The following is a 139,702-nucleotide window of genomic DNA, read 5'->3' as shown; positions in this document are numbered from 1 at the left end:
AATATTGGGCTGTAGATCCTACCAGTCAGAGTTCAATCCTGTGTTATCCTTAGGGATCCCCCAGCATTCTCTCCTGCTGTTGTCCAGATGTGTGGCAGAGTCACCCCTCTTGCTTTCGAACTGTTCCTGTTGCATATCCTGCTGATCCCAGCTCCCTGTCAGCTACCTGCCTGCATCCTTGTTTGGGTCATTTTTTTTACCCAGCCTCTTTGTCTCAATGTACAAGTTGCCTTCCTTCCACGATCAGCTCTCAGGCTACTTGTGCACCTTCACAAGCAGCACACTGTCTCTTTCCCTGGGCCTAATCCAAGTGTCCTCTGGATCTTACTCCCTGTGACACATATGGCAATTTCCTGCAATATCCTGGACAAACCTCATTGCATTAAGTCAAACCTTTCTCAGTTAAGTAAGTATTTTAGGAGTTCACTGTATTTAAAATGCAAATGTTTATGATTTATTGTGGGATTATATGGGGAGACAGGATTAAGGAAAACCTTGCATTTCAGAGGACCCTATGACAATGGGCCAGAGAAGATTGAATTTTTTTCCCCTAGAAAATACTTGGGAAGAGGTGGATGCAATTTACCCACCTCCCGACCCACCCTTTTGAAGCTGTGCATTAAAGAGAAACCCATTGTCTGGCTGATTACCTATTTGTGGTCTCTTCAGAGCAAAGGCGTGATCTGCATAAAGGAGTTACTCACAGATTCATGGATGTGCTTGTTTTGAGCTAACAGCTGTTATGAACTTGTGACCACAGGAAAAACCCCTGGTGAGGTTTGGGCCAGTGATCTGACCATCAAACCCTTGTTGGAATCAGGGGGTGATCTTTAGCCTGTTGGCATGTATGTACACACTGTTATTGTTTTTAACATGTTTTCTCTTTAATGTTTTTACCTTAGCAATATATTTGCTTGCTTAGAAAGAACAGTGTGGTAACTTAACTGTGGATAATTAGACGTTTATAGCCTCTAAACACAGGCAAAGCAGGCCTGCTTATGCAGCCTGTCTTTCTGGGAAATTCACAGTGTGAGCAGGAAACTGTGTAGCCTGGGAAAACCTCAGCTAGGGGGGAGAAAGACACAGGTCACTGCCCAAGAGAGATGATGGCTGGGAATAGTGGATGCCCTTAGTGGACCACGAAAGGGAAATACAGGTGCTGTTGCTCTGAACTGTGACACTTCCTTTTCCTGCTTGCTCTGAGTAACACAGAGTTATCTAAGGGCTAGATGCTGGGTCTCTGTTCCTCCAAGAATAACCTGTGATGCTTCTTCTCCAGTTCATTCTGGGGGTGGGGAGGCAGGATACCTAGTAATGGACAAGTAGGTTAATTACACTGACCCTCCTCAGGAGAGGAAGCTACCCCATATCCAAACTCAATCCACCAACCCAACTTTGTGCCACAAGGCTGCCATATGATCCTCAATCCTTTCTCCATCCAAAGCCTGAATCTCAGCAACATAACTTCTCTCATTACTTAAAAACAGTGTGTATTCAGAGTATTCCTTCAGCAACTTCACATGGCTCGCTGGCAGGGCAGGACTTGCTCCAGTCCTCGAGAGATTTGTGCCAATTAGGCCATTAATAGAGACTCCCAACTGCCTTAGAAAATTCCCCCTTTTCTACTTATTCTGTACTACACCTTGACTCTAAATTTTCAGGTACACTCCTTACTGTGACTACTGACTGGGTGTGATGGACCACGCTTGCTTCCTTTGTCCTTAGCCTCTCAACCAAAAGTCCTTTGGGAAGAGTAGTAAGGACTAACATCGGGTTCTTCTTTGGCTTTTCTGGGAAGTTCATTCATCCATCCTTATTACATTGACTGAGCTGTGAGGCCACTGGATCCACTGTCTGAGACTTTATTGTGATTCCCATTTTTCAATGCCTCGCTGGACATCTTCCCTCTGACTGAGATCCTCACACTTCAGGATCACAGCTACTCAAGTCTCTGGAATGGCTCCCCTCCTATGAACTCTCTCATCTTTTATTCCTCTCCTTGTCATGCTGGTAGTTCTTTCAATCACTCTGTTGGTAATGTACTGATATGGATTGTGTCCATAATGGTCAAGACTTGCCACAGATTCACTGCCTTGCAGCATTATCCCTCATGTAGCTGTGACATTGACAGCTAATGGAGCCCACTCGCCTTCAGTTACTCCAAATTCTATGTTCTTGCTATCTCCTATTTATTTATGACAGTGCCCACAATGTATAGATGCTTCCCTCACATTCAAGGAGGGATGATCCCTGTTCTGAGGCTCTCACAACTTATGGACATTGACAAATAGACAGGTATTAAATGCAAAATTCAGCCAAAAATAAAGCGGAAACATGAGTGAACTTGCAAACGATCCCTTGATGCATCTCAGCTTATTGTGCAGGTGTCACAGTAACTCTCTTGTGCAGAGAATATGTAGTACACCTGACATGACACTAGAGGGCACCAGGCTTACAGTTTATGCACCTGAATTCTGTTTTACAGTAATTCCCTCACTTAAAGTTGTCCCCGTTAATGTTGTTTCATTGCTGTTCTATTAGAGAACATGCTCGTTTAAAGCTGTGCAATGTTCGGTTATAATGCCCTTCACCTCACCCTCCAGTGCCTCCCACCCAATGGCAGGCTCCGTGGATCAGCACCTCCCCGTCCTGCTCTGTGCTTCCTGCCCGCTGCAATCAGTTGTTTTGTGGCGTGCAGGGAGGCTGGGAGCAAGGATGTGACACGCTTGGGGGAGGGGGCAAGAAGAGGTGGGCCGGGATGGGGCCTTGGGTCTTGCTCTGCCTGGCTCCCGTGTCAAGCCCAAACCCGCAGAGTTCGCATGGGGAGGACTCTGCAGGCCTAGGAGTGGGGGTGTTGGTGGTCCACACTCTCAACAGAGCTCTGGGGCCAGAGAATATTCACTGACCTGATCACAGCTGCGAGTCAAGCTGCACCAAACTGGCATAAAGAAATTTACCAAGGAAAAAAAAAAAAAAAAGGAAAGCAAAACATCAATCTCCGGATGTGTTTTTTTGAGTTGGGAAAGTTCAGCAAGAACAGCAGGAGGAGCAGCGGGACAATCAACCCTCTTCCACCCTCTGACTCCACCACCACAACCAAGCTTCACAATTATCATTGCTGAGTATAGTATTAAATTGCTTAAAACTTATACTGTATATGTATATAATGTCTTTTGTCTGGTGAAAAAATAATCCCTGGAACCTAACCCCTGCCCCCCCCCCCCGCCCCATTTACATTAATTCTTATGGGGAAATTGGATTCGCTTATCATTGTTTCGCTTAAAGTCGCATTTTTCAGGAGCATAACTACAGCATTAAGTGAGGAGTTACTATATTTAGAAAAAGGAAAGAATTACTCAAGAGCGTTATATTGTTGTTATAGTTTAAAGTCAGTAGGCCAAATTCTGCCTTTGATTAGCCCTTAATTCTGACTGTGCCCAGCACAAATAACATTGGAGACAATGACAGAATTTGGCACAACTTATCAGCTATCAGTAACTTATATCACTTAAAATAATCCTCAGAATACGAAGACATCAGGTCTGAAAATTGTCCATTGAAGAAAGAAATTATTCCAGCTGTAGAGGAATCTTTAATTTCAGCCTAGTTTGGAGAAAAGAACCCTCCCCACCTCCCTCCTGAACTTTTGTAGCTAAGACTCCTCTAAAGCATACTGTTTGATTACATAAAAGCAGCAAAGAATCCTGTGGCACCTTATAGACTAACAGATGTTTTGCAGCATGAGCTTTCGTGGGTGAATACCCACTTCATCGGATGCATGTAGTGGAAGTCTCCAGGGGCAGGTATATATAAGCAAGCAAGAGGCAGGCTAGAGATAATGAGGTTAGTTCAATCAGGGCGGATGAGGCCCTCTTCTAGCAGCTGAGGTGTGAAAACCAAGGAAGGAGAAACTGGTTTTGTAGTTGGCAAGCCATTCACAGTCTTTGTTTAATCCTGAGCTGATGGTGTCAAATTTGCAGATGAACTGAAGCTCAGCAGTTTCTCTTTGAAGTCTGGTCCTGAAGTTTTTTTGCTGCAGGATGGCCACCTTAAGATCTGCTATTGTGTGGCCAGGGAGGTTGAAGTGTTCTCCTACAGGTTTTTGTATATTGTCGTTCCTAATATCTGATTTGTGTCCATTTATCCTTTTCCGCAGAGACTGTCCAGTTTGGCCGATGTACATAGCAGAGGGGCATTGCTGGCATATGATGGCAAAGGAAGTGCTGTAGTCATCATGAACAGGTCTGACTACCAAAAAGAGGCCGCCAGACAACTCTCCAATACCAAATTCTACAGGCCACATCCCTCAGATCCCACTGAGGAATACACTAAGAAACTGCACCATCTACTCAGGATACTCCCTACATTAACACCGGAACAAATCAACATACCCTTAGCGCCCCGACCATGGTTATTCTATCTACTACCCAAGATCCACAAACCTGGAAATCCTGGACGCCCCATCATCTCGGGCATTGGCACTCTCACTGAAGGACTGTCTGGATATGTGGACTCTCTACTCAGACCCTATGCCACCAGCACTCCCAGCTATCTCCGTGACATCACTGATTTCCTGAGGAAACTACAATGCATTGGTGACCTTCCAGAAAACACCATCCTTGGATGTAGAGGCTCTCTACACAAACATCCCACACACAGATGGAATACAAGCTGTCAGGAACAGTATCCCTGATGATGCCACAGCACAACTGGTTGCTGAGCTCTGTGCCTTTATCCTCACACACAACTATTTCAAATTTGATGACAATATATATCTCCAGATCAGTGGCACCGCTATGGGCACCCGCAAGGCCCCACAATATGCCAATATTTTAATGGCCGACCTGGAACGCTTCCTCAGCTCCCGTCCACTCACGCCCCTTCTCTACCTACGCTACATTGATATCTTCTTCTTCATCTGGACCCATGGGAAGGAGACTCTGGAAAAATTCCACAACGATTTCAACAGCTTCCACCCCACCATCAACCTCAGCCTGGACCAATCTACACGGGAGGTCCACTTCCTAGACACCATGGTGCAAATAAGTGATGGTCACATTAACACCACCCTATACCGAAAACCTACCGACCACTATGCCTACCTTCATGCCTCCAGCTTCCATCCCGGGCACACCACAAGATCCATTGTCTACAGCCAAGCACTGAGGTACAACTGCATCTGCTCTAACCCCTCAGACAGAGACCAACACCTACAAAATCTCCACCAAGCATTCTCAAAACTACAGTACCCGCACGAGGAAATAAGGAAACAGACCAACAGAGCCAGACGTGTACCCAGAAGCCTCCTACTGCAAGACAAACCCAAGAAAGAAACCAACAGGACTCCACTGGCCATCACATACAGTCCCCAGCTAAAACCCCTCCAACGCATCATCAGGGATCTACAACCCATCCTGGACAATGATCCCACACTTTCACAGGCCTTGGGTGGCAGGCCAGTCCTCGCCCACAGACAACCTGCCAACCTGAAGCATATTCTCACCAGTAACTGCACACCGCACCATAGTAACTCTAGCTCAGGAACCAATCCATGCAACAAACCTCGATGCCAACTCTGCCCACATATCTACACCAGCAACACCATCACAGGACCTAACCAGATCTGCCACACCATCACCGGTTCATTCACCTGCATGTCCACCAATGTAATATATGCCATCATATGCCAGCAATGCCCCTCTGCTATGTACATCGGACAAACTGGACAGTCTCTACGAAAAAGGATAAATGGACACAAATCAGATATTAGGAACGGCAATATACAAAAACCTGTAGGAGAACACTTCAACCTCCCTGGCCACACAATAGCAGATCTTAAGGTGGCCATCCTGCAGCAAAAAAACTTCAGGACCAGACTTCAAAGAGAAACTGCTGAGCTTCAGTTCATCTGCAAATTTGACACCATCAGCTCAGGATTAAACAAAGACTGTGAATGGCTTGCCAACTACAGAACTAGTTTCTCCTCCCTTGGTTTTCACACCTCAATTGCTAGAACAGGGCCTCATCCTCCCTGATTGAACTAACCTCGTTATCTCTAGCTTGCTTCTTGCTTGCATATATATACCTGCCCCTGGAAATTTCCACTACTTGCATCCGATGAAGTGGGTATTCACCCAAGAAAGCTCATGCTGCAAAACGTCTGTTAGTCTATAAGGTGCCACAGGATTCTTTGCTGCTTTTACAGATCCAGACTAACACGGCTAACCCCTCTGATGTTTGATTATAGTTAGAGTGACTGACCCAGAAATCTAAGATGTAAGCAAATAATGTTTGCTAATCATTATTTCCTCTTTTGAACCATGTAAAGTATGTAAAATATAAGGCCCAGCAGCCCTGTTTCAGCTAAAATTTCATTAGTCTATTCAGAGTTTACTAGCCAGCAACAACTTCTGGATAACTCACTACAGTACACACACCCATGAAGCATGAACAGGTTAACCTTTAAATTAATTTACTGTTTTTTAAAGCACCACAAGATGGCACCAGAGCAAGTCATTAAATAACACAACAACAGACTGGTCCTCTCTTCCAAAGAACTGGCATTAGATGACCTATTAGGTATTTTGTGGTAGTTTTGCCACCTCTCATGACTTTTATTTTTATTTTTTAATGCACTACACAGTTTTAAGTGTTTTTCTTAACATCCTAGCCAATGGAGTCAAGTGATTACTTGAGAATCTTAGCTTTCACTAAAAAATAAACAAAATTTCCAGCCCTCGTGGTTAGAGAAAAAACTTTGAAAATATGAAGCAGGTGTCCCCTAAAGGCTCATTACCTGAGGAAAAATAAAAAGAACCCAACATGGATTTTTTTTAATCTCATGATTTTTAAGCCAATCTCATTATTTTGGGCTGCCTGACTAATTATTTAATGCTTGGGTGTGCAGTACTCTGGACTCAGGGCAAAGTCCACTTCCCTATTTTAGAGACAATATGATGGAGGGGGAAAGATGGCCAAAGGCTCAGTCCCTCTGCAGAATCCTTCTCTTTAAGAGACCCAGGACAGCATTGCTCAGGGGTTTGGATGAGGTCAGGTTTATATCCTGCTCCCAGATTTCTCTCACCATGTACTGCAGAATGGCAACAGAACAGTCCTAAGCTTCTCTGAGGGTGATAACAGAGAAGCTGGTGTGAAGTTATGAGGCAGGTCACCCCTTGTGGCCAATGCTTCTCCTACAAAGGGTGCACAGGAGACACTACTGGTGTCTCCTCAGCTATAAGGAGCGGGCAGAGGACCCCCAGTAGCTGTTTTTGCCTGGAGCCTCCGGCATCACCGTAGAACATATCCGGTATTCCTGGCCTGAATTAAGGCAATCCTGGCCTAGGGACAGTAAAATATCAGATTCCCTTACCCCCTGCTTAGGGGTAATAGACAGAGGTCATTCACAAAGAACTGTCTACTTGGAATGATGGTTACTGAGGAGGGCAGTAGGGGCGGGAATAGCGGCAGCGAGCTGGGGAGAAGGAGGATCCCCACCCATCCACACAAAGAGGTGTAACAAAGGCAGCAGTGGTGTAGGACCCCTCTTCTCCTTGGTCTGAGGCCTTCCCAAACCCTGAGACTTGTGGCCAGCGAAGGAGGTAGCAAGCCTTGGCCTGGCTGAACACTCAGACCTACAGTAGTGGGCACCCACAGATACTTACCAGGATAGGTCTAGATGAGCCATCTCTACAATGGAGAGGAGGGCCTGGCCGGCAGCCTCTCCTGCAGCCAGCAGTCTGCTTCTACTGTAGCGCTCTGCAGGATGCTCATGATGCTATTACCTGTACTGCCAACCCTAGGAGTTCAAAAACCATGCGTTAGACCACGCCAAGAAACCATGAGACTAAATTTAAAACCCATGAGATTTTTAAATATAATCAATGCATTTTGGTGGTGGCTGTTTTTTTGGCTGTCACCTCATTTTTTTAGCTTTTAGGGGAAAGGCTCAGTCCTAATTGTGTGTAATTATTTGAGGTTGAAATTTCAATTTGAAATGCACACTCAGATATGCAGGCCTCTCCCACCTGCTGGGCTGCTCAGAGAGGTCCTCCAATTACCCTCTTCTACCCGCTAGGGGAGGGGACACTAAATTTAATCACTCTCCATACCCCTTTCCTCCCCTCCCCACTCAGCTCCTCCACTCTCACTTTCCTACCCATATCTCCCCTTCTTCGCCCCATTCACTATTTTAGTCTCCTGCTCTGTCATGGGTCTCCCTGCCCCATCCTGCTCTGACTGCCTTCTCCCAAGTCCCAACCCTGCTCCTTTCCCACAGAATCCCTATCTCTATTTACCCCCATATTCTCCTTCTCTGCTCCTCCAGTTTTCTTGCTTCCCAAAGTCCCAATGCTCTCTCTGCATTCTCTTCTCACCCTCACATTCTCTCTCCCTAACCTACTCTAAACAAACACCCCTTCTCTCCACATTCCGTTGTCTCCTCACTATCTCAGGTGGCTCCTATCTTCCTTGAGAGCTGCTTGGCTTCAGTCCTAATAGGAATAATAAGAGCCAAGGGCCATCTTCACTAAGGGCAATTCCAGCTGCAATGCTGCAGGCAAAAGGAAATCATCTTAGTTGAGGGCAGCTGCTGGCTTCAGTTCTATAGATAACTGAAAATGGTGTCCATTTTTAGCAAGGGCAAAAACACAAAATCTAGCTTTCTCTTGACACCATAAGCGGCTTTAAAAAAAAATTAAAATTGCAACACTCTGGACAGTAGTGTAAGAGTTAGCATCAATACACTGTGCCGTCATCTTGTATATCACATAATCCCAGAGTCAGGGGCCTTACACTCAGGGCCTATTGAATCTAGTGTTTAATCCAGCCATTGTAAGGATGTGATCATATGTCAGAGGGGCTCTGGAGCAGAAGCCAGGTGGGCAGAGATTCTGAGAGGCTTCTGTAAAAAATTGGGTAGAAAGATCAGGAAGTAAACAAGAGCAGCATGAGCTCTATCTTCTTAAGAACTCTGAAGAAAAGACAGTCACAGGTATAAGAACTGAGTTTTGAATGGTACAGGTCAGATTCTGCACTCATTTACACAATTACATATCAAGAGAAACTCCATTGCAATTGAATTAATCCAGATTTACACCGGTGTAACTGAGAACAGAATCTGGCACTGAAAAAGCTTTGGCACCCAGACATAACTTTATTTTGTTCTTCTTCCTACCCTCTCTTTCACACACTCTCCTCATACCAATTCTTGACTGTAGCTCGTATTTATAACCACTGGGGGCAGATGTTTACCTATAATATTAACCATCACCCAAATCATTCAAATATAACATTTACAGATTCATTCACTTATTTTCTTTCATATTGCTCTCCTCTTTCTTGTAGATATAGCCATTTGTATAAAATCAAACCTAATTTCCCCCTTTTTACTTGCTTTAGTAAATATACATAAGTGCAATGGTAAACAAAAGCCAGTGAACAAAGACCCATTTGATATGTGAATTACACAGAAATCTCATATCAGATTATAAAATGTGCACTCAGACATGTGAGAAGCAGTGGATTCCCACAAAATGCTTAACAGCTAAATTAGCATGACAACTAATCTTGTATACCTGATTCCAATCTCACACCAGCATAACCACAATGACTTCCATAGAGTTATTCCTGATTTACACTCTTATGAATGACATTCAGCCCAGAACATTTTAACTGGATGTGTGTCTAAAACAAGAGCTGGTTGAAAGCTGGAATTTCCATTCATGGGAAATTCTGAAGTTGTGGAAAAAATTAGTTCCAGTTCTTAACAAAAAAGTTGACTGGTGAGGAGTCAGGCACCTAGGAGCCCTGGCTATGCTGGAAGCCTCAAAGCTTGGGATCTGGGGCTCCCAGATTTTCTGCCACAGAGCAAAGAGTCTGGAATTCTGTGAGCCAGAGCTTAAGACAGGTCTCCCAGGGCTGTCAGCTGTCAGAAGTAAGGCCCTGCAGCTGTGCCTCCTCAGTCTCCTGCCAGCCTTAGGGGTCAGCTAGGCTGCCTGATGCACCACTCTGCCTGGTTGGCTGAGGAAGCCAGCAGGCTGGTTCTTTAAGCCCCACAACAGCAGTAGCATGCTGACTACTCAATGTGCACACCCATGGACTCTCTGCTTCCCTGTGTTTGCCATACTCCAAGCTCTGCTCCAGTCTAGGCTCCAACCTTCAACCAGCTCTGCTCTGGCCTAGACCCTGCCCGGACCTGGCCTTGTTCCAGTCCTGTCCAGCCTTGCTCCTGCTTCTGAACCAGCCCTGCTCCTGACTCTGGTTCTGACCCTTGACTTCAATTACTGGCTCTGTCTCAATCCTTGACTCTGGCATAGAATCATAGAACTTAAGATCAGAAGGGACCATTATGATCATCTAGTCTGACCTCCCGCAAAATGCAGGCCACAAAAGCTGACCCACCCACTCTTGAAATAATTCTCTCCCTTGACTCAGCAGTTGAAGTCCCCAAATCCTGGTTTAAAGACTTCAAGTAGCAGGTAATCCTCCAGCAAGCGACCCCTGCCCCATGCTGCGGAGGAAGGCGAAAAACCTCCAGGGCCACTGCCAATCTACCCTGGAGGAAAATTCCTTCCCAACCCCAAATATGGCGATCAGCTGAACCCCGAGCATGCGGGCAAGACTCTCCAGCCAGACACTCAGGAAAAAGACTTTCAATATCCCAACATTGACTCTCGGTACTAATTACCAGTGGCAGCACGTTATTGACCTATTGACTAAATAGTGTTATCCTATCAAACCATTCCCTCCATAAACTTATCAAGCTTAATCTTAAAGCCAGAGAGGTCCTTCGCCCCCACTGTTTCCCTCGGTAGGCTGTTCCAGAATTGCACTCCCCTGATGGTTAGAAACCTTCATCTAATTTCAAGCCTAAACTTCCCAACTGCCAATTTATATCCATTTGTTCTCGTGTCCACATTAGTACTGGGCTGAAATAATTCCTCTCCCTCCCTGGTATTTATCCCTCTGATATATTTAAAGAGAGCAATCATATCTCCTCTCAACCTTCTTTTGGTTAAGGAAAACAAACCGAGCTCCTCAAGTCTTTTTTCATACGACAGGCTTTCCATTCCTCAGATCATTCTAGTGGCCTTTCTTTGTACCCGTTCCAGTTTAAATTCATCCTTCTTAAACATGGGAGACCAAAACTGCACACAGTACTCCAAATAAGGTCTTACCAACGCCTTGTATAATGGGACTAGAACCTCCTTATCTCTACTAGAAATACCTCGCCTAATGCATCCCAAGACTGCATTAGCTTTTTTAACGACCACATCACATTGCCGACTCATAGTCATCCTGCAATCAACCAGGACTCCGAGGTCCTTCTCCTCTTCCGTTACTTCCAACTGGTGCGTCCCCAGCTTATAACTAAAAGTCCTGTTAGTCATCCCTAAATGCATAACCTTACACTTCTCACTATTGAATTTCATCCTATTACTAATACTCCAGTTTACAAGGTCATCCAAATCTCCCTGGAGGATATCCCGATCCTTCTCTGAATTGGCAATACCTCCCAACTTCGTGTCATCTGCAGACTTTATCAGCCCACTCCTACTTTTGGTTCCGAGGTCAGTGATAAATAGATTGAATAAGATCAGACCCAAAACCGAACCTTGAGGAACTCCACTGGTAACCTCCCTCCAACCCGACAGATCACCTTTCAATACGACCCGCTGCAGTCTCCCCTTTAACCAGTTCCTTATCCACCTCTGGATTTTCATTTCAATCCCCATCTTTTCCAATTTAACCAGTAATTCTTCATGCGGTACCGTATCAAACGCCTTACTGAAATCAAGATATATTAGATCCACCGCATTTCCCTTGTCTAAAAAATCTGTTCCTTTCTCAAAGAAGGAGATCAGGTTGGTTTGGCACGATCTACCTTTCGTAAAACCATGTTGTAATTTGTCCCAATTGCCATTGACCTCAAGGTCCGTAACTACTCTCTCCTTTAATATTTTTCCATGACTTTGCATACTACAGATGTTAAACTAACAGGCCTGTAGTTACCCGGGTCACTTTTTTTCCCCTTCTTGAAAATAGGAACTATATTAGCTAATCTTCAGTCAAACGGTACAACCCCCGAGTTCAGAGATTCATTAAAAATTATCGCTAACGGGCTTGCAATTTCATTTGCCAATTCCTTTAATATTCTAGGATGAAGATTATCCGGGCCGCCTGATTTACTACCGTTAAGCTGTTAAAGTTTGGCTTCTACCTCAGATACTGTAATTTCCAACCCCGTACCTTCATTCCCATCAGTCACTCTGTCACTATTCCTAAGCCCTTCATTACCTTATTAAAGACCAAGGCAAAATATTCGTTTAGATATTGTGCCATGCCTAGCTTATCCTTGATCTCCACTCCATTTACAGTTTTAAGCGGTCCCACTTCTTCTTTCTTAGTTTTCTTCCTATTTATATGGCAAAAAAACCTCTTACTATTGGTTTTAATTCCCTTCGCAAGGTCCATCTCTACCCGGCTTTTGGCTTTTCTCACTGCATCCCTACACCCCCTGACCTCATTAAGGTAGGTTTCTTTGCTGATCCCTCCCATCTTCCACTCCCTGTACGCTTTCTGTTTTTTCTTAATCACCCCTCTGAGATGCTTGCTCATCCAGCTCGGTCTAAAACTGCTACCTATGAACCGTTTTCCCTTTCTTGGGATACAGGCCTCTGACAGCTCCTGCAACTTCAACCTGAAATAATCCCAGGCGTCTTCCGCCTTTAGATCCCTAAATATGTTAGTCCAATCCACTTCCCTAACTAGTCGCCTTAATTTCGTAAAGTTAGCCCTTTTGAAATCGTAAACCTTAGTCTCAGATGCAATTGTGTTTATCCTTCCATTTATTTTGAACCGAATTAGCTCATGATCACTCGAGCCAAGGTTGTCCCCTACAACCATTTCTTCAACAAGGTCCTCACTACTCACCAAAACCAAATCTAAAATGGCATCCCCCCTCATCGGTTCAGTAACTACTTGATGAAGGAATTCATCAGCTATCACGTCTAGGAAAAGCTGAGCCCTATTATTATTACTAGCATTTGTTCCCCAATCTATATCCGGGAAGTTAAAGTCTCCCATGATCATACAGTTACTATTAGTATTTACCTCCCTAAAAACATTAAAGACTTCTCTATCCATATCCAGGCTAGATCCCGGCGGTCTATAGCACACCCCAATCACTATCCCAGGGGACGCTCTAGTAGTTTTCTTCCCTAATGTGACCATTGCCCAAACAGACTCCGTATTATCCATTCCATTACTAGTTATTTCATTACAGTTTACCTCATTATTGACATACAATGCTACTCCCCCACCTTTACCTTTGTTTCGGTCTTTCCTAAACAGCACATACCCTTCCATACCTGTACTGCAGTCATGACTACTGTTCCACCATGTTTCGGTTATTCCTACGATATCCGGTTTCAATTCTCGGACCAGGAGCTCTAATTCCTCCATTTTGTTACCTAGGCTTCTCGCATTGGTGAACAAACATCCTAATTTTTGCTGTTTGGCTTCTCTCACCTTTGTTACCCAATTTGGTAGGGACACAGTACCTCCAGTATGACCTCTTGGTCTAGTATCCATCCCCCCGCTCTTCATTACCTCCAAACCCCTCCCTCTGGCTATATCCATTCTTATCCTGTTGTCCTCCCTCTCAATGTTTAAATTTGGCGTGGAGAGTGACTGGACATCTCCCAACCGTCTCCCCTCAATTCCTAGTTTAAAGCTCTTTTGATCAGTTGAGCCAGCCTCCCTCCTAGAAGTCTATTTCCTTCCCTACTCAGGTGGAGCCCATCCCATGAGAACAGTTCTCTGTCCCCGAAAGCCTCCCAGTGCCCATACATCCCAAAGCCCTCCTTATAGCACCACTCCCTGAGCCAACTATTTATCATCACAATCCTGTCACCCCTTTCTCGCCCTTCCCTAGGGACAGGTAGAATCCCACTGAAGATCACCTGAGCCTCGATTTCCTTGAGCGTCTTACCCAGCCTGGCATAGTCTCCCTTGATTCTCTCCAGCGAGAATCTAGCCGTGTCATTTGTTCCTACATGAAGGATGATCAACAGGTTCTTACCTGCTCCTTTTAGGATCCTTTTCAACCTCAGGTCCACATCCCGTATTTTAGCGCCCGGTAGACAGCACACCCTTCTGTTCTCCGGATCGGCCCTGGTCACAGGCCTGTCCAACCTTCTCAGTATGGAATCCCGTAGACCTGCCTTTGCCTGGTGACAGTGCGGTCTGCTAACCTAACCCCCATTCCCCCTGGTTGCAAGCTCCTTCCATTCCTATCCTCCCTTGTAGTCCCCCTTAAGCCATCCTGCATCCTCCCGGGGCCCAAAGTTGGTACTGCCTCCATCGACTCCTCTCCTCCTTCTATCAGACTAGCCGCTCTTCTCTTCTTCCTTACCCTCCCACCGTCGACTGCCACCTGCTGTACCCCTTCCTCATTCTCCAAACCTGTTCCTTAGCTCTATTTCTCCTTCACTGGCCCTCCTTTTCCCCTTCCTGCTTCTCACGGTCACATGCTTCCACTGCCCATGTTCCCCATCCAGCATTCCCCCCTCACAGGCCTGAGCCCCTGCTTCCCCCTGTACCCCTGAGCACTCCACTTCAGCCACATCTTGCCTTTGCTCCATCAGCTGCTCAAACCCCCTTCTAAACTCTACCAGGGTTTCTACCTGCATCTCTAGACCTCGGATCTTTTCTTCCAGCAGCTCTATTAGGCGGCACTTCATGCATACATACCTCTGTTCCGGCACACCTGCTAGGACCATGTACATACCGCACCTGCTGCATGCAATCATCCTCGTTGTATCCTCTGCTGCTTGGCTCATGGCTGCTGTTGTCTCTGCCTCTATCAGCATTCTCACCTGGGGCACACAGCACCGCACCCCCTGCCCCTTCCGCCTCCCACCTCCCCCTGCATACTCCCACTCAAACTCCCCTGTTAGCAGCCCTGTTCGCCGGCTCCCGTGCCGCTGCCGGCAGCTGTGCCGCTGCCTGGCTGGGCGGCTGCTTTTCTAGGCCCCTCCTCAGCCTAGCTCCGCCCCCTACTCAGGGCTCGGCTGCCCGCTCAGCAGTCTGCCCCTACGGATAGATACAAGCACTACAAGGACAGATGCAAATACACAAAGACAGATGCAAATACAGATACCTGCTTCTCCAATGGGAACTCTCCCACTCAAACTCCCCTGTTAGCATCTGGACTCTGACTACAGTTTTCACACTCAGCCCTGGTTCAGACTGTCTTGACCCTTGGCTCTGGCATGCAGGTTCTGACTCTGGTTCTTACATCTGGCTCTGATCACTAGAGCTCACTCCTGCTCTGACCACTAGGCCAGACCACCTCTGACCTGGTCTCCTGACACCAGGTTTCTGACTCCATGGCAGGCACCCTGACAGCCCAAGCTTGCGCCATAAGAACACAGGAATTACCAGATCAGAACAGGTCCATCTAGTCCATATACATCCTCTATAATAGTGGCCAATACCAATGCTTCAGAGGAACACAAGAACAGCCATACTGGGTCAGACCAAAGGTCCATCTAGCCCAGTATCCTGTCTGCCGACAGTAGCCAATGTCAGGTGCCCCAGAGGGAATGAACAGAACAGGTAATCATCAAGTGATCCATCCCCTGTCACTCATTCTCAGCTTCTGGCAAACAGAGGCTAGGGACACCATAGAATCATAGAAGATTAGGGTTGGAAGAGACCTCAGGAGGTCATCTAGTCCAACCCCCTGCTCAAAGCAGGACCAACCCCAACTAAATCATCCCTGCACCATCCTGGCTAATAGCCATGGATGGACCTATCCACCATGAACTTATCTAGTTATGTTTTGAACCCTATTATAGTCTTGGTCTTCACAACATCCTCTGGCAAGGAGTTCCACAGGTTGACTGTCCGTTGTGTGAAAAAAAATACTTCCTTTTGTTTGTTTTAAACCTGCTGCCTATTAATTTCATTTGGTGATGATAAAAGAAACACCATAATAGACAGTTATGGCATAACCTGCCATAGGGAATTTTTTCCTAATCCCCGTCAGTTTGTAATTGCTTTATGCCCTGAAATACGAGATTATTTTTCCTTATCCATTTTAATGTTATCTAACTATAACTGCTCTCATATTTTATCAGTCATCCTAATGGAATTTTCGCCCCATTATTCAGTTACTACAGATAATAAACAGCACATAATATCTGGTTTGTGCAGAATGAAGATAAATTTAAGTCTACACTGAATGACGTACCTTGTGACAAGGTACAGTTAAGTAATATACATATCTGTATGAGACATCTCCACAATTCTGCCTGAACTGATCCTGAAGTTTAAGAAACCTTTGTCTTTAGCAAGGAAGTTATTGGATTGATAGGTCCAACAATTAAAGACAACCCCTTTTGTCAATATTCCCATGCAGAGTTTCTAAAGCACAATAGGTAACATTAGATTGCACTTTCTTTTCCAAGAAAGGTAATTTTTCAGCATAAACCATTCTCCATTTCTCAATGCACTGCTGGTATTTATAAAGGCAAAAACTTGGCAGCAGCTATGGGGTAGAATTCAAGACAAGCACAAGGATATAATGGGTCAATTTTCGAACAACTCTCCTTGCAATTTATCAAACATCTATCCCTTCCTGTCATTGTGAAATGGGGAGCAAAGCAAGACCTTTCAAAGTTTTTTGCAAAAATACACAGAATATGGACTAGGCAGGTGGCTAGGTCACTCACTTGGGTTGTGAGATTCAAGTCCCTTCTCTGAATCAGCATTTCTGAATCAGAAGGGACTTGACCCTGGGTCTCCCACCTCCACGCTTAATGCCCTCACCACTCACCTACTGGCTATTCTAGGGAGTTCATATCTTGTTTTGACCAGAAAGTTCATCCCAGACCTGAGACACCTTTCCCAATTAAAGGTTTGTCTAAATTGATACAATCCCATAAAAAGTTTCAGTTTTGAGGAATCTGTATTTTCTGACTGAAAAAAAATTTCATTTGAAAATCCCCAACCAGCACTAATCACTCAGAGTATGTTGATCCAGAGTGACTGATGATTTGACAGTTCATAAAGGCCTGTGTCTTGGCTTCAGCCCAGCGAGTTAGCAGTTCTGAACAAGAGACATCACAGAAGTAAGCTTCCTGACATCATCCCCGCATGGTAAAGGTGCTTACCAGAGACCTCACAGAAATCTGGCCCTTCACATAAGCCTGAAGGTTGAGGCCATGTTACAAGGACCTCCAATAAGCCTAGAAAAGCTGAATCAGTAACTTTGACATCAGCCCACCAAGCTACAGCTGCTAACCAGTAACTCTCAGACGCTGATGCCTTGACATCAAACCACATGCTAAAGTTGTATGAAGTATGAAGCTTTACATAAGGCCAGCAAGAGTGAAGTGCTGAATCAGTGCCCTCACAAAGCCTGTGCCTGGGCTTCTGCCCACAAAGCTACAGGCGCTAAGCCCCACAGAAATCTGTGCCTTGAAATCAACTCGGAAAATTAGAGTTGCTGAGCCAGTGACCTCATAGTGGCTTATCTCTTGGTATCGAATCTGCAAGCTAGAGGTGCTGAGCTAGTGAGCTCGTAAAGTCCTGTGCTTTGACATCAGCCCAGCATGCCAGTGTTGCTGAGCCAGTAACTTAATTGAGAACTGTAACAATGATCTGAGATTTGACATCAGCTCAGCAGGGGCGGCTCTAGGAATTTGGCTGCCCCAAGCAGGGCGGCACGCCGCAGGGGGCGCGCTGCCAGTCCCACGGCTCCGGGGGACCTCTTGCAGACGCGCCTGCGGAGGGTGCGCTAGGAGGACGGCAGGCGGCTCCGGAGGACCTTCCGCAGTCATGCCTGCGGGAGGTCCACCCGAGCCGCGGGACCAGCGAACCCTCTGCAGTCATGCCTGCGGGAGGTCTGCTGGTCCCGCGGCTCCGGTGGACCTCCCACAGACATGACTGCAGAAGGTCCGCCAGAGCCGCCTGCCGCCCTGCCGGCAAAATGCCGCCCCAAGCGTGCGCTTGGCGCGCTGGGGTCTGGAGTCGGCCCTGCAGCTCAGGAAACTAGATATGCTGAACCAGGAAGCTTGAGTTTAGCCCAACACAATAAAGTTGCTGAGCTAGAGACCTCACTGAAGGCTGTACCTTGACATCATCCCAGCAAGTTAGTGGGGCTGATTCATGACACTCTGCCCCTTCACACCAGAGATGCTAGCTGCCGGTGCTGAGTTACTGAAGTGAGCTCACAAAGCCTGTTGCCTGGACAACTGAGCAAGCTAGAGGGGCTGATCTAGGCAATCTCACAAAGGCTTGGGCCTTGACATCATCCCAGCAAGCTAGAGATGTTGAGCCAGTAACCTCAGAGAAGCCTGTTCCTTGACATCCACTAGAAAGACGGAAGTACCTGAATGCAGCTGGGCAGTTATGATAAGTCACAGCTGGCCCAGATAAGAGGGCTGGGAGTAAGGAGCTGTGAGAGTCTCATTCCAGCCCTGGAGTGAGAAGGACCTAGCTGCCTGAGAGAGACAGGGTACCTTCGACAGAGCAGTGCTGGGGAAGCGGCAGGCTGAGCTGGGGAGCTCAGGCTTGGCTACCTCCCAGGCTGAGGCCTGGCAGGAAGGCCTACGGAGGTACTGGGGCTGCAGGGAGACAGCTGGGGCTAGAAAGGCAGCAGGTCCAACTCCCTTGCTAATGATGAGAGTGGTCATTACAGATTGCAGTTTGCCCCAGAGAAAGGGGGCTAGATGACGACTGGCAGTAGCCACTGAGACAAGGTGGGGAGGGGGGTTCCCCTGGCAGGGGAGACCCAGAGAGTGGGGGTGCTACTGTGAGGCAGCACCCCAAGATAAGGGGGCCTGAAGTGCCTGAAGTACAGAGGTGGTGGAGATGAGGAAGCAGGTACTGGTAGGGAGAAACAGGCCAGCAGGAGGTTCTCCAAGGCTGGACTGAGCTAATTCCCAGACTGACCAGCAGGAGGCGCCGCGATGGTGAGTGCCTGCTGTGTTACTCTGAGTCATTGTGCTCACAGAGGCCTTTGACTTTTCAGCAGCTCAGCAAGCCATTGCTTCTGAGTAGAGGTTAGAGCAGTAGGGAATGTTTAGGCAAATAGCTCCCCCTCTTCTTCAGAAAGCTTTATATGAATTCGGAAGAAACCAGAGGTGACTCATGGTGACTCATGGGGGAAGGGGGAAAGGCACGCTGGGTCTGATGAACAGCCAATGTAACCAATTCTACCTTGCCCCACCCCTCTTAGCACTTCAATCACAGAGGGCATGGCAGGGATGGAACGTGCTGTGATTCACACCAGGGTAAATAAAAGCAGAATTTTACCCTGAGGAGTCAGATATCATCATCATGGCAACTCCTAAAGGGGTGTGACGTTTTTGCAAATTGAGTACCACCTGTGATCCCCAGGAGGCACAATAGCCTGTAAGAGGCTGTTATTAATCGTTATAAATTCTCTCATGTACACCAGTTTTCCACTGGTGTAATTCCTTGGCCTTTAGTGGAATTGCTTCTGAATTCCACCAGCAACAGTGAGAGGAGAATCAGACCGACACATGATTCAAAGTACACATGATAATTATGCTCTTTTTTATATGCACATGATAGTTGGATACTGCCAACTTTTTAAAGACGGATTTTTTCATATCATTCACTAATTTAAAAAAATTGAAATGAATATGAAAAGTGATGACCTCAGGCATTGAAGAATCCCAAAGCTGTCAGTAACAAAGCTGCCTACTAGCACATTGCTTCAATCAGAGGATTATAGGTTTTAACGTTTGCATCATGGATAAACTCACTATAATGCATTAAAATAATTTCTCTTCTCATTTTATTTAGTGAGATGTTCCATTAAATAACAGTGAATCAAGTCACATATTAAGCCCAGCGGCATTCTTTCAAGCTGACAGAATTGTTACAATAGCTCAGAATCAAAAGAATGAAATTGAATTAATTTATTTAAATACATTATAATAGGTAGGGCTTATGATACAAGCCATTATTTTGTGGCAGTGGGGAATAACCTTCTAGTTCCTTTAAAGAGCAGATTTAGTTCAAAGTTTGACAATTACAGTTACAAATGTGCTGGAAAATATGCTACAGCTCGAGATTGCAGCATTTCTCTGGGCAGCTAAATTGAATGAGGTCTTGGGATCTGATGCAAAGGCCATGGAAGTCAATGGACTACAAAACTATGGTGAGGAGGGCAATATGAAAACCTATATGGAACAGAAATAGAATTGAATGGAAAGACTCCCTTCGAGTTCATTGGGCTTTGAATTGGCTTTAGGATTATATGGTTATTATTGGTTCATAAATGTTTACAGTAAATGAATTTAAAATTAAGACAGCAAGTTAAACATTTTAAAGATCATGGAGGATAGTCCATCCATGGCTATTAGCCAAGACGGTCAGGTGTGCAACCTCATGCTTAGGGCAACCCTAAACCTCTGTCTTCCAGAAGCTGGGCAAGGACAACAGGGGTGGCTCACTCTGACTGCCCTGTTCTGTACACTCCCCCTGAAGCTCTGGTATGGGCCGTTGTTGGAGACAGGAAACTGTGGTAGATGGACCATTGGTCTGACTCAGTATGGTAGTTCTTATGTTCTAAGATGTTTTGCCCCTCTCTTTTTGTTGTTATAATATTGATCTGAGGGAGAGTGATGTGTAATTCCAGGAATATAGTTCTTCAGCACTTTGGACCTTGTGTAAGTCTTTTATTTTTGTCATGGGGGCATGCTGTAAGTGTGCTGGGGATGGAAGAAAGCATGGCTGGAGTGCACTGTGCTCCCATGGTCGCCATTGCCCCTAAGAAACCATTACAAGCTAAAATAAGATAGGACCCCTCTCTTTTAGGGTTTTATACTGCCACCAACTGTCACAATATCTAAGCGCCTTCCATGTAAAATTGACAGAAATAGCAACGTTCCTAGCAGACTTCATGGATCCTCTGGCATTCTCTCTTTTTGGGTAAAAATCTGGTTGGGTTCGTGTTTTTCCTTTTTTTTTTTTTTTTAAGACTTTATTCATTTCTTTTGTACACCCCACCCCCTTTTCTGTTTTGTTTTTTCATTGGCAGGATTTGGGTTTTCTGGGGTAAAGGGGTGCTAGTGATACTTCCAAGGGTTTTAATAAGATTTAAATTTATTCAGTAATTAAAGAGACCTCAGGATCAGTCAGCTTGATTTGATTTATTAAGTGTTTCATTAATTAGGCAGCACATAAGAGAAAGAGATATACATCACCACAATCTGCAAGAACCCATTCCCTGTAGCTGGGGAAAGTGAGCTTGCACTCCTGTCTGGTTCTGTGTTTAGCTGAGACTTCAATAATCTTCAAGAGGAGCTGATTACAGTTTCATCCTCAGTTTTTCTTCTTTTTCACATACAGACACATGATATTTTTAGCCCATTTTTGGATACATTTCTAATTACACAGTCAGACATCTGTTATTTACTTGATTCTTTTCAGAAAGTCCATCAAATTGAGCTAATGTAATCATCTGTTACATTTTAGTAAGGACATTGCTAAAAATAATATTCCTTACTTAACAATTGCTGTATCTTTCTGGTAATTCTTACCAAGCTAGCATTTTCTCTTCTTAGCATGACTCCCAAAGAATCATGGGAGCTTGGTTCATGGAAAAGCTATAGGGCCTCATGAAAGTCTGATTCATAGCTCAACACTAGTGCTAGGACATTTTTATGGTGGAAAGACCTTTTGGAAGAGAAAAGGTTTGCAGCATTTCCTACAGACAGAGACTCTGGAAGCTTAGTTCATACCTGGATCACTATTACCAAGAAGGCTTTGTCTCACACACTTTGCCCTTGGCTTTATGAGTTGCATTGACCCAAAGAAGCACAGCTGTCTTGGTAGTTCATAGATTGAAATTCAGCTTCTGATGTAGCTGAGGTTTGATCCATTAATTGCTTTGAAGATTAGTACTAAAGCTTTAAACTGGCATCAGAAGCCAAGTAGGAGCAAGTGGAAGGACTTGAGCACAGGCCTGATGTTCTTACAAAGGTCTAAATCATAGAGGAAGTAGGCAGCCACATGCTGCACTATTTGGAGCCTGGTCACTGTCTTCACTTTCAGCTTTAGATACAGTGAATCACAATAATACATCCTAGAGATGACCAGTGCATGGATCATGGTGGCACTTTTAGATATTGATGCTACCAGATTGATGCTGGTCATCCAAACTTAGTGGAGCATCAACCAAGACCCCAAAGATTTGTACCACTTTAATAAATGGGACTGAATGCCTTCAATGGAAGTTGGAAACAACGTTTCATCTAGTTCTTCAAAGTGTTTCCTTTTTGCAACCAACTTCGCTTCACAGTCTTGCCTGGGTTCAGCTTGAACCAGATGCTCTTCACCCAAGAAGAGGTTTCTTGTCAGCATCCTGACATTTTGGCAGCAGTGGTGGCGGTTCCATCAGTTGAGAATGAAAGATCTAGTTAACTGTCATTAGCATATTTTTGGTATCTGAACCCATTGTGTCTCACTCTCTCTGAGTGGTCTCATATAGATATTGAAGAGAGACGGGTATAATATGGATCCTTAAGAGATTCCACAGGTGTAATTCCCTACATTAGAGAATTTTTCACAAATACAGTAACACCAATTTTTTTCTGTGTGTGCTTCAGCCCAGGAGCACCCATGGAGTCGGCGCCTATGGCTTCAGAGCAGCCCTGAGGCTGCTCTAAGTTACTTATCAGGTTAAGGTGCATTGGTGCAAGACTGGGTCTACATTACCATCTGTATTGGTATTGATACATTGGTGCACATTTCTCTAATGTAGGCAGGATCTTAAAGCAACATTGAGCCTGGTCCAAGCTGCACAGGGGGCTGAATCAGCTGCTGGCCTGCCTTAGAATTGGGAGAGTACAAAGAAGGCTAAAGGCAATTTTTTTCCAGCATAAGCAATGCTGAACTGAACTCTGCCACAGCTAAGGATCTGGGCCATAGTGTCAGTGTAAATAAATATAAGAATTATAGTTGCAAAAAAAATTTTAAGAAAACAGACTCAAAGCCTATCACAAAAGACTGGATCACATCTTTATGTGAAAAAGATTCATATGAAAGAATAATGTATAGATTACAAGGAACATAGCAATGAGATTATATGTGGGGACAATTCCTGCCCTGTCTTATTAAAACAGCAGTTATATTTACTCTGGTACCTCTTCTCTTCTTGCAGCAATCTCTCTTTCTTTCCCTCTCTTCTTATCATTTCTTCACTTCTTCTACACTTATTGTATAGTTTAGTTTTACTAATATTTTTACTGATTATATTGCATCTTTTATGTTGCATGATATTGACCTTTTTTGTTTTCCTTGCTGCATCTATTGCAATTTCATTTGTTTTCTGTTTTAAAAAAAAAATCTCAAAGATACTTTAGAATATTGTAGATCACCATCACAATTACCACATGCACTTTTTTGAAGAAGCTGAAGACATTATTATAATCCCTGGAAGTATATGTAGTTGCTTTCAATCCAATATATGAAGCTTCTTCACCACTATGTATTAAAACTGGTTAATTTGCCACTCAGTAGTCCCAGGAAGAGCCACTGCTCTGTTTCTTGAAATTTAAATTTGTGTTCTAAGAGAAACAAATATGGTGTTATGCTTGAAGGCTACAGACTATTTTGTTCCTTTCTCCCTAGGAATCCTGTATAATCTAGAAAATGACTCAGATCAGAGATTCTGGTTATGCTGGATAATATACCCTGATGTATATAACCTTTTAAGTTAGGAATACCTTAGTAGCCTTCTAGGGTTAAGCTACAGTGAATTTCCCCAAAGGGAAGGGTTCCATAGTAACGTAAAGATTTGATACCTCTTTGATTACTGTCCATGAGATATTTTAAACATAGTAACAGACTTAATCTGAACTTTTACCTTATATCTTTTGTCACTAAAATCCACCCATCCTGTTCTACCCTGTTCCTAGATCAGAGCAAGTTATTTCTCAAACTTGGTTATTTGAGAAACTGGAAAAAAATGAGCCAAATCCTGTATTTCACTGCTACCAGGTCACCCCACTGAACTGGTCCACAGTATGCCTCTATAAAATAACTGGCTGCAGGAAAATGCTTCTTCCTTTAAAAATGTGAAGACAAGTTCAGCATATCCCTTAACAATGAGTTTAAAGACTTGCCTACTCTAGAGATATTTCCACTGCTGTAGATACAGTGATGTACTGTACTCGTACAACTCTAAAGAGTGGACATGCTGTACCAGGGTAAAAAGTGAGTTGTGTCAATGCATCTAAATGGAGTAAGCCACACTGGTGCAAGTCACTTTTCACACTAGTGCAACAAGTCCACTCTTTAGAGTTGCACTAGTACAGTACAGCAGTGGGAAAAAAAAACTAGAGTAGGCAAGCCTCTAAACTCATTGTTAAGGGGTATGCAGAACTTGTCTTCAAAGTGTTAACGGGAGAATCATTTTCCTGCAGCTGATTAAGGAGTTGTACCGATATACCTACATTAATGCAAAAATCTTCAATGTAGACAAGCCCTTAAAATGTGATCAGCACACGATCTCTAAGCATATATACCAGCAAGGCCTCTGGCTCTCACGAGGGATTCATCCCGAGAGATAACTGGCAGTGTTAGCACTGTTGCTGTGTCTCAGGGTTTCTTATGAAAGGCATCTTTAAATTCCTGCCATGGGGTTTCATAGTCACTCCCCTACAGGCAGGCCCTGAGTTAGGGTATGTCTACACTACGGGATTATTCCGATTTTACATAAACCAGTTTTGTAAAACAGATTGTATAAAGTCAAGTGCACGTGGCCACATTAAGCACATTAATTCAGCGGTATGCATCCATGTACCGAGGCTAGCGTCGATTTCCGGAGCGTTGCACTGTGGGTAGCTATCCCATAGTTCCTGCAGTCTCCCCCGCCCATTGGAATTCTGGGTTGAGATCCCAATACAAAAACAGTGTCGTGGGTGATTCTGGGTAAATGTCGTCACTCAATCCTTCGTGAAAGCAACGGCAGACAATCATTTCACGCCCTTTTTCCCTGGATTGCCCCGGCAGACGCCATAGCATGGCAACCATGGAGCCCCTTTTGCCTTGTCACTGTCACCGTATGTGTACTGGATGCTGCTGACAGACACGGTACTGCAGTGCTACACAGCAGCATTCATTTCCCTATTGCAATTTCTGCCATTGTAAATTGGCGATGATATGACGGTTATCAACCGTTTTGTACCGTCTGCTGCTGTCATGGGTGCTCCTGGCTGGCCTCGCTGAGGTCGGCCGGGGGCGCATGGACAAAAATTAGAATGACTCCCCTGGTCATTCCCTTCTTTATGTTTTGTCTAAAAATAGTCAGTCCTGCCTAGAATATGGGGCAAGTCTACTAGAGAACCAGAGAGCACAGCCGCTCTGTGTCAGAGCCCCAGAGATCCTGCAGAAATGATGAGCTGCATGCCATTCTAGGGGGTGCCCCTGCAACAACCCCACCTGTTGCTTCCCTCCTCCCCCAACCCTCCTGGGCTACCATGGCAGTGTCCCCCCATTTGTGTGATGAAGTAATAAAGAATGCAGGAATAAGAAACACTGACTTTTTAGTGAGATAAAATGATGGGGAGGAAGCCTCCAGCTGCTATGATAGTCCAGGCAGTACAGAATCTTTTCTTTAGACATGAAAGAGGGGGGCTGATGGAGCTCAGCCTCCAGTTGCTACGATGAGGATGGTTACCAGCCATTTTGTACCATCTGCCCGGAATGACTGGGAGTCATTCCCATTTTTACCCAGGCACCCCTGGCCGACCTCACCAGACCAGCCAGGAGCACTCACGGGCTGATGATGAAGACGGATATCAGTCATATTGCACCATCTGCCACCAGGAAGGGGATGCTGGTGTTCAGCACTGCAGCACCCCGTCTACCAGCAGCATGCAGTAGACAGAGTGACACTGAAAAAAAGGCGAGAAACGATTTTTCCCCTTTTCTTTTGGGGGGGGAAGGGTGTAAATTGATGACGTATACCCTGAAGCACCCGGGAAAATGTTTGACCCTTCAGGCATTGGGAGCTCAGCCAAGAATGCAAATGCTTTTCGGAGACTGCGGGGACTGTGGGATAGCTGGAGTCCTCAGTACCCCCTCCCTCCCTCCATGAGCGTCCATTTGATTCTTTGGCTTTCCGTTACGCTTGTCACACAGCACTGTGCTGCGGACTCTGTATCATAGCCTGGAGATCTTTTCAAATGCTTTGGCATTTCATCTTCTGTAATGGAGCTCTGATAGAACATATTTGTCTCCCCATACAGCGATCAGATCCCGTACGGTCCATGCTGGAGCTCTTTTTGGATTTTGGACTGCATCGCCACGTGTGCTGATCAGAGCTCCATGCTGGGCAAACAGGAAATGAAATTCAAAAGTTCGCGGAGCTTTTCCTGTCTACCTGGCCACTGCATCTGAGTTCAGATTGCTTTCCAGAGAGGTCACAATGGTGCACTGTGGGATACCGCCCAGAGGCCAATACCGTCGAATTGCAGCCACATGGCAATACTGATTTCAGCGCTACTCCCCTCGTTGGGGAGGAGTACAGAAATCGGTTTAAAGAGCCCTTTATATTGATATAAAGGGCTTCATTGTGTGGACGGGTGCAGGGTTAAATCGGTTTAACGCTGCTAAATTCGGTTTAAACACGTAGTGTAGACCAGGCCTTAGTATGCTCCTTCCAGAGTCATGCTCCCTTCCCAGCCAATTCAAGCTCCTTTTTGGGACTGTGCTGATAACCTCTGGCATTAGCACTGGGAATGTTGCAGCTACTTTGTCCTGCTGCAATCTGGTTCTTCTGTTGCAGGAGCCTCTGCCAGGGATTATGATGACAAAAAACTGATGTAAGCCCTGAGTGAATTTAGACCAGGGGTAGGCAACCTATAGCATGCGTGCCGAACGTGGCACACGAGCTGATTTTCATTGGCACTCACACTGCCGGAGTCCTGGCCACTGGTCCAGAGGGCTCTGCATTTTAATTTACTTTTAAATGAAGCTTCTTAAACATTTTAAAAACCTTATTTATTTTACATACAACAATAGTTTAGTTACATATTATAGACATAGGCCTTGTCTACACTACCAGACTATTTCGAATCCAATTAAGTCGAATTTGTGGATTCGACCTTACGAAGTCGAATTTGTGTATCCACAGTAAATACACTAATTCGAATTTCTGAGTCCACAGTAACGGGGCCAGCGTCGACTTTGGAAGCGGGGCACTGTGGGAACCTATCCCACAGTTCCCACAGTCCCCACTGCCCATTGGAATGCTGGGTAGAGCTCGCAATGCCTGCTGGGGGAAAAATGTGTCGAGGGTGGTTTTGGGTAACTGACATCATTCAACCGTCACTCACAACCGCCCTCCCTCCCTGAAAGCGCCGGTGGGAAATCTGTTCGCGCCCTTGTCTTGTCAGTTTCAGCGCGTACGCAACAGCACTCCGAGCATGGAGCCCGCTGCGATCATCGCTGCACTTATGGCCGTTGTCAACTCCTCGCACCTTATCGTCCACCTCTTCCACAGTCAGCTGCTGAGAAATCGGGCGAGGAGGCTCCAGCAGCGCGGTGAGAAGAGTGGCGCAGACCTCTCAGAAAGCAGGGTACGCCGCGCAGTGGAGATCATGGTGGCAATGGGTCAAGTTCATGGTGTGGAACGGCGATTCTGGGCCCGGGAAACAAGCACGGACTGGTGGGACCGCATAGTGCTGCAGGTCTGGGACGAATCACAGTGGCTGCGAAACTTCAGGATGCGTAAGGGCACTTTCCTTGAACTCTGTGACTTGCTGGCCCCTGCCCTGAAGCGCCAGGACACCCGGATGCGAGCAGCCCTGAGTGTGCAGAAGCGAGTGGCCATAGCCCTCTGGAAACTTGCCACGCCAGACAGCTACCAGTCAGTAGCGAACCACTTTGGCGTGGGCAAATCTACCATGGGGGTTGCTGTGATTCAAGTAGCCCACGCAATCGTTGAGCAACTGCTCTCAAAGGTAGTGAACCTGGGAAACGTTCAGGTCATCATAGACGGCTTCGCCGCGATGGGATTCCCAAACTGCGGTGGGGCTATAGATGGGACTCACATCCCTATCCTGGCACCAGCCCACCAGGCCAGCGAGTACATTAACCGAAAGGGCTACTTTTCCATGGTGCTGCAAGGACTGGTGGACCATAGGGGACGTTTTACCAACATCAACGTTGGGTGGGCGGGCAAGGTTCATGACGCGCGTGTGTTCAGGAGCTCTGGTCTCTTTAGACTCCTCCAGGCAGGTACTTTCTTCCCGGACCACAAAATAACGGTTGGGGATGTGCAGATGCCTACAGTGATCCTTGGGGACCCAGCCTACCCGCTAATGCCCTGGCTCATGAAGCCCTATACAGGCGCCCTGGACAGAGAGAAGGAACTCTTCAACTACCGGCTGAGCAAGTGCAGAATGGTGGTGGAGTGTGCTTTCGGACGTCTCAAGGGGAGATGGCGGAGCTTACTGACTCGCTCGGACATCAGCGAAAAGAATATCCCCGTAGTTATTGCTGCTTGCTGTGTGCTGCACAATCTGTGTGAGAGCAAGGGCGAGGCCTTTTTGTCCGGATGGGAGGTTGAGGCAAATCTCCTGGCTGCAGTTTACGCTCAGCCAGACACCCGTGCCGAGAGAATATCCCAGCGGGAAGCGCTGTGTATCCGGGAGGCTTTGAAAGCAAGTTTCCTCGGAGATCAGGGTAACCTATGACTCTCCACTTGCTTTCAAGAGAAACTGACCCTGGGCCTGTGTCTGTTTGTGTCGATTTCGATCTGCGGCTACATGCCGCGTTCTCCAAGTTTCCCCCACTTCCAAAGCACGTTTTAAAGCAAAGTAATTGTTACACTCATTATTAATAAATCTTTGTTTTACTTTGCATTTCTGTTCTGGTGTTGAAACATGGACGCATACTGTGCTGGGCACAGTGTGCACTGACGTACAGACCGCTTCCTCCATAGAGGACTGACATCCTCCTGCTCCTACATAGGTCTCTGGGGTGGGGGATGGCTGAAAGTGGTTCTGCATGAAGGGGAGGGTTTGCAGGAAGGGGCGAGTGGTGCCTTCTTTGCATAGGGGTTTGGATGACGGCAGTGGGCTGCGGGTTTGTGCGTAGGAAGGGGTGATGGGTGTGGGAGAAGGGTGAGTATCTGTCCGTGGATGAGGGCTCTTGTTGGGGCTCAGGGCAGCGGATAGGCTCGTTGATCCGTTGCAAGTGCATCGTAAGGGCAGCCTGCCTTTACATTAATGGCGTGGCAGGCGCTAGGACCCTGGACAAGCATACACATTACGAAATGACCAGGGGCAGCATACACAACACAGAATGACCCTGGTGCCTACTGACTGCAGTGTGTGTGTGCCCTGCAGTTGATCCTTTCCCCAAGTCTGTACCCTGGTACTGTAGGCTATACCGTGCAAGTATGAAACCCCTGTCCACCCCATACACCGAAAAATCCTCTGACAGAAAAGACATGACCGAAACAGTGATTAACAGCAAACATCTTTTATTAATCTAATAAACAGTGGGGGGATGAAACTTGGATTTGGGACTGGCTGAGCCTATAAGGGAAGCACTTCTACAAATTTCTAACGTGAGAAGTGCGGGGTACATGGTCGCTCTGTTCTGGTTCAGTGACAGTTCTCACGGCCCCTACCGCCCCTCCGTCTTGTACTTTTGGGTGAGGGGGGGGAGGACTTCTTGGCGGGGGAGGGCGATTGCAGAGACACTGCAGGGGGGGCCTGTCCTCCAGCCTGCGGTCCTGCAGGACATCAACAAGGCGACGAAGCATGTCCGTTTGTTCCTTCATGAGACCAAGCAGCGTTTGGGTGGTCTGCTGGTCTTCCTGCCGCCACCTATCCTCACGTTCCATGAGTGTGCGATGCTGCTCACATAGGGTCTCCCTCCAGTGTTTCTGCTCTGCAGCCTCTGCTCGGGAGCAGGCCATCAGTTCAGCGAACATCTCGTCCCTAGTCTTCTTCTTTCGCCGTCTAATCATTGCCAGTCTCTGCGAGGGGGATGCCGGGGCAGTCCGGGAAAGAGCCGAAGCTGTGTGATGGGGAAAGTTAGTGATTTCCTTGAACAGATACATTTTTGCGAACAGTGAACACCGTCTAGTCAATTTCTATGAACAAGACCGTACCGGGCAACAAGTCTCACGTGGTCTCAAGACAAGCACGACATTTTGGGCTACGCTCTGATTGGCTGCGGCATTGCACAGGAGAGCGGACAAGTCGGGAGAGATAGCTGAATCCGTCTAGCAGACAGTCCTGGTAAGCCTTACAGTAGATTATGCTTATCAGTTAACGGATAGCTGTGCCCTCCTGCTAAAGGCAATCTGGAAATCAGATACTATGACCCTTTTCCAGCCACTCCCGACACTGCAGGGGAAAGATCAATGTATGCTTTTCCTCTGTGGCCTACAGCACGTGGCTGCTAAGCGAGGGGCTTTGTTATGCAAAGTATAAGTAAACCATTAAGAACAGTAACTATTCGCTAATTGCCCTAATTAGATGCAGCACTTCATGAACGAGATTACCCTGAGGCGGGTCTCTCAAGTACAGAAAGACAGGATGTTAAGGGAAGCACTTCACCGACCGGGACCCTACGCGGCCATGCTGGTTGAGGCGATGGTTCCCCTGTATCTACGGATGTCGTGGCGTGGAAGACTGTGCTTCACCGGAGGACCAAATAACGCACCTCTTCCTAGAAACCTCCTGTGGAGGGTATTTGAGGAACTTTTTGACACATTTGTGGAATTGTCCCTGGAGGACTATTGTTCCATCCCAATCTGTGTGGACCTACTGTTCGTATAGTTTCCCATTAAAAACTTTTAGATATAGTATTTAGATATAGAATTTCTATTTTTTGTATACATGTTTTCGTACAAATAAATGTTTTCTTGTTTATAGGACTTACCGCCTGATCCTTCCCCTGACTCTGAGTCCGGGTTAACGGCCGGGGAGGGTTGGTAGGGGATCTCTGTGAGGGTGAGGAAGAGACCCTGGCTGTCAGGGAAAGCGGCATTGTGTTCGCTGTCACCTGCGCCTTCCTCCACGGACCCTTCGTCGTCTTCCCCATCGGCGAACATCGAGTAGGAACTGTCCTGGTTCACTATGCCATCCACTGAGTCCACGGTCACTGGTGGGACAGTGGTGGCAGACCCACCGAGAATGGCATGCAGTGCCTCGTAGAAGCGGCATGTCTGGGGCTGTGCTCCGGAGCGTCCGTTTGCCGCTCTGACTTTTTGATAGCCTTGCCTCAAGTCCTTGACTTTCACGTGGCACTGCATTGCATCCCGGCTGTATCCTTTCTGTGTCATGGCTTGGGAGACCTTCTCGAAGGTCTTTGCATTACGCTTGTTGAAGCGCAGCTCCGACAGCACAGACTCCTCGCCCCACACAGCGATCAGATCCTGGACTTCCCGGTCTGTCCATGCTGGGGATCTCTTTCTATTCTTCCATTGGGCTGACTCCTCTGCTGGAGAGCTCTGCATCGTTGCAGGTGCCGTGGAGCTCGCCCCGATGTCAAAGCAAGAAATGAGATTCTAACTGTCCAGACAGGAAAAGGAATTCAAATTTTCCCGGGTCATTTCCTGTGTGGCTGCTCAGGCCTGGTCTACACTAGGACTTTAATTCGAATTTATCAGCGTTAATTCGAACTAACCGCTCAACCGTCCACACCAGGAAGCCATTTAATTCGAACTAGAGGGCTCTTTAGTTCGAATTTGGTACTCCACCCCGGCAGGTGGAGTAACGCTAAATTCGCACTTGCTAGCTCGAATTAGGCTTGGTGTGGATGCTAATCGAACTTAGCAGCTCCGGGAGCTATCCCACAGTGCACCACTCTGTTGACGCTCTGGACAGCAGTCCGAGCTTGGATTCTCTGGCCAGCCACACAGGAAATGACCCGCGAAAATTTGAATTCATTTTCCTGTCTGGGCGGTTTGAATCTGACGTTCTGGTTGCACATCGGGGCGAGCTCCGCAGCACCTGCAACGATGCAGAGCTCTCCAGCAGAGGAGTCCGGGCAATCCCAGAATAGAAAGAGGTCCCCAGCATGGACTGACCGGGAAGTCCAGGATCTGATCGCTGTGTGGGGCGAGGAGTCTGTGCTCTCGGAGCTGCGCTCCAACAAGCGGAACGCAGACCTTCGAGAAGGTCTCTAAAGCCATGAAAGACAAAGGATACAGCCGGGATGCGATGCAGTGCCGCGTGAAAGTGAAGGACCTAAGACAAGGGTATCAAAAAGTCAGAGCGGCAAACGGACGCTCCGGAGCCCAGCCCCAGACATGCCGCTTCTACGAGGCACTGCATGCCATTCTAGGTGGGTCTGCCACCAGTGCCCCACCAGTGACGGTGGACTGCGTGGACGGTATAGTGTACCGGGACAGTTCCTCCTCCCTGTTCGCCAATGGGGAAGATGAGGAAGGGTCTTTTGAGGACGGCGCAGGCGACATCGAACCCACTCCCGCTTTCCCTGACAGCCAGGATCTCTTCATCACCCTCACAGAGATCCCCTACCAACCGTCCCCGCCCGTTAACCCGGACTCGGAATCAGTGGAAGGATCAGGCGGTAAGTGCTACAAACAAGGTAACATTTATTTTTTTAAGAAACAGGGATATATATAAAAAATAGAAATACTATATAAAAATTTTTAAATATGAAACTATACAAACAGCAGGTCTACACATATAGGAATGGAGCAATAGTCCTCTGGGGATAGTTCAAAAAAGCTCTCAGAGAGCAGCTGGAAAAGCCTCAGCAAGAGGTTTCTTGGGAGAGGTGCTTTATTGGGTGCTCCGTTGAAGCACACTCTTCCGCCATGCCATCCTCAGGTACAGGGGACCATCGCCTCTGAGCATGGCAGCGTAGGGTCCTGGTCTGTGCAGGGCTTCTGTTAACATCCGCTCTCTGTGTGCGCCTGACACGCCTCAGGGTGATGTCGTTGTGGAAGTGCTGCATCTAATTAGTGGAATTAGTGTACTGTTACTATTGTGCATGGTAGACTTTTACTTTGCATAAGAATGACCCTCGCTTAACAGAGTTTTACTTTGCATAAGAATGACCCTCGCTTAACAGAGTTTTACTTTGCATAAGAATGACCCTCGCTTAACAGAGTTTTACTTTGCATAAGAATGACCCTCGCTTAACAGCCACTTGTGGCAGGCCTCAGAGGAAAAGCATACAGGGGTCTTTCCCGTTCACTGGCGGGAGATGCCGCATAACGCTCATCTTTTCTGCTTTGCACATTGCCTCCAGCAGGAGAGCACAGCTAAGCACTAACTGATAAGCACTCTGTACTGTAAGGCTTACCAGGACTTTGTGCAAGAGGGATGCAGCTATCTTTCCTCGCTTGTGCGCTCTCCAGTGCAATGGCGCCGCCAATGAGAGCGTATTCCGAAATCTCGGACTAGTTCTGAGATCTCCTGAGACTTGGTTCCCTCTTTGGTCTTGTTCACTGAAACTGACTAGACTGTGTTTACTGTTGGCAAACATGTATGTGTTCAAGGAAATCACCTACTTTTTCACATCACACAGCTTTGGCTCCTTCCCGGACTGCCCCGCCATCCCCCTCGCAGAGGCTGGCTCGGATTAGACGCCGAAAGAAAAAGACAAGGGACGACATGTTCCAGGAACTGATGGCCAGCTCCAGAGCGGAGGCGGCAGAGCAGAGACAGTCGAGGGAGAGCCTGTGTCAGCAGCATCGCACACACCTGGAACGGGAGGATAGGTGGCGGCAGGAAGACCAGCAGGCGACTCAAACGCTGCTTGGTCTAATGAGGGAGCAAACGGAGACGCTCCGGCGCCTTGTAGATGTTCTTCAAGACCGCAGTCAGGAGGAGAGAGCCCCCCTGCAGTGCATCTGCAACCGCCCTCCAACGCCAAGAAGTCCTGTCCCCCCCTCACCCAAAGTGACAAGACGGAGGGGCGGTAGGGGCCGTGAGAACTGTCTCTGCACCGCAGCACACCGATAATGTTAGAGACAACTGTCGCGCTGTAAATTTGTACAAGCTCTTTCTTTACAGCATCAACCACTCCCAACTCCAAGTTCAAACCCCCCACTGTGTATTACATTATTAAAAGCGGTTTGGTGTTACTGACTGTTTCCGTCACGTTTCTGGTGTCAGAAGACTTTCTGTTGTTCTGTGGGGGGGGGGGGGTAATTGTAATGTCACTGCATAGCCCACAGTGCCATGCTACAGACTTGGCTGCAGGGTCAACTGCAGGGCACACACAGACTGCAGTCACTAGGCACCAGGGACAGTCTGTGTGGTGTATGCTGCCCGGTCTTTCCTTGAGGTGTATGCTTGTGCAGGGTCCTGGTGCCTGACATCCCGAATGTAAAGGCAGGCTTCCTTCACATGCATTTGGACCGTAGTCACGATCCTCCCGGTGCCCCGAGCCCCAAAAATAGACCTCATCCAGGGGCAGATACTCACCCTTCCCCACACCCCTCACCTTCCAACGCCCAAACCCACAGCCGTCATGGTAACCCCTATCCAAGGACGGCACACCTCGCCCCTTCCTGCAAACCCACCCATCAGTGCACACCTTAACCAGCACAGAATGCTTCCATGTTTCAACGAATAAACAGAAATGCAAAGTCAACGAAAGATTTATTATTAATTACTAAAACATGTCCTTAGTTTTAAAACGTCCTTGGGAAGTGGGGAAAACTTGGTTTATGATCAGGCTCTCTTAAAATCAAGTGGACAGTCACAGGTTACCCTGCTCTGCGAGGAAACTCGCTTTCAAAGCCTCCTGATGCATATCGCTTCCCGCTGGGATATTCTCTCAGCACGGGTGTCTGGCTGATCGTAAACAGCAGCCAGGCGATTTGCCTCAACCTCCCAAGCGGCCAAAAGGTCTCGCCCTTGCTCTCACAGAGATTGTGGAGCACACAGCAAGCAGCAATAACTACGGGGATATTCTTTCGCTGATGTCCGAGCGAGTCAGTAAGGTCCGCCATCTCCCTTGAGACGTCCGAAAGCACACTCCACCACCATTCTGCACTTGCTCAGCCGGTAGTTGAAGAGTTCCTTTTCAGTGTCCAAGGCGCCTGTATAGGGCTTCATGAGCCAGGGCATTAGCGGGTAGGCCGGGTCCCCGAGGATCACTGTAGGCATCTGCACATCCCCAACCGTTATTTTGTGGTCCGGGAAGAAAGTGCCTGCCTGGAGGCGTCTAAACAGACCAGAGTTCCTGAACACACGCGCGTCATGAACCTTGCCCGCCCACCCGACGTTGATGTTGGTAAAACGTCCCCTATGGTCCACCAAAGCTTGCAGCACCATTGAAAAGTAGCCCTTTCGGTTAATGTACTCGCTGGCCTGGTGGGCTGGTGCCAGGATAGGGATGTGAGTCCCATCTATAGCCCCACCGCAGTTTGGGAATCCCATCGCGGCGAAGCCATCTATGATGGCCTGGACATTTCCGACAGTCACTACCTTTGAGAGCAGTTGCTCAACGATTGCGTGGGCTACTTGAATGACAGCAATCCCCACGGTAGATTTGCCCACGCCAAAGTGGTTCGCTACTGACCGGTAGCTGTCTGGCGTGGCAAGTTTCCAGAGGGCTATGGCCACTCGCTTCTGCACAGTCAGGGCTGCTCGCATCCTTGTGTCCTGGCGCTTCAGGGCAGGGGACAGCAAGTCACACAGTTCAAGGAAAGTGCCCTTACGCATCCTGAAGTTTCGCAGCCACTCTGTGTCATCCCAGACCTGCAGCACTATGCGGTCCCACCAGTCTGTGCTTGTTTCCCGGGCCCAGAATCGCCGTTCCACACCATGAACTTGACCCATTGCCACCATGATCTCCACTGCCCGGCGTACCCTGCTGTGTGAGAGGTCTGCGCCACTCTCCTCACCGTGCTGCCGGAGCCTCCTCGCCCGGTTTCTCAGCATCTGACTGTGGAAGAGGTGGACGATAATGTGCGAGGAGTTGACAATGGCCATAAGTGCAGCGATGATCGCAGCGGGCTCCATGCTCGCAGTGCTGTGGCGTCCACGCTGTAACCGACCAGAGAAGGGCGCGAACAGATTTCCCGCCGGCGCTTTCAAGGAAGACAGGGAGGGCGGGATTGACGGTTCAATGACGACACATTTTTCCCCCCAGCATGCATTGGGGAAATCCCTAATTCAAATGGGCAGCGGGGAGTGCGGGAACTGTGGGATAGGTTCCCACAGTGCACCGCTTCCAAAGTCGAAGCTGGCCCTGTGAATGTGGACTAAGAAGTTCGAATTTGTGTATTTAGTATGGATACACAAATTCGACTTATTAAGGTCGAATCCACAAATTCGACTTAAGTAGATTCGAAATAGTCCTGTAGTGTAGACAAGCCCTCAGAGAATCCAAGCTCGGACTGCTGTCCAGAGCGTCAACAGAGTGGTGCAGTGTGGGATAGCTCCCGGAGCTACTAAGTTCGATTTGCATCCACACCTAGCCTAATTCGAGCTAGCAAGTGCGAATTTAGCGTTACTCCACCTGTCGGGGTGGAGTACCAAATTCGAACTAAGGAGCCCCCTAGTTCGAATTAAATGGCTTCCTGGTGTGGACGGTTGAGCGATTAGTTCGAATTAACGCTGCTAAATTCGATTTAAGGTCCTAGTGTAGACCAGGCCATAGAAAGAGACCTTCTAAAACATTAAAATGTATTATCAGCACACGAAACCTTAAATTAGAGTGAATAAATGAAGACTCGGCACACCACTTCTGAAAGGTTGCCAACCCCTGATTTAGACCATACTGATGGCTGAAGTCCTAACAGGAAAAACAGCTTTACTCTCAAGTGCTCCAAAAGCAGGGAGAGTGATGGGAAACAGTCAATGTATTCCTATTAAGAAATCTCCTTTTCAGCATCAGAATGGCTTAAATATTTAACAAGCTTCACACACACAGAATACACGCAAAGCAAACAATCAGACAAACCCTGCTATTGTGGACTGCCTTGTATCAGCTTTCAACCTCAAGTCTAACACCACACTTAAGGTGTGGCATTGGCTGTCTTCCAGCATGATATATATGCTGTCAAGTCTGAGAGCTTTAACGTAATCACTGGGAGCTAACGCAAATCCCTATCAAAATATAACCCTCAGATGAAAAGATCACAGTATGAGTAATAGAGACAAACTGTATTCTAACCACTAGAGAGGAGCCTGGTTATCAGATCTGGAGCAGACCTGATGGGTGTGGATCCATGGTTTTCATTTGGACACATCTCTTGTAAAGACAGAAAGCTTAATTAAAATTCCTTTAGGGGAGACAATGAGCAATAAGATGAATCTGTTTCCCCCACACCCCAGTCCCCTCTCAAAATGCTATTTTCCAGATTTATGTGCCTGATTCATTAAGAATTGTTCTCATTTCACTGTGTTGGTGGTGGTGTTTTGTTTGGTTTTCTTTTCTTTTAGAACTTGAAACCCTCCTCCTGTTTGAGGCCCTGATACAGCATAGCACTTAAGCATGTGTTTAACTTCAAGCACATGAACTTCAAGCATCGAAATAATTGGGAATACTCACATTTCAAGTTAAGATTGTGCTTAAGGCCCCAATTCAGCAATCCACCCATGTTCAGCAAAGCCTTTTATCCCATACAGTAGTTAACTTCAAGCATGTGTTTAAGTCTCATTGAAGTAACCATGGATATGTTTAAGCATGCACTTAAATGTTTTGCTGAACTGGGAACTAGTAGATCAGGGCTTGATTTTGCTTCCATTTCTGTCTGTTGCCCTATCATTACTATTTTTAGTTATGTATTTATTGTTTTACACCAGCCCCTGTCAAAATCAGGGACCTCGTGCTAGGTGCTGTACAAACAAACTATGAGACAGTTCCTAGGGACAAGAGATACAAGCGGTGTAGAGTGGAGTGGAGTAGAAGGAAGACAGACTACAAGGGTGACATTAATAGGAATATAAGGCTGCGTATGCTATTAGCTAATGTACAGTGTGGTGATAACTTTTTTTGTCACTGAATGGTTCTCCAATGGCTGGTTGTGGAAGAGATGGTCTTCCTCAAATTTGAGATCAAAGGAGAAGGATTCTGATTATAAACAGAATGGCTTCTTAACCCTAGCAAGTATAATGGAAGTATCATTTGATGAAAGGAGTCTCCAAGATACAAGGATGTCAACATACCACCTCCAAGATAAATAAAACTCACTAGCATAATGTTCTTTCCATGACTTGCCCAGAACAACACCACGGACTAGAAATCTTTACAGAAAGGGGTTTAACTCTTTGTGTGTATTTGACAGACAGTTTCAACTGAGGGCCAGGGTGTGCCTGGATGTGGTTATCTAGCAAGAGGCATATGCTTTACACCACCCCACATTCACTCTCTCACTTTGGTTGATAGATATCGACCACGTCTTTTACATTCTCTCATACATTCTCTCCATTTACACGTTTCTCCCAGACACCCCTCCTCACTGTCTTTTCCTCGCCCGTTCTCCTTGTGTCTTCCCACTCCCCTGTCTCCAAACCCCATGTTCCACTTTTCTTTCCATCCTCCCTTCTATCACTCCATTTCCTCTCTCACCTCAGAATCAGTAGTAGGAAGAGGCTACTCAGGGCCCAGTGAGAGCAGCAGCAATGAAGGGGGAAAGGGATGTCGAAGAGGAGGCCCATCATGTCAACACTAGTTAAACTGGCAGCAGCAAAGAGGAAAGAGGGAGAAGTTGGTGAGACTTCAAGGCCCCAGACCCTTTACCTCAAGTTTTCGCCTTGCTAGTGCTCCTCCATTCAGCAGTGACTAGGCAACCAGATCCACTTTTAGTTTAGAAAGAAATGAATGAGCTGGATGTACACATCGCTCACACCGGGTCAAACTGGCAACCATTTATCCAGCGGCAGCTCCAGGCACCAGCGCTCCAAGCGCGTGCCTGGGGCGGCAAGCCACAGGGGGTGCCCTGCCATTCCCTGCAAGGGCGGCAGTCAGGCTGCCTTCGGTGGCTTGAATGCAAGAGGTCCGCTGGTCCCGCGGATTTGGCGGCAATTCGGCGACGGGTATGCCGCAGCCACAGGACCAGCGGACCTCCCACAGGCAAGCCGCCAAATCCACAGGACTGGGGACCTCCCACAGGCAAGCTGCCGAAGGCAGCCTGCCTGCCATGCTTGGGGCAGCCAAAAAATTAGAGCCACCCCTGCATTTATCTGATGCGTTTGTTTTACATTAACATAAACCCACACTAGCCAAGTCAATAGACTTCTCTACTGAACACTAATAAAGTGCCTTTTCTATTTCTAAGCTCTTAAACCCTAAGTGGTTGGCAAAGGGAATCATCTACACTACTACACCAGCGGCACATCTGGTGAAGATGCACTATGCCAACAGGAGAGCGCTCTCCCATCAGCATAATTACTCCACCTCAATGAGAGGCAGAAGCTACGTCACCAGGAGAATCTCTCCCACCAACATAGCACGGTGTAGACAACACTTTAAGTCAATGTAATATACGTCACTCAGCAGGGTGGCTTTTTCACACCCTTAAGCAACATAAATTACATCTATTTAAGCCAGGGGCGGGCAAACTTTTTGGCCTGAGGGCCGCATGAGGTTTCTGAAATTGTATGGAGGGCTGAATAGGGGAGGCTGTGCCTCCCCAAACAGCCAGGCATGGCCTGGCCCCCGCCCCCTATCTGACACACACCCCCTGCTTCTCTCCCCTGACAGCCCCCCCGGGACCCCTGCCCCATCCCCATTCCCTGTCCCCTGACAGCCCCTGGAACCTCCACCCCATCCAACCCCTCCTCTTATTCCCCAAATGTTTATGCACTTATTGGAACTCTCTTGGTTTCTTTGAGCTGAAAAACTGGACTGGAAATGTTGTGGCAGCATTAGTTGCACGGGCCACCTTAATTGTAGCATTTCATAACTTTTCAGTGCTTCACTTTGCAATAGTGGGGTTTTTTTTAACATAGGTTGTTTTGTGTGTAATTTCCTAGATTTTAAACAATGCTAACTGCAAAACCAGAAATTCCATCATATAGCATGTTGACACCCACATGGATCATGAGCATGGCTGGAACTTTTAGAGTCCCCCCACAGACTATTTCCACTTGAGCTAACAGAGTAACCGATAGCAACAATAGGTTGTCATCTTCTAAGGGGACCAGCATTAGAGTGGGATGGTATATTTGCCAGTGGGTTTCACACATATTTGCTGACAGCAGAGGAAGGGTGAGACTCAGGAAGCTTGAGTTCCATTCCAGGCTCTGGAGGGCAATATCCTCTAATGGGCACACACTCTTCAAACTTTTCCATACAAGTTTGACCTCCTTTTGTCCCATCCCCTCCAAGCTGTCCTTGTCAGTCTTGTCTCTTCCCCTCCCATGGTTCCTTGTCCAAGTCCCATTCTCCTCACCTACCCAGTCCCAGGATCCAGTCCCCAGGCTTCACACCCCAGCCACAGTCTTTTTGCCCAGCAAGCCTTAGTCTACCCCCTCCAGGCTCTCCATCCCAGGCTCAGTCTTCCCCCATTCCAAGTCCTTTGCCCAGCCATTCCCAGTTCCCTCCCCATCCCACCGCAATCTCTAGTTTCTTGTCCCTAGGCTCCTTGCTCAGCCACTCCCATTTCCCCCCTTCCGGCTCCTTGTCCCATATGTGTCTCCCCATCCCACCTGACCTAGTCATCCCCCTCCCCACATCCATATTCTCTGTCCCATTCTCCCTCCTTGGTCTCCTCGACCATGTCTCTGTGCATAACCAGTCTCAGTTCTCCCCTCATGCTCTGGATCCTTGTCAAATCTAGTTCCCTTCACCCTCACCCTGCCTTCTCACCACCCCATTGGTTCCCAGTCTCTTTGCCCATCCAGACTGAGTCTCACCCCAGGTACTCACTGAATTCTAGTCCATTTCCCTCCTGGCTCCCACTCCCAGTCACCTTACCCAGCCAATCTAGGTCTCATTTGACACCCCAGCTGCCAGTATCAGTTTCCCTCTTCCCTCCTTCCACCAGCCTCCAGCCCCAGTCCCCCCAACCAGTGCTCTCAGTTCCTCCACCCATTTCACTCCCAAGCACCCAATATCCTTGCCCAGCCAGTCCCAGTCTCCTGCTCAGTCCAACCTCCTTGTCCAACTTATTCCAGTCTCCCTACCAGCTCTTAGTCTGTCTCCTGCCAGCTTCTAGTCTCCTTGTCCAGTCAGTCCCAGTCTGACTCCAATTCCCAGTTCCAGATAATGACAGTCTCCAGCTGCAGTCTCCCCTGCCCAGGCTCCTAGTCCCAATCTACTCATTCCTGCCCACACAGGTCCAGCTCTTCTGACTTCTGCAATCAAATCAGGCAGCTTCTTCTTCTACACTACCTTGGTCCAGCAGGGGTTCATTGAGATTAGATGAGAGAGACACTCTTTACCCTCAGTTTGGGTACCTGGTCCTAGCCTGGCCTGCAACAGCCCAGAGATGCAATTTCAGGGAAAGTCTTGTTCAGCCCTAGGCCAGAGCATCCCAGAATCTTTTGGGAATTTAGCTGCAATGTTCTAGCAAATCTCTACTGAATGTGTGTGTGAACTGTGTTTTTTCAAAGGCTTATCATATGGCCAAATTTGGGCAGATTTTCATGGGGAGGCTTAAGACATATTCTTGTCACAAAGGCCAAGCCACTTTGCCAAATTTCAGGTCCCTGCTCCAAAGCATGGGAGCCCCAAGACTTTTCAAAGAAAAGGTCATCAGAATTTTTTAATATGGGCAAAATAATATATTTTCCCTAGTCTTGTTCTCAAAAACAGCTGGACTGTTTTGGCTGAAATTTAAAAAAAAATAAAAAAAAAAAAACCCACCCACAGAAGACACCCAGCATAGAAAATTTTATCCAAATTGTTTACTTTTGGCAAAGTTATAAGAACTGGAAACAGGTTATAAAGAGATGTGCTATCAACTCTGCCTATGATAAAAAAAGATCTAGGAACAAATTGAGGCCAATCAGCAATGATCTATCCAAAATATTACATAATAGTTAGGGACAATAACTCATATCCAATATGCAGGTATGCAATTATTCAACACACATGGTCCTTCACTGTACCTAAAGTGTACATAGGAACTATGTAATGCATTTGAGCTGGTAAAATACTTCGCAAAAGGAATACATTCACTATCAAAGTGTAGCTCATTAAGGGGATGATCAAACTTGCATTGATTTCCACAGAAGTCTTTCCAATGATTTCAGTGGAATTTGAATCAAGTCCTATGTAGGGTGAACAGAATTCTTATCCAGTTGTGAAGACCAAATACCCAATGGCAGGCACTATCTGGACAGTGGCAGTGCAGATTAAATACCTTATGAATTCCTACAGTTTACCAAACTAGTATAACCCTTGAAGGGAAAAGGAAAGTTTCCATGCATCTGTTCACTTGTGTCATCACTTTTCACTATGTGGACCTCTTTGTAAGAGAAAGATCCTCTTGTAGACAACTTCCTCTCCCAACCCCACAAATCTCCAGAAACTGGTTAAGAAAAAGTTTCTGTCTATGAACCACTAGGAAGGGCTCCACATATTAGCATCTGAGAGCTAATGAGCTAAACAATTCCCTACCAGGCTTATTTGCTTTAATGAATTTTGGTGTACTCATATATATTAAAACTAACAGAATATTATGCATAAATGCACACACATTCCATTAACCTTTAATGAGCAAATATTAGCTAAAATAATGGCTGCTTCATGGTTACACCCAAAAGAACAATCTCCTGGTGGTGAGAGCTTCCTGACATTTTACATTTATTTTCCCAGGTTTTGAAATGTTCCATACAATAACTTAGGCCCTAATCACAATGGGCCTAGAACTAAGTATTGAGTAATGTTTAAACTCAGTTTAAACACAGTTCCAGCAAGTTAGATAGATAGGGTCACACTGTGTTAGAATTAAAGCTTGATAATTCATTTTAAAAAAATCATTCCAAATTTTAAATAAATTTACTTCTGTTCAGACCCTTCCTTTCTTTGCTCTCCACTGTGGCAAGGCACCTCCTTTGTCTCGCCAGATTTTGCGCTTCCGCCTCTGGCAATGGAAGGCCTGGGGTAAATCAGCCTCACTCTGGGCAGTGTGCCTTCCCCCTTCTGTGCTCCCTTGGCAGGGTAGGTCCCAGGGTCAGTCTAAGGAGTAATCCTGCACCGAACAAAAAAAAGGAAACAGTCTCGTAAACCGAAAAACAAAAGGGGGATATCTTTCTCTGCCTCCTCGCTGGGGAAGGGTGTCATCCTCTTGCTTGCCCTGGGGTGTCAGTCCTTCCCCTAGCAGGCACACAGGCTTGGCTGTTCCCCTCTGGGAAGGAGCACAGCCTTTCAGTCTGGAAGAGCTTTTTTTCCTGCTGCCACTAGCCTGGCAGTAACTTTTCTCTCTCTCTCTCCCCCCAGAGGAGGGGGTTTTAAAGGCCTCAGGCAGCCCTTAATTGGAGTCAGGTGTCCCTAATTGACCTGAGGTAACACCTTCTCAGCTTGTTGGGAAAAGGGCCTTTAACATTCTAGGGCTATTATATCAGCTTTCCAGGACCCTCTTGCAGCCATCTGGCCTGACTTTGTCACACCACAAATATCCTAGAAAGTAAGTTTAGTGACAGCAATGTTCACAGAAACAGCACATTTTCTCGGAGCATTGGAGAGTAAACTTGTATCAGTAGTCACACTGGAAACTCAATTCTGAGGTCTTATTTCTATTTGGGATTAGGGTGACCAGATGACAAGAACAAAATATCGGGACACATGGGGGAGCGCCACCAAAGCGAAGAAAAAAAAAACTGAGCCAGAATATCGGGACAAATGGCGTTGGGACGCAGGACAAACAACTGAATATAGGGACAGGACTTTATCGGAACGTCTGGTCACCCTATTTGGGATTAGCCCGGCTCAGCAATTAGCGGACAGCAAATGCTGTACATAACATAAAAACATAAGAATGGCAACAGCGGTTCAGACCAATGATCGATCTAGCCCAGTATTGGGTCTCTCACAGTGGCCAGTGCCAGATGCTTCAGAGGGAATGAACAGAACAGGGCAATTTTGAATGATCCATCCTGTATCATCCCCTCTAGCGCCAGGTTCTGGCAGTTGGAGATATAGGATCACCCAAAGCATGGGGTTGCATCCCTGACCATCTTAGCTAATAGCTTTTGATGATCCTGTCCTGCATTTATTTATCTAGTTCTTCTTTTAACCCAGTTATACTTTTGGCCTTCACAACATTCCAAGGCAATGAATGAGTTCCACAAGATGACTGTGTGTTGTATAAAGAAGTACTTCCTTTTGTTGTCTTAAACCTGCTCCCTGTTAATTTAACAGGTGACCCCTAGTTCTTGTGTTATGTAAATAACACTTCCCTAGTCACTTTCCCCATACCATTCATGAGTTTATATGCCTCTGTCATATCCCCCCACCTTACTTATTTCTTATTTAAGCTGCACAGTCCCAGTCTTTTTAATATCTCCTCATCTGGAAGTTGTTCCATAACCCTAATAATTTTTGTTGTCTTTCTCTGCTCCTTTTCAAATTCCAATACATCTTTTTTGAGTTGAGGTGATCTGAACTGCATGTATTATTGAAGATGTGGTTGTATCATGGATTTATATAGTTGCATTATGATATTTTCTGTATAATTATCTATCCCTTTCCTAACGGTTCCTAACATTCTGTTAAATTTTTCCAACTCCCACTGAACATTGAGAAGATCTTTTCAGGGAACTATCCACAATGACTCCAAAAGCTAATAATAATAATAATAGGAGATATACCAATCTCCTAGAACTGGAAGGGACCTTGAAAGGTCATTGAGTCCAGCCCCCTGCCTTCACTAGCAGGACCAATTTTTGCCCCAGATGGCCCACTGAAGGACTAAACTCACAACCATGGGTTTAGCAGGCCAATGCTCAAACCACTGAGCTATCCCTCTGCTTTTTCTTGTGTGATTATAGCTAATTTAGACTCCATCATTTTGTATGTATAGTTGTAATTATGTTTTCCAATGTGAATTAACATTGAATTTCATCTGCCATTTTATTGCCCAGTCACCCAGTATTGTGAGATCCTGTTGTAACTCTTCAGAGACTGCTTTGGACTTAACTATCTTGAGCAATTTTGTACCCTCTGCAAATTATGCCACCTCACTCTTCACCCCTTTTTCCAGATCATTTATGAATATGTTGAACAGCACAGCTCACAGTACAGATCCTTGGAGGATCCCACTATTTACCTAGCTCGACTGAAAATTAACTATTTATTCCTGTCCTTTGTTTCCTATCTTTTGACCAGTTACTGATCCATGAGCAGACCTTCCCTCTTATCCCTTTGCTTAAGAGCCTTTGGTGAGGAACCTTGTCTAAGGCTTTATGAAAATCCATGTATGCCATATCAACTGGATTACCCTTCCCTACATGGTTGCTGACTACCTCAAAGAATTCTAATAGATTGTAGAGGAATATTTTCCCTTTACAAAAGCCATGTTGACTCTTCCCCAATGTATCGTGTTTATCTGTGTGTCTGATGATTTTGTTCATTACTGTCGTTTCAATCAATTTGCTTGGTACAGAAATCAGGCTTACCGGCCTACAATTGCCAAGATTGCCTCTGTGGCCTTTTTTTAAAAAAATCAGCATTATATTAGTTACCCTCCAGTTATCTGGTACAGAAGCTGATTTAAACAATAGGTTACATACCATGGTTAGTAGTTCTGCGGTTTCACATTTGAATTCCTTCAGAACTCTTGGGCAAATACCACCTGGACCTGGTGACTTATTACTGTTTAATTCATCAATTTGTTCCAAACCCTTCTCTAGTGCATTGGTGTAGCTATACCAGTGCAAACCTCAAGTGTAGCCAAGGAAAGTTATGATTTCGCTAGTTGAGTTTACCCCAGTTTCAAGCAGGGGATAAGTTCAGCCAGTGCAAATGACTGCTTTCCTTGCCTACGCTTGGGGCTTGCCTCAGTGCAGCTGCACTTGTTGCTGACCACTGATTGCTGAATCCCAAGTATAGAAAAGATCTAAGGATAATCTTGTCTGGGGGGGAAAAACAGGCCATCAAACATACCATTGATTTTGACATATCTAATGAAAACTACACAACACTTCTCAAATTTTGCATACAATCTACAGACCAATCATTATTCATAGAAATCATTTCCACATTGTTCAGGATAATTTGCTAAATAGAAAAAGTGCAAAACTTGAAGAAGTTCTTCTTTAGAGTTATTCCCCTTTTCCCATAATTGCTCTGTATTTGTTTTCCATTGCCTCATTTCCATTTTATTTAACTGTTTTTTCCTTTTGCATTTTTTTTTACAGTGAACCAAATAATGGAGTTCAAGTCAAACTTTCAAAATGAAGGTTTTCTAATAGTTCCTACATGAGACAAAAGTAGTTTGCCTTGTCTCAGTTCTTCTAACACAGACACACAACAGTCAGCTACACTATGCCAGAAACCAGTTTGGCTAGAACTGTGTTTAAACACATTTCCCAACCTTGGCTCCATGCCTTGTGAAGATGGAGCCTGTAAAACTAAGCTACTTCTTTGATGACACCCACTCACTCTCAAAATATAAAAAGAAGTTAAATGAGACATAGACTGCTCTTTACTTTGACACTTCGATTAAAGACCCCGCTTTTGCTAAATGACCATGCCAAGGTAATCCCCCAAGCATTTAAAAATGTTAAATTACTCGTATTAAGTAAAGATATTTCCAGAATTACTAGAAACCACCCAGAACTGGTGCCAGGCACTTTATTTCTTAAAGATTAGTTACTATTGAATGTACTTCTTGAGTGGTTGAAAGCACTCAGGATACAATTCAGGAAAGCATCTCTATGGGACTAAAGCATGTTGTTAAGCATTGTCCTGACCTGGGGCCTAAGTTTTCAGTCTTATCCCTCAAAATGCAGCCCAGGCATTCACTCATTGCCTAATGCCCACTGTGTTATTATGGTTTATTGCTATAGTCAAAACCCAAGCATTCCATCAGACATGCTACAGATAGGTATTGCTTGGTGAAAATCACCTAGATAGTTTTTCTTATCCTTTATATTTACAGTAAGATATAATAGGGGGAATGGTTGTTTAGATTTCTTTGAGCTCCCTTATTAAGGAATGGGTTTCTCTTCCACAGAATTCTAAGACAATAGTTAATTGTGCCAGGGGGTTCCTTTGTTGGATATCTCTGGACATTTGTCTGAGGTATTAATGGGATTACTTTAGCTGTGTTTGATTGGTCAGTGTTTGTAATGGGTATTTGATTTCATTGGTGATGTTGGGTATTTGTCCAGGTGTCAGTGCCCAACCCACATACAAAAATCCTATGTTACGTGTAAAGTTGTGTGCTTCATAACCTGGATTCTCAGCATGGGTGCCATGACCACCCTGCCCTTACAAAGCTGTTTAAGAACCTGATATGCAAAAGGCCACTGATTCAGATTATATCTGTGGTTATGATTAACATACTGATTAACAGTACAATTAACATACTGTGTGGAGTTTTTCTTGTCTATTTAGTTCTTGTCTCTTCTGTTAGTATTGTTAATGAAACATATATTCATAGTATACCGAATGGAATAACAATAGCATCCCATTGATAAAAGATTTAAGAAAAATACTCGGGTCACTTAAAAGCAGCTTATCCATAAATATGCACTAATAAAACTGTAAATGTATGGCTGTCTGTAATTGGCTGAAGCATAGAGCAATTCTGCAAGACAATCAGAATACAAAAGGTCAGTGTAATGGTACAGTGAACAACTGTCACTCTTTTTCTCCTACAAATGGTTACATGTACATTAGGCATATAGTGCAAAACCAATAAAGAAAATGTAATTGAGTATTATCTGAAGATGAATCCCTTCCTGTCTGAAAATAAATCTGGAATATTGGGTTTACTTAGATATATATTAATATTATTAATTTTAATATTATTGTTATTCATGTTATGTTTAGGCAATTATTTTTACCTTCCTTCGTAAAGCACTTTAAAATATACATATAAAAAGTACTTTGTAAGAGCTAAGTATTACAATTATTATTTTAAAAATTACTTCTTTGGCCTTGACAAATATACAACATTATCCTGTATTGATCTACAATCAACATGGCTACAACAGCACTGCAAATTACTATTTAGGATGTTAGCAGTTAGAAATGGAAAAGCTCACAAGGCTGAGTCCACGCTGATGCAGAAGAAGAACGTGGTCTTCAGAATGAGGATGTGTCCAATATTAAATTGATACTACACTTTATGACAAACAAAAGACCAAGTAGGATTCTGGTGTGAACAAGTAGTGCAGGGTTGGACCCATTCTTCAATATTGTTAAATACAAATGTATAGTTAAATATGTAATTAAAAAAACATAATTTAGAATGAAGATGTTATACTTTATAGCACTTGTCTTAAGGAAAGGAAAGTTTCTTTGTCTTATTAAAGAGAGATCGGGATTTATATTAGATGCACTGGACTTGTATAATATGGGCTTTTTTATCTGTGTTGATTTGCAAAGGGTTAGATCCTCAGCCCCTTTCTGGCTGTTTTGCACCAGTGAATCTAACCTCCTGGGTACTCTTCCAGTGTAGTAGTTTTATGCTACCCTTTTGAGTAACCCCTGTTGCACGAGAGATGTCCAGAACAGTGCTGTACTCCACCAATTTTAGCTGCCAGAATGGCGCTTTGGGGCCTGGGGAGTTGAGTGTAATTAGAACAACCCTCAGATTGCTCTAAATTAAGCCAATGTACAGACTAATCCTTGGTAGGCCCCAAGAATCAGGAAACCACATATATGTATTACAGCCATCCTTCCCTCACATCTCCTCAGCTGTACAGAGCAGACCTCAGTCACAGAATTAAGCCCGCAGTGACAAATGTGGATGCAGCCTTCCTTTCACCATGGTGTGCAGCTATATATGTAGTGCCTGTACTCTACACACTGCCATAAGTGTAGATATAGCCTAAGTGACTTTCCTAAGGTCAAACAGGACATGCAATGGAGCAGGCACCTGAACCTGAGTCTTCAGAGTACCAGGCTAACACCCTAACTACTGGATTATCCTGCCTCCCCCAAAAGTACATTCTGGAAACTTTATCTCAACTACACCAGTGTGAATCAAGAGTGACTGCATTTAATCTGTCCATCTAGGGCAGAGGTGGCCAACCTATGGCTCCAGAGCCACATGCGGCTCTTCAGAAGTTAATATGCAGCTCCTTGTATAGGCACTGACTGTAGCTGGAGCTACAGGCGCCAACTTTCCAATGTGTTGAGGAGTGCTCACTGCTCAACCCCTTGCTCTCCCTCTGGCTCTGCCCCTGCTTTACCCCTTCCTACCCCCTCCCCTCAGCCTGTCGCATCCTCGCTTCCCCCCCAGAGCCTCCTGCACACCATGAAACAGCTGATCAGGAGGTGTGGGTATGGAGGGGGAGGCGCTGATCAGCAGGACTGCCGGTGGTTGGGAGGCACTGGGAGCAGGGTAGGGAACTGACTGGGGGCTGCTAACATATTATTGTGGCTCTTTGGCAATGTACATTGGTAAATTCTGGCTCCTTCTCAGGCTCAGGTTGGCAACCCTTGATCTAGGGTCTTATTCTGGACCCTTCAGCTGGGCATTTGAGTGCCAGTGGCTTTGATGGTATTACAATGGTATAACTGAGATCAGAATATGACTCGTGCTGATTAAGAAATAAACAGTAGATTTTTCTGCTCTTTTGCTATGCATTTTGGAGTCCAAAAACCAGTCAACATTTTGTTATTGAACTTGGCCCTAAAATATGAGACACAGCTGGATCTGGGTGAAACTTTATTGTTAAATATCTGAGGGCTCTTCTCTCTCTCTGGACAATTGTTATCAGAACTAATTTCGATTTTGTTCCTCACTGGAGATTTGCAAATAAAATTGGAGGAACCAACTCCCCCCCCACACAGAGCAATTAGGTTTATTTGCATTAGCAGTTTGCAATGTCTTCCTTTGTAGTTAAACTAATAGAATGGCATTCATATGCGCACACACATACATAAAGGTTACGATAAGCAAATACCAAATAAAATAATGGATGGATTACAGTTCCACCCAAAAGCAAAGAAGTATAACAGGATCTGATGCAGATAATCTATTGTTCTTTTATCAGGCTTTGAAATATCATATACAGTAGGTTAAATAATTTAAACTAGCATCCATTGCCTTATGCCTTCATATTTGAAATACAAGACTGGCAAGACTTTTTAAGATAAAAAAGTTATCTTTGTATAGCACTTTTCATCCAAGGATACCAAGATCTTTGCAAATGTAAAGGGCTAGGTTGTGGCTATAGACACAGTCCTTTGCAAGGGGTGGTGCATACATTGGACCACCAATTGTCCTGGGAGGCATCATGCCTCAGAGACACCTCTGCTTGCCTCTTGCTCCAGAAAAAAAAAGGAAGTTACTGCGGCCCTTGGAAGGGGCTGCTTACTTTCCCCTCACATCTATCCAGTTATTTCTGCTGTGAGTGCGGGGGCAGCAAGCAGAACCAAGTTTCCACCCATTCCCTGCCCTCATCCCCTACTTGCTGGCAGTGAAGAGTATTTGGAGAGCAGGGACTGTGCCCAGCACCACCAGATCTGGACCCAAGTTCTGGGTACATGGGCCTTATTCCTGTTGCAATAGATATCATGCCCCCTATTGGAAAGCTACTGTGATAACATCCTTAACTAATATAAGGGCAATGTCTAGGGAATTTGAGAACTATGCTCTCAGGAAGTCCTTGATGAGAGAGAAGAGGACAGTATAGGTGGAGGCACAATAAAGCCAGAAGGCTGCACTGTCTTGGCTCTCTGTCTCTTTGTGTCTTTCTCTCTCTATGCTTGAGCACTGAATATGGTATCAGAAGTGAGTCAGCTCCTCCAGATAAGTGAAATCAGAAACTAACAACATTGAAAACAAGAACAAATGGGAAAACAATAGTCATGACAACCCACCAGATTCCCATTCCCGGGCAGAGGAAAATAAAAGGGACATGTTTAGCAACTGGATATTTTTTAGATCACAATGGGAAAACTATGAAATTGCAATGGAGTGGGATAAAAAGGAAAACAAAATAACCATAGCCACACTATTACCTGTAATGTGCAAAGACTGCCACCTGCTCCAACTGCATTTGGACATGTCCACACTGCATCAGACTGAAAGGACCCAGGTAAAGTCCTAGAAGTGCTCCAAAAGCATTGTCAACCCACAAAAAAATGGCATATGAAAGGTATGTTTTCAGCCAGTGTAATCAAGAATCTGGAGAAACAATAAATCAGCATATTGCCAAACTGTTCAAAATAGCTAACTCATATGATTGTCAAATCTTAAAAGATTAATTCGTTTATTATATACGATCAACAGGGATGAAAGATGACGGAGCTTGAATGAGAATGCTCAGGGAACCCACGCTAACTCTACAAAGAGCTGTGCAAAGCTAGTGAACAAGCTCCTGTCCAAATGCAGAGCATAAATTGTGTGGACACAGAAATACTTCACCAAGTAGCTCAGGAAAGGGATGAAAATATAAGGAAAAATGCACAAAAAGTGTGCAAAACCAAATGCAAAAATACAAAGTAGAGGGGACAAATGAAATCCAAATTAATATCGATAGGTACTGTGGAGAAAAACCATGATAATGGAAAATGCCCCACATACAGAGTCATATGCAATAATTGTTGCAAGAGAAATTATTATGGCACAGCTTGCCAATAAGAAAAACAAAGGGACAAATGCACTATATTGAGGAACCAAGCAGTGACTCGGAGAGTGAGATTTTGCATGTTTATGATAGTAATGCAGTGCAAAACAGCAAAAATAAATGGTTTGTAAAACTCAGACTAGCATCAGATTCAAAGACAAGGCAGCAGCACACAAATAAATAGGAAACTCAATGCCAACTAGATAGTGCTGCCTCAGTGATTGTACAAAGCTACAAAGACTACCTCAGCATTGTTCAAAAGCAGCAAGTGTAATTACAACCCAGCAAAGCCAAAATAAAATTATACAATGGCATAGGACAATGTAAATTACAAGCAGAATAGCAAGGAAAAGTATACTGTCCAAAATTTCAGATAGTTCAAAAACACAGAAGCCACTGCTTTCAGCTAAAACAAGTGAATGTATAACCACAGTGACGCTAAACCTAAGACATACAATTCATACAAAAGTCACAGAAGCAAACCAAAAAAACATAATCAGAGCAGACAACCTCTTGTGGCCTCCCTGCAGTGAAGCTGTTAAAACGTTACCAAAATGTATTCAAAGGAATGAGATGTCTTCCAGGCACATTACACCTGGAAATAGATAAAATGATTGAGCCAATACAGCATCTGCCCTGCAGAGGACCCATTGCATTAAAAGTGTGTGTGGGGGGGGGGAGAGAAATGGGAACAATAAAACATATGGAAAAAAGAAGGCATCATTGCTAAAGTCACAGAGCCATAAGTTGGATAAGCAGCACATTAGCTTTTGAGAAGCCAGGCAAACTCCGCATTTACATAGAACCAAGCACTTTAAACAAAGCACTAAAAAGAGTTCACTACCAAATACCTACTTTTGAAGAAATATTTCCTGACTTGTCAAAAGCAAAAAATATTCTTAGTACTTGATGACAAAGATGGCTATTGGCAAGTGCTACTGTACATAAGGAAAGCAGCTACCTCTCCACATTTTGGATACCACCAGATAGATACAGCTGGCTGAGAATGCCATGTGGGATCAGACTGCAGAGTGTAAGGATCCATGGGAGCAGAACCCAGGTACAAAGGAGCCCAGGACACCTGATGTTCCCACACTGCTACCAGGAGGCCACATAGAGCCCTCTCCAAGGAGCACTGTGGAGAATAGGTACTGCAGGAAGTACTGCCCAGAAGTAGGGTTGCCTGGTGTCCGGTTTTCGACCAGAATGCCTGGTCAAAAAGGGACCCTGGTGGCTCCAGTCAGCACTGCCAGCTGGGCCGTTAAAAGTCCAGTCAACAGTGCTACGGATCTAAGACAGGCTAGTTCCTTCCTGTCCTGACACCAGGCTGTGCCTCAGAAGTGGCCAGCAAGTCCAGCTCCTAGGAGGCAGGGCCCACAGGGCTCCGCGTACTGCCCCCACCCCAAGCACCGGCTCTACACTCCCATTGGCCAGGAACCATGACCAATAGGAGCTGGGTGGCAGTGCCTGCTGGCAAGAGCAGCGCACAGAGCCTCCTGGCCCCCTGCCTAGGATCTGGACCTGCTGGCTGCTTCCGGGGCACAATGAGATGCCAGGACAGGCAGGGAGCCTGCCTTAGCCCCAGTGCATCAGTGCTTGGGAGCTGCCTGAGGTAAGCCTGTACCCAAACCCTGAACCCCAACTTCCTGCCCCAGCCCTGAGCCCCCCCAAACCCAGAGCCCCCTCCTGCAGCCCAAACACCTCAACCCTGGCCACACCGCAGAGCCTGCACCCCCACCCTAGAGCTCATACACCCTCCTGCACCCCAAATCCATGCCCCAGCCCAGTGAAAATGAGTGAGGGTCGGGGAGAGCAAGTCAGTGAGGGAGGGGGAATGTAGTGAGCAGGGGCAGGCCCTCAGGGAAGGGGCGGGGTCTCTGGGAAGAGGTGGGGCCTCAGTGATCTATTTTGTGTGATTAGAAATTGGCAACCCTACCCAGAGGGCCCAGAGCACCAGCAAACTGCAGCCTTCTGATTGGTCCATGCTCACTATTTAATCCCGGAGGGAGCTCCAGGAAGTTGTCTGGGAAACCACACAGACTTCTGGCCTGCTGCAACTCCAGCTGTCACCTTGCTTACTGATCTCTGGCTTCTGACCCCAACCTGACTGACCCTGACTCTGACCAGGGGCGGCTCTAGGCACCAGCAAAACAAGCTGGTGCCTAGGGCGGCCAAATCTAGGGGGCGGCAGGCTGCGCCGGCGGACCTGCCGCAGGCATGACTGCGGGAGGTCCACCGGAGCCCCGGGACGACCGGACCTGCCGCAGGCATGACTGCGGAGGGGGCGCTCGTCCCGCGGCTCGGCTGGACCTCCCGCAGGTATGACCGCGGGATCCGCGAACCGTCCGCAGCCGCTGGGGGTCCAGCCGGGCCACGCGGGACCAGCGGACCCTCTGCAGTCATGCCCGCGGGAGGTCCGCTGCTCCCGCGGCTCCGGGGCGCCTCCCGCGCATGACTGCTTGGGGCGGCCAAAACTGTAGAGCCGCCCCTGACTCTGGCCTCCTGATTCCAGCCTGGTGCTATGTCTGATCACCGGTCTCCAACCCCAGCCTGACTCTAACTCTGACTCTTGCTTATCTATCCCAGCTCTGTCCCTGCTCATTGACTCCTGCCTCTTGGCCATCCTTGACTTGATGCCAGTCCAGCCATGACAGCTAGGCCAGACATCCTACACCCCAGTCCCCTGCCCAGACCACCTTTCAACCCCTTCCATGGAAGCACCTTAGCAGGATTTGGAGGGAGTGGGTCTGCCACAACCCACTGAACCCCATGAGGGACCAGAGCTTCAGGAGAGGATCACTCAACTCCAATCCAAGAACCATAGGCAGCAGTCCCAAGTGGCACAGTTCCTAGCAGAAAATCAAACACTCCGTGAGCAGCTAGCATGCTTCCAGGAAGAGAAGCCTGTGTTCTTTGCTCAGGTTGGGCAACTGCCCTCTGAATAAGGTTTCTCAGTATGGCTATCCAAACGTTTTGATGGGAACAGCCGGATGTTTAGGGGGTTCCTGAAGCAATCCAGTCTCATTTTCTTGCTCCGCCCTCGAATGTATTCCACTGATCAGCTTGCTAGCTGAAGAAGCACTGGTTTGGGCCTCCCACCTGAAACAGCAGGACATCCCAGTGTTAACTGACGAATGCTTTCCTGGGAGCATTTTCTGCAATTTTTGATAACCCTCATTGTGCTCACTCAGCAGAAGCCACACTACAAAGGCTCTAGCAAGGGAAGAGCCAGCTGCCTCATATGCTGCCCAGTTCTAGAGACTCACAGCCAATGCTGAATGGAACAAGGCAGCCCAACTGCCCCAGCTAGCTTAGATGCTTTTGCTGACCTCTTTATCTATATCAACAATTGGTTGCATGAGCAAAATGAGGAGAGGAGGGGAACCGTGCCACCACCTCACCCATACCCCAGGCTGAAAACCCCAGGCCCAACCACCAAGCAATTCAGGGTGATCTGGTCTGCCAATGATTGACCCTGGAAGAAAAGGCATGGTACCAGCACAATAACGTATGCTTTTATTGTGGAGCACCAGGACATGCCTTTGCCTCTTGTCCATTGCAGATTTTGATTAGGAAGGAATCAGGAAACAAACAAGCCCAGGCTGTACTGGGGAGAGCTAGCCAGGGCACTATGCTGTGAAACTACTCCCCTGTCCCAAACCTCAAGGAAAACCTGATTCAAGATGTGTGTGTCCATCCCACACTTCCAAGTACAAATACAGTTATGTTCCATGGGCCAAGTTGATTCTCCGTCAGTGGGCCCTGATGAATTCATGGGCTGCTGATAATTTCATATATGCTGAAGCTACTCAAGCCCTACAGATCCCCCTCTGTTTAAAGCCTACATCAGTTCTCACAGAGATGATAGATGGGTGACTCCTGTCCCTGGAACTAGTGATGCAGGAAACAGTACCCCTAGCAGCCGTACTTAATGGACATCGGGAGGTGCTACAATTCAATGTGATTCATTCTGCACACTTTCCCCTGATTCTTGGCATCATCTGGCTAGAGCAGTACAATCTTTGCATCTCCTGGTGAGAGAAGAGGATCAGTTTCCCCTGTGACTATTGCCAAAAGGTCTGCCTGCGTGAAGGCAACCCCAATCCTCCAGTCCTGGGTTTCTGTAGCCGATCAGAAGTGACAGCACTCGGAGGGGAACCCCAGGTGGCAGCGGCCAGCCAGAAGGAACCGGTCTCAAACCTGAGTCCCCATCTCCTTCATAAGTATCAGGAATATACAGATGTTTTTAAAAGAAAAATGCAGATATATGACCTCTGCTCAGGGACTACGAATGCCCCATAGACCTGCAACCTGGAGCAAAGGACCCTTATGGATGGATCTATGGATTGTCTGAGCCAGAACGGACAGCCCTTCCTGTGTACATTCATGAAAACCTCCAAGGGCTTCATCTGGCACTTCACCTCCCCACCAGGGACTCTTGTCCTTTTCAAGTAAGAAAAAAAGGTGGAATGCCATGCCTCTGCATAGACTATCAGTCCCTAAACCAGGTGATAGTCTAAAACTGGCATCTTCTGCCCCTAATCTCAGAGTGGCTAGATCACGTGCAGTTTGCCAGAATTTTTACCAAACTGGACCTCCAAGGGGCTTACAACCTAGTACTCTTTATGGCAGGAGAAGAATAGAAGACTGCATTTTGAACCTGCTCTGGGCACTTCAGAAATTTAGTAATGCCATGTGGTCTGACTAATATTCCCACGATGTTTCAACACTTCATGAACGGCGTATTTAAAGACATCCTGGACGAGTATGTAGTTAGCTATCTCAGGGACAAAGTTATGTTTTCAGACAACCCTGAACAGCATTGTCACCACATTCATTCCATCCTATTAAGAGTACAGATGCGCGGCCAGTATGTGAAACTGAAAAACTACCTTTGACCAATCCTCCCAGGAATTTTGGGTTATATTCTTACCCCAGCAGGCCTTAAGATGAACTCCTCAGAAAGTAAATGCCATTTGCAGCTGGGTAGTGCCCAGGCCCCCCTGAGAGTTACAGCACTTCCTGTGCTTTATGAATTTTTACTGACAATTCATTCTGGGGCAAATAGCGCCCATGACTAACCTTCTCTGCAAAGCCATCAAATATGTTTGGATGCCTGAAGCTCACCGTGTCTTCAAACAGCTTGAGGATGCTTTCACCTCCACTCCTATTCTAGCATATCCAGACCCTGCCCAAGCATTCATAGTGGAAGACGATGTATCCAATGTAATCTTTGGAGCCATACTCTCCCAGAGGCATGGGCCACAGCAATTGCTGCACCCCTGCAAATACTCCAGAAAACTCGCCCCTACCAAATGGAATTATGAAATATTAGATAAAGAATTGCCCACCATTAAATCCACCTTTGATGAGTGGCATCATCAGCTCAAGGAAGCCCAATACCCGGATCACATACGTTGATGGGCAGATATACATTCTACTGGGCACTCCCTACTGGAAGTGCTTCATCTCTGCCACAACATCTTGGCGGGCCACCTTTAGTCTTTCTGCCTACTTTCTGATTCTTCTGGTGGCCTCATATGTGAGCCAAAGCCCAGAACTTCATTGACTCTGTGACCTGTGTGTGCGCACCAAGACACTTCGTGCTAAGACCCTCGGCACCCTGGGGCCCTGGATATCCCATGTAGACCCTGGGACTCTGTCACACTAGATTGCATAGTGGAACTCCCCATCTCTGACAGCCACACAGTGGTCTAGACCAAATGACCAAAATGGTGTGTTTCATCCTGTGTGACTACCTACACCCTGCTGAAACAATGACTCACTTCCTGATGGTGCACGTTATCCATTTTCATGGGCTTCTGATCATATCACTTTGGACCAAAGCCTGCAGTTTGTCTCATACATTTGACATGATATTCTCCAGTTATTGGACATTTGCAATTTTCCCTTCTCTGTGTACCACAGCCAGCCAGAAGGGCAAACAGAGGGGTAAATCAAGTACTAGAGCACTATCTAAGGTGCTTTGTCAATTACCAACAAGATATATGGTTGTCCCTCCTGCTTTATGCCAAGTTCTCATACAAGTATGCTGACCATGCCTCCACGTGGAAGAGGTCCTTTTTTGCAAATTACAAGTTCCACCCTCACTTCCAAATAGCGTCTCCTAACCTAGCAGCCGCCAATTGGATTCAATGAATTCATCGTCTCCAGGAGGACCTTAAGAGCCACTTTGAAGACACAAAAAAGGACTACAAGCAGTATTCAGACTGTCAATGCCAAGAAACCACATCTCTGATAGTGGGCCAAAAGGTTTAGCTTGCAGCAAAATACCTCTGTAGACGGGTCGGACTCACCCCTGTGGCGCCTCCTGCTGGTGACTCGGGGAATTAGCTCTTTTCCAGTGCTGGAGCACCCTCTGCAGGCCGGTGATCCTCCTGTCCTCTGGCCCCCGTGTCCCTCCCTGGACCTGGTGCCCTTTCACATGGGGTGCTGCCCCTTGGCAGTAACCTCTTTCTCTCTGGGTCTCCCATCCTTGGGGAACCCCCACCCTCTATCCCCACCTTGCCTCAGTATTGGCTACTGCCAGTCATTGTCTAGCCCCACACTCTGGGGCAGACTGCAGTATCAGCCTACTCATCACAGGCAAAGGGGTTTGGACCTGCTGCCTTGGCCTACCCCTGGGCTGCCCTCTGCAACCCCCAGTACCAGTTGGCCCTTTGCTAGGCCGCAGCCTGGGGCTTTCTAGGCTGGAGCTCCTCAGCCTTTCCCCAGCCCTGCTTCACCCTAGGTACCTTGCCTATAGCCCCTGCAGCCAGGCCCTTCTGCCTCTTCAGGCAGAGGAAGACTGCCTGCCTCTGGCTTCCCTGGCCTTTTTATAGGGGCCAGCTGTGGCCTGATGGGGTGTGGCCCAGCTGCAGCCACTTTCTCACTCAGCCCAGCCTTGAGAGCAGCCGCTCTCAAGCCCTGCCAGGCCATTTTTAAACCCCTCACAGCAGGAGCAGGGTTTCATCCTGCTACAACCTCCATACAAACAGGTTATCCCACAAGCTAGGGCACCAGTTCATCAGACCATTCCAGATTTGTTAGCAAATCAGCCCTGTCACCTTCCAATTGCAGCTCCCACCATCCCATAAGATACATCCTGTTTTCCATGTATCCCTCTTGAAACTTTATATGGAGAATCCCTTTCCCAACAACTGCCCCCGCCAGTCCAGGCCCAGGTGCATGAGCAAAATATAGTCTGTGCTATTCTCAATTCTAAACTGCAGAGCGAGAAGACAGTACTAACTCTTTGATTTTCAGGGCTGTGGACCTGAAGCACGCTCCTGGGAACCAGCTGCCCACATCCATGCCCCTGACCTGGTAAAAAGAGTTTCATCAAGACACACCAGGCCTGGCAGCAACTCAGAGGAAGGGCAATAACAAAGAACCTTAGGACTAAAACTGTGTGGATCCCACGAGAGCTGACATTCCTATATTGCCACCAGGAGGCTGAGCAGAGCCACATCCAAGGAACACTGTAGCAATTAGATGCTGCAGGAAGTACTGCCCAAAGGTGTAGAGTGACAGCACCCTGCGGCCTTCTGATTGGCCCATGTTCACTATTTAACCAAGGAGTGTGCTCCAGGAAGTAGTCCGGGTAACCCTACAGACTTCTGCCCTGATGTGACTCCAGACCTCACCTTACTTTCTGATCTCCAGTCTGATATCAATGCCACCAGGAAGTTGTACTAACAGGACTTTCAGGGATTAGCATCATAGCATCATAGTCGTGGGGAGGAATAGCTCAGTGCTTTGAGCATTGGCCTGCTAAACTTAGCGTTGTGAGTTCAATCCTTGAGGAGGCCACTTAGGGATCTGGGGCAAAATCAGTATTTGGTCCTGCTAGTGAAGGCAGAGGGCTGGACTCAATGACCCTTTGGGGTCCCTTCTAGATCTAGGAGATAGGTATATCTCCGTAAAGGAAAAAGCTGAGTCTATTCTAGTGTATGAATACAGAGAAAGCATGGTGAAAGCTGTGGCAGATCACAACCACAACCTCATCTGTCTGCTTAAAAAGCCATGGAAACAAATCTAAAACTGAATAAAACCAAAATGAAATTGCAATTGACTGCAGTCTCCTACATGAGACACTCACTGACCTCTCTACGGCTTCCACCTGACCACAAAAAGATAAAAGCAATACTGCAGTTGTACACACCTGAAGATATTAAATAAGTTCAGAAACTAGACTTGTAAACTATCTGACAAAAATTCTTCCAAGCATCTTTCTACTGACTCCTGAGGTGACTACAGGACAGAGAGGCAGTATGTGTATGGCTTCTTCAACATGATGTAGCTATCATATATATCAAAGATCTGTGACTAACTATTTCATCATAAAATACTCCAATGCCAATGAAGAGGCAACTATGCAGTGGGAAGCCAGTGAGATAGGACCTGCGGCATCACTCCAACAAAAGGGACAGCAAGTAGCTTTCACGTCAAGGCCATTATCACTAACAGAATAAAGATATGTTCAAATTGAAATGGAATTTCTTGCAATTGTGCTCACTTGTGAAAAATTCAACCAGTATGCAGAAGCACTGGAAAACTTTTGAGTATAAAGTAGCCATAAGCCACTGGTGAACACTTTTTTTTTAAAAGCCACTGCTAGCAGACCCAAAACACCATCAACTACTAAAGCTGCAATGCTCTAATGTAGAGGTATGCTACGTGAAAGGGACTGAGATGTACATATCTGACTTCTTATCCAAAGCGACCTCGCAGCATGAAAATATTGCAGCTGAAGAAGAATTTGAAATCCTCAGAAGAAACAGAAAGACCTAGAAAGCATCAACTAAATTAGTTATATACCAGTTTCGTGGCAGGAGCTAGAAAGAATCCAAGAACAAACTATATATGACAAAGATGTACAAGTGCTCGTGTCCAGCATTGTATCAGGATGGCCAGACACAAGGGATGAATCCCCACTGGCCTCCCAGGAACAGAGAAACTACCAAGATGACATGAGCTTACAAGATAATGTTGTATATAAAGCAGTCAAATTATAATACTCATGTGACTGAGAACAGAAACTCTCTATGTTGTGTCATTTGCAGAATGGATCCAAACTACCTCATTATTGCAGACTACTATTCAGACTTCTGGGAACTAGACAACCTGTCAGAAACTACTGCAGTGACTAGCATAGACCAAGTAATTCAGTATTTCAACAGCCACCATATCACAAACTGTTTTAACTTCAGAAAACAGATCCCAGATGACCTGTGGTGAGTTTGTGCAATTTAGCTGGCAATGGGAATTCAATCATAGCCCGTCATCACCATATAACAGTGAGTAAGGGTATCTAGCCTATAAGATATCATTCATTTTATATATATATTGTGGCAGAGCTCTGACCTTGTCCCCATGGTTCCCACGCTTCCAGGCAGTTTATGCTAGCCTCAGGGAACGCAGAGCTAGAGCAGGGAACAGAGGTCCTTCATCAGCTTGGACATGAACAGTGTTCCCTGGTCAGTAAGGATTTCTTTTAGTGGCCCTACCTGGGCAAAGATTGCCACTAATTCTTTGGCAATGCTCTTGGAGGCTGTATTTCATAAGGGGACAGCTTCTGGATACCTGGTTGCATAGTTTAGGATGACAAGCACATACTGGTGGCCTCGGGTCATTTTCTCTAGTGGCCCCACAAGATCCATGGCAATCCATTCAAATGGAACTTCGATGATCAGCAGGGGTACCAAGGGGGTTCTTAGATGTGAATGAGGTCTCTGCAGTTGACATTCGGGGCAAGAGGCACAGTACCACCAGACGTCTTCATGCACCCCCAGCCAGAAGAACCTGGGTAAGATTCGCACCTGGGTTTTCTCCACTCCCAGGTGCCCTCCAAAAAGGTGACTGTGAGCAGGGCTTAATATTGCCTTCTGGTGTTTCCGGGGTACTAGGAGCTGGTGTACCTCTTGCTCTTGCATCTGCACAACCCAGTATAGGAGGTTTCTCTTGATCACAAAATAAGGCCCTGGCCATCAGGCTTTTCCCTCTATAGGTACCCCAGCTATCTCAGCCACCTCCTTCCTGGCGTTTTCATACCTTGAGTCTTCCATCTGGTCCCGTCCAAAAGTCTCTCTCCCTGGGCTTATCAGCCTGAACTCTGAGGGATCTGTTTCTGGCCTCTCGGCTGGCTCCGTGAGGTTGGGGTTGGAACCAGTCTCTGACTCCATCTCCGTCTCGGGGCCCTCACCTTCAGTTGCCCATGTATGTCTGCCCTCTATCCTTGTATCAGGATTCGGGTACCCAAGGCCTTGGCCGCCCTTCTTTCTCTCTTGGTCTTCCTGCCTTTCCCTGGGACAGGGAATAGTTCTTGAGACATAACTGCAAAAAATGGGAGGTGACATTCTGTCGTGGAAGCCTCCTGAAGCTCAGGGAGCTCCCCTCCCTCCAGTTCCTCTGGTGGGAGGGGAGCAAGTTTCCAAACCCGGGGAAATCTCTACCTATGAGCACGGGGTATGGGAGGTTTGGGACTACTCCTACTTTCACCCTGGTGACATTTCCCTGAATTTCAATTTTCACTGGTATGATGGGGTAGTAAGTAACAGTCCCATGGATACAGGTTACCCCTGTACGCTTGGCCTGCATTAACTGGCTGCGCTTCACTAATTTACCCAAAATGAGGGTGATAGCACTCCCTGATTCTATAAGTGCCACGGTTTCTACCCCATCCAACTTTACCTGCCTTGTATATTTATGTCGGGTGACTGCAACCCCTACAAGATTGAGTAGGGCTACATGGGTCTGCCCCGTCTCCCCGGTTACACTGCATGGGTTCTACGACATTGGGGCACTGGGCTGCTATGTGCCCCAACTCCCTGCACCCGTAACACCTATAATTGCTTCTAGTCACTCCCCTAACACATGGGTTAGGGGGTTTAGTCCCAGGGTCCCCCCCCCGCTCAGGCCTTTCCCTTCCTTCTGGGTTCCCAGCTGGTTTTCGGCCACCCTCTTCTCCCACCTAGGACTCCCTTGGGGCTTGGCCGCCCGACCCTCCAGGGTCGGGATCAAGTGTTTGCTTCATGGGGGGCCTTCCTTGGGTAGTTGGGTCAATTCCCTGGCTCATTAACAATTGGTTAGTTTCCTGCTGTAACCTCATGGACTCCTGTTGTGCCATCGCCTGAGCCCGGGTTGCCTCCTGCTGGGCCGCCGTAGCTTGCACCAGTGCTCTCACCACCTCCTCCATTGTGGTACAAACAAAAACCAAAAACCCTAGTGCACTTTTTTTTTTGTTAAAAAACCCTCTTTGTTCTGCCACGCTGTGAACAATCATGATCCCACCACTGACACCAGTTGTGGCAGAGCTCCAACCTTGTCCCCATGGGTCCTGCGCTTCCAGGCGGTTTATGCTAGCCTCAGAGGCTCACTGTGACCCTCCATGTAGCCCTTCTCTCTCTAGGGCCAGGGTACAGTCTACTGAGCCCTTTTCATCATAAGCCAGCAAGGAGGTTGGTGAGAGAGAACTCCCACAGTCTCTGTTGTCCCTACAGGCTTATTCAAGAACAGTTGAGTCTCCTGTCCTGACAGGGACCTGTGTTCCCTTCCCAGGAGGTGTTTCTATAGTGGCGGGTTGGAGGGAACCCCAGGCCCGCCCTCTACTCCAGGTTCGGGCCCAGGGACCTAATGGCAGCAGATGTTGGCAGCCAACCTTTCACTGCCAGAGTTGCTACATTTCGCTGGGCCACTTCCCCACAGCTCTCCCGTGTCTCTCTCTCAATGCCTTCTTCACCTTACCTTAGGGTTCCCTTTCCAGTGGTTTCAGGGTGTCTTCATTACCCAGCCCTTCAGCCGCACTTCCTCTCCTCTGGCTCCCTGACTCTCTTTGGCCTGACTGGAGTGAGCCCTTTTATAGCATCAGAGGGGCCTTAATTAGAGTCAGGTGCTTAACAGCCTCACCTGACTCTTAGCAGGTTAATTGGAGTCAGGTGTTCTCATTAGCCTGGAGGAGCCCCTGCTCTGGTCAGTCAGGGAACAGAAAACTGCTTATCCAGTGGCCAGTATATTGGCCTTCTACTACTCTGCTGTTACCAACTGGCCTGGGTCTAGCACAATATGTAGTTGAATATTTGGTGGATACAGTTCTTGTGAATACTGGATACATCAATAAAAATCAGAATCTGTTACCAAATGATTTCAAAACAGAAAAAAGGGCTACTTTTGTTGGATAATTTCTTTACAATGAATAATTGTATCAGCTTTACTGTCATACATTAGCAGTGAATGTGTCAGTATCAAGTATAAATGTTTCATTATGGTTTATGTCAATAGTTTTAATTTAAATAAGGGTGTATATTTGTTTGTGATTTAGTTTTAATCACCATGAGAAAGTATTCAAGGGTGGACCATGAATTGCTCATCTCTGTTTACTTGGGACACCTTATTCAGTGCAAACAAAGTTGGAGAGTCCAGGCAATTCTTGGGCTAATAGTAATTAACTTCTCTAATGAAAAACCTCAGAAAAGACCTTTTGACTTCTTTGTGTGGATTTGCCGACCATAGCATGGCAATTTCTAATTTTCTCTTTTCAAAAATGATTGCGTGTGTTGCGTTACATGCGGGCCGGATAAAGCACAACAACCAATATGATTGCAAGCTGAATCGTTTATTGTGTACAATGCATCATATTATATAGGCTTCTCCATATTAGCAAACGTCAGACACACCAACATTACATTGCTGCTGATTGGTTCTTTGTCCGATACACATGCTTTTCACATGCATGGCCCTTTGCTCACTGGTTCCCCATTTCCCATGCAATCCATCTGATTTATGGTCTTGTTTATCACCTTGAAACCGATCCCAGCCAGGCCATCTGGCGCCTGCATCCTCCTGGCTAGCTTTCTGCTTTCTCACAACAACTTTATCTAACCTCTCTGTCCGTGATGTCCGCTGCTGTAACTTTCCACCAAGGCAGCATAGGGATGATAAATCCCCACATGCGTGTTTCTCAAAAAGCAATGTAAGAAGCAGCAGCTGATTTGTGGCTGACAGTAAGACTGGGGAGCCAAATGATTTTCACAGTATTTGGGCAGCAACTCCCCTCTTCTCCCTCCAAGATCAAACACACTGCAAGGTTCACTAAGAACCCACCACACACTGAGGATAAGAAAGAATCATAACTGCGGTGTGGTTTGATTTTGCAAAATTTAAATGACTGGTTTGGGTGTTGCTAATTGAACTGGATTGAACTCAGGTCCCATTTTAAATCAATTCCCTTAAGCGTCTGCAAGTTCAGAAAAATAAAAGATGGTCAAAACTGGAACTGGTTTGATTTTGTGAAACCTAAACTAAGGATTGGTTTGAATCCAAGCTCCATTTATTCAAATTTTCACATTTGAGAGGGCTTGACATTAATGGGTCTTTATCCATTATATTTATATATGTTTGTATGAGTGAAGTCTTGACCATTGTAGACCAACTGACTAAAATGGTGCACTTCATGCCCTGTGACTACCCTCTGCTGAAACAATGGCTCACTTCCTGATGGTGCACGTTATCCATTTTCATGGGCTTCTGACCATATCACGCCAAGTTCTCATACAACTATGCTGACCATGCCTCCACGTGGAAGAGGTCCTTTTTTGCAAATTACAAGTTCCACCCTCACTTCCAAATAGCCTTGCCAGCCGCCTCCCCTGACCTAGCAGCTGTCAACTGGATCCAATGAATTCATCATCTCCAGGAGGACTTTAAGAGCCACTTTGAAGACACAAAAAAGGACTACAAGCAGTATTCAAAATGTCAATGCCAAGAAACCACATCTCTGATAGTGGGCCAAAAGGTTTAGCTTGCAGCAAAATACCTCTATGCAAACAGATCATCCCACAAGCTAGGGCACCAGTTCCTCAGACCATTCCAGATTTGTCAGCAAATCAACCCTGTCACCTTCCAATTGCAGCTCCCACCATCCCTTAAGCTACATCCTGTTTTCCATGTATCCCTCTTGAAACTTTATATGGAGAATCCCTTTCCCAACAGCTGCCCCCGCCAGTCCAGACCCAGGTGCATGAGAAATATATAATTTGTACTAGCCTCAATTCTAAACTGCAGAGAGGGGAGACAGTACTAACGCTTTGATTTTCAGGGCTGTGGACCTGAAGCACACTCCTGGGAACCAGCTGCCCACATCCATGCCCCTGACCTGGTAAAAAGAGTTTCATCAAGACACACCAGGTCTGGCAGCAACTCAGAGGAAGGGCAATAACAAAGAACCTTAGGACTAGAAGTGTGTGGATCCCGCGTGAGCTGACATTCCTATATTGCCACCAGGAGGCTGTGCAGAGCCATAAAAAGGAACATTATAGCAATTAGATGCTGCAGGAAGTACTGCCCAAAGGTGAAGAGTGACAGCACCCTGCGGCCTTCTGATTGGCCCATGTTCACTATTTAACCATGGTGATGCTCCAGAAAGTAGTCTGGGCAACCACACAGATTTATGGCCTGATGTGACTCCAGACCTCACCTTACTTTCTGATCTCCAGTCTCATATCAGTGCCACCAGGAAGATGTACTAACAGGACTTTCAGGGATTAGCATCATAGCTAAGAATATTCTAGTGTACGACTGCAGAGAGAGCATGGTGAAAGCTGTGGCAGATCACAACCACAACCTCATCTGTCTGCTAAAAAGAGCCATGGAAACAAATCTAAAACTGAATTAAAAAAAACAAAATGAAATTGCAATTGACTGCAGTCTCCTACATGAGACACTCACTGACCTCCCAAGGGCTACCACCTGACCACCAAAAGATAAAAGCAATACTGCAGTTGTACACACCTGAAGATATTAAATAAGTTCAGAAACTAGATTTGTAAACTATCTGACAAAAATTCTTCCAAGCATCTTTCTACTGACCCCTGAGGTGACTACAGGACAGAGATGCAGTATGTATATGGCTTCCTCAACATGATGTGGCTATCATACATATCAAAGATCTGTGACTAACTATTCCCTCATAAAATACTGCGATGCCAATGAAGAGGCAACTATGCAGTGGGAAGCCAGTGAGATAGGACCTGCGGCATCATTCCAACAAAAGGGACAGCAAATAGCTTTCACATCAAGGTCATTATCACTAACAGAATAAAGATATGTTCAAATTGAAATGGAATTTCTTGCAATTGTGCTCACTTGTGAAAAATTCAACCAGTATGCAGAAGCACTGGAAAACTTTTGAGCAGGGGCGGCTCTAGAAAATAGGCTGCCCCAGGCAGCGCGGTGTGCTGCGCCGCCCTTCCTCGGTCCCGCGGCGGGTCCCCTCTTCCCGCGGCTCCGGTTGAGCTCCTGCGGCAGGTCCACCGGAGCCCCGGGAACAGCGGACCTCCCGCGGGCACGGCTGCGGACGGTTCGCGGGTCCAGCGGCTCCGGTGGACCTGCCGCAGTCATGCCTGCGGGAGGTCCAGCCGAGCCGCGGGACGAGCGCCCCCTCCGCAGTCATGCCTGCGGCAGGTCCGGTCGTCCACGGCTCCGGTGGACCTCCCGCAGGCATGACTGCGGCAGGTCCACCGGCCCAGCCTGCCGCCCCCTAGATTTGGCCGCCCTAGGCAACAGCTTGGTTTGCTGGTGCCTAGAGCCGCCCCTGCTTTTGAGTATAAAGTAGCCATAAGCCACTGGTGAACACTTTTTTTAAAAGCCACTGCTAGCAGACCCAAAACACCATCAACTACTGAAGCTGCAATGCTCTAATGTAGAGGTATGCTACGTGAAAGGGACTGAGATGTACATATCTGACTTCTTATCCAAAGCGACCTCACAGCATGAAAATATGGCAACTGAAGAAGAATTTGAAATCCTCAGAAGACACAGAAAGACCTAGAAAGCATCAACTAAATTAGTTATATACCAGTTTCATGGCAGGAGCTAGAAAGAATCCAAGAACAAACTATATATGATGAAGATGTACAAGTGCTCATGTCCAGCATTGTATCAGGATGGCCAGACACAAGGGATGAATCCCCACTGGCCTCCCAGGAACAGAGAAACTACCAAGGTGAGATGAGCTTACAAGATAATGTCATATATAAAGGCAGTTGAATCATATTACTCAGGTGATTGAGAACAGAAACTCTCTATGTTGTGTGGTTTGCAGAATGGCTCCAAACTACCTGTCAGAAACTACCGCAGTGACTATCATAGACCAACCAATTAGGTATTTCAACAGCCACCGTATCACACACTGTTTAACTTCAGAAAACAAACCCCAGATGACCTGCAGTGAGTTTGTGCAATTTAACTGGCAATGGGAATTCAGTCTTAGCCCCTCATCACCTTAAGGGTATCTAGGCTATAGGATATCATTTTATATATATATATATATATATATATATATATATATATATATATGCATATTTGGTGGATACAGTTCTTGTGAATACTGGATATATCAACAAAAATCAGAATCTGTTACCAAATGATTTCAAAACAGAAAAAAGGGCTACATTTGTTGGATAATTTCTTTACAATGAATAATTTTATCAGATTTACTGTCATACATTAGCAGTGAATGTGTCAGTATCAAGTATAAATGTTTCATTATGGTTTATGTCAATAGTTTTAATTTAAATAAGGGTGTATATTTGTTTGTGATTTACAGTTTTAATCACCATGAGAAAGTATTCAAGGGTGGACCATGAATTGCTCATCTCTGTTTGCTTGGGACATCTTATTTAGTGCAAACAAAGTTGAAGAGTCCAGGCAATTCTTGGGCTAATAGTAGTTAACTTCCCTAATGAAAAACCTCAGAAAAGACCTTTTGACTTCTTTGTGTGAATTTGCCGACCATAGCATGGTAATTTCTAATTTTCTCTTTTAAAAAAATGATTGCGTGTTTTTCAAAAAGCAATGTAAGAAGCAGCAGCTGATTTGTGGGTGGCAGTAAGACTGGGGAGCCAAATAATTTTCACAGTATTTGGGCAGCAACTCCCCTTTTCTCCCTCCAAGATCAAACACACTGCAAGGTTCACTAAAAACCCACCACACACTGAGGATAAGAAAGAATCATAACTGCGGTGTGGTTTGATTTTGCAAAATTTAAATGACTGGTTTGGGTGTTGCTAACTGAACTGGATTGAACTCAGGTCCCATTTTAAATCAATTCCCTTAAGCGTCTGCAAGTTCAGAAAAATAAAAGATGGTCACAACTGGAACTGGTTTTGATTTTGTGAAACCTAAACTAAGACTAAGGATTGGTTTGAATCCACGCCCCATTTATTCAAATGTTTACATTTGAGAGGGCTTACATTAATGGGTCTTTATCCATTATATTTACATGATTGTCTGAGTGAAGTAGTTATGATATACATGGTTTTAAAGGTGACATAATCACCTTAGGTGACTTTTGTATTAAATTAGTATAATCAGTGTCTTTTATCTTTTCTTTTAAGTTGAAAACATACAGAGAAAAAAATACAGTTGAATCAAGTAGGAGAGAGTATGCCAGGCACTGGAACTACTGATCAGATAACCACAGATAATGTTATATTTACTGTTATACAAGCCAATGTTAATGACCACTATCTATTATTGTAGGTTTTAGAGGTTAGGTTTAGATTTAAAAGGTCAAAAAAATCTGGACTCAGTTCCACTGGCTTCAACGGAGCCAGGATAATTTACACCTACCAGTGACCTGGCCCAAACTAGTTGTACATTACAGTATTTTGATGATGAGAACCTCACTATTAAGGCTTTAGGTTTCTTGAAACATTAAAATGAGAAAAATGGAAAGTACAAGAAAGAAAAAGGAAAAGTTATCATCACCTGCCTGAACAAGTAACATTCCCTTACGCAAACCACCTATTTCAGTTTCACTGCCAGCGGTAATACTGGAAATAGCCCCTGAGAGAGGGACTTAGACTGAATACCTCTTAATTATAAGCAAGATAAGGTCTTGTAAAAACACAAAGTAAACGGACTGTTACTAAAACACTTTCAACCCTGTTTTCAGGGTTTTTTCCTTGGTAATTTATTATACCATATCTATCTAGACTCCGTATGGCCCTCCTCCCCATAGCATCTAAGCATCTGTGAGCATCTAAAATAATTTATTCTTTAACATACACACATCACTTTAAGTAACTCTCCATTTGGCTGACAAACTTTCGTTTTGCTGCAGACTCTTTAGTTGATTGGAGACTGTTACAATCAGTCAACTCTTACAGCCTGACAGTTTTTGCATTTCACTTTCCATCAGATGGAGTGAACTAAAATTTCTCCGGACCCCTCACCCCTTCTCCACCCACTAAGACAAGATCTGTCTCCAAGGCTTTAAAGTAATAGATGAATCCCACAGAAGACTAGGGCCTGATGCTGCTCTCATTTAAACTGGTGCAAAACTGATGTAAATGAGAGAATGGGCCCTTGTGACTATTCTGTCTAGTACTGACATGATGAGCCCTACAACCAGCCTTCTTTACTTTTTTAAGCTTAGGTTTTGCCATAATTTTGCTCCCTTGCCAAGACATTGGGCCAGATTCTCCACTGGCCTGCATCTTGCATAATCATTTACACCAAGCAAAATGACTTTGCAAAGTGTGTGTAAGTCATTATCACTCTTATTTCATGGCATTTTATCCCACTTTACATATACTCAGCAGCACTATAAATGGCTAGACAAGGTGTAGGACAGGACCGAATCTGGCCCTATTGCCTGTTTCATCTTCTCTCTTCTTAAGATCTCCTCCCTTCTCAGCACATTTTTCACTTCTTCCCAAGGGAAGCAAGTTTTTTGCTACATCAATGTTAATAGCTTTTAGTGGCACTGAATGTCATTTCCTGAATAATAAGCATCTCCGCTACCCCGTGACATCTCTGTCTGTTTGGGAATCACTGACTTCTGTGATCTTAATTAAAATCTTATGTTCATGAATATTGCAGGTATAGTTTCTTAGTATTTTCTTATTCTTTGGCTCTTATCCCAACAGGGCATCAATGTCTGGAACCCTATGCTCCATGAAGCACTGACAGAATCCATTTTGTTAGGATAATTTATTTTTTTTACATGCTATGATTTGAACACAAATTGTCTCCCAGGGTATAAAAATAGGGTTCCATGCTTAACTATGGGAAGTCATGCTTGTGTTTCCTAGCATACACTGATCACTAGATTGGCCCCAATAAGGAGACCTGACTCCTGGCCATGGTGTCACAAGAGACCAAAGAGGCATCAACTGATTTCAGCCTCAACTATAGGCCAGATAGAGCCGCAGTTAGCATGTGCCTTGAAGTGCATGGAGCTATGCTGATGTAGGACAACTGTTTCTATGTGTGTCTGAGTACATTGAAAATTCTATTCTTGCACTGAAGTCAGTGGAGTTACTCCACATTTACACCATTGTGAGTAGAGTTTGGCTCTAAATATCCAATTGCAAAACAATGGTTCTGATTCTCTACAGCCATGTACCTCATGTAGTCATTTAAAGCTATGCAAAGCATAGGCGCTGACCCCGTGGGTGCTCCAGCCCCGGAGCACCCATGGGGAAAAATTGGTGGGTGCTCTGCACCTACAGGCAGCTCTCCGCCCCAGCTCACCTTTGCCTTGGCTCTGCCTCTGCCTCCTCCCCTGAGTGCGCCACTGCATCCTGCTTCTCCCCCCTACCTCCCGGTGCTTGCGCCACGAAACAGCTTTTTCATGCGGCAAGCACTGGGAGGGAGGGAGGGAGGAGGAGGAATGTGGCGCACTCGGGGAAGAGGCAGGGCCGGGGCAGGAATTTGGGGAGGCGTCCAATAGGGGCAGGGAGGGGGCAGAGTCGGGGTGGGGCTGGGGGAACGCAAGCACCCACCAGCGCCAAGAAATGTTGGCACCTGTGATGCAAAGCAGCTGTAAAACACTGCCCCAGTTAGAATGTATACGTGGGTGGCAGATTTTACATCCACTTCACACTCCCTAGTCCCGATTCACCATATGTCCTTCCACTTTTAGACAGGTGTAATTCCATTGAATTCAATGGAATGATAGCGTCTTAAAACTGAAGTAATGTAGTGGTGCATCTGGTCCACTTTGACCCAGTACAAATCACTGCACAAGTGGAGACTCAGACCGTAGGGTATCAGACACAGGACTGGCCCTAGCCACCAATAATATCAGAAGTTGCATGGGGCACCTACAGGGAAGGGGGCAAACAGAAATGCCAACTCTGTCACTTCTGAGCCCAGCGTAGAACACGATAGATTGACTAGAACTATGTGTACAACAGTAGCAGGATGCCCCATTGGACATACAGTAGATATCTTGTTCAAATAGCTAAACAAGCCTAAAGTATATTTATCTAAAACATTTAACCGGTTTGAGCTGACACAAAAACTAGATGGCATTTGCCTTCTCCACATACAGATGTATTGACGTTAATTACAGGTACTGGCACAGAGTAAATTAATGTCCTATGGGCAGGAAGTCCAGGTTTTTTTCTTTTCTTTATTCTATTTTCCAGGGCCTCTGAACCATGAAGATGTAAACAACTTATTACTGATTCTTCAGATGTGATTTCATCAGACATCCTGGATGTCTCGATAGGGATCAGATACCGTGCGTGGTATAATAGAAAGGCTAGCATGTTGACCTTATGACTAACGCTTGCGCATTTGGCCACCGTCTGGAATTCAGTCCAAAAATCTATAGAATAAAGTTTGAAAGTGTTATTCGGTTTTGTTCATTTTTAGTATAATAAAATATTCCATTAAGTACCTCCATTAGGAACCTGTATTCTTATCATTACATGGGACTGTTGTTAAAAAACAGTTGTACTAACAGCACTTAATGGAATGTGAAAGGGAGCTGAGGTGCAATGCAGTAACATGCAGAGTGTTATAATTGAAAGCATTATGATTAGGGAGAATGTGTTTCCATTTATAATTGTAAGCAGAGATTTTGAAAAAAGCCTACGACGGGGTGGCCAACCTGAACGTGAGAAGGAGCCAGAATTTACCAATGAGCATTGCTAATGTGAAAGTAGAATGAATTATATTGTAAAAATAAGAATGGATTAAAGAAATGTTGTATGTACCTTTAAGCAGAAATAAGAAATGTTGAAATACAGGTGCCAGGAAAAAAAAACCATTAGGCATAAACAATGGTGCTAATGGCGAAACATTAACAGAAGATCGGTAATAGTTAGTAAGGAAATAAGATATGCATGTCTAGCCCAGGTAAACTTATCTGATTCTGCTTCCTTTGTTATCTTGTTAAGTTCTCACCCTTTTATCTGTATAAATAAGATAGTTTGTGTCTTGCATGGTGCTCACATTATCTGGGTGTTATTAGCAGAGCGCTGTGCTAATAAAACAGAGTGGTCTGACAAACTGTGAGTCCTGAGTCTAACTTTGACAATTTGGAGGTTCCACCGAGATGGCAACCGTCTTCACTGGGGCTGTGTGATTCCTGACCATTTTTGTAGGACGACTGTGGCAGCCGGCACCTGGGCATTTGGCCCAAGCGGTCCTCCACCAGAACGGAAAGGCACACAACCACAGTGAAGTCTACGCCATTGAACCTGTTGGTTCCCACTCTGTTCTGGTAGGGATCCTGGGATCTGACATCAGGAATCTGGTCAGGTAATTATTTCTGTGTTTTGTCCGGACTGAGGACTGTCCTGTCTCTGTGTCTATCCGTCCTCTTGTGGAGTGTTTGAGTCTGGGTGCCATCTCCGTCCGGGGATCGGCCGACCAAGGGGTTCCTGTCCCCGTGGTCTGAGTGAGTGGAATCTGCACAATCGCAGCCGCACCGCACTTTGGGTAAAACCCTGGGTGTGAAAGCAAGGGCGATTGAGGCAGTAGCCTGTGGGCTCCTTTTGTATGTTGCACCGGGCATCGCTCTGACGAACCCGAATTTCCTTCTTGTGCGATTGGTGTGTGAAGTCCTCCTGTATGGGTAACCAGACGTCTAAGTCGGGACAGTTCCCTAAACGAACGCCGGCTCATTTTATGTATTTACGATGGGTCCAGACTCCTGTAAGAAGGGTCCGGACTCCTGTAAATTTCAGGAAAAATGGTCTAGGCTAACTCAGGGGGATCCCAAAACTCAGTGGCCACTGTTAAAATCTTGGAACAAAGACCGAGTGGACGTCTTAAAGGACAAACTCGGCCAACCTAAAACTAAATTGGCTAAAGAAGAAGTTAATTGTTTCATTCAGTGGTGGGAAGAGGCAAATCATAGCTGGACAAAATCAAAACTCGCCTCTCTCAAATATTCAAATAATAAGTTAAAAGCTTTATTAAAAGCCTCCTCTCCCACCACCAGACCAAGCGCTGCCCTTTACCCCGTTCTCAAAAAACCTCCAAACCCCGGATCGATCCAACCCCCTTAATACTCCCATCTCATTGTAAAAAGGACAAAAAGCCCCTTGTTCTGTTCCCTTTGTTGTCTGCCTCAAAAACTGATTCTTTAGTGTTCCACTACCAATTCAGCAAGGAGGGTGGGCTCCTCAACTAGCCCCCACCCTTCCTGGTCCCTTTCCTTAAACATTTCTTTCAAAATTGTGAAGTGACCACAATATCACTCACAAACGGTTCATTGAAAAAAGAAGCAGGATCGGGCCCAGAAAAGCAGGCAAGCAACAGATAAAGAAACTGAAAAACAGGTTGGAAGCCCTAAGGGCATAGTGTCAGGAGTAAGAAAAGCAGTAAGTGCAGGCATGAACCCCTGGAACAATACTTAAAATGGTGAAATCTGAGGTGATAAAGGTGTCATTTTGGGAGATAAACAAGTGATTTAAGGAAAGAGAGTGAAAAGTTAACTCTACAAAGGCTGGAGAGATTTAAGCCATTAAACTTTGTAAAAAATGTTAAAAAGGACCATGTTAAAGAGAGAGAATTCTTGGTTTCTTTGCAGCCATTCTGAAGGGAAAATGGGCCCTTTTCCAGAAGAATGCCTGTAAATAATCCAAATATATATACAGCTATGTAAAAACAAAGCAGAGTAAAGGAATGTTAAGGAAAAGAAAATGTGTATGTATCTATTTGTCTGTGAAAATATGTAAAGTTCTAAGAATCTAAACCAGCACATCTGGTTTGTAAAACTCCTGTTTTGTAGGTGTAAGATAAATTGGTTTTGTTTTTGTTTTTAATGCCACTAAAAATTCATTTGACTCTTTAATTTAAAGTTTCAAAACTGATAAACCTTTTTGCAAGACACAGGTAATTAGTGTTGTTTGGCTTTGGGATTTAGCATTTAACCCTTAAGGGGTAACTTGATTCTTTATAAAATTTAAAATGTTTTTAAATAAAGACCAAGTCATGGCTGCAATAGGGCAGTCAAAATCAGAAGAATAGGGAGAGATTCTGGAGTCTTTTTGTTTGTTTGATTGTTTTGGTTGTTTTTTTTTTTTTTGTAACAATAGCAGATAAGAGCTGTAGTGAAAGACTAAGAAATTAACAGTGACCCTCTGAAGCAACAGCACAGGTGAGGTGCACAAAACAAAAAGAAGCAAAGTTAAAAACACTGAACCTTAAAATGGCTCTGTGTAATCAGACTGTCACTTTGATAAGGGTACATGAAAACTCTGTAAGAACAAAAGAAACAGTTACACCTTATGTAAAAATTGATATGGCTAATGTTTAAAAAAAAAAGTTGTAGTATAGAAGGAATGCACTTTTTCCCTAGGACATAGGCAGTGTATATTTTAGAAAGGGGTAAAACAAATGCAAATGAAATGTGCTACTGAATTAAAATCCTATTAGGGCTCCAAAAAGAGCCGCAATAGACTGTGTTTTCTTTTTCAGATCTCTGTGTGTTTTGCAAGCAGGAGTTGAAAGTGGAAAGAAATCAAAACTCTGGTGGAAGTTGATTGTGTCCCTTTTAAGACAGAGTCTCTGAGCTCTGCTGATGGCTTTGAATCCAAAAGCCAAGCCTGTGTTGATGTAAATTACTTAACTGATAAAGGAAGGTGAGAACTGCCAGCACAAAAGAAATTGCCTAAATAAAAGACATGGTATAACAAGATACCTTTAATAGATTTGACACTAATGTTACTGTTAAACATTGAAATAAATGTAATGTTAGTAAGTACCCCTGTAACAACGTATAGTGTGTATGCTTTTTGGAAAAATCCTTTAAGGTAATATGGTAATGATGCTTCTCAGCTATTACCTGTGAATAAACTTAAAGCTTAACACAGCAGGAAAAACATTACAAACTTGGTCTGCTATATAAGAAGAAAAACTTGAGCTACACCACCTCATGAATTTAATAACTAAACAGTGGAATAATTTCCCCATAACCCTTAAAAAGTAGAAGCCATTAAAACCTGGCCTGCCTATAGAACAAAAAACACACAGGAAAATATGGGGGTAATTCCTCTGTTTTGCCTGCAATCAGCAAGGGTATTTGTAAAAGAAAGGAATCTTTTAAGCAATAATCAATGCCACCCTGAAAGGGGTAGAAAACTGTTATTTTTGTCTTTCAGAAAATCAGAAAAAGCTAATACCAGCTACAGAACAACCTATTACAAAAACAAATGAAAGTTAAAAAACATACTGCAATAGCTATGGAATGTACTGAAATGCAGATATTTAGAACATAAGATGTTTTGGGTAATATCAGAGAATATTAAGGTTTTGATACATCTGTTAAAGCAAAGAAAAAGATAATTGTTTAATACCTATCAATATAACTGGATGCAGTATGTCTCCAGTACGGTAAGACAAAATTTGTTAAGTGAAGAAATTGTTGTTAAAATCGCACACCAACAGGCTCTGGAAGCAAAGAGATGGAAAGTTAGCCCACTCCCCAGATTGCACCTGGGATCCTTCTGGCTACCCCGGACCTCGAGCCAGTGGGCTGGGGAGGAAGGGAAACTATTGGACACTAGAGGTTGTACCAAGTGGACTCCTCAAAAGTGGGTATTCTTATCCATGCCTGTTGCTCCAAAGCCCTGTAGTAAAGACATCTCACTAGGATCCTGTATGTGGGATAAAATTAATAATTAGACCAAAGTATTGTATAATGGGCAATGTGTGTGTTAATTCTTGGAAAGAAGTGTTTTAAAAGGATAAAAGTGTTAGCAACCCACCAGTAGACAAATGTACATGTAATGTAAGTACTGTGTTTACCAACAATCACATTTACTATTTGCCACAACCAAAAAGTCTCAGCTTACTATGAGCACTGATTTAACTGAGTTCTCTATCAATCTTGGCATTCAATGGCAAACAGTTACCAATCATCTGTTTAAAAAGGTAAAAAGGTAACATAGTTCCTAAAAACAAAAACAAACAAACAAAACGAAACAATGTGGGAAACTGAACCATTCATATTATACATGCAAATGGGGACATGTTAAGAATTGCCACTGCAGAAAGACATAACAGCTTACCATTGGTATAACATATTGTCTGGATGGTCTCCCACAACTACTGGCATACTAATGTTACTACCCTTAGTTGTTTTTGGTTTTAAATTGTATGTGTTTAATTAAAATGTTTAAAATGTGCTGGTGGATAAAACAAATGTATGCAAAGCTAAAGCCACAGGCCCAAATCACCTCCCAGTATTTTCTATTATGTGGACTAAATAAGAAATGACACTGGCGATTAATAATCTTAGGCCTGGTCTACACTAGGGGGGGTGTCGAACTAAGTGTCGAAGTACTCACCCATCCAGACGCCGCGGGATTGAAGTCCGTGGCTCCCCCGTCGACTCCGCCACCGCCGTTCGCGGTGGTGGAGCTCCGGAGTCGACGGGAGCGCGTTCGGAGTTCGAACTGTCGCGTCTAGATTAGACGCGATAGTTCGAACTCCGAGAAGTCAAACTCTACGCGTCGACCCGGCAGGTAAGTGTAGCTCTACCCTTAGTGTCAAACGGGGGATATGTAGGAGCAGGATTTTATAATGTCCCATAAGAATTAAAGTATAATTTGATTTTATCCTGCTAGCCACCCTTTTTAAATAGCAGAAAGAAATGACCCTCTGGGACTATAAGATTCTGTTTTCCCATATGCATTACAAATTGGGCCCTCTCTAACTCTTTGTTTTAAGATTTAGGTAGTAAGAGACAGGATTCTCTATTGTGTCTATGTTAAGTAAATTAGAGAAACATTGAAGGCCTGGGTCTCAATGTAAATTGTCTTGGTTATTAACTGTAAAACTTAGCAAGGTTTAATTTGCAATGCCTTTTTGCTGGATATAAAATACTACTGTTTGTATTCTCAATCTGTGTGAATGAGGAATGAATGCATCAGGAAAAGATAAGGTGTGAAGGCCATTGTTATAGCCAGAGTCAAGGAAGAAGTAGTAAAGAGACTTAAAGAACATCAAAGAACCATCAGGCACTGCTTACTAGCCAGATGGCTGCTAAACTGTCTGGCATTGCAGAGTGGATATATGCTTCCCAGTGTAAGAATGCACCACCCCCAGTGAACCAATCATCACCTCAGGACCACGCAGAGTCAATTTTGACTCCAGAAGATGTAGAGGAACAGCCTGCAATACCTTACAATCTACGCTCTCGTAAGGGTTGCCAGAAGCAGGCGACGACCTAAAGCAAGGCCCAAGAAGAAGCAGTAGTGAGCCTAGCGCCTGCTGCCTGGTGGACTTAAAACCATGACTGCGGTTCCCTCAGTTGAGGTTATCAGAACCAGAAGGGCCCTGCCTCCAACATGCGCCTTTGGTGGCGCCTGTTCCTCAGCTGCTGGTGTCTTAAGGTCTGGGGAATCCACAATGACAATTCTTTTATCCAGCAGCAAGTGTGGATAGCTCAGACCCTTAATATTTCTAAATGCTGGGTCTGCAGCCACATCCCAGCCCACTCTCAAACTGGTGTTCCTGTCCTGGCTATCCCACTCAATTCCTCAGAACTCACTGGAGGACCTTGTCCATTTAACACAATATGGAATAGCAATTACACCTGGGAAGAGACTATTGGCAGTTCCTTTATCTCACTTGGGGGAGTAATACACCAGGCAAAAAGGCTCCTGAGGTTACAAGAAGTAGTTAAAATAGTGGCAAATAAAACTGGAGAAAGTTTAAGAGCCCTGGCCAAAGAAACAGGGGCGATCTGACAGGTGGCCCTCCAAAACCGTCAGGCATTGTACATAGTGCTGGCGGCCAAAGGAGGGACCTGTGCTCTCACTGGAAAACAATGTTGTGTGTTTATACCTGACGATACCAATGAGGTAATAAATCGCTCTAGCCGCTTAGAACAAATCGCATATCTTCCCCATGAAGAGCCGAGTTCTTTATGGAAGTGGCTAAGTAACCTGTTCAATTTCTCTGGCATAGGAATCTGGTTGTTTCAGGGAGCCCTGACTATCCTGTTTGGAATCCTAATAATTTTTGTATGTTTTCAGTTAGTCTCCTGTTGTATCCAAAATTGTGTAAGGCATGCCACCCAGGTGACTGCCCCAAAACAGAGTGCTAATATGATAATTTTGAATATTGCTGATGAACAAAGAGATAAAGAACGGTTAATATGTGGAACCCAGTAAAATGTTGGTCATGGTGTGAGCTTGACCAAAAGGAGGGATTGTGAAAGTAGAATGAATTATATTGTAAAAATAAGAATGGATTAAAGAAATGTTGTATGTACCTTTAAGCGGAAATAAGAAATGTTGAAATACAGGTGCCAGGAAAAAAAACATTAGGCATAAACAATGGTGCTAATGGCAAAACATTAACAGAAGATCGGTAATAGTTAGTAAGGAAATAAGATATGCATGTCTAGCCCAGGTAAACTTATCTGATTCTGCTTCCTTTGTTATCTTGTTAAGTTCTCACCCTTTTATCTGTATAAATAAGATAGTTTGTGTCTTGCATGGTGCTCACATTATCTGGGTGTTATTAGCAGAGCGCTGTGCTAATAAAACAGAGTGGTCTGACAAACTGTGAGTCCTGAGTCTAACTTTGACACTAAAGAGCCACATTAACACATCAGCAGCCCCCTGTCAGCTTCCCCCCACCCCCAGTGTCTCCCACCCACCAGCAGCACTGCTGATCAGCACCTAACCCTCCATCCCTGTGCCTCCCACCCACCACATCAGCTGTTTTGTGGTATGCTGATGTGCAGGATGCTGAAAGAGGGGGAGAAGGAAGAGGAGCAAGGGTGCAGCAGACTCAGGAGAAGGGGCAGGGGCCTTGGGGGAAGAAATAGAGAGGGGCTGGGGCCTGGGGCAAAGCCAGGCATTGAGCAGTGAGCACCCTGTAGCACATTGGAAAGTTGGCGCCTGTAGCTCCAGCCCCGGAGTTGGCGCCTATGGAAGGAGCCGCATATTAACCTCTGAAGAGCCGCATGTGGCTCCGGAGCCACTGGTTGGCCACCCCTGGCCTAAGAGAATTAAATGCCCATTTCCCACTGAAATTCAGCCCCTAACCTCCTTAAACTCATTTAACTATCTCAGCTGTAAGAAATTACAGCTACTTAGTAGGTCAGGCAGAAGGGCTCCAAACTGGCCTGTGAGAGGTCACCAGTTTGAGTTCCACCAGACATGCTGGAGATGATACTTTCCCATTCTCAGCAAGTGTTTCTGGGGTCTGAACTTCCAGTGGGTGATGAGAGCAGTGCGGAGTGGACTGCAGTGTTTCTCACCACCCATGTCAATATGAAGGTCGGGTCAGGTTCCACTCTCAGTTAGACCCTTCTGAAATTACAGGGACAGTGGCCTGAATTTGCAGGTCACAAAGAGGCAGCTGGGGAAGCACCCAACTAATACCCCTCAATAGTCCACGATGGGGGTTGGGGGCCCATGGGCTTCCTCCCACAAGACAACAATCCTGAGTCAAGCATTAAGGTGGAAATGGGGCACTGGGAAAAGAGTGTTGGGCAGAACTGAAGGTATAACCTAGCATGGACAGAGCCTAATTTCTACTTTCAAACCTTGGCAGTAGAAATCAGCCTTTGATGGGCTCTGGAAGCCTGGAAGATACACTCAGATCCACACAAATGGAAAATCTGAAGAGTGTTTGGATCCAGAGTGCAGGGTTTGGACCAATCTTTAATATAATCAGGATAAAGCATGGATAAAAACAGCTCAAATCTCCCCAGGAAGATGCATAAGGCTTGTTGTCTGTGCAGCATGGAGAAATTCTCACTGTATGTGCTCACATAGTACCTGTCCTTTAGGGCTATAGGTTGCTTCATATCACAAAAAGAATATTCACATCATGAGGCACCAAATTGTTTCTAAAGCAAGGAGGGTCCCCCATGCTGAAATGTTGCATCCTCTTGAGGACTAAGAAAGAACTGGTTTTCACCAGAGAGGAAACTGATATCATTTACAGTAACTAGAAACATATAAGGTGACCTGCCTGTCATTCATAAAACCATCAAGTGACTCAAAATATCTTTGACTATTTTTTCAGGATCTGCTGTTAATGGGACAGGAATTGTTCTACTGCCATTCATGTTATGTTCTTTTATTAGCCAGAACCTTTAGAAAAATAATACTCCTCCCAAAATGCAAACATGCTTGGTCAGTCCCTGAGAAAAAAAGAGCATCCTCTGTTTATCCCCCAGACCCCACCTTCCCAGTCCGTGAAACAATCTGGGAGCAAAGCCAAAGTTTCCTGCTATATAAGACCCAGACATTGCAGGTGAACTATTTCTCCTGACCAACATCTGACTCAGTATCCTTGTGCCAAACTCCACTCAGGATGGGGTTTGGTCAGAGGATACGAGTCTCCATATGGGCCTTTATGTTAGGTGTCTGCTGTGCCAAACAACAAGGTAAGAACCCATTCAAGTTTCATTTTGCTCTCAGAAAAGAAAAGAAAAAGTCTAATTTAATTGTCTCTATATGGATATAGTTTAAACAGTTTTATTTCTTTTACTTTGCAAACCTGCTAAATGGTTGAATTTAAATGAGATTTCTTAGTGTCTTTTTATTTTTGTACCATTTCCATTAAATATTTAATGTTTGTGTATTAACTGGACTGATTTAATTTCATCTTGCCTCAAGCCAGTACAATTAACAACATTTGGATGAAGATAGCTTTGAAGATCAAAACAAAATAATAACTATCCATCTCTTGAAATGTCGTGATTTCACTATCAGTTTAAAATGTTTTAAAACATTTTATTTTTGGTGAGTTTTCCACTAGGATTGTTGTTAAATCCTACATTTTTATGTAATCATAAATGTAAAAATTACCCTATACTTGATCAGACCCATGGTCCATCAGTTCCAGTATCCTGTTAATCACACTCTCCAGTACCAGATGCTTCAGAGGAGGGTGCAAGAAACCCTGCACTAGACAGTCATGGGGTATCTTGCACCCAAAGAAAGTTTTCCTCCTCGCTTGCAATTGTTAGAGGTGGTCTCAAGCTCTGAAACATGAGGGTTTATATCCTTTTCAAATTATTTATGGCTGTTAGTATCTGTTATTATAACTCTAGTTATTTTTGTGATCCATATAAGCTCTTGGATTCAGCGATATTGTGGTAATAAGTTCCCCCGCCTAACTGTGTGTTGTTGAATTTGCCACTTTTCATCTGAGTTTCAAATTTGCCACTTATATTTGCCAATTTATATTGATTCTTCCCTTGTTTTTTTTGTATAATCAGACAGGGTGAACTGAAGTACCTGATCTACCTTCTCTCTGTCATTCATCATTTTGTATGCTTTGTTATTATGATAATGTTACATTAATTAGAACTAATCCCAAAAGTCCTTACTCATGTGAGTAGTCCTATTAAATGTAAAGATTACTTGCATGAGTAAGGGCTTGCAGAATTGCTCCTATTCGTATATCATAATTGTTGCCACTTCTTGAGAAATGTTCCCATAATCCTTTGTGCTAATGTAAATTTTCTCTTTCTTGTTCACCATTCTCTAAACACTGTCAAGTGTAAATTTCATGATTTTCAGTGAATTTTGTTTTTCATAAAAGTAAGGGCAGGCAGAAAATTGAATCAGGCATAAAATGGAGCAAGCAAGAATTGTACAAGCTTTTATTTAGAGTTCTGCATCTCAGCACTGATCCTTTGCTATTCTGGCCCAGGGCCTCTTCTTTGGGCAGAAAAAGTTATTTCTACTGGATAATGATAACCTGACAGGTGGCTTTGTGGTATGGATAGGTGGAGACTAGACTGAGGCCACCCAATTCCTTTTCTCTTGCATCCTACTGTTATGCAACTGTCTCTTTCTCACATTCTCTGAGTAGAATCACTACAAAATAAGGATGCAACCCTGCTTGGTTAGAAAATTTTAAGGAGGGTGGATTCCTCCCACTACCACCACCCATAAACTTTCTATACTGATTTTTTTTCTTATTTGTCTGCAGCATTTACTACTAATACTCCATCTGGAACAGTGAACTTGATCCTGCCACTGACAACAAGCCCAGTAATAACATGTAAGTTTAGCAAAGAGTCTCAAAAATTCCTCCATCTTTCTGAAGTACTGATCAGAAAGTTAAAATAAACAGGGAAACAGACTGCTTAATTAAAAACATGGGTAGATCAGTGGTGTAAAGAACAAATAGCTGGATAAACACGATATGATGGCAAAATAATGAGTTGATTGATAGGCAGACATATGATAGATAAGTAGAAACACCGAAATATAGATAGGTTGGTACATTATAAATGGCAGACAGTAGATGGGTGGAGTAACAGAGATGGGTTAAATAAATAGGTGGATAGATGGACAAATTGATCATGTATAGTGTCACAATTGATAAATGGACAGAAAATAAACGGAAGGGGACAGAGCAATGAATAAACTAAAGAAATGAAGGCTTGGGCAGACTGATATAATACTATTCATGTTAAGTCAGGGAATTTCCAGTAAATTCTTAAAACGAGTTTTCAATCCACAGCCTTCAACCCTGCTCACAATGGCCGCGTATGCAGTACGTGGGGCAATTTCCACTTCAAGACTTTTGATGGGGACATCTTTTACTTCCCTGGGCTCTGCAATTACGTCTTTGCATCCCACTGCAATGCTGCCTATGAGGATTTCAACATCCAAATCAGGCGCACAATGGTGAAAAATGCTCCTACTATCAACCATATCACCATGAAGCTCGATGGGGTGGTTTTTGAAATGACAAAGAACTTGGTTGTTGTCAATGGCAACAGGTAGGTTTAGGCAACATATCACTGTGCGTGCTGTACATAGCTGTTTCCTCAAACCAGGCATATATTTCAGCACTTTCTTGGAAAAACTTCTATGCATTTTGATAAACCATGTAACTTTAACCATACAATCATCTCACCATTCTTCTGTTAAGATGTCACGCTATAAAGATGGGCCCAAACCAGAACGCCAGATCAAAATACCCCTGAACTTTGAGGAAGCTTGAATCCAGATCCAGATCCATATTATTTTGTGGCTTGGGCCCATGTTTCCTTTAAACTGCTTTTTCTTCCACAATACTGCATTGTCAAAGAACCCACGTGGACACCTGATAACACAATCAACCTTACCTCTTTATTCTGCATGGCATAGCAAATACTTAGCGTCTCTGATGCTTTTTTTCTCCAGGGTTCAGCTGCCTTACAGCCAGTCTGGAATCCTGGCTGAGAGAAGCAGCAGGTATACAAAAGTGACTGCCAAAATGGGCCTGGTTTTCATGTGGAATGAAGATGACAGCATCCTGGTAAGAATAAATTCTAGATGCTTCAGAGAATAGGAAACAGTCTATTAAAATATTTAGACTCAAATTTTTGACTGGCTTAAGAATTTGTTTGGGCACCCGATTGCACGCACTGATTCCACACTTGGCATATGTAAATCAAGTAGGTAAAGGTGTACAAAAGAGAAACTGCCTAAATATTTGACCATCAGCCTAAATCTTGAGAGGTAGTATGAAGCTGTATGGTTAGTCCCTGGATATACTTGCCCCCAGCAGTTTGGGAGCTGCTGTTTCTGCCTGCTGATTATTTCTCCCATTACAAAGCTATGTTTGCATTCATGCATTCCTGAAGAAAGCAACTGTGCTGTGTTCCTAGTGGAAATCAGGCCTCCCACTTAAAATGGGAAAAAGCACTTCCCTCACTTCATTAACATAATAGCATCATTACATCAGGTGCCACTCACCTCCTCACATTTTATTTTCCAGTAGAATTCCACTGTCATAGGACTTCAGTGTCACAGTGGACTTGATTTTCTTTCTGAAGAAAAAAATAGATAATAAAAAGGCTGGATATATTACAGATATTGCAGTGAAAACTAGTTCTGCATAAATAACTTGGATTCCATGAATCAGAAATCATATCCAAACCTAGTCCATATTCTATCAGCCAGGTTTGAATTGGTCTGTTAAAACATCTACACAACACTAATGAAAATTATGCAGGTGTAGCAGGCACAACTGCTTGCACTGATTTTGAATACATTGTGGAATGTGTATATTAACTTCAACCAACTTTTCCCCCATCATTTTAGCTGGAACTGAGTGACAAATATGCCAATTATACCTGTGGGCTTTGTGGGGACTTCAATGGTATTCCAACTTACAATGAGTTCTTTTCAAACAGTAAGTGTTAAAAATAATGACAGACCTTTGGTTTCTAGTAGCTCCAATTTCTACACCATCCATTTTTTGTGTTCTCTTGGTTATACATCTTCAGCAGGCCTCTCTTCCAACCTGCTGAAATATTTGCTGAGAACATCAGCACATTTAGATCTTTAGTAACTTGAATTATATATGTATACATGTATATCATTTGTCTATTTATTTCATTTGTTAGCCAGTTAGATGTGGGAAAAATACTGAGTTTCAAGCATGATTAAATATAGAAATACATCCACAGACCAAAAGACAATAACAATACCAAGCAAAGCAATCGCAACAATTTCTGGTCAAGAATGTTCTATTTAAACATGCTCCAGGATGTCACCTCTAAATTATATTGATATAATTTTATATATAAACTACATTTGCAAAGCCGCACACATCTTTGTCCATAATTAACATGCAAGCATCAACACAACATCTCAATCCTGAGTTGCCCGAGCCTATTCCACAGTGTAATTCTAGATTTGCCTACTGATTTACATGATCTTTACACTACCTTCTCCCATCCTATCTTTCTGACTTTATCACTCCCTCCTCTCTATATATTCTTCCAATCAGCTGGCTATAGGCCTCTATCCATCTCTCTTTTCCCACTGTCAGTATCACCATTTTGTTTACAAAGCTTTTAGGCAATTTATTCAAATCTCACCTTTTCTCCTAAATTCTGTCTCACAATAGTTCTCTTCTATTCAAAACCTGTCTAAAACTTTCTCTTCTGTTATCTAACTATGGGGTCATCTAACCTGGAATGAGTTTGTCATTTTCCAACACAAATTCCAGTTTGCATGTTCCTAAAATTGTTTTCTGATATAAGGATGATGTTATTCAAAGTAAATTGAGTCTATGGTGTCACTGTGTTAATTTTGTCTATGGTGCATCAGTGTTAATTTTGTCAACATGCCAAATGTAATGTCTACATGAAAGAACTCAAAGAGAACCAACTCCATTAAAAATCCTATATATTATTAATGTATTTATTGCAGATGCCAAGCTGACTGCCACGCAGTTTGGAAATATGCAAAAGATGGATGGGCCAACAGAAGTCTGTGAAGATCCTACATCATCCTCCCTAAACAACTGCACGGGCAATATTGTAAGGATCTTTTTGTTTATTCGTGTGTCTTTCATTTAAATGTATCCACTCTCTTCTCCTGTTTCAGGATGGACACTTGGAGAAAACGATGAAGTGATTGGAGGTAGAAGGAGAATACAAGATGTCATTAAAGAATAATTTTAACAAATGGATAACAGTATTAAAAACTGATCCTCTCTGTTTTGAGGAATTTGTGGATTTAATAAATTGTTCTGTTTTGTTTTCTCTCTAGGATGACATTTGCCATAAAGTATTGACTGGCCCTGCATTTTCAGAATGTAATACACTAGTTGAGGTTAGCGAGTACATTAAGTCTTGTGAACAAGACTTGTGCCGCTGTGATCAGTCTAAGAATGCCTTCTGTATTTGTAACACCTTTGGTGAATACTCCCGGCAGTGTGCCCATGCCGGTGGACAACCTCGAAACTGGAGAACCCCACAACTGTGTCGTAAGTGTCTCCAGAACTGACCTTCACCTGTGCTTGCCAATTAGTCAGTGACAAATTCTTATAGTTTGTTGAGGACTCATGGGAACTAAATGTCATTAAGTACTGGATTGGTTTCCAGAGGGCTCTAATATGAATTCCATACTTCGGGCCAGATCCTGGGGTGCAGCTGATCTCCCCATGGTTAAACTGTGGTCATTAATATTTATCAGTGTAGATTCTGGAGTTAAATTCCCCAGGGTATAATTGGATATTTCAGTGATTTCCACAGAACTCAAATATGTAAATGCACTGGAAAATTAACGCTTCCAAATTTTACTAGAAATTTAGATTCTTAAAAAGAGAAGAAGGCAAAACAAATGCGCCAGAGTATACGCCTCAGAGATCTGTGAGACAATTACTCATGAATCCATAGAATTCCAGACTTTAAGTCACAAAGTCAGCATCATACAGTTCTATCTGACGCACAAGTTTTCGAAAAACACACCTGAACTACAAAATATGGATTCAGATTTCCAAAATCCAAGGGATTCTTGGACCTCAGGTTTGGTGTGGCCTCATCTCTAGTGGGAAAAGGTTGAATGAGCATGCATTCTAATATGTAGCAAGTGGAAATTACATTTGAATTCAGAAATCTGTCTTCCTTTAAAATTCCAGCCAAGACGTGTCCTTTCAACATGGAGTACCAGGAATGTGGATCCCCCTGCATTGACACCTGCACCAACCGGGAAAGAGCTCAAGTCTGTGAAGATCACTGTATAGATGGCTGCTTCTGTCCCGCAGGCAAGTTTTTATTTACTCCCATCTTTCATATTCTCAATAAAGAGCACTACCAGATTTACATGTAGGAGTTTAGCAGCTTTGTCAAGGGTCAGGGGTCATCCAGCTGCCCTCTTCACAGCTTCAAGTGGTAAGCCTTTACCTGTGCACAACAAGTGACAAAACACATGACAGAATAATTAATTTCCTGTAGATGTGCAACATCTGCAAAGCAGTATGGAACAATCAGGGACCAAAATAGAACATAAAATGCTACCCATCTTATAGGAATGAGGTGGTTTTACTACAGCAATTCAGTATTATTCAATTGAATTCACCTTACAGGGCAGGAAACCCCTTGGAAGACCAATGGGATTTTAAGACTCCCAGGGCAAGACCCTCAGCTGGTGCAATTTGGCATAGCTCCCCTGACTTCAATGGAGCTATGACCATTTACGAGCTCCAAGACTGTATTTTAGATTTGTAGTCAACTATTTAAAACAAGAAAAATTGCATATTGTCTATATGTGTAAAACACCTTTGTAATGTATCAGTTTCTTTCTTCATTTAGGAACTGTGCTTGATGACATTAACAATGCTGGCTGCATCCTCCTTTCGGAGTGCTCCTGTACTTACAATGGCAACTCTTATGCTCCAGGGACATCTTTTGACACCCACTGCCGTTCCTGGTAACTTACCTACTTTGCTGTTTCTTTTTTAGTAAAATGAATTAGTTTAATGGTTTATTATACACAATTTCATCATTAACCACCTCTGAGTGCATATTACGGACTTCCCTGCAGTTCTAACAGGATCTCAAAAAAACTGTTTGTCTCCTTTACTGTCATTATTTAACAGGCTTTGCATTCTGACACAAGTTAAAATAAGGATTTGTGATATATAGGTTTCTTATCTCTCCGTTAAAATTCTCTTTGTTTGCTCCCTTGAAGTATTTTGACTTTTCCAAGACGAAAGAAACTGCAGCCACTCACATATTTGCAAACATAGATTTCCTCCGAAGAAACCAAGAATAATATGATGGGAACATCAGTAGCAAAACAACAAAAACTTAATGACATTGTAACTCCTTTCCTCCAGGCTATTATCGCTGCTTGTGATTAATTTCTCCACTTTCCTTCCAGTACCTGCAATGGAGGCCTGTGGAATTGCAAAGACATTCCATGCCCTGGATCTTGTACAGTAGAGGGAGGTTCACACATCTCCACATATGATGAAAAACGTTACAATGTCCATGGAGACTGCACTTATGTTTTGTCTAAGGTAAGCACCATCAGGTTTTAATAGGTCATAGAGTCCTATGCAGTTATATGGAGGAAGGAGTGGGAGGGCTGCCTGAGTCAGGACTAGAGAAGCTAACCACACTTAGGAAAGAACATTGGAGTGTTTCCTGTTAAAGCAGAAGAGCACTGTATTGAGCAAGAATATACAACAATTCATGCAAAATGTATGAACTAGTTGTGATGTTGGGAGCGAGGTAAATACTGATGTATTTCAGATTCCAGGATGTGGTAATTGTTGGTAAATGCTGAATATTTACACGCAACTGCTGTATTTGGTCTATTTTCATAGCTGTCATACACAGCTGCCCCTTGCTGTGTGGCAGCTGTTTTTGCCATGTTACTAGTCCTTGATCATAACAGGTCAGGCAGGAAAAGATGGGGATAGAGAGTGGAGCGGAAGCACATTTTTTAGAGGGGGTTGAATCAAAACTTTGACTCTAAATACCAGAACCAGATCCAAATTCTGTGACTAGTCCCAGTCTCTATCACTATGACATTAGTTCAAAATAGCCCTGAGCTTTTGACCAACCTCTAAAAAATAAATATTTTTCAGACCCAGGAACAAGCCTTTAAAGCAATAGTTGTTGGTATTGTTTTTTTCAGCTCTGTGAAAATGACACATTCGCTGTTCTGGGAGAACTCCGCAGATGTGGCTTGACAGACACTGAGACATGCTTAAAGAAAATACTCCTCAGCATTAATGGAGGACAAACTGTAAGTATCCAAAACAAGTGGTTGAAAATGCTGCAGGAATATTTTATAAAAATGTGGGGAGCTAAAAGTTTAAGCCAGAATGAGTCAGGGATAGAACTTTGTTAATAATAGATTTTTCAGTTCAAGTCAAAGGAAATGTTTCATTTGAGACAAAATGAAAAGTTTGTTTTGTTTTCAAGTTTTTTTATCTTTTCAAAAAATTGATAAAACTGAAGTTAAAATGTTATTTGGAGTCAATAAATCTAAACATTTCATTTTGAATATGTCAGAATGAAAGATTTAAACTTTTTTCTTTTATTGAAACTATTTAGCAAATACGACATGTATTTAGAAAATGTTTGTCCACTTGAATCTGCATTTCTCAGCATAAAAAAAAGTTTAGTCTAGAAAATTTCACCCAGATCTAGTCAGGGAGTGGCATTTATCCTTCTAAGGATTTGCAGGTCTGGAAAATATGTATTAGTTTTTAAAACCAAGGTAAAATAAATGTATCTTTATTTATCATAATAATGAGGTAAGTAGTATGTTCAGCCCTGTGCTAGTTCAGTCAGAAAAGATACTTTATTCACAAAACAGGAGAGAAGTTCCCTTTCTATTAAGTAAACAATGACACCATGATCTTCTTGGCTTCTGCCTAAAACTACCAGCTGCACTAGATCTAAGTCAGTTCAGATACAGAGGCTCTGCATCACTGCAAACCAAGATAGCCTGACCACTGATGCAGCTCTGTAAAGGACAAAGAATGATTCTTTAAAACATTTCCCTTTCTGAAGGGAAGGCAACTGAAGATTAAAAGGAAGGACGATTAAGATTTTAAAGGAAGGGTAAAAAAATCAGAAAATCAACCCCCTTTCATGAAATTCATTATCATGCTGATATTACCAATGCATGACATGATGTTCCTTATCTTTATCTTCCTTGCCAGATCATTACAATCAACTCTGGAGGTGGAGTGTTTGTGAATTGGATCTACACTCTGTTGCCCTTCTCAGCAGGTATGTTTCTCTCCTGGGGCCAATACGTGACGCTCTCAAAACTTCACCTAGACTCCTGCTTATTATTTTAAATTTCAAAGGAGTTGATGTGATGTCAGTATAATGAAGAATCCTATAGCCTAGCATCTTCACACTAGATTCTCACTATGATGATTCTTGACCCAAATGGTGATTCCAGCAATAGAGGTCCAAAGTCTCATGAAACATTACAGCCTGTTGTCCAACTTGTTAAGATATTAATTTGGTTTTTGCTATCTATCCTCGTAAAGAATGATCCTCACTGAAGATTTGTATGCCACCCGGATCCTGCTCATTGTCCTCTCCATTTGCAATGATCAAGATACGAGATTAGAAACTAAAACAAAATTATACTTGTTAATGCTTGATGTAATCCAATGTTTCCCTTCATTAGTCTGTGGGAAGGAGCAGACAAAAAGGAGCATTCTATTCCTGTGTAACTTTAATACAAACAGATTTCAGAGTAGCAGCCGTGGAAGGGGAAGGTGTGGGAGGAGAGGGCTGGGGGAGGGTACAAGGGGAGAGGTGCAGGTGAAGGGAGAGAACAAGGGGAAGGGGTTCAGCGAAGGCGCAATGGGGGGAGGAACAAGTGAAGAGGCTGCGAGCGGGATGGCGGGTGCAAGGGGTGAGAGGGTCAGGCACTGACAGCTGCTTCCCCAGCCCCATGCAGGCAGAGCCGAGAGGATAGACATTGACCCCCAGGTGCCCGATCCACGGGGGTCCCCCGGCGGGGCAGAATCCCCCGCTGCCCCATTCGGAGCTATGGGGGCCCGGGGTAGGCAGCGCGGGGCTGAGGCGGGGGAGCTGTGCGGCGGGCTGAGTCCAGGGGCAGGAGGGGGCGGCGGCAGCTCCCTGGCAGCTCGGGCTGCCCAGCCACTAGCCCCATCAGCGCGCAAGCCGGGATCCGCGCTCCCTGCCCAGCCTGGTGGCACCCTGCACAACCCACTCAGGCAGGGAAACGCCGCACCACCCTGGGGAGACTCAGAGCAGCAGCAGTGGCGGTAGCGGTGCCGGCAGCAGGACCCCTCCTCCCTTCCTGCATCCTGGGCCCCATTTCCCTCCTTCCCCGGTTCCTCTCACACTCTGAGAGCCCCTCTCGCTGCCACAGCCCAGGCTCAGCTCCAGGGGATGATGCTCTGGCTCTCCAGTGGCAAGGCTCTGGCCAGGGCCAGCTCCCAGCTTTTTGCCACCCCAAGCAGCCCCAGAGTTCTCTATTCCCGGCAGGCACAGAGCCACGGCTTCTCTCCCCTGCTGGGCACTAAGCAGATGCACATAAATGCCCCGGTGGGCGCCATGACACCCACGGGCACCATGTTGGGGACCACTGTCCTAGACAGTCACAAGCAAATATTGCATTGTATTTTTCATTCAACTTTAAGCATATCTTGGCTTTACTCCACACTAGCATTCACTATAGTTGCAACAGTAATCCAAGAAGAGCCATAAGAATGGGGTGTTGTTTCCAGCATTTGATCTCTTCTGAAATCTGATTATCCTGTTCTTTGTCCATAGCCAATGTCACCATTTTCAGACCCTCATCCTTCTTCATCATGGTGGAAACAAACGTTGGACTTCAACTGGAGATCCAACTTGTACCCATCATGCAAGCGTTTGTGCGACTGGATCCATCTTTCAAAAGGCAGACTTGCGGTAAGTGAATGTAACAAAACCAGTGACCTGCCTAAAATCCCCATTGGTCTTGTATGAATGATTCAAACTTTTTGCTTTTTCAACAGGTCTCTGTGGAAACTTCAACGATATTGGGGCTGATGACTTCAAAGCCATAAGTGGTGTAGTGGAAGGAACAGCAGCTGCATTTGCTAATACCTGGAAAACACAGGCTATATGCCCTAATATCGAAAACTACTTTGAGAATCCTTGTGCCCTCAGCGTAGAAAATGGTAAATGCATTATAGAAAATTGTCCATGACATGCAGGGAATTTGAAATTAGATTTCTAGTTTTTCCTTATAGAGCTAATGGAAAATACTTGACATAAAGCAAAAATTAGAGGAAATAAGGGATTTAAAACATGGTAGAACATACATTTGGAATCAGAAAGAAATGTTCATAAGAGAAGAAAATTAGAGAGAAGCTAAGTAATAAAATAAGTGCAAGAATCATGGATACTTTCCAACAACAGTTTATCTTCACAGATTTAGGTTTAGTGCACAAGATGACAATGTGGTGCAGAATGAGAGTACAATGGCTATATGTTTATAAGGCTTTGGTGAATTCTTTGTTCAATCCATGGTGAGAAACTGTTTTTTTCATAACTTTGGCTTTAACAAGGCTTTGCCAAATGTTGCTGTGAGCAAAACAATGTGGTTGCTATGGTACAATTTCAGAATTGAGTTTACAAGAGATCATGATTCACACAAGGGCACATTAGCACTAGGTTTTTGAGCCTAATTAAATAAAAAGAGTAATATGGATTTATTTCATTTCCTCTATTCACAGAAAAGTATGCTCAGCACTGGTGCGGATTGCTGACGGACAGCACAGGACCTTTTGCCAATTGCCACTCCACAGTCAATCCAACTGTTTACCACACGGTACTTAGCCATTTTTCTTTTTCCTTTAAAAACCAATCAAAATTGGAGCCTTAAAATCAGCTGTTTGGAAAGAAATGTCCCAAACATGTCTCCCAGATTATGCTGTGTCTATATTTTAATCTGCATAATACATCACTTCTTTTTCTCTATATATGTTTCTTACTTTATGTGTATATTTCCTATCCTTATTTCAATCTGCAGTCTTGATTTCATCATCCTGAATTGCCTTTACACTCTTTGTTAAACAAGAACTGCTATTTGCCACAGAGCAACAAAACCAAAATGTAAACATATAAAGAGGAAGTTATATATAAAGTATATAAAATATATGTATTCTATATAAATTTTTGCTTACTAAAGCATAATATCTTCAGAATAATCCATATATCTAGGTAAAATGGGAGATTACGAAGCATACAATAGATTCTTTGGCTCTTATTTTACAATAACTGTCAATATTTGGGGGTCTCCATTATCGCCATATCAAAAAAATCCTAAAAGGAGGTAGGAAATATTAAAGATATGTTGACACTGCTTCTAACTGAATGTATATGGAGAAGAAGCTGATACATAAGACCAAAAATTAACAGGACCTGGTTTTGGATGGGCAGTTCTGTGATGATTAATTAGTTTGTTTCTGCACCCCTAGAACTGTCTGTTTGACACCTGTAATTGTGAAAAGAGTGAGGACTGCATGTGTGCCGCCCTCTCTTCCTATGTGAGAGCCTGTGCTGCCAAAGGAGTCCAGCTGGAGGGATGGAGGACTGATGTCTGTTGTAAGTGTTATAGCCACTCCCTTGGTCTTCTATTCTGAAAGAACCAGTAGTAGAATTTATCAATCAATCAACATTTTATATCAATTTCTAGCCAATCCAGGGCTCTCCCAGTAAATTTTGAGGGAAAGGTATTGAAAAGTAAAATTCTAGCAATAATTCCCTATTTTTTTTATTAATATAATGGAGGTTAGTTATGGTGAATACAGATGGAAGACACAGTTGTGGCTAGGAAAGAGACGACTGCTGCTGAAGGGGCTCTGACTCTCTCTGCAGAAGCTTTAAGTTAACTAGAGTTTCAGCTGTCACCAGTTGCCATGGAAATGAATGTGTCAGATCACAGAAACAATGTTAATTCTTAACAGAACACTTTAAAAATAAAGAATGTTTAAACATAGGGTTGTTTAAAGTCACCAAGCTGTTTTCTTTGATCCAACATGTCTGTTTCCAGTGCAGGAGTATTTATGTACCTCAGGAGGCCTCATACCTCAGACTGCACCAAAGGTTTATAGGTTTCTATTATAACTGCCAACCTGATGTGTGGTTTCTCTTTCCAAATCTCATTTGAAAACGCATCTTTTTTCATTTGCATATATCACTTCATTTGTCCCCCATCTACTGTTACTTTTTTTTAAATATAATGCTGTGCATTATTTAACTCTGAAAGCATGCTGGGATACATTTTGTCTGAAAATGTGATACACAAAAAATTATACACCATTGTTGTTTATCTGTTATTCAGACTACATACTGTCCCTCTCTCCCCACCAAATAATATTATCTGGAACTAACAAATCTGTTAATGTAATTTTTGTTTTTTGTTTTTCCTTCTCAAGCCAAATACACAACCTCGTGTCCCAAATCGTTGAGCTACAGCTATAACATCAGTTCCTGTCAACCCACTTGCCGGTCTCTGAGTGAGCCTGATGTCACATGTAACATCAGGTTCCTTCCAGTTGATGGTTGCACCTGTGAAAAAGGAACCTACATGGATGAATATGGCAAATGTGTGTCTGCTAGCAAATGTCCTTGTTATTACAAAGGATCTCCCATTCTCTCTGGGGAAGTTGTTCATGAAGATGGTCTTGTATGGTAAGAGATTCTTTTATAAAACACTAAAGCTGCATTATATAAACTTTCTAAATCAGGCCTGCACAACATACGGCCCGCGGAGCCTCACTATGCGGCCCGCGGGTGGATTCTAAATCCCCCGCACACGGCGCTCTGCAGGCAGCCCAGAGCCCTTTGAGTCCCGGCCGCGGCCGGGAGTCAAAGGCTCTGGGGCTGCCCACAGCGGCGGGGAGCCCAGAGCCCTTTAAATCTCAGCCACGGCCAGAAATCAAAGGGCTCTGGCGGCTGGGAATCAAAGGCTCTGGGCTGCCCGCAGCGGTGGGGAGCCCTGAGCCCTTTAAATCTCAGCCACAGCCGGGATTCAAAGGGCTCTGGGCTGCCCGCACCCACAGGGAGCCCAGAGCCCTTTGAATCTCAGCCGTGGCCGGCAGAGCCGGCTTTAAGAAGTGTGGAGCCCAATTCAAATATTTGCAGCAGGGCCCCAGCAGGGATGACTAAAAAAAGAAAAAAACCATGTAAAAAAAAGCCTTTTATTTCTTAGCAACTGGTTCCCTATTAAAAAGTTCTGATTTAAGGGATGTACCACAGTATGTATTTTTTGTACCAATAGGGTTACCATATGTCTGTATTTTCCTCCCGGATGGTGATTTAAGAACCAAAAAGCCTGACATGTCCGGGAAAATATGGATGTACATTAACCCCACCTAAAGTTCTTTTTTAAAAAGATGGGCCTGAACTAGAAATGAGCTCCGTTTCACATGTGTGGGTCCCCACCACTTCCTAGGGGTTTGCCAGGGTGACCAGATGTCCTGATTTTATAGGGACAGTCCCGATTTTTGGGTCTTTTTCTTATATAGGCACCTATTACCCCCCACCCCCTGTCCTGATTTTTCACACTTGCTGTCTGGTCACTCTAGGGTGTGCACGTGTGTGGGTCCCAGCTGCTCTCTGCCCCCCTCATTGAAGCAGTTGTGCAGAGTTACTGCCCTGGGAACTGCAGGGCACCAGTGGACATGGGGCTGGCTGGAGGCAGGGCAGGGGCTGACTGGAGGCAGGGTCTGGCTGCAGGCAGGGCAAGGGGTGCAGGGCTGGCTGGAGACAGGGGTGTGTGGGGTGGGCTGTCTGGCTTCAGGCAGGGCCTCAGGGTGTGTGGCAGGGGTTAGCAGGGCTGGAGACAGAGGAGTGTGGGACTGGCTGGCTTCAGGCAGGGGGGTGCGGCAGGGGTTGGCTGGAGACAGGGCAGGGGGTGCGGGGCTGGTGCGGGCAGGGCAGGGGGTGTGGCAGGGGCTGGCTGGAGACAGGCTGGCTGCGGGCACGGGGGTGTGGGGCTGGCTGGAGACAGGGGCTGGCTGCAGGCAGAGCAGGGAGTGCGGGGCTGGCTGGAGACGGGCTGGCGGCGGGCAGGGGGTGCGGGGCTGGCTGCAGACAGGAGCTGGCTGCAGACAGGGCAGGGGGTGTGGGGCTGGCTGCAGACAGGAGCTGGTGCAGGCAGGGCAAGGGGTGCAGGGCTGGTGCGGGCAGGGGGTGCAGCAGGGGCTGGCTGCGGGCAGGGAGTGAAGGTACAGGGGGTACAGCCCACCCTGTACGATGAGTGCCCCCTCTTCCTTCCTCCCCCACCAGGGTAACAGCAGCAGCCTGGAGCTCGGGGACTATTTAAAGGGCCTGGGGCTCCCCTGCTTCTACCGCCCCGGCCCTTTAAATAGCCGTGGGAGCCCTGGGGAAGCAGTGTGGCTTTGGTGGCTATTTAAAGGGCCGGGGCGGTAGAAGCAACGGGAGCCCCGGACCTTAAAAATAGCCCCCAGAGCCCTGCAGCCCTACCCCAGGGCTCCAGCAGTGGGGCTCTGGTGACAATTTAAAGGGCCTGGGGCTCCGGTCCCTGCTGGGATCCCCAGGCCCTTTAAATTGCCCCCGGGGAAGCCGGGCCACCCTGGTACAGTGCACTGGCTCTTGCCAGTACACCGTACTGGGGCTTGGGTGCGGGGCCCTCTTAGGGGCAGGGCCCGATTCAGGGGAATTGGTTGAATTGGCCTAAAGCCGACCCTGGCGGCCGGGATTCAAAGGGCTCTGGGCTGCCCGCAGAGATTCGCTGTGGGCAGCCCAGAGCCCTTTGAATCCCAGCCGCGGCTGAGATTTAAATGGCTCAGGGCTCCCTGCGGCTGCGGGCAGCCCAGAGCCCTTTGAATCCCGGCCATGGCTCCAGCGGCCGGGCTGGGATTTAAAGGGCTCGGGCTCCCCTCGGCGGCAGGAGCTCTGGGCCCTTTAAATCCCTGCCCCAGCCCTGGAAAGCTCCGGATTCCCCCAGCCACCAGAGCCCTGGGCCCTTTAATTTGCCCCTGAGGGCTCCCAGCCACCTCTTCAGCTGGGAGCCCCTGGTTGATTTAAAATCAAGTATCACCTCCCCACCCTCAACCTTCCTTTTTGACCCACAGCTGTTTTGGTGGGGTGGCGCTGGGGAAGGAGGGTTTGTTTCTGCAGGGCTGGGCGGTGCTGGAACAGGGGGTTTCCGCGGGGCCGGGGGGGTTTCGGCCCTCAGCTGTTTTGTTTGGAGTAATGTAGCCCTCACCGCTTTACGAGTTGTGCAGGCCTGTTCTAAATAAAAGAATACACCTCAGTTAAGCTGGCTGTACCCAGCAGCACATGATTTTCAATACAATGCTCTGTCCCCAGAATAGTTCTGTTAGACTATGAGAGCAGTGCATTTTTCCAGACTTACGAGAACTACTGTATTTAGGCGAGATTCCTGTTGTATTCAATGATTTTTCCCAGCATAAAATACAAAAATACACAGCGAGAGGTTTATAGTATAATAAACATCAAACTCACCGGGTGACATTGTCTGTCACATTTTCAGTCACAACTTTTCCTGGATATCTATAGCCAAGATCATAGGGAAATACCACCAGCTGCTGGGTTGACAAAAAACTTGTTTCTGTAACCACGTGTTAGAATTTCATGTCCTATTGGAAAGTTCTGTAACAGCAGAAAAGAAGCTTAGTATGTGGAGCTTAGAACAGAAGGTGCTACAGTAATACAAAATAATAAATATTATTATTATTCCCTTCCATTTCTTACAGCACTTGTGCACAGGGTAGACTGAGCTGCATTGGAGCTGTGAACCAAATCCCAGGTAAAAGCCCTTCTTTAGCTTATCTTTGCTCTCTAGCCTGTCCTTGGTTTTGAGTACTTTTTCTCTTGGCACAACAGAACAAAACTGAAACACTCAGGAAAGACAACAAAGTGGAAACTGTTGCTTAATTTCATCTACTATTTTTAAAATAAAACATCAGTCTATACAGGGTGACTAGTTAAAAAAAAAAGCACCCAAAAATTAACATGAAGGTAATGAAATAATAATTACATGTAATTTCTAAAAGATTATATAAATTAAAAACTGCTGCTTCCTAGGGAATTCATAGCATCCTGTCATATAAGCCCCTGCATTCTTTTTTTAATTGTACTGGATATGAAGAGCCTAGTCTCCTTATAGCAAATTGAACACGTGTTATTGTTGTGCAAACTCTGGTGCCTTTTCTCATCTCTCTCATATCATTCTCTCCCCTAGTTTGCGCTCCTCCCATGGTCTACTTTGACTGCAGAAATGTCACTGCAGGCACCACTGGAGCCGAATGCCAGAAGAGCTGCCAGACGCTGGACATGCAGTGTGTAAGTATGAAGCAGCTGGTCAGGCTAGCCTTTGTAGAAAACTAAGGTTTGTTTGTACTCCTGTACACTAGAACTATTCATTGTTCATAAATATAGTCCTGAAGCTGTAATGCTGATAGTCTATTGTTTGTGCAACGAAACCTTGGAAGCATGTTATGAAGCGTTAACAATACAATCACTAAAGGTCAAGTTTGTGAGCAAATAAAAGTCAACTTTACTTGAATCTCTCACATAGGTACTGACTGGAGATGCATCAGACTTTGTAGATCTAATTCAGCAAGAACTAGTTCTCAACAAAACATCCAGAAGTTTGTCATGTGCACAATCTGTTCAGTAGAAAATTACTGGATGTAATCTTTATTGAAATTGTTAATATTTTTGTGCCGTGATGCATTTTTTAATAATCTCTTACACATCCAATGATATTACCAAAGCTAAGAACATGATAACAGCCTGATTGTCTGTGTCATTTTATGAGACAGCATCACATGAGATAAATGGCAATCCAACTTAATGCATCAGAAAAAATGTATTAAACTCTTCTTCTTTTAACTTACCATCCGCTCAGACACAGATCAGCAGGTCCACAGGTTCATCAGCAAGTCAGGCTGGTACCCAATTCAATATCTTTCCCACTTTCACAATCCATAGACCACCTATGGAGACTGGGACACATGAAATGTTGATGTTTAGCAGGTTTTATCTTCTACTAAATCTTTCTTTAGCAACCAACCACATGTTTGAGCAAAATCCATATTTTCCTTCAAGCCATCTGTGATTTAAACTGCATGTCAATCAACAGTCCAGAGATAGGTTCTAAGAACCTAATCTTACTCTCTTTCTACTTGAGTAAGTAAGTTACATTTTCTGCTTGGCTTTACAGTACAGCACACAGTGTATGTCTGGCTGCATGTGCCCGTCTGAGCTAGTGTCAGATGGTAAAGGCAGCTGTATTGCTGAAGAGGAATGTCCATGTATTCACAACGAGGCTACCTACAAACCAGGGGAAGAGATCAAAGTTGACTGCAACACCTGGTATGTATTCATTGAACTGTGTGGTTCATGGAGCCACCACACTGCCCTTTCCAAAGATCCATATATAAGCAGCACAATGGCGAAAAGAAATGTTCATTGGATTGGATTGGGTTGGCAGATGGACTTTTCACTATATTAACCATAATAAGCCAGTTTTCTGTCAATCAAGGTAGATGGTAAAAGCAAAGAGTAGGAGCCAGGAAATCTTTGGGTTTAATGTTTTCATAGAAACAGATTCATAGAAAAATGGGGAAGGAAGGAACCTTGACAGATGATCTAGTCCATCCCCCTGTACTATGGCAGGACAAGTATACCTGGACCATCCATGACAGGTGTTTGTCTAACTTGTTTTTAAAAACCGCCAAAGATAGGGATTTCACAACCTCGCTTGATAATCTACTCCAGAGCTTAACTATACTTGTAGGTAGAAGGTTTTTCCTAATATCTAACCTAAATTTCCCTTGCTACAGAATAAGCCCATTACTTCTTGTCCTATCTTCGATGGACGTGAAGAACAATTGATCAAGTCCTTAATATATTTGAAGACTGTTAGCAAGTTCCCTTTCCATCTTCTTTTCTCAAGACAAAACATGCCCAGTTGTTGTTTTTTTAAACATTTCCTCATAGGTCAGCTTTTCTAAACCTTGTCTCATGTTTGCTGCTCTCCTCTGTACTCTCTCTAGATAGTCCACATCTTTCTTAAAGTGCGGCATTCAGAACTGAACACAGTACTCCAGCTGAGGCTTAACCAATGCTAAGTAGAATGGGAAAATTACGTCAGTCCTGTTAATATAGCCCAGAATTATATTAGCCTTTTTTGCAACTGCATCACATTGTTGACTCATATTCAATTTGTGATCCAGTATAATGCCCAGATCCCTTTCACCAACACTACTGCCTAGCCACTTATTCCTCCTTTTGTAGTTGTGCATTTGATTTTTTCCTTCCTTAATATAGTACTTTGCACTAGTCTTTATTGAATTTTATCAACACTTCTCCAATTTGTCGGAGTCATTTTGAATTCTAATCCTGTCCTCTGAAGTGCTCGCAATTCCTTCCAGCATGGTGTTATGGGCAAATTTTATAAGTATACCCTCTATTCTATTGTCCAAGTCATTAATGAATATATTGAACAGTACCGGACCCAGGACAAACCCCTGCAGGACCCCATTAGATACATCCCCCGAGTTTAACACCAAACCATTTATAATTACTCTATGAGTACAGTCCTTCAACCAGTTTTGCAGACACCTTACAGTAATTTCATCTAGACCACATTTCCCTAGTTTTCTCATGAGAATATCATATGGGACTTTATCAAAAGCCTTTCAAAAATCAAGATATATTACATTTACAGCTTCTCCTCTATCCACCAGGCCAGTAATCCCATCAAAGAAGGAAATTAGGTTGGTGTGGCATGGTTTGTTCTTGACAAAATCCATGTTGGCTATTACTTGTAGCCCTATTATTCTCAAGGTGTTTACAAATTGATTAATAATTTGTTCCAATATATTTCCAGGTATTGAAATCAGGCTGACTGATCTCAATAATTCCCCAGGTCCTCTTTGTTACACTTTTTCCTTCTTCAGTCATCTGGGACCTCACCCATCCTCCATAATTCTCAAAGATATTCATTAATTGTTCCAAGATTGCCTCAATTATTCCTGAAGTTCCCTAGGATGAATTTCATCAAGCCCTGCCAACTTGAATATAGCTAACTTATCTACATATTCTTTAACCTGCTCTTTCCCTATTTTAGTTTGCATTCCTTTCTCCTTGTTGTTAATATTAATAATGTTAACTATCTGGTCACAATTTACCTTTTTAGTGAAGACTGAAGCAAAATAGGAATTAAACACCTCAGCCTTCTTGATAATGTTCATTATTAACTCTTCTTCCCTGCTAAGTAGAGGACCTCCTTCGTCTTTCTCTTGCTCATAGTGTATTTATAGAACCTCTTCTCATTGTCTTTTATGTCTCTTGCTAGAAGTAACTCATTTTGTGCCTCAGCCTTTCTGATTTTGTTTCTACATGCTTCTGTTATTCTTTTGCTCTCATCCTTAGCAATTTGTCCATGTTTTCACTTTTGTAGGATTTTTTTTTATTTTCAGTTCATTAAAGAGCTTGTTATAGAGCCATATTGGCCTTTTACTATTCTCCTATCTTTCCTTTGCATCGGGATAGTTTGCTGTTGCTCCTTTAATATTGTCTCCTTGAGAAACTGACAACTCTCTTGGACTCCTTTTCCCCCTAGATTTCCTTCCAACAGGACCTTGCCTACCAGGTCTCTGAGTTTGTTAAAATCTGCTATTGTTCTTATTCTGCTGTTCTCACTCCTTCCATTCTTTAGAATAATGAAATCTACCATGTCATTTTCACCCAAATTGCCTTCACCCATCAGATTCACAACCAGTTCCTTCCATGTTGGTCAGAATCAAATCTAAAATGGCTGTTCCCCTGGTTACTTCCTTCACCCTTTCCTTCACCTTTTGTTTCACCCTTGAAACAAAAAGCTGTTACCAATACATTCCAAGAACCTACTGGACATTTTGTGTTTTGCCATATTACTTTTTCAACGTCTGTCTGGGTGGTTAAAGTCCCCCATTACTACCAGGCCTTGTGTTTTCATACACTATCATCTATATTCCTATTAACCCCTTCATGCTGATGATACAGAGCTTTTGCATTAATTGTTTGCTTGGAGAAATTCTAACTTTAACACTAGAGTGAACACAACATTTACCAGGATTGATACATACTGAATTAAATAAATATGTTGTGGGAATTATCTGTGCATGAAGTGAGTAATTTTATGATTAAAATGTTTTCTTCTCCTTCTTAGCGTGTGTAAGAACAGGATGTGGAAATGCACCAGTGAACAATGCCTTGGTACGTGCGCTGTTTATGGAGATGGGCATTACATCACATTTGATGACAAATGGTTTAACTTCAATGGAGATTGTGAATACACATTAGTCCAGGTACTGAGCTTTTGTCTTAGCATTACTATTTGTGGAGTCACCTGTATCCTCCATATTGCAATTATCCATCTGCTAACTTCATTTCTCTCTTCAGGACCACTGTGGGAAAAACAGCACAGTCAATGGAACCTTTCGAGTTGTCACTGAAAACATCCCCTGTGGCTCCACTGGGACTACCTGCTCTAAGTCTATTAAAGTCTTCCTAGCGGTGAGTAGCTTTTTGGGTACATTTTTTGAAAAGAACCATTTTATTATGTATCCATTTGAGACTCAGGAGGAGCCAGAAGCTTCTGAAGTGAAGACTTTCCAAGATTTGTAAAATGCAATTTAAGCCAGAAACAAACAAAATATTTGGTAGCACTTCCAATCTTTATTTATTTGTTTGTTTGTTTGTTTGGTGGCAAAGCTACCCTATGTAGTACTTGTGCCAAATTTAATTTTCCAAGGGAGTTATGTAAAATAAATCATTTTATGGCATGCTCTATAGTACCTCTATAATTATAGGCATTCCCTCCTTTGATTGACTTAAACATTTTACAATGTATGTTCTTAAAACAGTTGTACAGTCATATGATTTGAACTATATAACTAGATTTATTTCATTTGCCTCAAAAATAAATAATTACTCATCTTTGCTGGATAAATAGTATTGTTCTCTTTAAAATGGAAAATATACATAGTTAAGATCATTCCCATACATTTGTTGTTGGGAGGTGTCTCCTATACCAACAAACCATACTAATTACTGAAAAGCTGATTCTTAGTCATTCCTTTGATTTTTTTTCTCCCCATTTTAGGGCTATGAGTTGATACTCAGTGAGGAACACCTTGAAGTGGTAGAAAGAGAAAATGGAAGGCAAATGCCGTACGAAGTCCGCTATATGGGCATGTACTTAGTTATTGAGACCAACAATGGACTGATCCTCATGTGGGATAAGAAAACCAGCATCTTCATCAAACTCAGCCCTGATTTCAAGGTAAGACTTAAGAAGGCAGGAGTTTGCTGCCAACTACCATTGACACAAATGATGAATTATCATCCCTCTTGAGTGAGAAAGCAATATTGATTGAAATGAAACAGAGTACAGCTGAAAGTCTTGTGTAAAATGATAGGAAGTATGTTTAACCATGTCTCAAATACAGATGTTAAAGGCAGTGTGTGGTACTATACAAGAGTTTATCAATATAGCTATTGATGTGTGAGAAGGGCATTATATACCATAGGAAATGGGAATTTTGTCATCCTATTTGCATACTACACTGACTTTTCCATTAGGGAAATGTATCAGGGAGTGGTTCAGCCAGCTTCAGAAATTTATGTAGAGGTATATTCTAATACCATGAGTTTGTTAGCTAAATAGTACACCGGAATCAAATAAATTTTTCCCACAAATATGGAATGTATGTACTTTAGATTCATACATACAGCCTAGCATTAATGTCAGCCTTGCTAAATTTTACCTGCTCACTTGCCTAGGGTGACATTTTTTGGATGGACAAGCAAAGTATTCATTTTTATCACTTATCAGAGGGGTAGCCGTGTTAGTCTGGATCTGTAAAAGCAGCAAAGAATCCTGTGGCACCTTATAGACTATTCACCCACGAAAGCTCATGCTGCAAAACGTCTGTTAGTCTATAAGGTGCCACAGGATTCTTTGCTATTTTTATCACTGTCATTAATTTTGGTAAAGAGCAAGTAAAGATTTTGTGCCTGGAGTGGGCTGCTCATTTTCATGACAGTTTTGTAAGGCTGTTTTATCTATGTATGTCTATTGTGTATCTGTACAACACAAGACAAACAAAAAAATATGCAATTAGCTAACTGTAGATTCATCATCATAACTCACCAGTGATGGGGCACAACAACAAAGTATTGTTCAATTTTTTAAATAAATTACTAGGCATATACCCCTCAGACAAGTCATCAGGTCCTTTTACTGAGATAAAAAGCAGATTTTTTGTAACATATGTTATCTTAGAAAAACAGAGAGTCAGGATATTACCAAACAGTGAGAGATAACATGCAAAATAGGGAATTCCAGGGGTGCTTTTAGTCTGTGATGTTGCTGCAAACTTTCTATCATCCTTTGTGTATGTGTGTGTGTGTACAGGGTCAGGTCTGTGGCCTGTGTGGGAACTACGATGGCAATGGCATTAATGACTTTACCACCAGAAGTCAGTCTGTGGTAGGAGATGTGCTGGAGTTTGGAAACAGCTGGAAAGTGTCTCTTACTTGTCCTGTTGCCAACTCTGCAAAGGACCCGTGCTCTACCAACCCTTATAGGAAGTCCTGGTCACAGAAGCAGTGCAGCATCATCAACAGTGAAGTCTTTGCTGCATGTCACTCTCAGGTATAGCAAATCCTCAGAGCAAAATTCTCCTAAATAAAGACTATATTTTTATATTCCTCAGATGCCTGTGCACCTGACATTGAGTTGTCACTCCTTACATACCATTGAATACAAGTAGTCTGCTAGTATACATATCCTAGACATGGGTGTGAACAAGAGCAACTGGATCCAGCCCCACACCTCAACCTTTGGGTGTTTGGATCCAGCTCTGACTTTTACAACTAAGGGTACGTCTTCACTACCGGATGTATCGGCAGGTAGCAATCGATTTCTCGGGGATCGATATATCGCGTCTCATCTAGACGCGATATATATCGATCCCCGAACGTGCTCCTGTCGACTCCAGAACTCCACCAATGTGAACGGCGGTAGCGGAGTCGACAGGGGGAGCCACGGAACTTCAATCCCGTGCCGTGAGGATGGTAGGTAACTCGATCTAAGATACTTCGACTTCAGCTACGCTATTCACATAGCTGAAGTTGCGTATCTTAGATCGATTCCCCCTCCCCCAGTGTAGACCAGCCCTAAGGCTCATCTCTAATATATACACTACACTGTTGAAGAAACCCATCCCTTAGAAGATGGGAGTCAGAGCTAATTACTAACTAAATTGCTGACTATCCAGAAGTTTCATTTGGGTCCATTTTCTCCCTATTCCAAAAGAACTACCCCCATTGAAGGTTGTTCTCATACTTTCTGACACTGGTGCACAATTCATCAGCTAACATTATGTTTCACCTTGAATTGTCATAGGTAAATTTCAGGCTGGATTATTCTACACAAAAGGAATAGGCACTGCACCTATAGAACAATATAGTATTATTTATTTTACAGGAAGCATTCTTGTTTTTCTTGTGTAAAAGAAGGATAATCTCAAATTAATCTGAGTTTTATTTTTAGTGTGGGTTAATTAATATTTTCCTCATATGCCATTTACAGAATACAAGTGTAACACCAACAAACCCCGGTCGTCGGCGGGTGGCATCGAACCGGGGATCTCTGGAGCATGAGCTTCTACCTCATGAGCTAAAAGCCAACTGGCTGTTAGCAAAGACTGTAGAGCAAACTCATTAATCTCTCTTTCTAAGTGGTCTTGGTGCCACTAGATGGGACAAAACACCACACCCAGAAGGTGTGTGGGTTACACAAGCTCTATCCCCAAGTTAATTAACAACATGCTGGAGTAGCCAGGGAAAAGAATCAGTATAGATATCAGCAGCCATTGCTAAAGCATATGTAAAACAATGTAGCCTACCTGTGTTATTTGTATCTTAATTCTTTCCATAGATACAAATCCTAATTTTCAAACATAGTTGCGTGTTTAAAACCTGCATTTTGGGTCTCAAATCTGCAATGGTTTGCAAATCTGCTTATGTGAATGATCAAATGTATGATTTAGACATACTGTTTCAGCATCCACATGGGAATATTGGGCCTAGTTTGTCTAGCAATGCAAATACAAGAAAATGAAAGCTACAGATTTTCCCTTTTTGTGGCATGTTAATATTCTAGAAGTGTTACTCTGGCAAAGCAAGATGACTCCAGAGAAAGTAAAACTTACATTTACTGCTTTCTTTGTCTAACAGATTGACCCAACTAAATATTACGAAGCATGCGTGACTGATGCTTGTGCTTGTGACAGTGGGGGAGACTGTGAATGTTTCTGTACAGCAGTAGCTGCATATGCTCAAGCATGTAGTGAATTTGGTGTCTGTGTAGCCTGGAGAACTCCATCAATCTGTCGTGAGTATTAGCCCATAGCTCAATGGAGACTGAAAGAATAGTGTATCAGTTTCAAGGCAATTGTTTTGAGAATGTTATTAAATATATGACAACAATTTGTTCTCAACCCTGTGTTTCATATCAAACTGGGTTGACAATTATGTAGGTTCAGCTCGTGATTCATGACTTTCAAGACTACCCAAATGGTATGGTAGTGGTATAATGGAGAGCTATGAAAAAACTGCGGCATTTTGTTCTGAACATATGTTTTCCTGTTTCCCCTCAGCTATGTTCTGTGATTATTACAACCCAGAAGGGGGATGCGAGTGGCACTACAAGCCTTGTGGAGCCCCCTGCATGAAGACCTGTAGGAATCCAAGTGGAAGATGCCTTCATAAGTTACCAGGTTTAGAAGGTGAAAAGAACTATGACACAGTATGTTGCTTACTGTAGAGTGCACAACTGGTTACCATTTTTTTCCAGCTCAGCCATTGTTCCATCAAATTCTCCCTTCAGATACACCCCATACAATCTTTTTTTCTTCAGTGGGTTGCATTGGTATAAGTGAGGGCAGAGTTTGAAAACATTTGTAGGACTCAGGCCTGGTGGGGTCTCCTAATGGTAATAGTCTGTGCTACATGAGAGAACTGCATTAGTATCTTGGTTCATAGGCTAGCATCACATTCACATCTTAGGGGCTAGGGGAGCCTTGTTTGCTAAATAACAACACTGTGCCAACCAACAAAGGAGCCATTAACAAGAATCCAGAAGCAGTAGTTTCCTTTTATTTGGAAGGACTCATATTATAAGGAAGGCAAGCCAAAGAAAGTAAGCAAGGGGAAGGAGTACAAATTTGGAAAGCCCTTGTGCCTGAGAAATATAGCCCAAAGTAGAAAAATAAAAAGGAATTACCTTCTGCGCAAAGTTCCAGCTTAAAATCTTCCAGCTTATACTCTTTATTTTTGGTCTCAGGCTGCTATCCAAACTGTCCAGCAAACAAGCCATATTTCAATGAGGATGAGATGACATGTGTTGATAACTGTGGCTGTTATGATGCTGAAGGAAACTACCACAAACCAGGAGTGAGCTTCTACTCACGGGACAACTGTCAGTCATGGTAAGATTTAATGTACAGTCTGACCATGTTAAGGAGAAAGGACCAAAGCAGTGTTTGAAAGTTATGCGCTGCTATCCCACGGTAAGGTGAGGCTGTTGCCTGTGCAAAAGTGACCCCTTATTGTCACATACCAATTTTCGTATTACTAGTGAGCAATATTTGATTCTGTTGAAGCTATTTTTGATTCTGTTGAATTTGTTCTCAGTATCACAGTAAATTCTTCATCTTAGTACCCAGAAAAAAATATGACGTGCTTTATAACCTGGTTTGTTCCATTCTGTGCTCCTATCTCATGGTGATATTCCTATAAGGTCACTTGTCACCATGATAGAAGAGTGCAGAATAGAACAAAGCCAGTTATGTAATGTATAATATAGATTTGTTGCTGGGGTTTATTCTACATCCACATATAATTTAAAGTTCATAACTAATATGATCCAATATTCAGACTTTTTCCTTTTCTAGCCTACGGGCCAAAACTCATTGGAAGAATGATGACTGTGACAAGTAGCCTCCCTAAAGATTTGTTTCTGTAGTTTCCCACGGTCTTTGACCTCACTCTCGCGCAGGAGCTGAGGTCTGATATCAGGGAGATGGTTGGGAAAAGAATGGCAGTCCGAGGAACTGACATGAACTAGCTATAAGGGGGATGGCATAAGAAGAGATTGGTCTAACAGTAAGGGGATGGGGAAAGGAATGGACCCTCTTCTTACCCGTCCCTCTGATCCATGCTGCTCCAATGTCAGAATTGGCTTTAGGGAAGAAGAAAAAAGCAGCCTCTAAGCTTGACATGCTGCAGGTACTGTGGAGAGGGAGCAGCACCTCCTCTTAACTATTGGAAGAGGTATTTTAATCAGAGCTGACTATGAGAATATTAGCTGGAAACTAAACAAGTACTTCTCTGAACTTCAGTCAAACCCTAATTCAGAATAACTCCTCTCTGGCTGATGATTAGTCTCTATGAATTCACTGAAAATACCGTAACAGTAAAGCGAGGTCATCACCCTTCATGAATCTTCACATTTTTTCTCTATTTTTTTCAGTACATGCACAGTGGAAGGCTTAGCGTGCAAATTTGATGCTGAAGGTAAGTTGGCAAAGAAGATTTATGAATGAAAACAAATTCTTGAGCTTTTGTTTCATTTGACAGGTAACTACCAATGTCATTCCACCTCTTCTGTTTTACAGCATGTTATTGCTATTATGAAGAACACAAATATAAATATAAGGATGTCATTTATAACACCACAGATGGGATTGGAGGGTGTTTGAGTGCAACTTGTGACATCAACGGAACCATAACCAGAAAATTCTTTGAATGCAGTGGAATTACAACTACCATCCCATTCACATTTAGTACAGTTCTACCTACGAGTGCTGCAGGTATTTCTATGCATTTCTCAAAACATCTGAAAAAATCTTTGCATACCTGGGGGTAAGAGCCACTTACTCCTCTAATTGCACATGTTTGCACTGTAAGTTGATAACTTCTACCATAACAGTCAGAAGCTCAGCTGTCAACTCCCCTCTCCACCCGCCCCACACCTTGAGGATTCTCTGCCCAGCTGGTGCAGAGAGATACAGCAGCAGCTTCTACGAATTCTCTCCCTCGGTCCCCACTGTTACCCTGGGTAACACCAACACCAGGTGCTCCCAGAGGAAAGAAAGTGTAGCCCTGGAGATCTCTGGCTGCCATAAGCATGAAGTAGAGCAGCTTTAAGGGCCACTCCCAGAGAGCTCTAGATTGGGCAGGCATCTTTACTACCTCTCCCTATATATATGGTGGGCAACGAATAACAATTTTAAATAAACTAAGCACATTAGTGGAATCTCAAAGCTAAAAAATCCAGTATGAGGGAACTTTCAAGGTATTTCAGAATGTCCTTTGACACTCCTGATTGCTAAAGATATTTTTAACCAGCTAGTGCTTTCTTCCAAAAAGCTCATTTGCTCCTGCTTGATCCTGCAGTTAATGCATCATGCTGAACATGCAAAAATGACAAATACATCCATAGCATCGCACAGTAATATCATGAACATAACATGATGAATTCAATGTTGCATCAAGCAGGAGCAACCATTCTGTGAACAAGATGGTGTTTATTCAACACAAATGTCTCAGCAATACCAAGATGCTACAGAAACCTACATTAAAATAAAGAGAAAAGTTTTAAATATGACTGTCCTGATTGCCATTGACTTGTTCATTGCGTAGTCACTGTGAAGGGCGTGTATCATTTTGATTGTCTAGAAATCAATTGTAAGTGATTACAAAAGAGATAATATAGTGGAAAATCAGGCCCTCGCTTCTTTACACTGTACACAGTAGAAAAGTGCCTCTTAAAAATTCATTGACTCCTTTATATATTGAGACTGGATACACAAGATATAACTTGGAATATTTTTAACTGCAAAAGCAGAAAGAAACAGATTATAAATCAGGTTAAGTTTTGATACGACATGCATTCACACAGGTGATTAAAACTGTTTTTCCAAAACACTTTGCTGGAGGACATAAGACAATAAAAGTCCCCCATGTGGCATAAAATGAAATTCTGTGAAAGATTAACACCCTAATCTTTCCAAATGCACTAGTAATAATTGGACATTAGACAGTAATTATTAACAAGAATATTGAATCTGAGGACAAGAAAATACTTTTTTTTCTTTCTACTACAGGAACAACAACTACACCACCAGTTACAACAGTGTGTGTTCACAACGTATGCCAATGGTCACAATGGTATGATGTCAGCTCTCCAATAACAGACAACAACAATGGAGATTTTGAAACATTTGAAAATATAAAAGATAAAGGATATAGAGTTTGCGAAACTCCAAACGATGTGGAATGCAGGGCAGAACCCAACAGTTCCATACAAATGAAAGACCTGAAACAAAAGATAACATGTAGCAAAGACTTAGGACTCATATGTAATAATGAGGATCAGAGTCCAGAAATCTGCTACAACTATCAGATCAGAATATTATGTTGTACTTATGTACCATGTGAATCTTCAACATCAACCCCATCAGTCAAAACTAGTGGACACCCAACAGTAACAGCTACCTCACTTGAGTCAATACCAGTTTCAAATCCAACTGTGTCAATAAGTACAGAAGGTCCAACTCCATTCCCACTTCCCACGACTTCATCTGTCACCACCACGCTTGTGCCCCCAGTTTCCACAACAGTATCAGTCACTTCCACTGCATCTCCTACAACTCCAGGAACAGCAACAGGTTCAGCTGGTACAGCACCACTGCAAACAGGCACAATCCCACCTCTGACAGGCACGCGTCCACAACCTTCACCAGGCTCCACCATTCCTCCTTTGGGACAAACAACCACAGAAGGCACCACACTACTCTCTACGCAGCCAACACCACAAGGAAGAACCACCACGCTTGTACCCCCAGTTTCCATTACACTATCAGTCATCTCCACTAGATCTCCTCCAACTCCAGGCACAGCAACAGTCACAGCTGGTACAGCACCATTGCAAACAGGCACAATCCCACATGTGACAGGCACACGTCCACAACTTTCACCAGGTTCCACTCTTCCATCTTCGGAACAACCAACCACTGAAGGCACCACACTACTCTCTACGCAGCCAACATCACAAGGAAGCACCACCACACTTTTACCCCCAGTTTCCACTACAGTATCAGTCACCTCCACTGCATCTCCTCCAACTCCAGGAACAGGAAAAGGTTCAGCTGGTACAGCACCACTGCAAACAGGGACAATCCCACCTCTGACAAGCACGCGGCCGCAACCTTCATCAGGTTTCACTCTTCCTTTTTCAGAACAACCAACCACTGAAAGAACCACACTACTCTCTACGCAGCCAATATCAAAGGGAAGCACCACCACGCTTTTACCCCCAGTTTCCACTACAGTATCAGTCACCTCCACTGCATATCCTCCAACTCCAGGCACAGCAACAGGCTCAGGGGGTACAGCACCACTGCAAACAGGCACAATCCCACCTCAGACAGGCACGCGACCACAACCTTCACCAGGTTCCACCCTTCCTCCTTTGGGACAAACAACCACAGAAGGCACCACACTACTCTCTACACAGCCAACATCTCAGGGAAGCACCACCACGCTTTTAACCCCAGTTTCCACTACAGTATCAGTCACCTCCACTGCATTTCCTCCAACTCCAGGCACAGCAACAAGCTCAGCTGGTACAGCACCACTGCAAACAGGCTCAATCCCACCTGTGACAGGCACACGTCCACAACCTTCACCAGGTTCAACCCTTCCGCCTTTGAGACAAACAACCACTGAAGGCACCACTCTACTCTCTACGCAGCCAATATCACAAGAAACCACCACCACGCTTTTACCCCCAGTTTCCACAACCGTGTCAGTCACCTCCACTGCTTTGCCTCCAACTCCAGGCAAAGGAACAGGCTCAGCAGGTACAGTACCACTGCAAACAGGCACAATCCCACCTGTGCCAGGCACGCGTCCACAACCGTCACCAGGTTCCACTCTTCCTTCTTCAGAACAACCAACCACTGAAGGCACCACACTACTCTCTACGCAGCCAATATCAGAGGGAATCACCACCATGCTCTTACCCCCAGTTTCCACTACTGTGTCAGTCACCTCCACTGCTTCGCCTCCAACTCCAGGCACAGCAACAGGCTCAGCTGGTACAGCACCACTGCAAACAGGCACAATCCCACCGCTGACAGGCACGCGTCCACAACCTTCACCAGGTTCCAACCTTCCTCCCTTGGGACAAACAACCACTGAAGGCACCACACTACTCTATATGCAGCCAACATCTCAGGGAAGCACCACCATGCTTTTACCCCCAATTTCCACTACCGTGTCAGTCACCTCCACTGCTTCGCCTCCAACTCCAGGCACAGCAACAGGCTCAGCTGGTACAGCACCACTGCAAACAAGCAAAATCCCACCTCTGACAGGCACGCGACCACAACCTTCACCAGGTTCCACCCTTCCTCCTTTGGGACAAACAACCACTGAAGGCACCACACTACCCTCTACACAGCCAATATCAGAGAGAAGCACCACCACGCTTGTACCCCCAGTTTCCACTACTGTGTCAGTCACCTCCACTGCATCTCCTCCAACTCCAGGCACAGCAACAGGCTCAGCTGGTACAGCACCACTGCAAACAGGCACAATCCCACCGCTAACAGGCACGCATCCACAACCTTCACCAGGTTCCACCCTTCCTCCCTTGGGACAAACAACCACTGAAGGCAGCACACTACTCTCTACGCAGCCAACATCTCAGGGAAGCACCACCACACTTTTACCGCCAATTTCCACTACCGTGTCAGTCACCTCCACTGCTTTGCCTCCAACTTCAGGCAAAGCAACAGGCTCAGCTGGTACAGCACCACTGCAAACAGGCACAATCCCACCTCTGACAGGCACGCAACCACAACCTTCACCAGGTTCCACCCTTCCTCCTTTGGGACAAACAACCACTGAAGGCACCACACTACTCTCTACGCAGCCAATATCAGAGGGAATCACCACCATGCTCTTACCCCCAGTTTCCACTACTGTGTCAGTCACCTCCACTTCTTCGCCTCCAACTCAAGGCACAAGTACAGGCTCAGCTGGTACAGCACCTCTGCAAACAGGCACAATCCCACCTGTGCCAGGCATGCGTCCACAACCTTCACCAGGTTCCACTCTTCCTCCTTTGGGACAAAAAACCACTGAAGGCACCACACTACCCTCTACACAGCCAATATCAGAGAGAAGCACCACCACACTTGTACCCCCAGTTTCCACTACCGTGTCAGTCACCTCCACTGCATCTCCTCCAACTCCAGGCACAGCAACAAGCTCAGCTGGTACAGCACCACTGCAAACAGGCACAATCCCACCGCTGACAGGCACGCATCCACAACCTTCACCAGGTTCCACCCTTCCTCCCTTGGGACAAACAACCACTGAAGGCACCACACTACTCTCTACGCAGCCAACATCTCAGGGAAGCACCACCACGCTTTTACCCCCAATTTCCACTACCGTGTCAGTCACCTCCACTGCTTCGCCTCCAACTCCAGGCACAGCAACAGGCTCAGCTGGTACAGCACCACTGCAAACAGGCACAATCCCAACTCTGACAGGCACGCAACCACAACCTTCACCAGGTTCCACCCTTCCTCCTTTGGGACAAACAACCACTGAAGGCACCACACTACTCTCTACGCAGCTAACATCACAAGGAAGCACCACCACGCTTTTACCCCCAGTTTCCACTACTGTGTCAGTCACCTCCACTGCTTCGCCTCCAACTCAAGGCACAAGTACAGGCTCAGCTGGTACAGCACCTCTGCAAACAGGCACAATCCCACCTGTGCCAGGCATGCGTCCACAACCTTCACCAGGTTCCACCCTTCCTCCTTTGGGACAAACAACCACTGAAGGCACCACACTACCCTCTACACAGCCAATATCAGAGAGAAGCACCACCACGCTTTTACCCCCAGTTTCCACTACCGTGTCAGTCACCTCCACTGCATCTCCTCCAACTCCAGGCACAGCAACAGGCTCAGCTGGTACAGCACCACTGCAAACAGGCACAATCCCACCTCTGACAGGCACGCAACCACAACCTTCACCAGGTTCCACCCTTCCTCCTTTGGGACAAACAACCACTGAAGGCACCACACTACTCTCTACGCAGCTAACATCACAAGGAAGCACCACCACGCTTTTACCCCAGTTTCCACTACTGTGTCAGTCACCTCCACTTCTTCGCCTCCAACTCAAGGCACAAGTACAGGCTCAGCTGGTACAGCACCTCTGCAAACAGGCACAATCCCACCTGTGCCAGGCATGCGTCCACAACCTTCACCAGGTTCCACCCTTCCTCCTTTGGGACAAACAACCACTGAAGGCACCACACTACCCTCTACACAGCCAATATCAGAGAGAAGCACCACCACGCTTTTACCCCCAGTTTCCCCTACCGTGTCAGTCACCTCCACTGCATCTCCTCCAACTCCAGGCACAGCAACAGGCTCAGCTGGTACAGCACCACTACAAACAGGCACAATCCCACCTGTGACAGGCACGCAACCACAACCTTCACCAGGTTCCACCCTTCCTCCTTTGGGACAAACAACCACTGAAGGCACCACACTACTCTCTACGCAGCTAACATCACAAGGAAGCACCACCACGCTTTTACCCCCAGTTTCCACTACTGTGTCAGTCACCTCCACTGCTTCGCCTCCAACTCAAGGCACAAGTACAGGCTCAGCTGGTACAGCACCTCTGCAAACAGGCACAATCCCACCTGTGCCAGGCATGCGTCCACAACCTTCACCAGGTTCCACCCTTCCTCCCTTGGGACAAACAACCACTGAAGGCACCACACTACTCTCTACGCAGCCAACATCTCAGGGAAGCACCACCACGCTTTTACCCCCAATTTCCACTACCGTGTCAGTCACCTCCACTGCTTCGCCTCCAACTCCAGGAACAGCAACAGGCTCAGCTGGTACAGCACCACTGCAAACAGGCACAATCCCACCTCTGACAGGCACGCGACCACAACCTTCACCAGTTTCCACCCTTCCTCCTTTGGGACAAACAACCACTGAAGGCACCACACTACCCTCTACACAGCCAATATCAGAGAGAAGCACCACCACGCTTTTACCCCGAGTTTCCCCTACCGTGTCAGTCACCTCCACTGCATCTCCTCCAACTCCAGGCACAGCAACAGGCTCAGCTGGTACAGCACCACTACAAACAGGCACAATCCCACCTGTGACAGGCACGCAACCACAACCTTCACCAGGTTCCACCCTTCCTCCTTTGGGACAAACAACCACTGAAGGCACCACACTACTCTCTACGCAGCTAACATCACAAGGAAGCACCACCACGCTTTTACCCCCAGTTTCCACTACTGTGTCAGTCACCTCCACTGCTTCGCCTCCAACTCAAGGCACAAGTACAGGCTCAGCTGGTACAGCACCTCTGCAAACAGGCACAATCCCACCTGTGCCAGGCATGCGTCCACAACCTTCACCAGGTTCCACCCTTCCTCCTTTGGGACAAACAACCACTGAAGGCACCACACTACCCTCTACACAGCCAATATCAGAGAGAAGCACCACCACGCTTTTACCCCCAGTTTCCCCTACCGTGTCAGTCACCTCCACTGCATCTCCTCCAACTCCAGGCACAGCAACAGGCTCAGCTGGTACAGCACCACTACAAACAGGCACAATCCCACCTGTGACAGGCACGCAACCACAACCTTCACCAGGTTCCACCCTTCCTCCTTTGGGACAAACAACCACTGAAGGCACCACACTACTCTCTACGCAGCTAACATCACAAGGAAGCACCACCACGCTTTTACCCCCAGTTTCCACTACTGTGTCAGTCACCTCCACTGCTTCGCCTCCAACTCAAGGCACAAGTACAGGCTCAGCTGGTACAGCACCTCTGCAAACAGGCACAATCCCACCTGTGCCAGGCATGCGTCCACAACCTTCACCAGGTTCCACCCTTCCTCCCTTGGGACAAACAACCACTGAAGGCACCACACTACTCTCTACGCAGCCAACATCTCAGGGAAGCACCACCACGCTTTTACCCCCAATTTCCACTACCGTGTCAGTCACCTCCACTGCTTCGCCTCCAACTCCAGGAACAGCAACAGGCTCAGCTGGTACAGCACCACTGCAAACAGGCACAATCCCACCTCTGACAGGCACGCGACCACAACCTTCACCAGGTTCCACCCTTCCTCCTTTGGGACAAACAACCACTGAAGGCACCACACTACCCTCTACACAGCCAATATCAGAGAGAAGCACCACCACGCTTTTACCCCCAGTTTCCCCTACCGTGTCAGTCACCTCCACTGCATCTCCTCCAACTCCAGGCACAGCAACAGGCTCAGCTGGTACAGCACCACTACAAACAGGCACAATCCCACCTGTGACAGGCACGCAACCACAACCTTCACCAGGTTCCACCCTTCCTCCTTTGGGACAAACAACCACTGAAGGCACCACACTACTCTCTACGCAGCTAACATCACAAGGAAGCACCACCACGCTTTTACCCCCAGTTTCCACTACTGTGTCAGTCACCTCCACTGCTTCGCCTCCAACTCAAGGCACAAGTACAGGCTCAGCTGGTACAGCACCTCTGCAAACAGGCACAATCCCACCTGTGCCAGGCATGCGTCCACAAACTTCACCAGGTTCCACCCTTCCTCCTTTGGGACAAACAACCACTGAAGGCACCACACTACCCTCTACACAGCCAATATCAGAGAGAAGCACCACCACGCTTTTACCCCCAGTTTCCCCTACCGTGTCAGTCACCTCCACTGCATCTCCTCCAACTCCAGGCACAGCAACAGGCTCAGCTGGTACAGCACCACTGCAAACAGGCACAATCCCACCTGTGACAGGCATGCAACCACAACCTTCACCAGGTTCCACCCTTCCTCCTTTGGGACAAACAACCACTGAAGGCACCACACTACCTTCTACACAGCCAATATCAGAGAGAAGCACCACCACGCTTGTACCCCCAGTTTCCACTACCGTGTCAGTCACCTCCACTGCATCTCCTCCAACTCCAGGCACAGCAACAGGCTCAGCTGGTACAGCACCACTGCAAACAGGCACAATCCCACCTCTGACAGGCACGCGTCCACAACCTTCACCAGGTTCCACCTTTCCTCCCTTCGGACAAACAACCACTGAAGGCACCACACTACTCTCTACACAGCCAACATCTCAGGGAAGCACCACCACGCTTTTACCCCCAATTTCCACTACCGTGTCAGTCACCTCCACTGCTTCGCCTCCAACTCCAGGCACAGCAACAGGCTCAGCTGGTACAGCACCACTGCAAACAGGCACAATCCCACCTCTGACAGGCACGCGACCACAACCTTCACCAGGTTCCACCCTTCCTCCTTTGGGACAAACAACCACTGAAGGCACCACACTACTCTCTACGCAGCTAACATCACAAGGAAGCACCACCACGCTTTTACCCCCAGTTTCCACTACTGTGTCAGTCACCTCCACTGCTTCGCCTCCAACTCAAGGCACAAGTACAGGCTCAGCTGGTACAGCACCTCTGCAAACAGGCACAATCCCACCTGTGCCAGGCATGCGTCCACAACCTTCACCAGGTTCCACCCTTCCTCCTTTGGGACAAAAAACCACTGAAGGCACCACACTACCCTCTACACAGCCAATATCAGAGAGAAGCACCACCACGCTTGTACCCCCAGTTTCCACTACCGTGTCAGTCACCTCCACTGCATCTCCTCCAACTCCAGGCACAGCAACAGGCTCAGCTGGTACAGCACCACTGCAAACAGGCACAATCCCACCTGTGACAGGCACACATGGAGAAAGGATAACAGGTTCAGCCTCCACGGGTAAGAGTTCTACCATCACTGGAAGTACTATGCTTTTATCCACAAGCCCAGTACAGTCAACATCAGAGGGAAGCACCACCACAATTTTATCTCCAGTTTCCAGTACTGTTGCGGTCTCCCCAACTTTAAGCATTAGAACCCCTGCAACATCTACTATTTCAAGGCTAACTTCTTCAGTATCTGCAACAACAGAAGGCCCCAGTATAGCCTACACAGCACATGAAAAAAGTACATCTTTCACTTCAAGCAGAGTAACACCGTGTTTATGCCATGTCTCTGGTGATTTCTTTTCTCCCGGTGAGTTTATTTTTTCATGCTTTTAAAAACTGAGATACAATATTGGCATTCACCTTTTTTAAATTATATTTTACTATACAGTGTAACTTAAAAGTGAGAATGTTTTCTTTATATAAAAATATGATGAATTCATATAAGTTAAAACATTTTAATATTGTTTATTTTTTTGCTGAACATTTTGCTCAGCCATTTTATTTCATTTGTATTATTAACTTTGTTTCATAGGTGACGTTATATACAACAGAACAGATAGCACTGGTTGTAGTTTTTATGCACTTTGCAGTAAAAGATGTGAAATTGAACGACTCCAGGGGTCATGTCCTACAACAGCTCCTGTATCATTAAGCCCGTCATCTACAATACCAAGCTTATCAACCCCAACAGCTATATCTTCTTCAGTGTCAGCAACTCCAGAAACTATTCCAATATCAGGTTGCCCTGATGCTGACCCGCCAAGAAAGGTAATCCAATTATCTATTTTCTTTTTCTACATCACCACCATTCCCAAAATTGACCCAAATTCTGCCATCAGATAGACCCACATCAAACTTTCATTAATTTTACTGGGAGTTCCTCATGTATATGTCCGGGCAGGATTTGGCTACTTGAAAATAATCTGACAAGATGTAATTTTTTGTGAACTTGTGCTGTCAACTTTTCCTGTTTGCAAATCATCCACAGACCAACTTTCAGTTTTTACAAATTTGTTCAATATTCAGAATTTCTCAATATTTTATGCAAATAAATTTCATCCTAAAGATTGTTCACAAAGTGTTCCTTATACGTGTTCCTTGCGTATTTGATATTCAAGCTGTATGATTGATCACTGAAGTCATTTAGCATAGTTGTCATTCCGGAACTTTTATACTGTTTTTTTTTTAACTTTTATCCTGTTCACCCAAAGTGTGTTTGGTTTTTTGGGTGAAGCAACATTCTATTACAGAAGTCAACAATATGTCCATGAATAACTTTTTTTCAATATTCATTCTGCTCTAAACCCAGACATGTAAGGGCAGTCACTCATAGTCACCTTCTTCTTCAGATACGTGACCTACTTTCTTTGAATTCCATTCTTGCTAGTCACCCATAGACAATCTTACTTGAAACAACCTGAATCCCAAAGATTGATTATTATATTATTGTAAGATAGACATCTAAATTGTGCCTCAACCCAAACCATGTGTACAAGAATTTCCTTGTCTCTTCTAGATGAATGAATCCTGGATGTTAAACAATTGTACTATGGCCACTTGTGAGGGAGACAACAGAATTGTTCTATTGCTTCCTCCAGCTGTAGAGATGATTACTTGTGCAAGTGGACTCCCACCAATAAAAGTCTATGATGAGGATGGCTGCAACTACCACTATGAGTGTGACTGTAAGGGAACCAAGAAACAAGCAAAGCACTAATGATGCACAATATACTTTAATATTGCAGAAAAAGAGGTTTTCAGAATGTCTTGATTCATCTAGTGTTGTACTATAGCGGGCTTTACCCGCCAAATTATAGTTTACAAATTTATAATATTGTTATGATGAGTCAATGCTTTAGGCACTCTATTTTTCTCAGAAGATAGAATCAGGCTAAAATATTTGAATTACAAGAGTATATAATTAAATTATAGATTTTTCTATCTAGCTTGGTATTTATTATACATCCATTGTAGTAGCATCTGATGCTAAGTAAGAATTTAATAAGCCAGATCATCTGCTAAAATAAAGCTAGATATATAGACAGAAAAACAGGTATGAATACTTAACGCCAACTAAATTCTGCTTCTAGAATCTTTATTTTTACAGATGTCATACAAGGGAGAAAGATTATAGTTTAAATATGGTATATCACCATCAATTTCAGTACCAGCAACCAATCTTTCTTCGACTGGCAGATTAAGGAAATTTGCTATTTTTAGCTTTTGATTATAAATACATACTTTTCTTTTCTTCCTGATAGGTGTTTGCAGTGGCTGGAGCAGTTCTGACTACTTGACTTTTGATGGAACTCACTACACATTCCATGGCAACTGCACATACGCGCTGATGAAACAGATTGTGCCTAAATACAATTTCAGCATCCTTGTTGAAAATGACTTCTGTGATGTGCCTGATGGACTCTCCTGCCCTAGATCTATCATCGTGAATTACAACTCCATGGAAATAGTGCTGGTCAGTCAGATACACCAAGGAGAGAAAAATAAGGTAAACCTTAATGGATTTTCACATTTTATAAATTGCTTCAATAAAAATATTTTAATAATAAGAGAAGGCATTTTTAATAACACCGTATAAAAACAGCTAAAGATTATAAACACAACATTAGATATGTGGTAATTATATTTAATTTCATAAGAATTCAATAGTGTGTGTGTGTTTGTGTGTGTGAGAGAGAGAAAGATTATTTTGTAATCTCTTTCTCTTATGCCTCTTTTTTCACGAGGAACATAATGGGGATCTTCAGATCTACAGAGAGGAACTCTGCTCTTTCTTTACTCTTAACACTGCCATCATGTGTTCAAAGACTTGTCTCCTTGCCTAAGACATAAGCTAAGCCTGTGCTTTAACTGGTTTTATTTTGCTGGGTTTTAGATTCTTGTCAACAAAGAGCCAATCAGTGGAGGCTTCAGCAGAGATGGCATTTCAGTTGCCAATGATGGAACATACATGGTTGTTGAAATCCCGGACATCAAGTCCTATATCTCCTTCAATGGACTCACCTTCACAGTAAAAATGCCATTCAGCATGTTTGGACACAACACTGAAGGCCAGTGTGGTAAGTAGAGTGGTTTAATCCCCTCTTTTCCATAAGGCAATTCTCAGAAGACTTTTTTCTTTATTTATGCTATGGTAAGGTGCACTTTAGCTGATCATTTAATTTCTAGGTGCTACGGCAAATTAAATAAAATAACCACAGTGGAATTATTGAGTTTATCACTTTTTCACTATTTCCAGTCTCAACATCGCCTCAAAATGCAATTTACATTAACAAGAATATTTCTACTTTCAGTCTTTCATAAAGTGTTAGGACCAAGTAAGATTAGTGGTATTGTAGTAACCTGAAAATCAGGTAACCAGCCCCTGAGTGTGTTTGTTACATTTAGAGTGGACATTCCCTCTTGTATTTACCTTGCCATGCTGAGTTGCTCTATTGCCAGTGCCAGTGCTTTCAGACTTGGTTCCTTCTGTTTTCTTCTAGGCACATGTTCAAATGACAAAGTGGACGAATGCCGCATGCCAAGTGGCAAAGTAATTTCCTCTTGTTCAGAAATGGCTGCCGCCTGGCAGGTTCAGGATGAAAATAAGCCCAATTGTGAAGGGCCCCCGGTACCACCTGCCACGCCAACAACTCCACCTGTGCCCTGCAATTCTACTTCTCCTCTTTGTGAGCTGATTTTGAGCGAGTAAGTTAAATTCAGGCTTTGGGTACATTTGAATCTTGTGTATTGAAAAGCAAAAAAAATGTTTTGTAAGCCTTAATAATGGTCTTTGAAGTGGCCTTTAGTAACAAAAATATACACTGCATTATTTATTGTAATAATAGCAAAGTAGTCTTGGTTTGTTTTTTAAGAATACAGAATAGCTGTGTAGTTTGTTGTGGCTGTTACCAAAGCTGCTTCTCTGGGCATCACTTTAGTCTTTAACTTTAGAGTAACTTTAGAGTTATACTATCTAGAAACCCAGTCTGCCCTTGAAGAATTCTCATTAAATATAAACTGTGTCCCACCAAGGGCTATTATTATATTGTCAATAAAACACTCACCTGGGACTAATATCGTATTTTAGCCCTAAAAGACCATCTAGGTAGTTCATTACCCTTTAATTATTTCACTCGGACAAGTCTAGATTTTTATAGTGATTGTGCAGCGCAGCTCAAACTTCTCTTCCGTTGTATTTAAAGTCTCTTTGCAGAGTGTCACAAGATTCTGATGCCCAGCATATTCTATGAGAGTTGCGTCGCCAAATCATGCCACATTACCAATGAATCTATACCATGCTTCAGCTTGGAAATGTATGCCTCCCTCTGCTCTGCTAAAGGTGCCTGTGTTGACTGGAGAAGCAAGACCCAAGGACAATGCCGTAAGCAGCATTAAGAGATACTTTGCCTTGGATCTATGACGTGCTTATTACAAACTTATTCTGGAAATGTAAACTTCTCCCATTATTTTGGGGGTGGAGGAATGGATACGTACGTGTAAACTTAACTTTAATTTCATTCCTGTGGAGATGGGTGAACTAGTTCCGATAAAATATAAACAACCCTGAACCTTTGCCGTTCTCTCAAATTCAACCAAAGCCACATCTTTTCTGAGGTTCAAAATCATTCACTAGCCATTACAGTATTTCTGCTTTTGTATTTCCTGATCCAAAGGGTTGATGACGTGAGAGCAACCATGGTTGTTACCCCTCCACCTACATAAAATTAAAAGCAATTGGAAAGCATCATCTCTGCTTCTATACAATGTTTCATTTTCATATTAATTTTATTTTTGCTCCCACACAGCATACAACTGTCCTAATGGCAAGGTTTATGATGCATGTGGCCCTCTTAATCCTGTCACCTGTAATTCCGGGTAAGGCTAAACCAAATAATGAGCTTTACATTAGTGTAATGTCACTGTGTTCAACTGTGTCTGTCTTTGGACAGGAGACCTCTTAGTAAAAACCAACTGCTTGAGGACAAGGTGGCATTGATGATTGAGTAAGTCCTCAGAGTGGTGACACAGGACAATGTGTTGTTACTAGAGATGCCATATTTTATTTGTGGCATTGAAACTGACATCCTGACTCCTTTGATTATTAAAAATCCCATAGCACTTTTCACATGAGCAGGAAGGCCAGCATTTAGGGCCTAGCCAATTTCCTCTTTGGATAATTACATTGTGATACCCAAATCCCTCTACAATTTCAAATGGATGCTGTATGTTTACTTCCTGCTATTTCCTAAACAGAACAACATGCCCAACATTGCTGTGAGCTGTTAGGTCGAAGTAGTGCTCCACTTCAGAGTTGCCTATAGTTCAGTGATGGGTAAAAATGATTCCCATACATAGATCGTTTCTGAATGTTTACAAAGTGTTTTGTAATATTTGGGGATAAGGATTACCATACTGTATAAATGTACATTTTTTATATATATTCAGGAAACCTTACCTGATTGTTTAGAGAAATTCTTCTTTATGCCTCAATTATGTTAGTGCTGTAAAAAGTTATTGATCAGATAATGCTGGGAAAATGTACTTTAATATCCATTCCTTTCTTCCTTGTAGAACTGTTTACCACACAAGTGAACATGTTGCTGAAGGATGCTTCTGCCCCAAGGATAAGATTCTCTTCAATTCATACACTGACGTGTGTGTGTCAGAATGTGGTAAGTTTGGGAGGATGGACAGAAGGGAAGGAGAAAGGGTTGGAGGAGGATGTAAATAATGTGGCTGTTAGTGTTGATGAAAGAAAGAGATGGACAGGACAACCTAGTTCTAGGTATAGCATGAAAAGATGCTATGGAAGCTTCTATCACACCGCTCTGCTCATGGACCTTAATCCACTCAGCTTTACCCATTCTTGAAGATCCAAATTCTATTATTGAATATCCAAATTCTGCTAGCTGAACCAGTCTGACAGGTAGTTTTGTAATTATGATAAATTCACACTATGGACTAAAACTACCGACCGTGTTTCACTTATAATATATCACATTTAAAGCCTGATCCCTCATAGTTTAAGATTAGCATATTAAACCCATGACTTTATCCTCCTCCCCATTTTATATTACATTCCTAGAATTTAGTGAACCTGCATAATATTTACACTGTCAGTGAAATGCCCCATAGTCTGTTTTCAGACTCAGCCTGATAGCAGATTTTAGTCTTGCATCATCATCGGAATAAATACACCAGCCACTTAACATGTGAATGCTGAGTACCAAAACTGACTTCACCTTGAAAATGGCTAGTTATTTCCATTTCCACTCTTTTAGGCCTGGGCTACACTAGTGGAGAGTTCGAACTAAGTTACGCAACTTCAGCTACGCTCTTCGTGTAGCTGAAGTCAAAGTATCTTAATTCGACTTACCTGGCCATCCTCACAGCAGCGAGTCGACTGCCGCGGCTCCCCTGTCGACTCCGCTTACTCCACCTACCGAGGTGGAGTACGGCCATCAATTAGCGGATCGATTTATCGTGTCTCATCTGGACACAATAAATCAATCCCTGATACATTGAACACTACCTGCCAATCCGGCGGGTAGTATAGACGTACCCTTAGAAAGTGACTGGTAAACGGCATTAGCATCTGTGTCTACTTGTTGAAAAAATGGGTCTGAGCTGAATCATGAGACAAGATGAAGGTTTAAAAGTAAATCCTTTGTGGATAAAGTGTGTAAAGCGGAGGGAGGGATAGCTCAGTGGTCTGAGCATTGGCCTGCTAAACCCAGGGTTGTGAATTCAGTCCTTGCAGGGGCCACTTAGGGATCTGGGGCAAAAATCAGTACTTGGTCCTGCTAGTGAAGGCAGGGGGCTGGACTTGATGACCTTTCAAGGTCCCTTCCAGTTCTAGGAGATTGGTATATCTCCAATTATTATTTATATTATTATTATAATAATAATATCTGAAAAGTGCCTTTACGAACCCTTAATTAAAAGGGTAAGCGAGATTCATTTGTGTATCACATGGGTCATCAGAATGGCATCAATGTAAATCTTTATCCTTTCATTCTCCTCAGCTTGTGTGGGACCAGATGGAATGCCCAAATTGGTGAGTATTTCAGTCAGCACTTTCTCCAAGGCATCTTTCCCAGAAACATCTCCCAAATACAGCTGTTTCCAGGATTTCATTGCATTTTCCCACCTCTTAGTCCTCATTTTGTTATATGTGCAAGGTTGTGGCAGGTTAAATTCTTAGCAGAAATAAAATGGAAGGAGATGGTGGTAAGGACTTGATTACACCTAATATATTTTGTATTCTGGCATTAACTGTACCCAGGTTTTTTTTAAAATCACAGTTTAAAACCACAAAATGCCCCAAAAGAACTAATATGAATTGTGTGTAACAGCTTCAAATTGTGCAATGGTGTTTCTATATTGCTTCAGATAAATTGCTAGTACTTCATTTCCAGTGATGTATCATTCCATTGCCAAGTATTGGAAATAATACTTATTTATGGGTCTCCTAACTTGGCAAATTGAAAGCAGCCCATCTGAAGATTTTCAGCCTGCTCTTTGGGCCAGATGCAAACCCACTGAAATCAATTGGCTTGGGATCAGGCCCCATGAACAGTCTATCTTTCTATCCACTTTGAGGCCTTCATCCAGGTTGACCCCAAAAAAATACCTATGATCATGAACATCAGAGAACAGTTAAGATAAAATATTTTCATATTTTTACAGCCTGGAGCCATTTGGAAGAGTAACTGCCAGGAGTGTGTCTGTGACCCATTCTCTGTTACTGTACAATGTAAGTCACTTACATGTCAGACACCCGAGACACACGTGTGTGAGAAAGAAGGATTCATACCTGTCCCAGTGTTGACACCAGAAGACCCATGCTGTCCTGAAATTGAATGCAGTAAGTACTGGCTACTATCTGTTATAGCCAGCTCATAAAAAGAGAGTGGGCCAAATATTGTCCTCGGTTACAGCTGCACATCTCTCACTAGCTAATCTACTCTAGTTAAGGTTTTCATATAGTAACTATCACTGTAATATCTGAGGGCTCTTACAAGTAAGCATTATTCCTTGATTGATTCATAACTGTACCTAGGTACCAAAAGTTGATTTCTGAGTTAGTTAGATGTACAGTTTTAGTTGGTAAAACAAAATCTTTTTGGTGTGTGTATGTTGCAGAAGGAGAGAAGAGAGGTAAAAGGTTTTTCTGAGTTTTAAAGTAGATGTTAAATTAGCTCCATATTTGTTGGTTATACAGTGTTTCTTTATACACAGATTTTATGTCGCGGAATGGCAATATTAATTTAAGTAGAGCTAAACAGATGAACAAACACTGAAGCATGAGCCAGTAGCAGTATGTGATATAGCGCTAGCTGTTTAGAGATTTTTTTTTATTACTGATTTCACGAAGTCAAAAGGGAGAATGTGCCCACAGTTTATTAGCCTGGAACTAAACAAATGAGCAGTGGAGTGCTACGCTTCAAGTGGTCCTGTGAAAAACATGAGTGGGATGTGAGATGCTACCAAATGATTTGATTATGATGGTGTGGCATATTTATTTCCTATGAGGATCAGTCGTCCATCCAAGCCACCTGCAGACAGGTTGCAGAGGACTCAGCCGTGGAACAGGGGTGTCTTTTGAATTTATCACACTGCTGTGGTTATAGAGTAAGAGATGATTTGCTTTAACTTGAGTAGGAGCTTGATAGCAGTAGGGAAAGAGAGGGCTTTCTCAGGATCCCATTCTAGTTCAAAGCCATTTATCCTCTTAAATCTTCTCTCTCTCTTCAGGGATACATCCCTCCAATTTCTTCAAGCTTCAGCCATATGCTAGAATGTAACTCGAGCTTTATGCACATCAAGGTTTTAAAAGAAGTTATCAATAAACTTTCTGTACCAAGAGCTGGGAATGGGTGACAGGCGATGGATCACTTGATGATAACCTGTTCTGTTAATTCCCTCTGGGGCCTCTGGCATTGGTCACTGTCAGAAGACAGGATACTGGGCTAGATGGACCTTTGGTCTGACCCAGTATGGCCATTCTTATGTTCTGTCTGTGCCCTTCTTTGTGTTAGGCTCGCCACATACTCACAGAGCCAAAGCACCAATTACTTCTAAGCAGGAAAACGACTCATATTGCTAGCTTTATCCCATTACGCACTCTCTTTTCTGGCTTATTCCACAGGATGCAATACAAGCGCCTGCTCCCAGGCCAAGAAGACTTGTGAGCCAGGGTATCAGCTAGCCACTATCCTTTCAGAAGGAGACTGCTGTGTCAATTATACATGTGGTAAGTTACTGTGCTTCTTCTGACCTCTGGGTTATAAAAGGTTCTAATTTCAGTTTCAAAGGCGATATGAAGTTGAGAAGAAATGTATGAGCAGTGAAGAAAGTAAGTTCAGTGTACATTAAATAATCATTAAAAAAAAACCACTTACCTCTCTGAACTATATCCAGGGGAAAAAATGAACTTTTTTGTGCATTCAAACTCTGGCAGTTTTAAAGATTTTTTTTTCCATTTCATTTTTTTTAAATAATTGATTCTTTTTTTCAGAATCAATACCAGATGTCTGTGTGCTTAATGGAACTATTTACCAGGTAAGAACAGTAGTACTATACCAGTGGTTCCCAAACTTGTTCTGCCTCTTGTGCAGGGAAAGCCCCTGGTGGGCCAGGCCGGTTTGTTTACCTGCCGCATCCGCAGGTTCGGCCGATCGCGGCTCCCAGTGGCCGCGGTTCACTGCTCCAGGCCAAACGGAGCTGCTGGAAGTGGCAGCCACTACATCCCTTGGCCTGTGCCACTTCCAGCAGCTCCCATTGGCCTGGAGCAGCAAACTGCGGCCACTGGGAGCCGCGATTGGCCAAACCTCCAGACGCAGCAGGTAAACAAAGTGGCCCGGCCCGCCAGGGGCTTTCCCTGAGCAAGTGGCAGAACAAGTTTGGGAACCACTGTACTACACCAAACATCCTAACATATACTGATATTTCAGTAGCTCTCTAAAACCGTGATACAGAGCATCTCACTAGGAGTTTCCATGAGGGAGTTCTTTATCTCCTGCATATTAAAGAACCTTTGTACCATGTTTGCTCCTTGGTCACCAACCCAGATCTGAAATAGATTGTTTTCTCTAGTGCCAAAAGAAACATGTTTTGGAGGAGCTCCCCTTTAACAAGGAGCAAAAGTAAAAACTTAATCGTTTTTACTGAGAGGGGTGAATCGGTTCTTTATCCATTCCAGATGTGGGTGATATAACTTTCTGATGGAGCAGAATTTTGAAAGTCTTTTTTTGTGGGGCAAAAGAACTGAAGCCCTCAAAAAAAAATCTAGGACTTTGGCCTAGACATCCAAGTTGAGACCTTAACTTCTCAGTCAAGATTTTCTCCTTAAGATCACAGCTGCCATCTTGGAATATGATGTTGGGTCAAATTTTCAAAAGAGGCCTGAAGTCCATGTGTAAAAAATGTGTACATATTTATGCTCATGCAACTGGATACACCAATGGACAGATGTTTTAATATCCATTTGCAGGAGATGACTGCTTCACCAGCTCTGAAAACAATTCATAATAGAAAGCTTCTTTTGCGACAAGTGGTGTATTGATGAGTTTGCAAAATACTGAAGCGGCTCAAACCAGTCTTACGTACCCAAACTCAGCATGTTCTTTTGATCTCTCTTGGTACATTCTTGCCATCTCTTTACTAGCCTAATTCAATTAGCTTGTTCCTATACATGCTTTCTGCACTGGCCCCACATTTTCATATCTTATGTGCAGCACAGTTGCTTTATGCTGTCCATTGGGTAACTCAATTTCACTTGTGTATCAGCATCTTTTATGTTCAGAAAATTGCTTTAAATTATCTCCATAACATACAGTAGATTTCCTTAAAATAATGAGATTTGCGCAGACTGAATGTGCTCTCTTTGGCTTCTCCCAGGCTGGAACGTCTGTTCCAATGGACTCTTGTAAGACGTGTACCTGCAGTTCTGAAGTAGATCCAGTCTCCAACAGAAACCTTTTGCAATGTGAGCTGGTCCGCTGTGACACTACTTGCCCCCTGGTGAGCTCCATTTTTTATTCACCTCCCCGTTAGTTTCTAAACTGGTGAAAATGGAAGTCTCCCTTACTGACCCAATGTATTTTCTCTCCCACTTCTTGAACAGGGCTATCAATACATGATGAAAGATGGAAAGTGCTGTGGAGAGTGTGTCCAGGTGGCTTGCACAATCAAGCTGACTAACAACACTGTCCAAGTGCTCAAGGTAACTATTTCCTTTGATTTTCATTACACTTTGTTTTAGCCCACTGTGACGGGTTAGATCCCTTTGGGAGCTGCCACCCGATGTGCCAAGACTACCTCTGCTCCTGCTTTCCCTGCCATCTTGGGACCCCAGCATCCTGTCTTGCTGAGCCAGACACTCCCATCTGCTCCAACACAGACTCAGGGTCTGAATTATTTGCCCCAAAGCTGCAGGTTTACCTGAAAGCAGCTAATAGAAGTGTTCTTGTCTTTAACACTCAGATGCCCAACTTCCAATGGGGTCTAAACCCAAATAAATCCTTTTGACCCTGTATAAAGCTTATGCAGGGTAAACACATAAATTGTTCACCCTCTATAACACTGATAGAGAGATATGCACCGTTGTTTGCTCCCCCAGGTATTAATACATACTCTGGGTCAATTAATAAGTAAAATGTGATTTTATTAAATACAGAAAGTAGGATTTAAGAGGTTCCAAGTAGTAACAGACAGAACAAAGTAAGTCACCAAGCAAAATAAAATAAAATGTGCAAATCTATGTCTAATCAAACTGAATACAGATAATCTCACCCTCAGAGATGCTTCAGCAAGTTTTTTCCTCAGACTGGACACCTTCCAGGCCTGGGCACTATTCTTTCCCCTGGTACAGCTCTTGTTCCAGCTCAGGTGGTAGCTAGGGGATTCTTCATGATGGCTCCTACCCTCCCTTTGTTCTGTTCCACCCCTTTATATATCTTTTGCATAAGGCAGAAATCCTTTGTCCCTGTCTGAGTTCCCACCCACTCCTTCTCAATGGAAAGACACCAGGTTAAAGATGGATTCCAGTTAGACTCATAGACTTTAAGGTGAGAAGGGACCATTATGATCATCTAGTCCAGGGGTTGGCAACCTTTCAGAAGCAGTGTGCCGAGTCTTCATTTATTCACTTTAATTTAAGGTTTTGCGTGCCAGTCATACATTTTAACGTTTTTATAAGGTCTCTTTCTATAAGTCTATATTATATAACTAAACTATTGTATGTAAAGTAAACAAGGTTTTCAAAATGTTTAAGAAGCGTCATTTAAAATTAAATTAAAACGCTGATCTTACATCGCCAGCGTTCTGGGGTTCTGTTCACCTAGGCCGGCAGCAGGCTGAGCAGGGCCTGCGGCTGGGACCCCAGACATGGATGGGGAGGTTTCAGGGGTCAGGGCACAAGGCTGAGGGAGGGGGTTCAGGGATGAGGGCCGGGGTGTGGGGGTGTAGGGCAGAAGGCTGAGTGTGTGGGGCGGGTAAGGGCAGAGGGATGGGGCTGAGCGGATGCAGGGCAGAGGGCTGGGTATGTGTTGGGGTGGGCGGGGTTCAGGGCAGGGGCTGGGGGTTTGAGGGTGCAGGGCAGAAGGCTGTGTCAGGGCAAAAGGCTGGGGATGTGGGGGGTGCAGGGCAGAAGGCTGGGTTTGTGGGAGGTTCAAGGTTCAGGGCAGAGGGCTGGAGGGTATGAGGGCTGCAGGGCAGAATGCTGAGTGGGGGGAGTCAGGGCAGAGGGCTGGGGGGGTGTAGGACAGAAGACAGTGGGGGGGGTCAGGGCAGAGGGCTGGGGTGCTCGGCTCATAGGGGTGCTCCCAGCCCCCTGCCCTGAGTGGCTCAGGGCAGGGGGCTGGAAGGGATGTGCCCTGTTCCACCCCCTTCCCCAAGGTCAGCTGATTGGCGCAGGGAAGGAGAGGGGGCGGGGCAGGAAAGCACCACTCTGGGGGAAGAAGCGGGGGAGAGGGAAGCTTGGTTGCTGCAGAACCAAGCTTCTGCCTCCTGCCCCCGCAGGGCAGAGCGGGGGGCTGAGTGGGGCTGGGGGCCAGGACTGCGGCAGGCGGCTGCGTGCCGCAGGTTGCCGACCCCTGATCTAGTCTGACCTCCTGCACAACGCAGGCCACAGAATCTCACCCATCCACTTCTATAACAAACCCCTAACCTATGTCTGAGTTATTGAAGTCCTCAAATTGTGGTTTGAAGACCTCAAGCTGCAGAGAATCCTCCAGCAAGTGACCCATGCCCCATGCTGCAGAGGAAGGCGAAAAACCACCAGGGCCTCTGCCAATCTGCCCTGGAGGAAAATTCCTTCCCGAACCCAAATATGGCGATCAGTTAAACCCTGAGCATGTGGGCAAGACTCACCAGCCAACACCCAGGAAAGAATTCTCTGTCCTAACTCAGATCCCACCCCATCTAACATCCTATGATCACATGTCACTGCAAGACTTCATTGCCCACTTGCCAACACACACATATACAGGAAGATTTACAGGTAAAGCAGAGCCATCTGCAGACAATTGTCCTGGTTAATGGGAGTCATCAAGATTCCAAACCACCATTAATGGCCCACACTTTGCATAATTACAATAGGCCCTCAGAGTTATATTTCATATTTCTAGTTTCAGATACAAGAGTGGTACATTTATACAAATAGGATGATCACACTCAGTAGATTATAAGCTTTGTAATGATACCTTACAAGAGACCTTTTGCATGAAGCATATCTCAGTCACATTATATTCACTCATTAGCATATTTTTATAAAACCATATAGACTGCAACATCACACCAAGAACATAAGAAAAAACAAGGCCAGGTCAGACCAGACCAGGTCAGGTCCCAGTATCTGTCCACCGGTAGTAGCCTACCCAGCAATGCCAGTAGCCCCTGAGGTGACATGATCAGGTGATCTCAAGTGATCTCTCTCTCTCATCTCATCCATCTCTCTCCCTCAGACAGAGGCCAGACACCATTCTTACACATAATTTATGGGCTAATAGCCATTTATTAGCTTAGCCATTTTTATCCTTTTCCCCTTTTTAACCTTTATTTATAGTCCAGCCCTCACAACCCTCCAAGGTCCATGAGTTCTGAAGTTGACTGAAGAAAAGTTGAAGAAGTTTTTTTTTTTTTTTATTTTATTTAATTTTTTTTTAATTTCATTTTTGGTGACCTAGTTCTAATAAGTATGGAATAAGTCTTATCTTTTTTTCTTATCCACTTTCTCAACATTATATACCTCTATATAGTCCCCCTTAGTCTCTCCTTCTTCTTCTTCTTTCCAAACTGACTCTCTTCTCTCTCTCTTTAGGACTCTCTCTAAACCCCTAATCATTTTTAGTTTTCTTTTTCTTGACCTTTTCTAGTGCTAGAATATCTTTTTATCTTTGAGAGACCACATCTGTACACAGTATTCGAGACACAGAGATCGAGATGTTATATATATTATATATATAATCAGTCTTATTCTCTATCTCCTCCCTCCTGATATGATTATCCTGTTTGCTTTTTTTTTTGCTTTTTGCTTACTCTGGCACTCTGCACACATCTTACAGAACTATCACGACTCCAAGAGATTTTTTTGACTCGTTGTAGCTAAATTAGCCCCCATCATGTATGTATTGTAGTTGGGGTTATTTTTCCAATTTACATTTAATTTACATTTTTCCACATTAATTTTCATTTGCCATTTTTTGCCCAATCACTTTTTTTTTGTTTGATCTTTTTTTTTTCTCTTCTTCTGCTTCTTTCTTAACTATCTTGAGTAGTTTAGTACCATCTGCAAACTTTGCCACCTCACTGTTTACCCCTTTCTCCGGATAAGTGTTGACAAAAGCAAGGGACAGCTCTCAACCAACTTATGTCCATTCTTAGTTACAGCAGGGTATTTTCTACATTTATTCTAGCTGGACACACATCTGAATAACTAAATCACATATTTAGATTCTCAAATGGACTGGGTAGGGGGAGAAATATCCATTTTAGGCATCTAACTACAGACCTGAGAGTGCGGGTCTAGGATTTAGCCTTAGGCTCCCCACCTAGGCAGTGAAGTTTGAAAATTTGGCTCCCCGTGTTTGGTGTTTCAGAGGAAGTTAAGAGGGTACAGATGAGTTCCTTCTAGGTGAGAGCATGAAATTGCTCATCAGAAGATCCTATGCCAGTCTTTGTCAGAGTAATCACACTACGCTTATCATAATTACATAATTGATCACATCAGAAAAGCAATAATGCTAAATTGGTTTTATTCCTAATGTCAGCCAGGTGATATCTGGAAGCCTGAAGATAATCCGTGCAGCTTTTACAAATGTGAACAAATTGAAGATCAGCTTGTTTCAGTCACTGTTGTGCGAACATGTCCTGCCTTTGAACCAGAGAACTGCAAGCCTGTAAGTTTCAATCAGTGCTTTATTGTTTGCTCTTTGTTGAGTGCTACTACACAGAACAAGAGGCAAAGGATACAATACAATACAAGACAACATAGAACCAGAATCTCTAGTTATTAATAGCTCCCACTTGTAAACAGCCATTTATCAGGAATGGTTTGAGAGTGAACTTAATCTTGTCATAGTGTCAGCTGTAATGGACAATCCCTCCAGAACAGCCCTGTCCTCCCACTTAATAGTCTGCTACCTCTTATTTTTGGATATGTGGATTCAAGAACTCTATGGAACCAAGCTGGCAAGATAGCCTTCATGGTCCACCAGCCATGGTTTCATTCAATATCCACTGCACAGCCCACCTCCTGGTAGTGGTAAAAATGCTAGCCAGTGCTAGAAAGCTCTTGACTTGTCATTCATACACTAATTCTGAATGCTCTCTTTGTTTCTGCACTGAAGGATGATGTACAGCTGACTGCTGATGGCTGCTGCAAAACCTGTACCTCTGAATGTAAGTAAAGCTATTTTCTGATGTTCTGCCACCAATAGATTCTGTATGATTATAATATTTCTAACTATTTTTGCGTGGGATGGGTAAGTAGAAGTTTCCTCCGGGATCCCCACACGGGTTTTCTTTAGTTCTCATTGTCAAAGGCCCCACGTTACACTGACTTGTCCTTCCACAGAAAAAGAGCAAACATGGTTGCTTGACAGTGTTGAGATACTCCCCAACCCATCCAAGATCTGTTTATACTGCCTCAGCAGTGCTCGCTGCTATTAATGGCCTAAGATTGAAAGATTAAGGCTATGGCTACACTTAGCGCTGCACAGCGCTGCCGCGGGAGCGCTCCCGCGGCAGCGCTTTGAAGCGCGAGTGTGGTCGGAGCGCCAGCGCTGGGAGAGAGCTCTATGGGGATTAATCCCTATGGGGATTAACGTACAGCGCTGGGAGCTCTGATCACACTGGCGCTTTGCAGCGCCGCAACTTGCAGCGCTGGAGGGGGTGTTTTTTCACACCCTGCTGCAGCGCTGCAAATCTGCAAGTGTAGCCAAGACCTATGACTGGGACTTAAACTCAAATCCCCAATTAAATTACTTGTGTGTTTCCTAGCTATAGCATGATATGCATGAATCCTGCATAATCAAACATCTTCCTCTCAGAACAGCTTTAAGCATTCGCTTAGCTCTGAATATGAAGAGACGTGAAACGTTTCTATTTATTCTTTCCTCTTTCTTAGCAGCAAACTGCAAGGTTAACAAGAACTCAACTGTGGTCCGCCACAATGAATGTGAATCTTCTGAGCCTATTGAACTGACGTACTGCAAAGGTGTTTGTGCCAGCTCCTCAACGTAAGTGGCAGCGAGTACATTATATCCTCTCCTTGTATCTATTTCTCTTTGTGGGCTCTCTTCATCAACCTGTTCAAGTGGTATTGAGCATGGACTCACCTATGCACTTTCAATTAATTTAATATACCCTTGAAAAGCAAGGGTTTCCATTGAGTGTGATGGCTTGTATAGCTGAAGTGTGTTTCAGTATTCAGGGGAGCGGGAGAGTGCTTACTCTATACCACAGCAGTTATCTCCCATCACTTTGCCTGACACACAAGATAGCATGACGGTCCCAATGTTAAACAACCAGACTCACAGAGGTAAAAACCTTGTTCAAGTCACAAAGCAGAGTGTTGAGTATCTGACAGCAAAGCACACATTGGAACAACAGTGGGGAAGATGCACATTGTGGTTCTGGTTTTCCTCTGACTTACATTCATTGCCATCAGTAGAGTCACACCTGATATATTGCAGTGGCTAAAGAGAATCAGATCTTGTATTCATAAATAAGCCATTACTGCTATTTGGCAAATAGAGTACATCATATATAAATTGGCCCATCCTTCCTATCAGTTGTTCTTTAGACTGCCTTGATTTCTCTCTCTGCCTCATACATGCTCAGAACTAACTGCCATTAAATGATGATGAAAGCTAGTGGAGAGACTAGAAAATTCAGACTAACACCACAAAATTTGATCTTTCCTGTTTATATTGAACTATACACACACACACACGAAAGCTAGAAATAATGAGCCCAATCTTGCTCCTATTAAAATGAAAGGCAGATTTGGCACAGAGCTCAGTGGGAGCAGGAACAGGCCCTCTATCAAATAGATACGTTTTTTTTAAAGTGTGCAATATTTAGCAGAGTGTGTCTTATATAAAGACTTTTACAGAGGGGTATAATTTCTTTTCTTTATCTGGTGGGACAGGTATTCCTTTGAAACACAGCAGATGCAACACAAGTGTAGCTGCTGCCAGGAACTCAAGAGCCACAAGAGAGAGGTGACCCTGACATGCAGCGATGGAACAAGCATGAATTATGACTATGTCTATGTGGAACAGTGCGAATGCATGACTGGGTGCATTTCAGAAACCACAACCACACAACAGCTCCAACAGGAAAAAGAGCAGAAAAGAACAAGATGATCATAGGAAAAAAGAACCCGAGAAGTCTAAAGCAGTTAAAATCAAAAGCAACATAGATAAAATAACCTGTGCTCCAGCTTAAAACTCTGTTTCTTACTTATTTCAGCTTCCACTATCATCATTTTTCACTTCTTAAATTTGAGAATATTCAGCAGCCAAATAACTAAGTCTTCATATGTATTTTTATTTCTAAACAATACAACTTTTGAGGGGGAAAGGATGAACAAAATTATAACTTGCATTGTTAGAGTTTTGAGTTAAACCAAAAAGTACTTCCCTTTACCATTTCCCCTGTGAAGTTCAGAGACCATTTAGTTCTATTCTTTTCACCTATTTCTTTTTTTAGTATTCTCATTGTTTCAATGGGTCACCCATTATGGTTATTTGTGTGCACGTGTAAATCTAAAAACAACTGAAGACCCCCTAAAAAATATCCCTTGTTTACATCATGGGAATTCGCAATTATTCCAGTCAACTGTTTACAACATTAATGTTTTAGCAAGAAGTAGTAGGATGACTCTTTAAAACAAAAATAATGGTGATGGTGAGCTAATGTTTTACGTAGAAAACTGAATTTTGTAGTTACGTTGCACTGTCCTTTGCTATTTATTTGTGAGTAGAGAGAATTTTATGGGGCGGGGGTGTTCACTGTCTATGGATTTGTATGGGGTTAACAGGCAATCTTTTCATGTTCATTTTGTTCTTACATGATTAATAAAACTTTCAGCATTTTCAGTGTTGGTGACTTTGCTGTTTTCACTTGCTGAAACCTAGCCTGACCATGTGTCTGATCACTTTGGCTGCAACGTGTCTCGCTGCTCCACTCAGGAGGATTCATGCCTCAGATAACTACAAATCCACTCCTTAGTTGCACTTGGGCAAGGAGGCAAGTCCTTTGTGAAAACCCTTTTCAAGGGCAGCATACTCCCTGCATACAGCCGGCCAGCTCTGCTGATTGGCATGTAGGTTGGGCACACCTCTGGTTTTGTTCCCTCCCAGTCCACCAGTTCCTGAGATGGAGGAGCAGCATACAGGGCCTCAGCCCCTGCTTTCCACGTGCCAGGAGCTGTGATCTAAAAGGTGTTACTGCAGCCCTGCAGGACTGGGAGAACCTGACTCTCTGCTACTCTCCTGCATTACCATGTTAGATCAGGGAACAATCTAGCTCCTGAGAATTAACTGCTGCTCCTTATCATTAATACAATAATGACATATTTAGACATCTTTACATGTCTGAAGGATTTTTAAATATTTTTTTCTCCGCTAACAAACAAAATGTTTATGAATGGTGAAGAGTGCATTATTGGTTTTTAAAGAAATAAAATGCTATTTAGGATCCCAAACATATTGATAACTTAAAATGTACAGATAGCTCCATAGTTTACAACTAAATGCAGCATTTCCAACTCATTTTCTTCCTTCACTTACCTGCCAAATCTTGCCTTCCAAGGACTTACACCAGGGAAGAATTTGGCTGCATTTCCCCTCAACAGTTCTTAATATTTGCCGGCACTGTTTTGGGTGGCTGCTGTATCAGCAGCTGTTACAGCTTACACATAGAAGCCTGAACTAAGGATTTTGCAGGAAAGTAAAGGCAGAACTGACTTTTCAAATAATCGTATTCAGTTACAAATTTTAAACACATATAAGCAGAGGGCCAAATTCAGACCCTGAATAAGGTCAATAGAATTATACCCTTTGGCCCATAGAGTATTAACGATATGGGATCTTGTGTAGTATTTTTTTTTCCTGGGGGGAGGAATTTAAACTCTTCAGTTTACTGTCACAAAATTTTATACTGACAGTTTCTTGAGATAAATCAAGGTAACTTAACTGAAAAATTGCAAATACATTGGGGAGAAAGTATCTCAAATGGGTCACTAAAGAAGTATAAACTCCTAAGTGTATGTCTGTAATGTAATCTGGAATAGTACTTGAGCTCCACTCTATTTTAAGAGAGGAGTTATAGAGATGATGTCTTGGCCCTATGCTATTTAGCATTTAGGATGTTGATAAACTGGAGAGGGTTCAGTGCCAAAAGAGTGATTAAAGGATTCGAAAACATGCCTTATAGGGTCAGGGATAGAATTCCTTGAGCCTCTTCTAGTTCAATAGAGCAGGTGATGGGCCCTTCAAACTAGCAAAGAAAGGTATGACATGATCCAATGGCTAGAAGTTGAAACCAGACAAATTCAGACTGGAAGTAAGGTGTACATTTTTAGCAGCTAGAGTAATTAACTATTGGAACAATTCACTAACTTTTAGTGGATTCCCCATCACAGCAATTTTTAAATCTGACCTGGATATTTTTCTAAAGACATGCTCTAGGAATTATTTTGGGGATGCTCTATAGCCTGTGGTATACAGGAGGTTGGACTTGATGATTACAATGGTCCCTTCTGGCCTCAGAATCTATGAATACACAGAACCATTCCTCCATATAGCATGAACTCAGACCTAATTCGCTAGCCACTGTCACCCCTACTTCTCCTCCAATATTACTGCTTCCTGGATTTCTTCTTTCAGTTGATTACTTGTGGCTTTTCTATGTTTCTAATTTCCCTAGGTCCAGCTGTTTTATTTCTCTGACCTTAACAATTACATATTGAGCTGCATTGGGTAGCCCCACAAACAACTGTGAAACACATAATATCTACTACAAGGTGCCTTTACTATTTACAATATAAACAAGTGGCTTAATAATTAGGTTCTCTAATAACTCCTTAAATGGGTACAAATAATTACCCCCAAATGGTTGAATTCCCAGGTGATTTGCCTGGATAAGATAAGTAGAGATACATCAGAGCATTAACACTTGGATCCAAATTACCACCCCAGCCTCATCCACTATCCTTCACCACACCTATATACAAAGTTAGGAAGATTTGGGATCCAAGGTTTCACTTCAACCCTATCTCCACTTACACGGATCCCTTTGACCTAAACCAAGCCCCCTTAATCAGCTACCATAGACATTTGGCTCAAAACTCAGAAATTGCTGTTCTACTAATTAATATTTTTAACAAGCTCAAGTAACTTCCTCTATACAAACCAACAAGGAAGCTTTTACAGTGTCTCCCTAATAACAGGGTGAGTCTCCAGCCCAGAAGTGAAGTCAGTCCTCAAGGTAAGCTTAAAAAGAGGGGTCCCAACAGAAGTGACTCTCTATCCAAAGTTAGAGGGGGACCAGTAAGCTCCCACACCCGAATAATCTTTGATTTCTTCCCCACAAGAAAAGAAGCAGCCATCAAAAATGCTAGCCCAAGGGGTTGATCTAACAAATTTCATCCTATTTCTACATGATTAGTGTACGAAATAGGATTAACCCGCCTCAGCGGTTCTCAAACTTCATTGCACCGCGAGCTCCTTCTGACAACAAAAATTACTACATGATCCCGGGCGGAGCCAGAGCTGGAGCCCCGCTGCCCCGGGCTTCAGCTTCAGCCCTGGGCCCCAGAGTCTAACGCTAGCCCTGGTGACCCCATTAAAATGGGGTACTGATGCACAGTTTAAGAGCCACTGGGTTGGTAGTGTAAATGGCTGCTTGTCCATGAAGACCAAAAGAATGTTACTGAGATCAGTTTCCCCAAACTAATAATACAAATAGAGATTATGGTAGAAATAAAGCAAAATATGTGACCAGTTCTAGC

The 139,702-nt window shown here is 44.3% G+C and overlaps 1 protein-coding gene and 2 long non-coding RNA genes across 4 annotated transcripts; 2 read left to right on the top strand and 1 right to left on the bottom strand.

Annotated features, from left to right (window-relative positions):
• Window positions 1-2,921: 2,921 nt before the first annotated feature.
• LOC120404318 lies at window positions 2,922-18,227 on the bottom strand. Of its 2 annotated transcripts, none has more exons than XR_005597939.1 (3): window positions 18,142-18,227; window positions 7,665-7,798; window positions 2,922-2,938 (listed from the first exon to the last, which is right to left on the bottom strand). It is a non-coding gene; the product is annotated as an uncharacterized LOC120404318 (long non-coding RNA). The 2 variants fall into 2 exon arrangements; XR_005597938.1 differs by lacking the exon at window positions 2,922-2,938 and adding an exon at window positions 6,632-6,796.
• LOC120404319 lies at window positions 18,204-20,703 on the top strand. Its single transcript, XR_005597940.1, has 2 exons — window positions 18,204-18,983; window positions 20,465-20,703. It is a non-coding gene; the product is annotated as an uncharacterized LOC120404319 (long non-coding RNA).
• Window positions 20,704-81,284: 60,581 nt separating this feature from the next.
• LOC120403966 (mucin-2-like) lies at window positions 81,285-136,735 on the top strand. The gene is made up of 49 exons (XM_039535988.1): window positions 81,285-81,357; window positions 82,914-82,985; window positions 83,451-83,712; window positions 84,119-84,233; window positions 85,022-85,112; window positions 86,138-86,247; window positions 86,480-86,696; window positions 87,351-87,476; window positions 88,024-88,141; window positions 88,595-88,733; window positions 89,357-89,467; window positions 90,393-90,462; window positions 91,993-92,130; window positions 92,217-92,381; window positions 92,940-93,034; window positions 93,684-93,810; window positions 94,644-94,899; window positions 97,953-98,005; window positions 98,441-98,541; window positions 99,425-99,576; window positions 102,419-102,557; window positions 102,652-102,765; window positions 103,355-103,534; window positions 104,669-104,908; window positions 106,495-106,651; window positions 106,917-107,045; window positions 107,603-107,747; window positions 108,791-108,834; window positions 108,936-109,130; window positions 110,427-114,317; window positions 114,485-118,486; window positions 118,712-118,947; window positions 119,696-119,864; window positions 120,441-120,685; window positions 121,073-121,256; window positions 121,680-121,884; window positions 122,382-122,560; window positions 122,985-123,054; window positions 123,751-123,851; window positions 125,205-125,236; window positions 125,869-126,046; window positions 127,331-127,435; window positions 127,700-127,743; window positions 129,082-129,204; window positions 129,308-129,406; window positions 133,452-133,580; window positions 134,031-134,082; window positions 134,810-134,921; window positions 135,836-136,735. The coding sequence occupies exons 1-49, from the start codon at window positions 81,285-81,287 to the stop codon at window positions 136,050-136,052; spliced, it is 14,307 nt and encodes a 4,768-aa protein (XP_039391922.1). The 3' UTR covers window positions 136,053-136,735.
• The last annotated feature ends 2,967 nt before the right edge of the window (window positions 136,736-139,702 follow it).

The sequence above is a fragment of the Mauremys reevesii genome, linkage group 4, assembly GCF_016161935.1.
Source record: "Mauremys reevesii isolate NIE-2019 linkage group 4, ASM1616193v1, whole genome shotgun sequence".
NCBI lineage: Eukaryota > Metazoa > Chordata > Testudines > Geoemydidae > Mauremys > Mauremys reevesii.
The sequence above is the reverse complement of the archived record's forward strand: the minus strand, read 5'-3'. Positions and strand labels throughout refer to the sequence as shown.

Coding starts and splice junctions, on each gene's coding strand:
- LOC120403966 (XM_039535988.1), top strand. CDS start 81,285: ATGGGGTTTGGTCAGAGGATACGAGTCTCCATATGGGCCTTTATGTTA. Junction 102,558..102,651: donor GTGAATACACATTAGTCCAG/GTACTGAGCTTT, acceptor TTCTCTCTTCAG/GACCACTGTGGGAAAAACAG. Junction 127,436..127,699: donor CTGTGTCAATTATACATGTG/GTAAGTTACTGT, acceptor TCTTTTTTTCAG/AATCAATACCAGATGTCTGT.